Raw genomic sequence first — 119,803 nt, 5'->3', positions numbered from 1 at the left:
AGCCGCAGTTTGCCGACCCTGTCCTAGAACCAGCATTGAGTCGGCGCCCTGTTATAGTTAGTATATAGTAACCGGCTAAGGAAAGTTCCAAATGGAACTATTTTCAGATGAGTTGAGCCAAAAGAAGCACCTCTTGCCAAGGACTGATAGCTGTTAGAGAAGGTAAATAAGCTACCCTGTCATTTTCCTAGGTCCTTTTTTAAAAATTAAAGCCAATTATTTTAGTCATTTCGCTTGAGTATGTTTACATGCCGGGTCATCACTGAGAACATTTGCACAGACTGGGACTCCAGCTCCTAGCAGCTCTCTCCAGGGTTGGCGCATCCACATCCCAACAGAAAGGCAGACTGCACTCTGCTCCACTAGCCTCTCTCCGGCGCCACCTTAGAGATTTGTTTTTGGGGAAATGAAGCAAAGGTGAACGGCTGAGCCGTGGCTTTAAGACGTAAAGATATATTGGGTTGGACTATACATGTCTGTGCCTGAGCTCACACGTGTGGCTGTGAGGGGATGGTGTTAATACTGCTCCCCTTTCCTGTTGGATCAGGCCGAGTAGACCATTGAGGTCACATGTGCATAAGAGTAATTACAGAGTCAGCCCACAGAGTCATTCGATGTCACGTCCTCCCTATGGAGAAAGTAGTTGTAGATTCTGCTGAGGCCGCGCTTTCATGTTCTGTGGGCGCACAGAACCTTGGCCTTGGGATCCCGGACCCCAACCACCTTGAGGTTTGTCTCATGTTGTCCCCTCGGACGGGAGGGGTCGTCTCTAATGCTCAGCCTGGACGTGTTGGGAGGTTACTTTCTGTGCTGGGAACAAAGATTTTTAAAAGCACACTGCTGAAATCAGGTGATAGGAAGTCATTAACTGTTTTTATTCAAATGTGTGTGTGTGTAAGCGTGTGCACATGCATCCTGTCATGGATAAGAAGACTGACCTCAAGATTAGGGATTTTAAAGAGCCACTTAGCCTGAACGGGAAACATGAAACTGTTTTTAAATGCAGCCCTCCAAGGAAGACAGCGGGCCTGGGGAAAAGGAGCCGGGCCACTGAGGGCCTCCCACAGAGACGGGCAGCAGATAAGGAGACAGAGAAGCGCTCTCGGTGTAAGATCTCTGGAGGACTAAGTCACTCACTAGTATACAAACAGACAGCGTGTCTTTGGATGAGGCATAAACGCAGAGCCAAAAAAACATGTTTGTTGCCAAAGCCACCAGATAAGATGCTTCCTATGATTTTAGCATTCACCTGTGTGACCAAGGTTCAGAAAATGGTCTGCAAAAATTGATCTATACATCACCCCAAATCTATGTTCAAATGTAACATCAAGTCTGTTGTATGAATCTGGAGTGTAACATTCATACCAGAATGTACAGTATGTATCGTTTGTAATATTTTGGAGCCCTCATAAGTATTTGTATTTATAAAATAATAGCACAGACACTAGATAGATCCTCAATGACGTTTATGTATCTTAAACTGTAATAACGGGTGCTATCTAATTATTTTGTGGTTACCATCCTTCGCTTTCTGGGGTCTTTCCATGCCTCCCTACGGTTCGGTTCCGCCTGAGTCACTGGCCGCGTTTGTGCTTTGCTGCCAGCAGCGTGCACACTGGGAGACGTCACCTTCTTCCTGCGGGTCTCCAGCCACAGGTCTGCAGCTTCTCTGGTTTTGTAACTGGCAGCTGCTGATTCCCAGGTTCTGTCTTGGCCCGAGAACAGAGTAACTTGGATGCTGGGAAAACCTTTGGGGGGAAGTTGATGTGACCTGCATGACCTGGTGCCCAGGTAATGACTCCGCCCTCCAGTGAAGATTCTCCTGCGAGGGTGTGGTGGCCCAGCCGCGAACTTGGTCAGGTCTGACCTTCGGGGTCCTGGCACCCTCCTCCCTGCAGACCCCAGGGTGCAGCTCCGAGGAGCCACTGGTTTTGTGTTGTGTTTGTTTTTATTTTCATCGTTTCCTTGGTCGTTTCTAAAACTGCTGTGTAGAAACCTCTGACCTAGCCATGCCTCGGTATCCCATCCCCTCCCTCTGTCCGACCCTGGTTTCCCAACCTCTTTTTCTAATTACCCTCAACTAGAGTGACTAGAGATTCCCACCTATTCAATCCCAATTCCCGAGGGTTTGAAAGGCTAGGATACTGTGTAGGGAGCTCAAGGTCGTGGTGTAATCTCGGCTTCAATTCTGCTCGAGGGACGACCCACTCTCGCTGAGGGTAGCCATGCCTTGATTGTCACAGGACCCCAGATGCCTGGTGTAGGATGGCAAATCGGAAGTGTCACTTAAGAAACCTGCTTTTAAGTACTACTTACAGGTTCTGTTATACTTACTTGCAACCTGGTTTTAAAGTACGTGAGGATTTTTTGAATGCTTTATATAGTCACATTTATAATAAATTTACATTTTGTCTGGATAAAGCCTTATCATTTAAAATATCTTCATATATTGTCATTTAATCAAATAAACTTCTTACTTTAAAAAATGTGTATTTTCATTTCATTCTTCTTACTTACACAGTTTCCTAAGATTCCACAGCACAGGGGTCACAGGAAGGGGGAGGGGACCTCCCGGGGCCTATTCTGTGGTGGGCGCGAGGGACCCACCTTTCCGTGCTTGAAGGAACGCACATGTCTTCCATCGACTGCCCTCAGTATTGGAATGGGAAGCTGAGAGCCCATCCCTTGGCCCTCAGCAGCTGGTACTTGCCCTGACCATCCCCCAAGACTAGATCCAAATGGAAGGAGCACCTTCTACTCCCATAAAAGGAACCGATTCTTGTACTCCATAAGCCATGTCACCTAAGTCTGAAGTCCCTTCAGATCACTGTCCAACTTGACAAAGCCCTTTTCCTTACCCCTCAATGTCCCAACACTCCGCAAAGGCCAGCAAGGTGCAGGACAGGCGTTAGCGTCCCGGATTTAGGAGGGAGGGACGTGCACAGAGGACGAGGAACCGGTCCGAAGCCGCATGGCCAGCAAGTGAGCAGCCGGGACCCGACCGCAGGCTTGATCTGGGCACTCTCCCGGCTCCATCTTACAACTCGGAGAAGCCTCCTTCTTTCCGGCCACGCTCTTACCTGCTCCTAGGCCTTTTTCTCGTCCCTCGGTGGGGCCATCTTCACAGTTCCGGCGTCATCCGTGCCAGCCTGCTCTGGGAAGCTACCCTGTGGACCCAGGGCATTGGACACGACGTTGGTATAGCCTTGCTATTTACTAGGCGCAGAGGCCTCCCCATTGACCTTCAAGATCCCCCAGCCTCCTCCTTCCTTCTGTCATGAGGGAGCTCACCTCTTTCCAGGTGTCAGCTAAGCCGCTGGTTTTCTACCCCTACTTGCTTGTTGCAGCTGCTTGCTGCTCTGTGGCAGGGATGGCAGTGGGGCCAGCTCCCTGGAGAAAGAAGCACGTGACTCAGACTTGCCTCCGCTCTGACTCCCTGACCCCACAGGGCTGCAGGGCCAAAGGTGGTTTGAAGGAAGCAGAGCTACCCCACGCCTACGTGGAAGCCCCACAGCTACAAACCCGCTCTTAGCACTGCAAACGGCTTTACAGGAAAGCAGCCTCGAGGGGAAAGTGCGAATAGCCATTTACTTCTTGCTATTTGTTTGCAAATGATGAATGTGTTTGCAAATGCTGCTGTGTCTGTGGGTATAATTATGGCCTTTGTGCAGAGACTGGCTAAGGTGAAACCACGGAGGCCCTTGGAAGGAGCTCAGACAGGGAGCAGCCCTCAGGCCCGACTCCCAAGGGGCCAAGTATACTGGGTGGAAGACGGAGCTACCAGCTGATCATCTGCTCTGAATTTCTCTTACAACTGCTTCTGTATCTTGGGGGCCGCTGAGTCAATCCTTTGTAAGGTGCTCCCCATTATTATTGTTTTTCTCATCTGATCCCTTTTAACTCTTCTTATTAGTATTGATATGTATAATGAGTAAGAATCATATCATACTTTATACTTTCATACATATATTTATAGAGAGAGGCATGTTTTTAGAAAAAGAAAAATTAAAATCTGATGTTGCCCTTTAAAATAACCTACCAGTTCATGTAGACTAGAGGCCCGGTGCATGACATTCGTGCACTGGGGGCGGGGGGGGGGGGGGGGGGGGGCGTCCCTCAGCCTGGCCTATGCCCTCTCACAGTCCAGGACCCCAATGGGGATGTCCGACTGCCGACTTAGGCCCGCTCCCCTAAGCTGGCAATCAGACATCCCCCTCAGGGTCCTTAGCACTGCAGTGGAGATGGGAGAGGCTCCTGCCACCACTGCTGTGCTCGCCAGCGGTGAGCCCGGCTTCTGGCCTACTGGCACTTCCCCTGTGGGAGTGCACTGACCACCAGGGGGCAGCTCCTGCATTGAGCGTCTGCCCCCTGGTGGTCAGTGCACGTCATAGCAACTGGTTGTTCTGCCTTTTAGTAGACTTGCATATTAGGGTTTTATTATATAGGATGTGGGGGACCTAGTGACATGTTGCCCCCAACAGATTTCTTATCTATGTTGTCCATCTCGACGACCCTTCTAGCTCAAAGCAGCCCTAAAGCAGGACCTGGAAAAGGAGGCAGAGCTTCCCCTCCCCCCATGTGGCTCTGAGGTCAGACAGATGCGCTTCTGAACACTCTCTACCCATGGATCTTCAGCAGGTTGTTAACCGTTCCCCCACCACCACCCCAGCAGCTGCGTGTCCCCAGCTGCACACTAGATCCTTTCCCCACACAGCTGGCGCTCACTGAGTGTAGTTCTCACCCCTTTTCCTTTGGTTGCCAAGTTGGGTGCTTAAGGCTTTGGCAACCACAGTCCTTGTAAAAAGCCAGAGAGTCGGTGCCAGGGCCCCTGGTGCTCACAGCAGAGGTGGCTGGAGGCACGGGAGCCCACCGGCTGCACTGTCTGCATGTTGGACTGGGTCAAAGGAGCCCATCCTGAGGTCGGGGAGTGGCCCCGGGAAGCACTAGGCTGGAAGGAGGCTGCAGGCACCTCTGTGAGGTGGCTCACAGGTGGACAACACTGGTGTTCGGTGAAATGATGATCTTAATAAGGTGAAGAGAAGAAAGAACTTGTTACGTGTGGTCAACCTTTAACACTTATTTTCAACTAATACCCCTGCTTATCTCCCCATGGTGGCTGCCTGGTAGCTTTGGGCAGGTGGGGTGGACACGCATGGAAGACAGGATGGGCAAATTTTGACAACAGGAAGGATGGAGAGAAGCTCATCTAGACCCCAGAGAGTGTGGGGAGGGAGACGTTCTCCAAAATTCAGGAGACTGGCATTCTCCATGTGGTTTGATTGCTAAAGAATGCTGGGGTTTGGGCAGGTCGCATCACCTATCTGGGCCCAGTTTCATCTGCAAAATGAGGCGAGAGCAGGTGAGGGCTCTCCCAGCTTCCATGCCCACAATTCCAAGTGTGCATCCCTCTTAAAGGCTGACATGGTATCTCTGCTCTTTGTCCCTCCATGTCCACCTGAGTCAGGATTTTTTGGGGGGGAACAGGGAGGTGGGGAGGTTGAGAATGATTTGGAGGGTTAGGCCACGTCTCACCAGTTGGACCCCTCTGCCTGTCTTTCCCACCCAGGACAGTCCCATCTGTACGCTGTCCTTCACAAATGCTGTGTTGGCTTGAAGTCGTGTTACCATCGTCATTAATACCAGAACTACTTTAGGTCCATTTATCACCAAGTATTCTGTAGTTCTTGTTATACCATTTAAAGGGTTTCTCAAAAGTTCTTCTCAAAGCAGCCAGCTTGCTAAAAAACCCCTTCTAGCCCTTCCGAAATGGTGTTGGTTGAGATTTTGGAGGGACAGACCTGTATAATTTCAGAGCAGAGCAGGTAAAGTTTAGTTCAAGAGTTCACCCAACTGAGTAGCAATCGGGGGATGACCAGAAGGCCATTAAAACCCAGCTAGCTGGGCCTCACCCCTGAGTTTGATTCAGTACAGCTGGGGAAAGGCTCAAAGGCTGGATTTCTAAGTTCCCAGATCATGTTGACACTGTCCCTTTATTTAGCAGATGAGGAGACTATGGCTGGGACAATTAAACACAAGGAAAACTAGAATCCACATATTCCTATTCACAGTCCAATGGCTTTCACTTAAAAGGAACTTGTATTTATTTTATTTTATTTTTTGGCCCTAGGCCAATAGTTCTCAAACTCTATATACTGGTAATAAAAGGCTAATATGCAAATCGACCGAATGTTGGAACGACCAGTCGGTTGTGCACTGACCAGCCCGGACGCACACTGACCACCAGGGGGAAGATGCTCAATGCAGGAGCTGCCCCCTGATGTCAGTGCACTCCCACAGGGGGAGCCCTGCTCAGCCAGAAGCTGGGCTCATGGCTGGCTAAGGATGTCTGACTGCCTGCCAAAGCCCGCTCCCGGACTCTGAGAGGGCGCAGGTCAGGCTGAGGGCGCGCCCGCCCCCCTGCCAAGTGCATGAATTTTGTGCACCAGGCCTCTAGTTTTTAAAAGAAGAGTCACATTGGGAACTAGTTAAAATCTGGCTTCAGGAACTCAGTACACCTGTAACAGTGATTCACAGCACATTGAGCCAGCAATTCATTTGGCATCCGGATTCTTAAAAGCTCCCAGATGATTAAATTGTGTTAAATCTGAGACTCTCTAGTCTGGAGGAAGGTCAGAAACTTTCACTTGAGCAGGCACCCCAGGTGATCTGGGTATAGTTGCTGGCTGGTACAGACCATGCAGGAATGCTTTCCTGGCATTGCTTCCTGCTTTAGGAAACATAAGGCAGCAGGAGCAGTGTTAGTGTGGGGTTGGAAGAGTGCAAAGTGGGTGGCATAGAGGGAAACATTCAGGTTAACCTTTTGCACTCGGATGTCAAGTGTGACTCGACACGGTTAGCATTAGAATAAAGGAATCGAGAAAAAAGCAAGCGAGTGCAAAGGGTTAAAGCAAGAGTAGACAGTTCTGTTGGTGTGTGATTTTCTTCCACATGTATCATATTTATGTGAGGAACACTTATTTTTTATCAATATATAATCTACACTAATAAAAGAGAAATATGCAAACTGACCGCACCTCCAGCCAATCAGAAGTGAGTATGCAAATTAGCCTAACAAAGATGGCGGGTTGATTTGCATACACAGGCGCGGAGTAAAGACTGAAGGCTCCAGCCCAAGCGAAGACTGAAGACTGAAGACTGAAGACTGAAGGAGGCTTGGCTTCTCTGCTGCTTCCGGAGCGGAGAAGCCTCGAGGCCTGGCTTCTCCTCTGCAGGCAGAGCGAAGGCCTGGGTCCCAGGTGCTGGAGGAAAACTGGTGCAGGCAGCCAGGGGAAGGAAGGCCTATTGCATGAATCTTCGTGCAATGGGCCTCTAGTTGATATATCATACTAGAGGCCCAGTGCACGAATTCGTGCATGGGTGGAGTCCCTCTGGGTGGCCTGCAGGGATCGACCAAAACCCGCAGTCCAACACTGCCTGCAGTTCCTACCTGCCGCTCCCACTCATCCCGGCCCCACTGTGCCTGCCGCGGGCTCGCGCCCATTCAGTCCTGATGGGGAGATGATCGTGCTGTCACAGCAGCGCTCGCTAGCCACGAGCCTGGCATCTTGCGCCCTCCCAAGAGGAGTGGCCTGCGGGATCGGGCTGAAACTGGCTTTCTGACATCCCCCGAGTGGTCCTGGATTTTGAGAGGGTGCAGGCCAGGCTAAGGAACCCCACTGGGGCACAATTGGGCCAGGGAGGGATCGCAGGAGGGCTCCAGGGCATGTCTGGCCCATCTCGCTCAGTCCTGATCAGCCGGACCCCAGCAGCAAGCTAACCTACCAGTCAGAGCATCTACCCCCTGGTGGTCAGTGCATGTCATAGCAAGCGGCTGAGCAGTCTTAGCATATAATTAGCATATTACGCTTTGATTTGTTGTTTGGTTGTTCTGCCATTCCGTCTATTTGCATATTCCCCTTTTATTATATAGGATTATATTACTTTCAATTGGACAACATAGTGATTTGATATATGTATACATTGAGAAGTGATCATCAAAATAAGGCCAGTTAACATCCATCACCACACATGATTACCATTTTTTTTCTTGTGATGAGAACGTTTAAGATCTACTCCCTTCGTGATTTTCAAATATGCAGCACAGTATTCTTAACTACAGTCACCATGGTGGACATTAGATCCCAGGGCTTAATTTTATAACTGGAAGCTTGAAGCTTGTACCTTGTTTTTAAATCCTCACCCAAGGATGTGTTTATTGATTTTAGAGAGAGATTGAGAGAGAGAGAGAGAGAGAGAGAGAGAGGTGGATCTGCTGCCTCCCCTATAGGCACTGACGGGGATCGAACCCGAAACCTTTAGATGTATAGGACTGAGCCACACCAGCCAGGCCTGGCAGCTTGTGCCTTTAGACCACTGCTGGTGTGTGATTTTGATCAACTCCCCTTAATCACTTGTACCTTCTGAAGTAACAGAGACAGAAAGAAGCTTGCAAGCGGGCTCTGGCGTTTGGGAGAAGAGAATAACAAGAATGAGAATCCTGAGGAGTCCTTCCTGGCCCCGAGACGCGTTCTGTGACCTGCACAGTTAATGTCATCTCCCTGAGCAGCTGCACCTTCCTTAGTAATGCAGGACTACTTATACCTGCCATCTTTACCTTAAAAGAGTTTTGTGAGAACCAAATTCCAAAGCCCATGTAAAACCATAAAGCGCTATAAAAGTGAAAGCTTAATATGACTGTCTTAACCAGTGACACGTAAATGGAAGCTTAAGGTAAAAGAAATATCTCTTCACTAAATTATACCTGGAATTTCTCTTGGAACTTGTGGCTAATTTGTCCTCACTTCCAGGTGTACACGTTCAAATCGCAAACCCAGAACACCTGGGCACGGTAGGGTGCGCATTTTACCAAGAGAAGAGTTCTTCCCAGATAATGCGCGTGTGGGCAGACCTACTCAGATGTCTAAGTGAGACGAACAACCTCAAAGTTTTGAGTAATAAAATCTCACATGAAAATTTTAGGAGTCTTGTGTTTCTTATAGCTTGAAAGCTGGATGAGAAACTTATGGGACAATAATACAATATGAGTATTTAATGCACTATGGGTGCTTACAGGTTTGAATTTCTTATTACAAGATGACCTAGATATACTCAGATAAAATACTTTGTCCTGGTGACGCGAAGTATTCGTTTCAGAGAGTGAGTGAAGAGCGCCCTCTGGTGGTATTGCATAGCAGCTGAAGTGCAGCGTACTTGCATCTTCACCAAAAGGAGTTTTCACACTTCCAAAGACCCACTGTACAATGCACCACATTAGGACATGCTATTCCGGTTGTTATGTTATGTAGGCTATCTTGGGGAAAATTTTAGTTGGGACAGTGTCCCATTAAGAAATAATTTTTATTTAAAAAGAATCACTGTGGGTTGTGACTATGGCCCTTCCAAATGGGATCGCTTAAATAATCTGATCTTGGCTCCCAATTCTTTTCATTGCTTATTTGTTTTGTTTTGTTAGGGGTTAGGGGTGGGGCTTGTGCTGTAACATTTAGACATTGGTTGGGATGGGGTTCTAATGGAACTTGTTCAATCTTCTCCAGCAGGCTTTGGGAATAACCATCTGGGATGATCAAGCGTGATCCTAGATGAAGACAGAATATTGGACCAAATGACATTCCAGGGCTTCTTCCATTTTGTTCTCTGTTAACATTTCCTGGGCAATCTGATCTCTCTCCCCATTAATGCTGTTCAGTATTAACACACAGAAGAAAAATACCAACCTTAGAGAAACAGGGAACAGTGGACACCTCCAGAACGCCTCAGTGATGATGTCATACATTTCAGTCCCTTCTTTTGATTTTCCAAATTCTCTACCATGAGAAAGTTTATGATGGCCGGAATTAGAATTCATTATGATGGTTTTAAATAGGTTGCTTTGTGTGAGTGGCAGAAGCGAGTTTAACACAGAGCTAGCTAAAGTAATATCTGGACTAGCTAATGAAGATATGTTGTACAGAGTTAATTTCATGAAGATACGAGAATTTGCAGGGCCAATGTGGAGGTAACTGTAATCGCGTGAAGATATGACCTGACCATCTAAGTGAAAGAAGTGATCACTAAAACCTGACAAAGAAATCTATGGCATGCCAGCAGTGAGGCCGTTTCTAAAGAAAGTGTGGAAAACCAGGAAGAAAAGACCACATGTCAATACGTGTATTGGAACCAAGTCAAACGTAAATATGGTTTGCTTTCGTGTGTGTGTGTGTGTGTGTGTGTGTGTGTGTGTGTGTGTGTGTGTGTTTGAAAGAGAGGGAAAGAGAGAGAGACAGAGAGAGAGAGAGACAGAGAGACAGAGAGAATTTGGAAGGGTAACATATGCTGATTTCTAAACTGAGGATGACAGAAATTATATTTAACAGCAAAACCATTCTTTTAAATTTCAATTGTTTCTAGAAAGCAAAGCAGACAAGAAAACCTCGTAGAGTGGGTATGAGGAAAAAAAATTAATTTCATAAAAATAACAAGAAAACAGGGGCAGGACCTATCACAAAATGATAAATTGTCACATGAGCAATATTTTGATCTAGTAGCCTAGCAAGCAAAAGCTTCATATAAGGCTCTTATAAAAAGCTTATGCAAGAGGCACAAACAGAGGCCTGGTGTAAATGCAGGGCTCCGTGTACAGGATTCTGGGGCTTCCTATTATCCTGAATGGGATTTACATTTGCTCTTTATTAGGAAAAAGAAATGTTAATTCTTACAAAAGCATATTGGACTGCCTATACTTTAGTTGTCAGGTTTTCCTGCCATTTAAACACTATAACTTCTTTTCCCCAGTGTAGCTCTTTGGAGAGGACAAATGTGGTGAACTGTTTCTCTACATCAGCATGCGGGTTCGCCGGCAAAACATGCTGGTGTATTTCTAAACATTTAAAAAAATTCAGATTTTCTTCTCCAGTGACAGTCTAGGGAGTTCCATTAAAATACCAAAATTGAGTATCCCCACCCTAATGCCACTAAGAAAGCGCCCAGAAGAAGTGGTGAGAAGGCCTTTCCCCCATGTTCTTTCATGAAAGTAGGAAGTTTCCCACTTAGGCCATCTTCCAGAACCTTCTCTCTTTCCACTGATTCTATTCCCTCTGCCTTCCAATGCATGCTTTGTATCTTTAAAAAGTAAATAATAAGGTCATAAGAAGACGTTATTATAGACCCAAAGGGCTGCTTTTTCCTGGTATTACGAGCAAATCTACCTTGTCTGATTGCCTATCTGTCTATTTTATTATCTGATCCAACAGGGCTACTGTTCTAGCAAGCAAGTTGGAAAGCAAGACTATAATAGCATTGCAGTAACTTTGTTAAGGAAGCAACTTTAAAATAATTGTAGTAACTTTGCTAACCCCTATAGCTTTTCTACATTTCTGTCATTTTATGTATTTTCCCCATAATGAAATAAAAAAAATAGTAAAAAAACAATTTTTTTTATCTTGAAAAATTCTGAACTCTTACTTTTTCTAATTGCTGCATTGATTACATTTATCCTCCCTTTCACTCCCATTTCAAACAAGTAGTATAGGCTATGTTGCTTTTTCGCTTTTTTTTTTAACCTCTGCAATTTGGTTGCACCTATATTGCTCCATTAAAAATTTTCTGTCCATCTTGTGTGCATGCATATGAGCCTATCCAACGGTTAAGTTCAACAGGGGGTGGGGGCATCCGTGGGGAGGGGTGTGGGATGGGAATGGGGGGATGAGGACAAATATGTGACACTTTAATCAATAAAGAAATTTAAAAAATAAAAAAATAAAATAAAATAAAATAAAAATAAAAATTTTCTGTCCATAATTCTGGAAACTTTTTATTGACCTGTCTTCCTGTTTATTAATATTCTGTGGCTTTTTCTGCCCCACCCCCCTTTTTCCTGTTCTCTTAGCAGTTAACTTGTTGTTAAGCCCATCTATTGAATTCTTACTTTCAGATATTATAATTTTTGGCTCTACAGTTTCCGTCTTCTATATCTTCTCTGTTTGCCATAGTTATTTTTAACATCATTGTACAATAATTGCAATATCTGAATCCCCTGTTTTCCTTTGTTCCCAGTGAATTGGCTGTTTATTAGCATGCTTCATTCTATTTGCTTGGGTGTTGGACATTGTAGGTAAAAATTTGCAGGGGCTTTGGGTAATGTTGTCTTCCTCCAAGGAGGGCTGTTTTATTTTTGTAGATAGGTACTGTACTAGCTGGTCACCTTGTCCCATCCAGGGTTAATTTCAGGTTTTGTTTTGTTTTTTTTTTAATTTCAGGTTTTGTTAGGTCTGGTCTATTTTACTTTGGCCCCTTTCCTGGTGTATGGCCAGTACTCTTAGGGCGCACACTTATTCCTAGATTTAGTCTTCTGGGATCCAGACAAAACCGAGGTGTTTACCAAGATCCATCGAACTCTCTTCCTAATTCCATCTCTGTCAGCACTAGACGGCTGAGGAACTCTGTTAACTCTTTTAGCCTCCCAGCCAGGGGCGTGGAGAGGGATGAGACAGGAAGGTGCATAGAGCAAAGGACCACCCTGCAAGTGAGCACCTTTTCCATCTTACACCTCAGGCACCTCTCTTGCCTCACCCTAGTTCTGGCCCCGCTCTCAGCGGCTTTCTGCTGAGTCTTAACATTCAATGACTTTAAATGGATCTGTATGAAGATGGTGGAGGCTTCATTCTCTGTGTCTCATCCGGTGGCACCTCAGGGAACTGGCAACGGCCCTTAGGGGAAAAGCTGGGGGTAAATGTGCTTTCCCCTTCTTTCAAAGTCAGTAGCCCCCCAAGTTCCTGGCTGCACTACTTGCCCTCCAATGAATTCAAAGTGCTTTTTATGCAAAATGTTTTTTGCCTCACCACGTTAGTCTCTGCTGATTGAATTGTGCACTGCTCATGCTCAACCCTGACCTTTGGTTTATGCTGTTTCTTCGCCCGTCTTTCTCACTTCACCTGAATCTCACTTCCTCAGACTGCATGTGCACTTATCAGAAATGTTGTTTTGAACAATTTTTATTGATGACAAAACATTATATGATATCGGAGGAAAAGTGTAAAGTTCCAAACTATATATAATCTAACCTAATTTTATTTTTTAAATGTCTAATGTATTTAATCAAAAAAGGTTAATGGTTATTTCTACGTGATGGGATTAAGTACTTTTAAAAGAGGGTTTCCATATTTAAAATTAATTTAAAAATATTATTTCTGGGTGGTGGGGTTATGTATGAATTTTATTTATTTTTTAAGCTTCTCCCTATTCTCCACAGTAAAGTACAATGTTACTTTTATAACAAAAAGCCACTCTTTTAAATAATAATTGTCAAAGAAAATAAACACAGTTGAAATGTTTATGTAATCACGCCCTCATGAGCATTCAGGGTAGAGACCTTCAAAACCTACAAGTGAATCATTCAATGTTGCACAACAATGTGAATATACTGGTGTGCTTAAAAAATGGGTAGGATGGTAAATTATGTTTGTTTTTTTTACCACAATTAACAACAACAGAAGTAGGAATCATAGTAGACCCCCCCCCCCCCCGCCCCACACCCACACAATCATCCAGGTATAGAGCTGAAATGAAAATTAGTTTAATTGTGGGACTGGCCAACTTATAAAACTCAAGTTTCATTAAATTGTTTCAGCAGCATATCAGCACCGCATACATCATTTGACAAATCTACATTCACATATTAGATATTTGGTACTGGAGTATTCTGGCTTTGATTGTTCTTTTCAGAAACTTTTATTTTTATTTTTAAACTAGAGGTCTGGCGCATGAAATTTGTGCACTTGGGTGGGGGTCCCTCAGCCTGGCCGGTGACGATCCAACAGGGCTACTGTTCTAGCAAGCAAGAACAGTTCGTGAGCCCTGGGGGGATGTCCAACTGACGGCTTAGTGGACACTAAGCCGTCAGTCAGACATCCTTAGCATTGCCACGGAAGCGTGAGCCCGCCTTCTGGCTGAGCGGCACTTCCCCTGTGGGAGCACACTGACCATTGGGGGCTCCTGTGTTGAGTGTCTGACCCCTGGTGGTCAGTGCACATCATAGTGACTGGTCATTCCACCATTCAGTCATTTGCATATTAGCCTTTTATTATATAGGATACACTGTAGATGAGGCCCCTTACAACCATAAGAAATGGAAAAAATTCACTGTTAACTCATTCTCGAATTGCCCCCACTTAAAATCAAATTGCCCCCCTGTGGGGTGTGTGGTGCACATTGGGAACCACTGAGCTTGACACTTTTCCTCTCTGAGCTTCATTTCTGAATACACATGCATATCCCATGGGAATTGTAATCTCTTCTCCGCCTGCCTCACTGGGTTGTCATGAGGAGGTTCTGAGCTAATAAACCTAGAAATGTTTCATCAAGTAAGTGATGTCTAAACGGGAAGGGATTATTTTTAAGCCCATGGGTACCCTCGCAGGAAGCAGGTGCTGATTGGGGGAGGAGGGCATGATTGTTTCCTGGGACCGTAGCTAATGAAGCTTTGCAGAGGGTTCCGCAGGCCTCGGAGGGGTGGGCTCTGGCCAGCAGCCCTGTAGTGGTGGTTGTCCCTGGAGGCACTGGCCAGGGGAGTGGTAGGGGGGCGCTAGGGGGGCAGCAAGGCCAAAGGGGGAGTAACTGTCAAACCTTCCCTCTTGGGGCCATTCTTTAAATTGTACTTGGCTGTTTTGCAGCTGTATGTGCTCGGGGGTAGGGGGAGGCAGGGGAGGGGGCTCCAATCTCCTGGAGCAGGGTGGGGGCTGGGCCAGGGTGGGGCCAGGCAGGCTAGGAGGGCGAATTTAGCCATGGCCCTGGCAAGGTTCAGTGCACTTTCTCTGCAGAGACGGTGCTGCTGCTGTTGGGGGGAAGGGTCTGACCCTGGGGGGGCCGCTCAGGCCTGCCTCCACCTGGGTCTGGAGTTGTAGGGAGGAGAGGTGTGCCCGGCCCCAGCGGAGGGGGCCTGGCAGTGGTGGGCCATGGGCCCTGGGTGCCTCGGGGGCACTGATGGGTCGTCACAGGCGTGCTATTATTGTGGGCGCCCCTGGCAGGGGTGGCGGGGGAAGAGATTGGGAGTCGGAGGTGCGGGCTGCGGCTACCCCTGAGGCTGGGTCTTCTCCCCGTCTGGTCAGCCTCCCTGTCCCCCTGGGGATGCGGGGGCTGGGGTAGGGTGTCTTTGCAGGGCGATTGGAAGAGCTCCCCGTGGCCGCTTCCTCTTCCTTCTTTGCAGTCCAGGCTCCTGTCAGGCGCTCTCCTCAGACGCCTGGGAACTTGGCTCTGGCTGCCCCGCCCCTCCGTGGCTCCCTGCAGCCCCGACCCACTCGGCTCTCCCCGGCCGCCCGCCTGTCAGGAGGCTGCCAGGGCGCCCTGCTGCGGGCAGCGCAGTCCTGGGGCAGGGGTTGGGGTGTGGGGAGCAGCTCCAGTAAAGTTTAGTAAACCCCGGGTCCGCGTCGGGATTCGGCTGCGGGGCCGTGGGGTAATCTGCCTGGGCGGGACAAAATCGCGCGAGACCCGAAGCCTCGCCCACCCTGCTGAATGGTCGTGATGTGACGGCATCCTGGATAATTTGCATATCCCTCTATTATTAGTATAGATCCTCATCCGAAGACATTTTTCCTATTGATGTTTAGAGAGAGTGAAAGGGAGGGAGGAGGAGAGAAACATGCATTGGTTGCCTCCCACACACCCGAACGGAGGCTCAGGATCGAACCCACATGCCAGGGACGTACCCTTGACTGGGAATTGAACCTGTGTCCCTTCGGTGCAAGGGTGGATGCTCTCATCACGGAATCACACCAGGCAGGACTCGTTTCAACTAGTTTTCAATTAATAAGGAAGAATTATAAAATGGTTCCTCCAAAAGGGCTTGAACACTTTTGTTTCAGGGGACTTTTCCTGAGCACATGCAGTGTGTAATCTGATTTAGAAGCTCACACACAATCCATGCCTGCAAATCCTGGACAATTCCTGATGCTGACAAACCTACCTCTCCTTCTTCGTTCATTCATTCATTCATTCATTCATAGAGACGGAATTTACTCGCCATCTGTATTGACATAAGTTTGGCCCATATTTAAATCGCCTGTATCTGAAGATGTTAAAACTACTTAATATATGTGTAAATGGCCTTTTATGCATTCATTTAACTGAGCAATCATACAAATAATGAGAAATCTTCAAAACTCATCATAAATGCCAACATTATATTTTTATTTTTAATCAAGTAATTTTTTTAGACCTCAAAATATCCATAGTTGACAGAATAAGACATTAGGCATGAAATGAGATATAAAACCCACGGTCTGCAGAAAGGCAAGCAGTATGTTAGCCCATCAGAATGACTGTACATGAGTGAAGGCCATGCGAAACATCTCCTTTTCTGTCCTTTAAAAATATACAGTTCACGTGTTTTGTTTAGTTTCACTTGTAAACATGAGTCAAAATGGACAATGAGGCAATCTAAAGACTACACAGGATAATTTAAAAACACTAGATAAAACACCGTAGTAAAGAGATATAGAAATCAGTGTTCACTTTGGTCTCTAGTATGGTTAGGGTGGTTAATACCAAAATAAAAAAATAAAAATAAAAACACAAGAAACCCAATACATATAATTAAAGCCAGCTTGGTGGTGGGTGCCAGTGGTGGGTAGATGTAAGTAATTCAAGAGGTAGTCAACACCATCATGTTCAAGCTGGCAACTCTCACAAGTGTTAAGCCACAGATGTATTACATATCGCAATAGTTTCTCACAGTACAGTACTTTGCCATAACTTTGCAGCTTTGTTCCATACATAAAATTTAAAAACGACTCATTGGTCAACTTCTCACTCTAACTGAACTATGACACAGATCACATAACCACCACATCTTAAAGAGGCTGATGACAGCTATGTAAGACAGAATTAGATGCTTTTAACAAGTTGTTCTTCTCTAAAACAAATAAATCTAGGAAATTAACATCAAGGCAGCTGCACTTGTACATACTTTCCCAAATTTTATAACCAAAGGGGAAACACACATATATATTTTATGATAAACATTTCTTAGAGAAAACAGATAAATTAATTTAAATTAACTTTAAGACTTAGTGAGATTTCCCATGTCCTGTATAATTCATCTTACAGTGAATGTTACAAAGTCTATTAACACTTATGGGCTTCTATTCACAAACTAAATACAACTAGAATTAACTTGGGGCCACACTGGTGCAAAACAAAACCGGGCCAGACTAACTGAAAAGAAATCGGCAACAAAAACATCCTGTTTTTGTAGGTGGGTCGATGCTAATAACATGATGTTTACTGATCTTTTTCCTTACATTGCACACCAAACTTGCAAGTTATAAGCAGGTAAAAAATCTTTCTACATCTTTCCATTGTAAAAATACATCCAAAGTCTTCTAGTAAAGACTAGAAATGCAAGTATAAAAATGTTTCCAACTGTAATCTGCCGTGTAGCAAATGAATAGCTCACAGGGCTGAGAGACTGGTAGAGCATCTTTCTTAGGAATTACATTTGTGTTGACATGGGGGTGAGGTCAAGGAGCCACTAACGCACAGACCTCCTGCCAGTCCCTGGGTAACCCCTGTAAACGGATGCTTCACACAGCCCCCCACCCCTCAGTAGCTGGAAATGGCATTGCACATCACTCCATGTCTACTCCTTGGCAAGCCAGTGCTAGTTAGCTGTGTGCCTAGGGCAATCATGCTGCAACATGCTTGGCCTCAGGGCAGCACAGACATAAATGCAGGAGATTGGCATCTTTTATACTGTTTGCCCAGCATGAATGCACTCAGACACCAGCCTCTCCTCCTGCCACCCCTTCCTGCCTCAGCCTCTGGGCAAAGCTTAGCTGTTCCCAGGATTGCTTCCGTGTGCTGCGTTGCTTAAGTGGAAGCGTGACCATAATTCTTTCATCTAAGTACATGATCGGTTCAAGGAAATGCTTGGAGACTTTGCTAACTAAATGAGATGCTTGATGCTTCATTATTCACAAGTGTTTGTCAGAAACATGCAGTTTGTGAATTGCTATCTAGACTACAGAAAGGTTCTGTACCAGAGAATGATCAGCCACTGGAAGGCTGGAGCAGCATAAAGGTGTGCTATGCATCAACGATGAGGTAGCCTTTTGTTGTAAACAGAATTATATTTCACCCATGAAAATGGACACTGTGCTCACATCTGTGATATTCACATATACAAGGAGTTCAGGAATTCTACTGTCGAGTACTTTTCACATGAAATAGAAATAGGAAAACTGATACCTTAAATTCAGAAATTTTGATCTACGTCAAACAGAGGTAGTTATTACTAACATCAGTATATAATACTTATATAAAGGTCAAAGTTATTTGGTTTGTTTTGAGTAAGCAGGACTGTAGACTATTCTGTAAAGAAACAACAACATCATCATCATATGGTATGTTCCCTGAGCAAAGTTCTTTGTCCTGAGTATGTTATGCAATAGTGATAATATTCTTATATAAAAAATAAACCCAACTTTTAATCCTAAGATAGGTTTGGTATGTGCTCTTAGTTCAGTCTGGTAAAATGCTTCACATGATTTCAAATTGCACCCATAGGTCCACAGTTATACTCTTTTTTTTTTTTAAACATGATCTCAGCTCTGCACTTTTTAATATGGAAACAGGGAATGCCCAATTCTCAAGTCCGTAACTTCTCTAAGTCCATAGTTCTCTAAGGTCAAGAAACTTTGGTTTGGGTTTTCAAAGTGACTTGTTATGGTTTGCATTTTTCCTGTTCACCTGCGTATTAGACCTGCTAAAAATTAAGCAATGCCACTTTGATTTGTCTACATAATTTAAATACGCTCACAATCCTCACGTAAGGCAAGGACGGACTTCTCTACAGCTATATCACATTCAATATCGTCAAAGGTAAGCGCTGCATCACAGCACACTGGTATTTCAGTACACACTGTGGGGACTCTCACAAACACTGTCGTGGAGTTCAGGCTGAGCTGTGGAGGACCGGCGGCCCAGCCCCGGGCATTTCTCCATATGCCCGGCTGGCTGACACAGCAGCACCTGCACAGGTCTGCATGGAAGGACGAGTGGGAGAGGGAGTGGACACTGTTCGGTAGAATACGTCACATTTGAACTATGTCTCTTTCTTTCTTTCTTTTTTGATTATCTGAGCTTACACCAACAGGCTCATCATACAAAACTATATGTATTGCCAATGTTAAGCATTATGATGGTACCTTCTTGGAGATGTTTCAGTGAAGTACCCATAACAACTATAACCAGGATGACACCTAAGTGACTGAAACCCACAAGGGACCAATACTATGATGGTTCCCCAGCCGATTTATTAACATAACGGAGGATCAAGCCGAGAGGCCTCTCTATCGCCATCACTGCGTGTTCATCCTGACTCCACCATGTAGGCTCCTTCAGCACGGTGACAGAGGGAACTCCCGTAAGATCAATCTTATTGTATGAAATCCTTCCAGCTCTCTGCAAGGAGAGGTTCTGGTACCTCTGGCCCAGCTTGTCACTCTAGCTGCGTGCCACCAAACACTGCACTTTCTAATATATTCAAGGTCATACATATTGGGCAATTGGGAGCATCGATAATGTCTACTCTCAACCCTGGCATTCTATTCATATCTCTGCTGTTTTCTTTGTTTTAAAAACAAGTTAGGTAACTCTCCAGGGGGAATAAAAATCGTCACCAAAATATATACCAAACGATTGGAGTTTTTCTCCAAGGTCTTCAGTAGTCGACAGGGAGGGCCCCTGCTCGAAGTGATGGTCAAAAGGATGGACTTAGTCAAGGGAAGCTGCTGTTGCCAGAACCCCTTACAAAACCTCACAACACGCAAAAGATTATGAGCTGGTATCAAAATACCACTGAAAACAATCAAGTCACTACCTTTTTACACTGCCCTCCCCCCTTCCTTTCTCTTAATATGCATCTAATTTACAATCAAAATATATGAATTAAAAACATTGAAATATCGGCACAGAAATTACACATTCATTGTCTCTTCTGGAAATACGTATCCCAGATTCAAAAAGCTTATGGCAGTCAGAGGCATGTGGAGTTAAGGTACTGCCTTCAAAAGGGGTGGGAGCACTCTATGGATATCAAGAAAAAAGGCAATCCCAAACTCGGGGGAAACGGATGATTTAAAAACCTTTAGTACCATGTGATTGGCAGCTCTGAGATCTGAAGTATCCTTTGGTTCACACAAAAGTAGCAATCACGTTTTTATTTGTATGTAAGGTAAAGGGAATGGCATTTCAAGAAAAACTCCAGGGACTATTTTTGAAACCATCTAAATAAAATGCTTCCCACGAGTTTTCAATTGTTGGGGATGTCAAATCCTGTGAGGGAGGGTGTGTGCTTATATCTATACACACATATACAAAGACAAACTCTCTTCATATATGTATGCCTCCATTGCTATATAAATCCTCCTATACACACAGACTCAGGCTCTCTCCCTCTCACACATGCACATATAGGTATACATAGTATCTCATTCTCTGAATTACATCAAACATGACACCCTGCTCCAATGTAATTTGCTTAGAGTGATTTGTCTGTTTAGAAAAATTCACAGCTCCTCAACAGTAGTTAAAAATCCCAGGTCAGCTGCTGTTTGTGAAATACTGTTCCCCTATCCTTGCATGAGGTAGACTTCCCAACCGGGGAAAGAAAACGATCCATTAAGAAGAAGGGTTATGTCTTTTTCCTCTTTTGGATAAAAGGCCCCTTTTTGCTTTGTTCTTCGGGGGCTGCCGATGACTTCGTGGAGGAAGCTTCCTGAGGGGACCTGCCTGGCCACTCTGCGATCTCGGACCTCGCCTCCTGAGGAAATGGGGGTGATGTACAGCCATGCCCTCCCCCGACCTCCCGTGGGAAAGCCGCAGTGCATGGCTGTGAATCCGCTTCCTGTCTTCCCTGAGAACTGACGGGTGGCTGCACAACAGTTTTATGCGGGCAGTTGGCCACCATGTGTGTGATGCTCTGACAGTAATGGCACTTCTTTGGCTGAGGAGGTAGACTACATTCCTTAGCATGATGATCAAGGCCACCACAGTTGTAGCATCTGCAACAAGAATAATGAAAACATCTTAGAAGTAGGGATTATGTGTCATAAGATGTTATTTATGTATGTAAAGAGATACCCCAATACACAAACTGTCAATGAGATTAGCTCATTTTCACGTGCCTTCTTTAGTACGTATGTGATGCTATTTATCAGACCATGTGTTTCGAAGGCCATCATCACCCAAATGCTCCAGCAAAGGTATAAAGCCAGTTGTGCTTGACACACCAGTCCATGTAAAACACGAAAGGCTGTGTAATCACTTCCATATAGAAATCACCCCTTTTCAAGATCTGACAGGTTATTTTGAAAAAGTTTAGCCCACTAGAGGGCAGCCAATGCTCAACAAAAGAGCAAACAGCGAGCTTTAAAAGGATAAACAAAATAAACTGATGAACAAAATCGATCCAGAGACATAGAAACATGGAACAGACTGATGAATCTCAGAGGGAAGGCGGGGGTGGGTGGGGTGGAAGAGATTAACCAAAGAACTTATGCATATATGGACACAGACAATAGGGTGGTGAAGGCGTGGGACGGGGCAGGCTAGAAGGGGTCAAAGGGGGGGAAAAGGAGACATCCGTAATTCTTTCAACAATAAATATAAATAAAACAAACAAACAAAAAGTTAAAAAATACAGCTGTTGACATAATATGCACTGGCAGTGCACTCAGCAATTGGGAAAATTATAGAGCAAATTCAATTTTATCAGCTTAACCTTTCTTTGGGTATTAATTATTTTGACTATGGAAACCAGTTGACTGGAAGAATTCTGTTCCTTTGTCCAAATTAAGCAATGCAGGGAAATCTGATATGTAGGAAAATCAGATGTCTATGGCGAATGGTATCTGGCAAATTACCAAATAATTTTAGAGTAGTACAGTAAGTGTCTGATCAGAATGCTGTAAAAAGAAAGCTCCTAACTACTTAGACTGGATTTTAAAAGGTTGATGATAGGTCAGTGATGGAAAGAATTTACTTTATTTTCTACTGTAAGAAATTAGTTTTCCTCTAGAGTAATTCTTCTAAATTGAAATAAATATAAATCCATCCTTAATTAGTGTTTAAATACACATTGGGTGCATAACTTTATATTAAATGTTTGAAAATTTGACTTAGCGACTAAAAACTGAGCAAGTAAATTATTTGGAAGATATATTTGCTTAATTCCAATCAGACTTTCTTTTAAATTTTAATATAAAAAAAACAACAAAACAGCATAAAGTGGAGAAAATAAAATTTAATAATTACAAAGATTTTTAATCTACTTGTTGAGTATAGAATTTCCTTATTAATTTGTCTCTAAATGAAATGTTTTAAGGACTTTCTATTTCAAAATACATTTATGACTCCATAATTCTCATTAGGAAGCACAAACAGATCACAAAGTTTTTTTAAAAATGGCAAAATAATTGATAATTGTGAGAGTCAGCTTAAGACTATTGACAAAAAAATAATTAATTGTAATTAGACTTGTCTGTGTCAGAATAGCAAGCTCAATAAGTTATTTTTACTATATATTTCAAAGACAAACTACTAACCTACTACTAATCTACTGAGCAATATATGTAGAATACTTAGTATTTTATTTTCTGGGATAAGTTATAAAGAGTGATTTTTACTTGGCAAAAACTAGGATAAATACGGCTTGCTTCTCATCAATACTACCTTATAGATGTTAGAATAATTAATTTACAAGATGGGCTTTTATTTTTTTGCAATATTAATAAGTATTTATCTAGGGGAAAAATACATCATATTTTCAAAAATTAAGGGGGAAAACCAATAAAGTACTTTTTTCTGGTTAAATTATTTATTGTGTAATTACATACCTTATATAAAAAATAAAATTTTGTAATTAATACTACAATAAATATTCACTATTGTTTCAGCCATGTGTTTAAAAAGATAGTGCAAACTGAAAGAATAAAAATTACTAATGCTTGAAATTCAGGTCCCCAAATTAACACACTAAAAAATGGCATCTTTCAGAAATGTAACCATATTACTTATAATAATGTTTCCCCATATTCTATAATAGATAAGTGGATCTTTAAATTAAATTTGCCCATCTATAAAATATCTCCTTTTGAATTAAATTCACTTTCTTGAGGAGAACATCCAGTTAGGAGCTCATTTCCGAAGAAAAAGAAAACAGGTTAAAGGCTTCCGTGATAGAGCAGGCTCTCCTGCAGACACATCCATTTCATCAGTCACTGTGGTATGCACTGTGCTATCCAATTTAGAGAACCATTTGCCCACTCATTTACCAAGGGCCTGATGTCAAGATTCCACTTTCACAAATGGGGTCTTCCATCATATTCTATATGTGCATTTACCATTACATTTGGGGCTTAAAAGTTATTTTGAAGGATACTCTATAATTCTGGTTTCCTTGCATTTTGACCTGCCTGGTTAATTCACCCCCATCCCCCAGCTTCTCAGATATATGCTATCCCTAAGCCAGACTGCCTTCCACCCGGGGAAGATTTGCATTTAGTGTATATATGCTTAGCCTTTAAAGGGGAGGAGTGGTATTTATTCTCCTATTCTACTTAATCATTCAGTGTCAATCACTCGTACGAAGAGTGCAGATCACACTCCATTATAAAACCTTTTTCCTTCCCAAGGGACTGACACCAAAATGGAAATGTTCAGTTACCTTTCAGCCACTAATGATACCAGACCACATACCCCACAGAAGCTCTACAAGGCACCGGTCTCCTTTGTTCCCTCTCCACACCTCCAAATCCGGCTTTTGTTAATGTGAATGAATTACACTGTGATGTGGGCATAAAAACGCCACGCGTGCACATCTATACTTACACACTTAAGAAATACAGGGCTTGGCAAAAGTAAGTTTATAGCTGTGAGTATGAGAAATGGTTTATTCTTGTTTTATTATTCATTGTATTATTTATTTGTATTACAACTGCAAACCTACTTTTGCTCACCCCTGTATAAGGATAGATACACAAGCGAAAGGCTACGTAGAAGGAACCATACTCTGTGTGTATTTCCATAGCCCAACTAAGCGTTAAGTATTTTACAAAATGATCAACCAATGTCACAAAGGATATTTTCTTACATATTAAAGATAAAAATAAATTAGAATGTTCAGATTAATCTTAGAACTTTATCAAACTCTTCATAAAATTCCTTTATACTTTAATTATAAAGAGCTAGCATAGGACATTCTTATTAAGTTACTTCTCGTAAGATACTTAAAATGGAAACCAGATAATCAAATTAAAGTCAATATTTAAAAGACTATCAAAATAAGATTAAAATTTTTAAATGAAAGGAGAATGCCAACGATAGATGTAGAAGTACCTAAATGGCAAAAGAAATAAAAACAGATCCTTTAGATTTATATCTTTAGGAATATCAATTACATTATGAAATAACTAGGTGAGTTTTAATAAACTAAGCCCAAACACCTACTAAATTAATCAAAACATAGCCGAATTTTTGAGGATTCCATAATAAAAATGGAAACTCTTACTCAGAAACCAGATCTGCTAAGATGCTTGAAAAACTTACCATTTTGGGGGTCCAAAATAAGTAAATTATATTTGAGTGACACCATAATGGTTAGAACTGAGCTCAACTAAAGACCACTAGATTCTACAGACATTACACAGAAACATTGGTTCTTAGATGATACCTCAATAGCTTAAATTAAACAATTCATCAATTGTGCACTAGTATTTCCCCTGGATCCCAAGAGTGATTTTCAAAACCTGGGCAGAGGGGCGATACCACAGATAGAGTGCCAGATTTGTCTGTCTAAAAATTTAATGGATAAAAATGGTGCCTCTAAGTATTTATAATGTGCTAGCTTAGTAAGAATTTACTTGGAAATTTAAATTTACATTCCTTGGGGTTTGGTGGAGGCATTAAGAATAAGGATATTACAGTGCACTGTAAGCTCCTCAACAGAAAGGACATGTTGAAAGAATAGTAAATAAAGCAACATCAGGGAGAAAGAATAGATTGGGGGTGGGAGTGTAACCTATGGAGTGGGAAGAAGGGGTGAATATGGGAAAGTAGTACATAAAATCTCCAGAAAAATGAGAGAAGAAAAAAATTCAATGAGATTTCTCAACAGGAGGCTAGAGGGCTAAAGAAAAGCCAGACTGGAAAGAACTTCAGAAACTAATTCGAGAAAAAGGTAACTGACTCTGAAGCGATTGTTTACCATTTTTAATCTTGACAGTCCAACTAAAATCCAGAAATAATACTAATAACATTCCTCAAGTCTATAGCTTTTTATTCTAATATGTCTGAACACTTATCATCTAATTTAACTGTGTGTCAATCAACCAAACACGGGAGTGTTGGACCCCAGTCTGGTGGTAGGAGGGAGGTGGATGGGCAGAGATGCTGTCGGAGGACCCAAGAAAGATGAGGAAAAGGAAAGAGCCAGAGTGGAGCTTCTTTTAGAAGCAATCGGCCCACTCTGATCTCTTAAGGGTAAGAAAGACAGATCCTAAGACCAACCTTCCAGGTGAACTCCCCGTTTTGTTCTGATGGCTCCCAACCACCTAAATTTACACTTGCATATAGTTTGTCCACACAACAGAATCTGCTCCAACAGACCAAGAGGAGAGTTAGAATTCACTCTGGTGAGTCACACAGCTGGAAATGCCTGTCAACAGCACACACGTTTTCTGACCTCTCTCAAAGCAACCTATTCTTTTATGTGAAGTTCTGTTTCTTTTATTTCATTCGTCTTACATCCAAACTCCTAAGACGGTAAGCCAATTAAACAATAAGACATTTTTTAAAATTTTTATAGATTCTTCCTAAGTATAGTGGTAAAAAATATTGAGTTTTCAAAAATATTAGTTAGTGGTGATTTATGTTCTTTTAAAAAGGTCCGTACGGAACAAATACATATTTAACACTAGGAAGAATTTTATTTGTATTTTTTGAAATATAGAAGCCAATATCCCCCTCAATTACCTTAATGCTAAAAAATAAAATGATCTATACACAGCAGGGCTGAACATACTATTAACAGAATTAAAATGATAATAATAGAAATGATAACAGGTTCAATTTATTGAGATCTTATTATGTCCAAATACTGTACAAAAGGTTTTTAATGTAAGATATAATTAGTCCTCCCCCAAAACCTATGAAGTAGGTATTACATTGATGAAAAAACATTAAGACTCAGAGGGCTTATGTAGAAGGGAATTTTAACTGAAATAAATTTCATTTGTACTTTAATTGCATAAAGACATTACACCCAACAACATTGATGTAAATTTATTATATGTAACTCTAAAAACATATAGGGATATTTAAAGCAACAGAGAGAGAGAGAGAGAGAGAGAGAGAGAGAGAGAGAGAGAGAGAGAGAGAGAAACTGGAAGTAGATTGTTCTTCAGATCTGGGTTGCTGCTCTGTTACTATGTTGTGGGGAAGTGAGATTCTCTCTTTGAGATGAAAGGTTGAAACTAGTCCAGTCCAGACTTTTCACTATCAATGGCCAGTTTTATTTCTAACCCTCTGGTACTTTCTATGTGGAAAATTTTGTCTCAAGAATCATTCAATAATTTTCCATTCCCCTTAACCACATGACGCTCAACCACTGAGCCACGTCAGCAGCGGGGGCAACCAGTACTTTGTAAAGGCTTCCCAGGAGACAGGAGTGTGATGCTCCTTGAGAACCACAGTCATGTACCAACCCGAGTTTAGCACTGACAACGTTTCCAAGGGATTACTCTATAATCTCACCCATAAGGACTGTTGTTCAAACAGAATAAATATCCCAAAATACTGTTTCAATAGGTCACTGATGCCCCAGAAAAGAAGAAGAAAAAAAGGAAGGGAAGGACGGAGGAAGAGAGGGATGGAGGGAGAGAGGGAAGAAGGGAGGGAAAGAAGGAGGGAGTGAGGGAAAGAGGGAGGGACGGAGGAGGGAGGGAAGGGGGAAAAGAGGAACGGTTTGTATATATCTTATTTCCTTACTGGGAACGAAACTTTAGACTTTGACAGCATAAAAGCCCACAACCTTTTACCATCAGCAAACCCTGCTTATTGTGGGGGGAGGGGGAGGGGTAGCAGAACATCGAAAATCTACTGAGTTTAGCTTCAGAAGTGGTTTCTCTTTTTCTTAGGCCATTATTCAATTCTTAGTTCATCAATCAAGGATGGGTTCAATGTAGGCATCCATGTGATCAGAATGGGTGATAATTTACAGCTCTTGAATCGATTGATGCTTTCTCTAAACTTCGACCATCATTACCAATGAGCATTCATTGATTTCCCATAACAACTCTTTTAATTCTCTATCTTCTGTTGCCTGCATCTAAAATAGCTCTCAAAAGGATATACACCTGTTTAGCATGCAAAACCCGAGTTTAGCACTGACAGAGCCACATTCTGTTGGTTCTTAAGTAGAAAATTACTTTCTTATGGATATAAATATAATAACAAGATGACTGCTTTTAATAAAATCTATTAGCCATGGGATTTTTAAAAGCTCTACTATTTAAACTACATATTGCCTAAAAGAGTGCCACTGATCAAGTAACTACTGTGCACTCTTTCCTATACTTAGAGAGGAAGAAAGTCCATAATAGATGTCTACAACCCTAGGTTTGCAATATTATCTTTAAAAAGAAAAATTTGACCACTACAATTGGCACTCAGTTCTTTCTGGTGCAAGATAAACTGGTAGATGTTTGGATGGTTCTGTATTGCCTAGTTCTACTCATAGTACTAGTAAGCAAGGGCCAGTCTGTGTTGGCATGGAAACGAACGTGCTTTCAAACTCTAGAACTGCTGGCTGTGGAAATGAATACTCTATGTCTCCTCCAAACCTCAATTTTCAGATCATTTACTAAACTGACTTGGGATCTGTACCGATTTCAAAAGGTGCTTTTTCTTTTTTAAATATGCTTTTATTAATTTTAGAGATAGAGGAAGGGAGAGAAGAGAGATATAAAAACATCGATGAGAAACATTGATTGGCTGTCTCCTGCACGCCCCTCCTGGGGATGGAGCCCACAACCTGGGCATGTGCCCTGACCAGGAATGGAACCAATAACATTTTGGTGCATGGGATGATACTCAACCAACTGAGCCACACCGGCTAGGGCCAAAGGGTGCTTTTTCTTAACTTACCATTGTTCTAACCTCATTTATTATCTGGTTTTATGATGAGAAATTATCTAAATATCTTGTCTGTTAGTGGATTCAAGTACTTATAATACCCATGCAATCATTTTCGTAAGTTCAAATGAAAAACAGAAAAATACAAGCATGTAATATCTAGTAGATCCTAATGAAATCAATGTGACTCGTTAGCTGATTGGTAAGATATATACAGTTACATATTTTACCTTGTTTGATGTCTTCTCTTTACTGCTTTTTGGATTATCTTGTGATTTTAGTTTTTGGACACTTCATGATTAATGCCAATGTCATCTATATGGCAATGCCAGCTAAAAATGCACCAAAGTATCTTGGAAACCAGCTAAAGTATAGTAACAGCTCTAATCACAAACCTTTCATCATCTCATAGAAACAAGGTAAGATGGACAATGTGGGGGACAGATATGTGATGAATGGCAGTGCAGCGTATCAAGAGAGGTACGGATGGAACACGTAGCAGTTTTAAGAGATATAAGAGGACATGGAATGGGAGAGAAATCATTGGAGAAATGGGGCAAAAGGGAGTCTTTTTCATATAAGGACATTTCAATCAGGTATAATTAATGATAAGCCAGACATTTTTGTATTTCATTACAGCATATTTAAAAGTAGTTGGAGGACTTTGTGACAATACCATGAAACAAAAACCATTTGTTGAGAGGTTGCTATTTTGTACCATAACTTAAGAAAGAACTTAATAATGAACTTTGGGTCACAAATTAAAGCTGTATTTGAAACAAAAATGTTATCTCTCGTTCAAATGATAGGAAAAACAAACATCCCAGACGGGTAATCTGTTCTGCCTAATGGAAAAGTTGAAAAAACAAGGAGAAAAATGTACTAACACAGATAGCTTAATGCTTTCCAATTTCTTGGGAGTAAAAAGTTTGTTATGATATAGAACCCAATCTCACAGGCAGTGGGCACTCTGTCAGCACGGCTTTGATGATCCCAACAGAACCGAGGAGGAATGTCCAGGTCGGGGCATCATACACACACACACACTCTACATAAAAGCCACATGCATTTTTGAAGTGGTAGTGTTGTAACTATCCAAACTTTAGATTTAAATTAATCCTGGCTGAAACCTAGGCCAGTTTATCTACCATATTTGGTCATGCTGACCTTCAAGGTATAGCGTATTTTTAGAAGGTTGGTGCTGGTATCAAATATGAAAGAAAGGAAAGACATTTCATATTTATCTTGAAATGGTCACAATTAGGTGTTCGTATAGATGAAAGACTCAGATCACATATGCGATCTAAAAATGCTGGCTCATTTATCCATGACAGCAGCCACGCTGAAAACTTAAAACCCCCAGAGCTCCTTGCTTTTCACCAGAACATTTCACACCCGCCAGTGTCAGAGGTGTGACATCTGCTGTAAATAAGCACGGGTTCGGCCTGAAGAAATACAATTTTACGGCTGCCTTTCTGTCAACTTTTATAAATGTTTCTTTCTTGGTCATCACATGATTTGTTTTAGGCTTCGGCTCTGTAAAACAGCCTTATTTTTACGGTTGGCATTACTTCACAAGTCATTCTAAAATGATATCTTTTTCTTCGTATGCACATTAAATTTTTTTTTTTTTTTTACTACTAGTAAACATTTGGCCAGAAGCACAAGGAAGTTTAAAAGAGGAATGTCATCATGATTACTTGACAGGTGAAGCAATAACTTATCTAGAGAAGTGAATGTAAACATCGAAAGAGTATATGAAAGAATTTAAAATACACAATAAAACTACCTTAAGTATTAAAAAAACCTTAGGTATAAACATAAGGACTACAAAACAAAAAAGTGACTAGCTCATATTTTATCACACATAAGGAAGAGACGGCATGAGAAATTTTGAAGGAAAGAAAGAGGTGTACAGGTCAAGAATCAATTTCAGTGGCGTGACTGAGGAACTGTTTAGAAGAAGGTTAGATAACATTCCAGGTGTGCAAACTGGTTGTTTGCAAGCTGGATGCAAAAGAGGGGGCTAGATTAAAAGATGTTTTGATTATCATTATTACCCTAGTTTATTATTATTATTATCATTATTATTTAGCCAAATGGCTTATTCAAAGCTTTGAAGCTACCATGACTGAGTTATCTTTAATGCAAGTAATAATGTTGGTAGAATTAGTTTCTATGAAGATAGAGTATCAAAATACCTCCCTATTGCCCTGACTGGTTTGGCTCAGTGGATAGAGCCTGCAGACTGAAGGGTCCCAGTTCGATTCCGGTCAAGGGCATGTACCTTGGTTGCGGACACATCCCCAGTGGGAGGTGTGCGGGAGGCAGCTGATCGATGTGTCTCTCTCATTGATGTTTATAACTCTCTATCCCTCTCCCTTCCTCTCTGTAAAAAAATCAATAAAAAATATATATTTTTAAAAAAACAAAATACCTCCTTATTGTTGTATTACTAAATTAATATTGCTACTGAATTGTTGCTAGATCACTGAATTAATAAGAACTATATGCACACTTTCCATATACACAAAGTTTACGCGAATAGCATACAAATTAGTATAGAGACCTGTTGTCCTGGAGCACATTGCTACCTAAAATGTACCCTCAGTATTAACTCATGTGCAAGAGGCATAAGGAGATTGTGCCAAACCAACTCTATAGCTACTCAGGAATTGGATGGAGTTAAAACTATTGTGCTGAAATCACCAAGGAGAGGCTTCTAATGATCGATAAACTTGATCTGTTCCAGCACCAGCTACTGCTAAAGAAAATGATGAGGTGCAGACAAGAAGTAAATGACCTCTGTCCACTTCCCCTTCTAGACCAATTGGTCTTCCTGTGACTCACTATATATTGTCCTTTACCAAGAATCAGCATTTCTTAAATTGTTCACCATGTGGGTAGGTAGGTGAAAACTGAACCAGGAAAATTATCACTAGGTTCAGATAACCTCTGTAAACTGTGATATTATCTCTTCTCCATGTAGGTCTGATTTTGAAAATTAAAGTTTAAGGTAAAGTCATATAAGGTATCCTTGGCCTCATGGCTACTTTCCCTTCCTCCTTATAGGTTGTAGTGCCCTTCATGTCACCCAGCCTTTTATATGACGAAATCCTGATAGTCAGGCTGCTGGGAGTTCCTACAGATCTTTTCGCTGGCCACTGTTCCCTTAAGGAGAGCTTGTTTCCCTATTTGAACATGTTAAGGCTGTGACCCTGTGAACACATGACCACTGATATAAAACTCGACAGCTCTCAAGCACAGGCCAGAGGGAAAAACTGAAGGTGTAGGTATGAGAAGAGCAGATGGCTCCCTGGATGATTTTCACAGGCCCAAATTATCTTAATGTTACCTATTAGGACTAGAGCCTACACATTAACCAATTTATGTGTGCATAGACTATAAGCCAAAATGGGCTTGTGTTGAAGACAATTCCTTGAGTATTTGAACCATAGAGTTTTCATCTCCTTTGGTCATCCTTTGAATTTGACTGGTAGAAATTTACATGAAGAATTTATTATCTTAGTAAGAAAAAAGAAACAAATTCGCTGAATAATTTTTCTATTGTTTTTTTCTAACAACAAAAAAATCTTGAATAATATCCTGGCAGGTGTAGTGAAAGGAGGTAAACTTGTTTGGATAATACTATTTCATCATCTTTCAGTTTCCATATTGCACTGCTCAGTATTGTCTGATTTTCCTAGAAGGTATAAAAGATACCAGGAGCCCTTGCTGGTTTGTCTCAGTGGACAGAGTGTCGGCCTGCCGACCCAAGGATCCCGGGGTTGATTCTGGTCAAGAGAATGCACCTTGGTTGCAGGCTGCACCCTGGCTCGGGCCCTGGTCAGGGTGCGTGCAGGAGGCAACCAATCAATATGTTTCTCTCACATCGATATTTCTCTGTCTTTCCCTTCCTCTACAAATCAATGGAAAAATATCCTCGGGTGAGGATTAAAAAAAATAAAATAAATAAAACGTACCAGGAGATAGTACTTATTTGTAGTCTCTTTTTCTTTTTAGTCTTTCATTGAACACAGTTGAGAATTTAGAATTTTTCATTTTCTGTCTATAATGGCAAAGAGAAGAAAACTGACAAGATCTTTCATAACTGTTAGAAGAATAAGCATACAAATACAAAGACACTCTTAACAATGATGGTGAAATTAATTATATAAACTATTTCAAATTATGTCTTTACATAAAATAATACCCAAGATATACTAGTAATTTATCAAATATAAGAATCGAAGAGTGAACAATCTATTTTTAATAATACCAAAAGGACATTTGTTATCCAGTTAGGGAGGATGTCATCATAGAATATGTTTAAGAAGAAATTTTTGCTATAAGGACATATAATAGTACTCTTTCACCTGATAAGGTTTAAGTAGACAAATGGTAAAAGCACTGACTGAAAGGAGATAAAGAGCATAGAAATGAAAAAACTCATTGAATTTGATCATTTTAATCAATGTCTAAAAATGAAAATGTTTTGCTATCATAGGCTAAAGAAATGACCACCCTCTCCTCAACAAAACTATGAGCCATGAAAGTTGTCAAAGTACTGCATCTTGAGGACAAAAGTGCAAGAAGAAGAAGAATCAGAGGTAATAAAAAGCTGGAACCTCTTAGAAATGTATTGGAAATCTGGATCAATATTTTCAAGATGGATATGTTTCAGACTCATTCTTGAACAATTACTTGCATTCAAATGATATTGCCTATGTTGGATATGTATATCTTTATATCAGATATACATGTCCAAAATATGGAATAAATTTTGGGTTCATTACATTTAAATTTTTTAAAAATATATATATATTTTATTGATTTTTTATAGAGAGGAAGGGAGAGGGATAGAGAGTTAGAAACATCGATGAAAGAGAAACATCGATCAGCTGCCTCTTGCACACCTCCTACTGGGGATGTGCCCGCAACCAAGGTACATGCCCTTGACCGGAATCGAACCTAGGATCTTTCAGTCCGCAGGCCAACGCTCTATCCACTGAGCAAACCAGTTAGGGCCATTACATTTATATTCTTATTACTTTCCAACACAGGTGTTTTTCACCATCCCTTTGCTTATATATTTGTAATTATCTGAAAAACAACTTAAAATATATTTTAAAAGGGTCTATTGAACTCAGATGATAAATGATGGTGACTATTCTTCCTGGCATATCAGTGGCTAAAAAAATGTAGAATTTGATAAATGGTGTAAGAGATATAAAGTGTTATATCTTTAAGAGAAGATATAGTCACAATTATTGAGATCAACAGGAATGGTTTTGTAAAGGAGTTGGCCTGGCTACAACAAGCTAGTTAAAAGCTATGAAATATGAGTTCAGGTTTATACAAATGGAATAGAAAACATGCCAGGTGAATTTATGACATAAAAAAGAAGACAGACGTGGAAAACGAAGGTTATGTTTAGAAAAACAAGTTAGCTAGCTTAGGGGGAAAAAACAGAAACCAAGATTACTAAGCAGTATATTAAACTTTTTATAATTTAATATCTTAAAAATCTTTCATCTTATAGAAAAAAATTGAGTTTCAAAATTGATGTGTACATTGTTCATGACCACAAATCTATGACAGAAAGCTCTTCTCCTAAGCAAAAGTTACCAAACTCCACTCAATTTCCCGTTATCTTTTGACAAGTCTTTTTGATTCAATTTTAGTATCACTACAAGGAGTTTTCAAAGAAGTAGTAATGAGAACTGAAACTTCACTGTTGGTTCATGTGCATTTTTTGAGATACTGCTAGTCTGAAATTTGTGGAGAAGCTAAGGTTGCAATCACAGAGGAGACACCATGGAAAGGAGAGATGGTAGTTAAGCCATAGGGTGGATTCAACTAGCAAAACATGAAGAGAGAGAGGAGGACCGCAGACAAAGTTTGCAAAAATACTTCTGTTTGATAAGTTCCAGGTGAAGGAACCAGTTAGAAGTTTAAGAAAGAGCAGTCACAGAAGTAAGCAGGAGGGCAAGAAAAGAGGCATTTCTCTAGTTTAAAAACAACTTTTGTAATGGGGAAATTGGCCAACAGCAATCAAATAAGATGATTACAAACTAGGTTGACAGATTTAGCAAGCAGGAGGTAGTAAGAAGTCTCAGGTAGAACATACACACAATACAGAAGAATTAAGGAACTAAAGTGAGGTGCAGTGTCAAGTATCAAACAACTTCTTCCAAGTCAAACATGCATATCTCAGGAAATGGGTCTGACAAATGGATTCACTTCGTCAGAGTGGAGAAGCCCTATCCAAAACTGGATACTACATAGTTTTTTGAAAATCAGCCAAGTCCAAAAGAAAAACAGACAGAAGCCTGAATAGGAAATTCACAAAAAGAGAAAGAAAAATGACACAAATACTTTAAATATTCACATTAGCAAAAATTAAAAAAAAACAACAACACACAAACTTTAAAAATCAACCATATAAAAAAAATCAATGAATTAATTATATTATCTTCAAATTAGCATATAAAAATACTCTTAACCATACCACTGAAAACAACTAAAAATACTGGAGAAACTATTTTTAAAAAATCTTTTGAAATTGTATCTTTGATTAGGCCAGAAAATAAGGAATGCTTAGAAGTGAAAAATAAAGTAAAAGCAAAAGACTAGGGTGGTAAAAATGGCGCACTGAAACAAACCCTCCCATGCAGGTACCTATAGATACCTGTTACTTTAAGGTTTGACCTTGTAGGGGAACGATGGAGCAGAGGGGTTGGGAAACAAGGCCTAAAACCTGTCTGGAAGCTGAGAGTCTAAAAGAGATCTTGCCCATACAACTAGAACACCCTCTCCCCAAACTGCATTCAAAATATGAAGATAAATGAAAAAGAAACTTGTCCTGAAGAAAAGGATGGCATGAACATTTTTCTACACCCAACATGGGAGGATAAGAAAACAAATCTCCCCTTAGAACTGATGACCACAACCCAGACTGTGTATGGTGTTGCAGCTTAAGTGGGGATATGGCATGAACTTATTATTAATGGTTCTCCATTAGTACAAGTGCCTCCAGGCATATGACAAAGCAAACAGACACACAAAAAGTCCCTAGAAAAAATTGTAACTTTCAAGGCAGGAGTCCAAGAATCCCCATAGATAAAAGTAAAATAAATAAATAAATAAGTAGTTAAAAAAAAAATCATAAAATGACCTGGCCAGTGTGAGGTCCCTGAGGAAGGCAGAGTTCTGCCTCTAGAATGCCTTTGGATTTGAAATGCAGCATCAATCTTCCCTGGGTCTCCAGCCCTTTTGAGAATTGACTACAAATTTCAAATCTCCCTCCAGACTGCCATCAGCTCAAGCTGAGCCTAAAGGCAACATCAACTCTTCTCTGGGTTTCCACCCTTATGGCCCTGCAAATTTTAAACTTGCCAGACCCCACAATCACATGAAACTATATCATACATATGTGGAATGCCTAGAAATAGAAAAAGTAAGTAATTGAAACTAAAAGCTCAATTGATGACTTAAAAAGCAACAGGATCAGAAATATCTGAAGAGAATGTTAAAAACTTCTGCTTCCAGCAGTATCACCAACCAAATACTCTAAAGAACACTTAGAAAAAAACACATTTTTATACATTGCTGGGCTTGCAGAAAAGAAGGGAAATAGCCTCCCTGCAAATAAATCTAGAGGAAAAGTTAGAGCAAGAAGAAGTGAGTATAAGCAAACAGTAAAGGCATGACTGCCCTGCAGATAAATAATATTAATGGTCTAAGTCAAGATGTGAATAGACTGAGTCATGTGCCAGCAGCAACTGAACTCAATTCTATACCAAGGCAGGGATTCTCAAAATTAGTTATAGTGGTAAGCTTTGTAAAAAGTCATAGCTCCAGGAAGAAGCAAACACAATTCCTTCTAAAGGACAGTTTTCTCAATTTTAGCATGGACTTTTTCATAGATTATAATAAAATATGTATGAGCTCAAAATTAAAGAACATGAGTGAGGGTCAGCAGAAACAAAGTACAGATTTAGACTGCCAAGGGCTTTACTGGGATTGCCAAAAACAGACTATAAAATAGCTAGAGACAAAGTTCATAAAGAATTAAAAGATAAATTAAAAAAATGAATAATCAACAAAAAACTAGCAAAATTAACCAGGCATATTTGAAAATATTAAATGCAACAGAACTATTAGATATTAAAATGGTACTATAGACATTTAAAACAGTGGAATTATTAAACAGCAACTTAGACAGAGCTAAAGGTAGAATTGGTGAACTGGAAAATAAACCTGAAGTTACATGAAACACAGAATAGACAGATAAAAGAGAGGTTAAGAACTATTGAGAAAAGAGTAAGAATGTCTAAAGTACATCAAATAAGTTTATGAGAGAGAGAGAGAGGAAAAGAGAGAGAATAAGCAGAGAGAGAATGGAGAGAATAAAAGGGAGGCAATATTTGAAGAGAAAAATGTCTGAAATTTTTCCAGAATGGATGACAGACTTGAACAGTTAGAGGACATATAACATGTACCAAGCAGAACAAATAAACATGAATGCACATCTATGCATAATACATTAAAACTATAGAAATTTAGGACAAAAAGATGTTACAAGTAGTTAGATAGAAAAGAAAGATCATCTGCAAAGGAACAGCAATTAGACTGATGGCAGATAACTGCAATAATGGAAACCAAGAATCAGTATAAAAATATCTTTAAAATGCTGAAAGAAAACATCTGTTAACTAAAAATACATACCCTAGCTTTTAGGAACAAGAGTAAAATAAAGATAAATTCAGATAAAAACCAGTTTACCATAAACAAATATCCCTATAGTAAATTCCAAACAATATATATTGGGAGGGGAAATCTCAGAAGGAAGGTAGGAGATGAAAGAGGAATAGTGAATATATAGTTCAATAAGTACATAGGTAACAATGACTGATAATAATAACAAAACAATAATAATTTATAAAGTTAAAAAGCAAAAATTGAAGTATAGCCTATACATTTGAAGAAGATTCCTAGGCCTTAAAGTACTCTATGTATCATTATTTGATGGAAAGGAGTCAAGAGTAGAAATAATTCTAAAAATATTTATGAACTATTATACCATAGGTACCAACCAACCAGAATGGTGAATAAAATAAACAGTATGGCTATCCCAGCATACAATTGCTGAATATGAGCCTTAGTTAAGTTGTAAACTAATTTTAGAATTTGTTAACTTGCATAACCATGGTAGTAATCAAGGAAACCAATGAAATCCTAGAAATAGATTGTATCGTATAACCCCTGAACTACTGAAGGGGAATGGTGAAACAAGAAAACAAACATTAAAATCTCAATCAGGGAAAGAAGGGGAAGGGAAAACATCAACATAAAGAAAATAAGAATCAGAAAAACCCAGAGTGAATAAAGACTTGTAGTAAAAAAAATATCAATAATGGCAGTATCAACATATATAGACAAATTGTACCAGTTCAAATACAGATTGTCAGATTAGATTTTTAAAAAATACTAAAATCCCTACTCATTAATGTATTTCAGGACAGGGCCTTTAAAGAAGTAAATAAGGTTAAATGAGTCATAAGGGTGGGGCCCTAATCCATTATGACTGGTGTCCTTATAAGAAGAGGAAGAGACATGGGACATGTGTGTTTGGAGAAAAGGCCATGTAAGGGCAGTGCAAGAAGGCACCATGTGCAAGCCAAGGAGAGAGGCCACTGGAGAAACTAAACCTAATGACACCTTGATCTTGGACTTTTAGCTTCCAGAACTGTGAAAGAATAAATTGTTTTTTAAGTCACTCAGCGTGTGGTATTTGATTATGGCAGCCCTAAGACATCAGACAAATATTAACCAAAAGAAAGCTGGTTTTATTAATAATATAGAGAAAATACACTTTGAGGCAAAAATATACTATTCTTAGGAATAGAGAAAGATGCCAAATAATGAGAAATGGTTCAATTCATAATTTAAATGTATACACACACACACACACACACACACACACACACACACACACACACACACATACACACACACATATACAGAATATATATGTGTGTATGTATACACACAGAGAAAAATGGACAGATCTGGAGGGAGAAGTAGACAAAGTGATCACTTTTGGGTACTGAATTGAGCAAGACAGCTGTGGACGACATTTTGGAATTATTTGGGGGAAATTTGAATATGGTTTTAGATAAGATAAAAATACATAACTATGGAAAAGAGATTACTGACTAAAATATTAGTAGGTTATAGAAGAACTATACATTTAGCAAATGCATACATATGTAAACGCACAGACACACACACACACACACACACACACACACCCCACCTGGATAAAAAAAAAAAAAAAAGATCCAGAAAATTGTATACTACAGTTTTCATGTTGTTACTCTGATGAGTGTAATTCTTTTCTTTTTTTTAGGCTTGTATTTTTAAGGACAAACAATGCAAAATTAGAGAGCCCTGAAACATAAATACTAGAAGTAATACAGAGAAGAAATCATTATATAACAAAAGAGGTTTCACAAATCAATGAAAAAAGTTCAAACAAGAGATGCTGAGTATGGGGGAATTCAAAATAAAGCTTCCTATTATATAAAGTCACAAATTAAATTTTAGATGAATTTCAGAGTTAAAAGAAATAAACCAGAAAAAATACAGATCAATATATACCTGATCATCAGATGGGTAACAAACAAAGGCAGAAACACAATGGAATAACTTGCCAAATAAAAGAGCAATGAAATTGGATATTCCAACTATTACCACGGATGGGGCAAAATTATTATTAGTAGGTGAAAATATTTTATAACTTAAAAAACAAATGCACTGAAAATTTATTAAAATCAATAGTCGTCAGTAAGGTGGCTGATTACAAAATTACACAAAATCAACCCTATTTAGGAAAAAATATTTTAAAAAATAAAAGAAGAAACATACTACACCCCAGGATGGACTTTATATACATGTGTTTAGATTTACTAAACGTTTATTTTATGCTAGCAGTGTGTAGTTTTCATTTTCTCCACGTATCTCCTATTAAGCTTTATTCCCAAGTGTTTTATTTTTCTTTTCCATTTGGTAAATGGAATATATCTTCACTGAGCAGGAAAGATACAGAGAGGTTCTTTTCCCAGCCATCCATCCTCCTGCCTATCTCCCCTAGCAGGAGGGTCATGGTTTGATAGTTTGTTTACTGCCAGCTCAAAAGGGCAGAAACTATACATTCCAGAGCTCAGATATCTGCCTCTGCTCAAGAAGTGCTAAAAGCCAGCTCTATTTTCTTGTTAAGGGAAGAAAAACCACAATTGGAGATTTTAAAAAAACACATACATAAAAAAAAACAGTAACTCTTAGGGACAATGTAACTTAAGGAAGAAAGATGCACTTTTAGAAAATGGGGAAAGGCCCTCTGGAACTACAAACAGTTTCAAATTTTAAAACTGAATAGGAAAAGAAGAAAAAAAAGGTAAGAAGAGATAGCCACACATGAGAACGCAATATTTTGTAACTTTAAGAAAAAACAATCTTATAACATAAAGCAAGACAGGAGATTGGAAATGCCGAGAGAAAGGTCTGAAACGTTAACGTCCAATTTAGGACCACTATCAGTTGACTAACATGAGTTCCAGAAGGAGAAAAGGAAATAAGTAAGGTAAACAAATAACAAAAGAAAATTTCTAAACACATAAAGAAATGAATATTTACAAGAGGTGACATTGTTCTGCAACAAGACTTTTTCAGTGAAGGAAGTGACTTGTTGATTTACGTGATGGCACAAGCTCCTTGTGTTGTTGGAAAACGGAAACAAACAGTTTGCAGACTGGCTACTTTAAATAGCACTGTTTTATGGACATCAGTTGTTTTAGCCTAACTTCATCCAGCATCTCTTTTTATAATAGCACCTTGATTTTCTTTTGGGAGAGGCCTCCTTCCCCTATTTTAATCCTTGTGGTTTGGATAGGGCTCACCTCACTCCTCAGCTCAAGGGGTGGGCAAATGACTCAAGTCTATGGAATCAGTGTCACACTATGTTAGATCAATAAAATCAATCTAAGCTTTTGTCAGAACTGCTGGCAATTCTAGCCTTCCTGGCACTTGAATTGAGCACTCAAATCCAGACGTATCTGAAACAATTCTAATTCCTGGAGTTATAAGTTACGTGAGTCAATAATTTCATTTTTTCCCTTCTTGTGCAATAGTTCTGACTTCAGGGTGCATCAAAATTACCTGGAGTATGTTAAAAATAACAACAACAACAAAACAAAACAACAGACTGCTGGAATCCATACCCTGGGATAAGCCAGGATGAAGCCTCAGAATTTTTATTTCTAAAAAGATCCCAGGTGATGCTGATGCTGGTTTAGTGACTATACTTGAGAATAAACTGCCTTAAGCCATTATGAACTGGTTCATATTACTTATACCTGAAAGACTAGTGACTCCTATATCTACAATTATGTGAAATAACCCTTGAAGCAAATTGAAAATTAAAATTTTAAGTTATGTAAGAAATAATGAAAATAATTAGAAATTCATACCAAACACTTAAGCCTTTCTTAAAATAATATCAATGGTCTGAAATCCTTATCTATATATATAAAAGCCTAAGCAACTGAATGACTGGTCGCTATGATGTGCAGTGACCACCAGGGGACAGATGCTCAATGCACAGGATTGGGCTCCCTCCTGTCTGGATCAGGTCTGTGGGGATCAGGCCGAAACTGGCTATCTGAGTTCGGGGAGGGGACCCGGATTGCGAGAGGGCACAGGCCAGACCGAGGGACCCCACTGGTGCACGAATCTGTGCACTGGGCCTCTAGTTATGTATAAAAATAAAGCCTGATAATTATTCAATTTAAAAAAACTGATTGTACCTCTAAAGGCTAAGGAACATCTTCCTTTTTTTAAAAAAAAAATTTTTATTGATTTCAGAGAGGAAGGGAGAGGGAGAAGGAGAAAGAATCTTTGACCAGCTGCCTCCTGCAGGCCCTGCACTGGGGATTGAGCCCACAACCCAGGAATGTGCCCTGACTAGGAATTGAACTGGGACCTCCTGGATCATAGGTTGACACTCAACCAATAAGTCAGATGGTCACAAGTCCATTTTTTCCCTTTACAAAATATTTTCTAAATTTAAAATCTGTTGTCTGATTATATCCAAAGCACCTACATTTAAAAACAGCCCTTCATTATATGAAAATACATGTTAACAATATTACTTTATAGGGGAACATTGATTATGAATCTGATTTTACAAAAATGAGGTCTGCTTTTATTAAATTACTACTTTGTATTAAGTGCAGATTGTAATTTATATATTATTACATATATTATAAATTATAATGTAGCCCTGACCAGTTCGGCTCAGTGGATAGAGCGTCGGCCTGCGGACTAGGTCCCAGGTTCGATTCCGGTATGTACCTTGGTTGCGGGCATATCCCCGGTGGGGGGTGTGCAGGAGGCAGCTGGTCGATGTTTCTCCCTCATCGAGGTTTCTAACTCTCTCCCTCTCCCTTCCTCTCTGTAAGAAAATCAATAAAATATTTAAAAAAAAAAAAAAAAAAAAAAATTATAATAAAAAAACAACACCAATAAAAACAAAAATCTTTTTATAAGAATAATTCAAGTCCTAGTTCTTAATCTGTTTATTTTTAACCAAATTTCAAAATATTAAAATTCCAGTGTACATTTACAAGAATCACTACATAGGCTCTTCAGATTCATCAGAACAGAACTGACTTGTGCTTCTTAATTAATGGAGAATAAAAAATGGTTAGCCAGAGGATGCTAACAACTTTGTAATTCCTCGGATTATTACTTGGGCTTGGAGTACAGCACTCATATTTTAGTGGAGGGATTTAGCAGCATAAATATGGAAATTTTCTCTTGATTATTTTTCATTTTGATTAGCCCTTATTCTATTCACACAGGAACAGATTGGACATTACAGCAGATATAAACATGAGAATTTGTTTTTAGAGTTTTAAAGTGACACTCCAAACAATGTCAGATGCTCATTAAAAATATATATACTTAATATTAAAGGATAAATTAATTTCCTTTTTTGAAAGCAACTCAAAATTTTTAAATATTACCCAATTCTCATAATCCCTTGTATGGAAACTATCCAATAAATATTTGATCTCATTTTCACCAAGACCAGAGTCTAAAGGAAGAAAGCTATGTAAAGTTTCTTTTAAACACACAATTTCTACTTGAAATATTATTAGAGTTCTTTTCTGAGTTTCTGCAGGCATTACTTTACTATTTATTATGCTTAGAATAAAACAGCAATCAGAAAATCGACCTAAAATTGTGATTATTTGCCACTTGGCTTCTGACTATTCCCATCAGGCACCTTGGGAGACCTAGGCAGTGCCCAATGAAGCTCGGCCCCACACAATGTCTTGCAGAGAGAGGGTGATGAGAATGGCACATTGTCTGCCGGTCTGAACAGAGGTCACAGCAGGGAGAGCATCTGCTAAGATAATGTGAATGAAGGAAACAACTATAATTGCCTCATTAGGAGATCTCTGGCCAAATAATCACAAGAAGAAAGGACTTGGAAAACCACCCTAAAATTAAGTCTATAATAAGGTAAATTTGAGACAGAGTAAAAAATGTAGAAGAATTATGGAAACTTGGGTATTCTATTGGTTTTACTACTTTCCTTAGTCACTGTATGAATGAAAAGAAAGTTGGATGCAACAGTTCAGTTATTCAGCTCCAGCCCTTGCCAGTCATTAGTAGGAAGCAGAAGATGCAAATTCACAGCTGTCCAGGATACAAACAAATGTAAAATAAAGGGTGCTGGGGGATTGCTTACAAGGGACCAAAAATAGGAACTAAGAAGGGATACCTACTGGTCTATATTGTGAAATTACAATGAAAAGCATATAATCAAAGGCATGAGGAACAGTTTAAGAGGAAAAGAAGTAAAATTAAAAGAGCAAAGTATCAGAAAAACAAAAGAAAAAAAGGAACAAGCTGTCCCTGCCTGATCAATTTACTTTCTTCTATTTTCTACCTCTAACTTTTAAAACCAGACTTTCCCCTTAAAAGTCAACAGCATAGAATTACAAATAAATCCTGAGTCACCTGAAATTATCAGCTGATATAGGTGTATGTGTTTTATTTAACATGGTTGATAAATTAAAATTTCATACCAAAAGCTAAGGTAAATGCTTTCCTAATTTAAATTTAAATTAAGTACCCAAACTAGTCACAAGACTGAAATGTAGACACTGTGACAAATTATTTTTGCATTTCCTAATATTTTGAAGTTAAACTTTATGAACTTAATTCATATTATATAGTCAAAACATATTATTATATAAATAGGTTCTTGAAGTGAATTAAAATTACTAAATTTTTCTGATTCCAACAAACACAATAAAATTAGCTTGTTACACCCATAAGCCAGGTTTAAAATAAGCAAACTATTTGATGACTTTGATGTTTTGCACCCAAAATGTGCTGGCTAATTTTTCCATTCCATTTACCATTCCGGTCTTTAAACTGCCTTAATCTCCTGCCCTCAGATGTTGACCTTGTAAGAATAGGGGTCATAGGTCAGAATAGACAGACCTCAAAGGATCTGGACTATCAATTCATGCCTGAGAGATTTCTCTTCCACAATAGGAACCTACGAAACAGCAAATTCCTAAGTCTAATCACACAAGTATCAGGGTGAAACTGTTATTTATTGGAATTTGTTGATTTACATTTTTAAATATCTCTACCACTTAAAGAGCATTTTTCTTTTTCTTTTGGGAGCAGGTTCTCACATATAATAAATATGAAAATAAAATAATTGAAAGAACTTTTCATGTAAAACAGATATCCTTAAAATGATTGTATCATACACCTAAGTATAGATTTATTACTTTAAGGCATTCTATCTGGATTTTAAATATCCTGAATTCCTAGCCATAAAGAATCTGAAAAACTTTAAATTATACCCCAGAGATAATGTCTAAAAGAGGTTATCCTGCTGTAGAGGTGTGGGTGAGAGTGTGTATGTGTGTGGGGGGGGGGGGGCGGTGTTAGAGAAGGGTTACCACAAGTTTTGAGTGTACTTAAGGTAAATGGACATTCAAAGAATATTTTTAAATAAACAAATCAAAATATACAGTCCTTCAAAAAAAAAAAAAAAAGAATATCTTATGGCTTCCAAACCTTCTTGCAAATTAAAAGAATTTGAAACACAAAATTATTGTCCTATAAAAGTAATCATACACATTCACTTTTATTTTTAAAAAGGGCAAGTTAACTCTTCTGAGCTAAGAATAAATCATATATATATGTATATGTAATGAGTTTCTGTTCATGTTCACCTTGGTCTTTCTGACCATAAACAGTAAATATATCATAATATGTCATTCTCTTATCATTTTAATAGTGGACTAAAAGGAATGCCACATTTCATAATTAATTTTAAGTCTAAAGGAACAGCATCTTAAAAATGCTAAATGAACAAGACTTTCTAATATGATCAAATGAAACTTATTTCCTATACTTATAAGCCAAAAACATTACTACTGAACTATATAACAATTACCCTTCTTTCTAAAAAAAAAAAAAAATTAAAATTCCAACTCATGTAGAAAATGAAAAAGCTTACTCATGTACTAATGCAGTGATGCAAATAAAATATTGCCTGAAATGGAATGAAAGCAGTAGAACAATGGTATTCTTTTCTAAGTTATTTTATAAATCTCAAGTCAACATTGTTGAAAAGAAACTTGCATTATAAATAGCACTTCTTGGACTATGTGGTTGGGTCAAAAGATGTGGAAGGTTAAAGAGAACAAAGAAGATAGTCACTACCCAAGAAAAAAATCAGAATAAAAAAGGAGGTAAAAAAAACACATAAACAATTAAAAAATATGAACCTATATGTATATACCCAATATATATATCTACCATGTATGCATGCACTTCAACTGATTTTAAAAATTACATGTGTTTTTATTCTTTAATTATTAAGAATTAAAATAATTTAACCTACATAGAAAGATTTCCAAACGAGTTATATTAGTATATATGCTGTTTATAAATATAACATATTTGTTAATATAAACTAAAATTTTATTATATAAAATATTTAATTATATGTTATAGGCTGACATGATTATTTCATGTAAATACTAAACATCAACAGTGGCAAAGACATAAATAATAATTCTTCCCCCATAATTTCTTCCTGTTAAAAAATACTTCTTTTTCTCATAGTAAATTGTGGTTTATTAAAGAATAAAACCATAAGTGTAGGCCAGTTTGTGAGAAGAAATATAGAGCTTAAAAATATTTTTTCTTTACAGCCTTCATTTTACTATAAAGAGAGCGTTGTAAGGGTTAGTCAACCTCTACTCTTTGATAATGAGCATAAGAAAAACTAAACCGCAAAAATAAATCTAAAATTATTTCATTTGAAACTTTAAGAAAACATTTTAAATGTGGAGGATTTAAAATAAAACAAGATAACACTGCTGCTGGGTAACTGGACACTAGTAACTGAACACTAAATTCAGAACAATTTTAAGACAGAATGAAAAAATAACCCCACTTACTTTTGTAACCAGTTTACTCAAAATTAAGGCAAAAATCTTTAAAATTATTTTATGTTTCTTGCCATAATTCTTCACAAAAGGTGTTTTTATCATATATGTATTAGAATTGAATTTATGTATTAGAATTGAACAAATTATACATATATAACAAATTTGATATATATAATATAGATTAGAATTGAACAAGTAAGTTCTTTTGAGTGATGGAACCAAATTTTGAATTTGTTAAATGTTTTAATTGCCTGTAATAAAAACTTTAAGATTTAATATTTTAACCTGAAATGATAGAAAGTAGATTAAACTTTCTAATTTAAAAACATTTCAAGAGAAAAGGTATTTTTTCAACAGATAGCACCTGAATAATTCATATTATTCATATTAAAAAACAAACAAACATCAACCTAATCCAAACACCTTATATGCAAAAGTATACTCTAGAAAGATTATAGATGTAAATGTAAAATGTAAAACTATAAAGCTACAAGAAGAAAAATGGGAGGAGGGAATCTCTGTGATCTAGGGTTAAGCAAAGATTTCTTAAATAAGACATCACATAAATATAACATAAAAGATTGATAAATGTCTTTATCAAAATTTAAAACTTTTCCTCTGAGATGTTTGAGAGATTGGAAAGACAACCCACAAATTCAGAAAAAAAGATTTGCAAACCATATGTCTGACAAAGGACTTGGAGCTCTCAAAATGCAATAGTAAGAAAACACACAATCCAGTAATGGGCAAAAGGTATAAACCAAAGAAAATAAAAGGATGACACAAAAACAAAAAAGAAGTTCAATATCAATATCCATTAGGGAAATGAAAATGATATCCATGATGACATATCTACCTACTAGAATAGTTAAAATAAAAAATACTGTCAATAACAATGCTGGCAAAGATGCAGAGCAGTTGGAACTCTCATATATTGTTGGTGGGGCTTCAAAACAGTATAATCACTCAGGAAAAAATGTTGGCAGCTTCTTATAAAGTTAAATATATAGCTATGACTATATTATCCATCAATCCTACTCTGAGATAAATGAAAAACTTAGGTTTCTTGAACAGTGGTACCAAATGTTTGTAGCGACTCTATTTATGATTGCCAGACTGGAACTGCCCAAAGACTAATTCACACGGTGGGAAGCTATCTATGTAGGTGCTAATAATTGACATGAAATGTTCTGTGACATATTATTAAGTAAAAAACAAATGCAAGTTTCAAAAAATTGCATAATATTATAATTCCCATCTCAGTTTGTATTTCAAGTGATGTTTTCCCCTAACTTCTTTTTTTTTAATATTTGAATTTTCTGTATATGAGTTATCCATTAAAAACAGACAAAACAATAGGTATTTTCCATTTGAAAACAAGAGGTGAGGTGTTGGGATATACAGACAGGCATTTCTGTCTGTTGAAAACTCCAACCACATTTGTGGTCTCAGAACAGCCTAATGAAAATGGTGCCAGGGGACCGACTAGTCAGTGCGCAATGCTGAGCGCTCAGTTCAGTATGCGTTGCAGGTAGCTCAAATTGCAAGAGAGCCCATATCAGTGAAAAATTCCATTCAGCTCCACAGTGGTGGCATGTTATTTTTACTAGACTATATGAAGTCCAATAACATAAAAATATAAATAAGTTTTCAAAAGTCTTTCCTAAATACAGTAAGCTCATCACCTGACAAATTAAAATGATAACCTACCTATCTCCCTTTGGTCTTCTTTTTTGTAGTGTCTTCCCTTTGGGTCTTCTTTCACTTCCTAAACAGGGGCTCCCGCCAGGTCCTGTTACCCGTATTGATTCAAGGCCTTTGGAAGATTTTTTAAATGTGAATTCCACTGGTTCTCCTTCTTTTAGGCTTCTAAATCCTTCCATGAATAATTTGCTCTGTAAAGAGCAGGGGAGGAAGGGGGAGAGAAAGAGAGATCATGATTATCAATGCTTTATAAATCATCTCTATAATTGTAAGATTAATATAGCAAAAATATTCTTTGTTACTCATTACTAAGTATAGAGTCTTTTTTGTTTAAGTTCAGTGACGGTTATATGACATTTTAAAGTTTACTGTTGCAATGCTGGCAGTGAGAGAATAAAGTAATACCATGTTTTAAAGGCAATTTGGCAATACTTACAAAAATTTAAATGTGTATATTCTTTGACCCAGCAATTCCATTTCAAGGACTCTCCTACAGACATACTCACACAAAGGTTCAAAAAAAAAAAAAAAAAAAGACCTATATCAAAATTTACCACAGCACTGTCTGGTAAGAAAATAACTACCCTAATGTCCATCATTGGTAAATTGATTAAATAAATTGTAGTAGAGCTATAGAATGTAGTGTCATTGAGCCATTTAAAGAAGATCTGCATGTATTACTGTAGGAAGATAAACATGTAACGTTGTTGATTTAAAAAATTAAAGAAGAGTGTGTTTACCATAATACCATCTATGTCAAGAAGTCTTTAAAGGTTACATGTTTATGTATGTGGAGATGGAATCTGGAACAACAAAGTCATTTTCCAGTCCTTTTCTGGGAAAGTGGGGAAGCTTTTAGATAATACACATGATTGTACTGTGTGACCTTTTTATAACTTGAAAGGAAATACATTTTTATAGCAAGAAAGATAGTTGATTTTGGGGGGGAAAAAAAGGAAAAATGTTTTCTGATTACAAACGTGTAACCTTGGTTACAAATGTGAACTGGCTCTTTGGATCTTACTCTTTTTGTCAAAGTAAATGTGCCGATTCAAAATATACTAAAAAATAAGTTTGAAAATCATTAGTTTATTTCTTCAAACCCCTTTGTGTATATTTTACAGATCTAATTTGGAATATCATGTAGTCTTAAAAGATTTTTTTCTGAATTTAGAGGCAAAAGGGTGCAAAACGAAATATGGTAGAAGGCGTTGGTCCAAGTGTGCAGCTGTTAATGAGGCATTTCATCTCTTTTCTATGTATCTGTAAATTTAAGGGATTTGAGTTTCCCCACATGTATTCTGAGGAACAGTGGTTCCAAAACAGACTCCATGAAGAAGGGATTTAGTGGTCAATAAGTTTGTGAAACACTATACAATATATTGTTTCTCCTTAGTCATCGTACTAAAGTTTCTGAGATGCTCTCCCCTCTCCCCCACACCGAAATAAGACTCTTATCTAACTGTGTTTAACCTAGCAAAAATTTCCTGACATAATTGATGCCAGAGCCCTTGCTTTATAAGTACAGATGACTAGCGCACTTACGGAAACACTGAACCAGAAAATCTCTACCCCTGGCAAGTCAAAAGGCAGTTCAATAATTACAAATAACCAAATGATTATATGGAACAAATAGAAACAACACTTCAAAGTTCAACGCAAAAGGAGTGTATTCATTGTGAAAGTAATAGGATACATGAAAACAGGGTTTTTAACTGGTTTTAGGTCACCTGACACTGCGAAACCCTTCCAGGGGAAGTCTGCAACTGGCAGCACCTTTTCTGCTGTCTGATGCGATGTAGAAATCAGAAAAACAAGACAAAACAAAACAAAACAACACAACTGCCTACACCCTTTAAAATAAAAACAATTATTGTTTTTAAAGCTTCTTCTTTTTTTTTAACCATCCCCAATCTTCTCGTTTCCCCTAAGCTTTCCCTCACGAGTTATAGAGTTCTTTTGCTTTCATCCCCTTGCTTACTCCTCACTCAAGAAAGTACAGATTATCAAATCAGATGAAGTGGAGTATAGGTCAACTACTTCAATTAAGAGAATGGACACAGGTTGTTCATATGTTTTGTTTCTGCAGTAAAAATTCCATCACTTATTTATTTACTCCTCATTTCTAGTGTCCATAGGCACTATCACCATTTTTATTTGATTTCACTTTCCATTATTATAATTTTTTGACAGGTATCAAAACTTATAATTGATCATTGAGATTGGGCCTTCCAAATCTAAACTTCCATCTCTTATGGATCACTAAGCTCTGTATATTATTCATGATATTATGAAAGAATAGTTCTTTAAATTCTATCATATATTCAACTTTCTGTAAATTACTGCATAAGGTAATTTAGATTTATAATACTTCACACAAAAATAAGAACATCCCTAAGAAACTACAATGGCATTGCAAGGAAAAGATGATTGACATAGAATAGTCTATCTTTGCTACTATATAAAAAATTGCTACTACATAGATGAGAAAGATTTGTTGAAATAGGGGGAGAAATTAGCTCATTATATTGCTTCACTAAAATCAACTTCTCTCCTTGACTTGATCATTTTTATTAAAGGTGCCTCCATTTTTCTAGTCACACTGGTTTCAATCCTTAGTTTTACCCAAACTATTTATTGGAACATGTACCATTCTATCTTCATAATTTCTTTTATCTGCCCCAATCATCTCAGGTTACTAATGCCCTACTTCCGGTCCTAACTATCTCCCCTTCTGGGATAAGTGTAACAGTTTCTTCATTAACATTTCAAGTCTCCATATTCTAGTGTCTTCCACACCAGCATATTCTCTGAATTAACCTTACCCTGTTAGTTTCCTGTCTCAAAAATCTACAATACATCTCTTTAGGTTGTAGGTGAGACTATTCATAGTCTAAGGCAAATAATGTGAGGTCTTTCTCTAAAGAGACTGAAGGAAATATCAGGGCAACTGGTGAAATATTGGATCCGACACACAAATCCCTATTCATTCTAACAATTAGGAGGCCACTAGTACAAGAGCTGGCTCCCTACCCATTCACCCTTAAATCATTCCTATCCCTCATTCTTACCTCTCATTCATACATCTGAACGGTCAACCAAGAATCACAAAACATGCAGCATAATGAAGAAAGGTCAAGATAAATGAGGGAACAAAAGAAATTTTATATACCATCCAATTAGTATCTCCACAGATATGAGACAATATGACATCAATAAAACAAGAACAAAAACAACCAGAGAATTTGAAAAATACTCCCAAAAAGTTAAAAATGATTGTTGAAATTAAATGGGTTGGAAGTAAAAAGTGAGAAAATCTCTCAGGACATAGATAAACAGACCCCCCGCCCCCTGCTGCCCAGGAAATATATGATAGCCCAGCCGGCATGGCTCAGTGGTTGAGCATAGACCTATGAACCAAGAGGTCATGGTTCGATTCCCGGTCAGGGCACATGCCCGGGGTTGTGGGCTTGACCCCCAATGTGGGGAGTGCAGAAGGCAGCTGATCAATGATTCCCTCTCATCATTGATGTTTCTCTCTCTCTCCTTCTCGCTTTCTCTCTGAAACCAATAAAAATAATTAAAATAAAAAATATATATATATATATATATATATATATATATATATTATAGAAAAAACATGAAGTACAGAAGAAATATAAAAAATCTATAAATATCCAACTTGAACCAGTGTTCCTGGAAGAAAGAATACAAAAGATGGAGGAAGAGAAATTATAAAATTAATATTATAAGAAAACTTCCCAGAGCTAATGGGAATACCAAGGAGAAGCCTATACTGGGCAGAAGGCAGTGTGGAAGCTTTTCCAGGAGGTACAATATTGAGTGCAATCAGTGTGAGATTTTAATGCAGACTGAAAGTAGTAATCCATACTAAACTGATGGTTTAACCATATGCTTATGAAGCAGAAAAGCTAATACATGTTTGGGGAGGGCAAGTAAAGCTACTTCAAGTCAATACACATAATACTATGTGTATTACTGTGGAGGGAGTAACCAAAATGAGTCTGAAAATTGCAAATTAGAGCCAGATAATGGATATTGTTGATGGATATCATAGTTTTACTCTGTATAACATAAAGATCTAATGATACTTTTTTATTTTTAGAAGTAGTAATATCAAATCTTTTTTAAATATATAGTTTCTTTGGCAATAACGTGAATATGTGTGGAGAGGAATGTATGTGGGCATACCTGTGACAAGGTAACTGTCATAGGCTTAGCAAGAGAGTATTACAACAACACTAAAAAAATGAAAGGAGGAATTGATTTTGCAAAGCACTTCAGGAGTCATTCTTATCACCTGCTATAAATTATTACCTGTCCCATGTAACAACTTATTGTTAAAATGGATAGTGATGTAAAAGTAACACAAACATCTTTGCAAGACTGCGCCAAGTGCTTTGTCACAGAAAGGATCAGCTAACACAGTCAGCTGGAAAACAGCACTCTAAAAATCAAAACTTCGTTTTTTTTCCACTACTTCTTGAACAAGTTAATACCTTGATAGATGATGTTCTCTAAATATAACAACAATAAATTTAAGTATTTCTTTCCATTATTAGTAAGTATATTGAAAATTTAATTAAAAGTTAAATTGTATTGGAATTTCATTCCAATAAAGCTGGGTGATACAGGTATGCTAGAAAAAAAATGTATTTTGTGAGTAATAGGTAATTTTAGTAGGCTGAAAAACCAATGCAAATTCATTTTATTTTTTATTGTTTTTATGAGGCAAAGACTTTTTTTTTTTTCTAAAAGAGTCAGTTAAAAATATACAACTAATGAAGGGCCATTAATTATTACACAGTAATAATATGTAGTACTAGAGATATCACACAATATGCATGAGTAATGACCAACACTTTAAAGGACTATATGCTTTTAACCTGCATGCCAAGATACTCCAGGAATCATTAAGCCCAAGGCACACACACATAATAGAAAGATCACTGGACTACATGTCAGGAGACCTGGGATCTAGCCTTGTCTGCACAATTAATGTGTTGTACAAGCATGGAAAATTGCTTACCATAGAGTGAGTCACCCTCTCTTCTTTTTGTTACAGAACACAGAACTTTACCCTTTGTTATAACACTTTTAACAAGAAATTCTATGATTTCACCCTATGTGGACATAGATGGGAATAAATGAGAAACTTTTTTGCCAATGCTAAAATGTAAGGGAATTTCTCTCTGCACATTTTTATTGTTTCCCAATTTACTGAAAAGAAGCAAGATTTTAGTTCTTACTTAATACAAATCCTCTAAGAAAATAGAAGCTTAAAGAAATGTGGTGGCATTGTAGAAGTCAATGTTTATCAAATTTTACTTAAATAGTTAAAATCCAGTTTAACCCTCATCAAATCATTAAATTTCACATAAAAGGATAGAAAAGAATGAGATTTTTTTTTTTTTTAGCTTTCTTGAAATTTTTTCCTTGAAATTAAAGAAAGCCTTAAATAAATCCCTCCCTGTGGCCTGTACTTCAAAACTGGGAAGGACACACTAAAATGGGCTAAAGTACTGGAATGGCACTGAAAAAGGCATCGTGGAAAGCACAAAATTTAAAGCTGGATGTGCATCCTGATCCCACTCCTGAAAACCTAAACTGCATTATCATAGACGTGTTTGAAAAACGTTGAACCCCAGTTTCCTTATCTATCAGCTGGGGATGACATCTTCTAAGAGTAGAAAATATCAAAGTACAGTTACTATTAGATTCCAAATAATTAATGTACAATGCCAAGAATAGTGTTTAGCACACTGAATCAACAGTTACTACTATTTTTATAAGTATCCATTCTGCTCCTCCACCTGCTGGCACAGTATGGGAGAGGCAGGAGCAAACAAACAGGTGTCAAGAGCCTATTCAGGCCCAGCTGGTATGGCTCGGTGGTTGCCTTGATCTCCACCACTCTGACTCTCTCCCTTTGTCTCAAATGTATATTGAGTGCCCTGTTACATTTCAAGGATGGATTTAGGCATGGAGATGTATATGAAAAACTATGACATTTCTTTCCAGGAGGTTTGTAGCCTTAAAGAAAATAGATACATTGGGATGCAATATGGTAAGCTTTATACGCCATGTATACTGGAACACTGGAAAAGAAGTACCTATATTTGCTCTAGAATATCATAAAAGGCTTTGAAGATGAGAAAATGTTTAAACTGAAACCCAGGATGGACAGCAAGGGGTAGAGAGTAGGGTAGTTGGATCAAATGAAAAAACAGTGAAAGCATTCAGCACAGTGCCTGTTAATGAATAGGTTCTTTAAAAAATTTTTTTAATGTTTTTATTGATTTTAGAGAGGAAGGGAGTGGGAGAGGGAGATAGAAACATCCATGATAAGAGAGAATCATGGATAGGCTGCCTCCTGCACGCCCATCACTGGGAATCCAGCCCACAATCCAGGCATTGCCCTGATCGGGAATCAAACTATGACCTCCACGTTCATGGGTCGATGTTGAACCACACTGGCTGGGCAGGACAAAAGATCTTAAAAAACTCTTATCAAGCCCTGGATGGTGTGGCCCAGTTGGTTGGGCATCATCCTGTGCACTGAAAGGTTGCTGGTTCAATTCTGGGTCAGAGCACGTGCCAAGGCTACAGGCCCTTTCTCCTCTCTCTAAAATCAATTAAAAACAGCCGAGGCCGGTTTGGCTCAGTGGATGGAGCATCGGCTTGCGGACTGAAGGGTCCCAGGTTCGGTTCCGGTTGGGGGCATGTGCCTTGGTTGCGGGCACATCCCCAGTGGGGGGTATGCAGGAGGCAACTGATAGATGTTTCTCTCTCATCAATGTTTCTAACTCTCTCTCCCTTCCTCTCTGTAAAAAATCAATAAAATATATTTTAAAAAATAAAAATAAATCAATAAAAAACATATTTAAAAAAACTTCTCTATTTCTTTATTAAAAGAAGAGCATAAAAGAAAATGTGTCAAGTTATTAGACTCAGGGTAGAACAAGTTACATTAGTCTAACAACAAATTCTTCAATTGGCCGAAACCGGTTTGGCTCAGTGGATAGAGCGTTGGCCTGCGGACTCAAGGGTCCCAGGTTCGATTCCGGTCAAGAGCATGTACCTTAGTTGCGGGCACATCCCCAGTGGCGGGTGCACAGGAGGCAGCTGATGGATGTTTCTCTCTCATCGATGTTTCTAACTCTCTATCCCTCTCTCTTCCTCTCTGTAAAAAATCAATAAAATATATTATAAAAAAAAAAAACAAACAACAAATTCTTCAATTGTTTCCACTATACAAACAGTACACAAAACTTTCATATAAAATCATCACTCAAAGGCAAGCAGGTACTGTGACATTATTTGTTATTGAGGTACTCCTTGTGGAAAATGAAAATTGTCCAAACATATATGAGCTTCAAATAATAAAATTTAGCAAAGTGTTGATAAGGTTGCTCTCAAGAGACAATGTCATTTTCAAATATAGAATGAAAATAAGGCTGTTAATTTATTTTTAGTGTAAACTGACTTACTTAGAGGTTTGGAAAATAAAATTATATCATTTAAAATAACTTACTAAATTTAATATGAGGGAAAAACAAGTATTGACAAGGGAAAGTCTTATTGATTTAGCAATGTGGCGCTACAATGTTACTAGACTTATGAAATGTCAGTAGTAACATTTTTAAAAGTTTGAACATAAAACTTTGAACTAAAATTTTATAAATAGAACTAAAATAAAATAAATATAAATAAAATTTTATCTAACATAAAGGTCCTGACATATTTTTAAATAATATCATAAAGTAATATGATTTAAAAACTTTAAAATATACTTTTTTTTTCAACCAAGAAAGAACACTTAAGTCAGCTGAATAATCTGGTCACTTAAGATCTTGAAATTGTACATTTATAATTCAAGGTACAAGCGACTGTTAAATGTTGTCAGCAACTCAACACAATCAAAAATGACCTACAATTCCTTCAAGATTATGAATCAGTATCTTTCTTTCTTTTTTTAAAGAAACTGCTATTGAGAAAAATAGCTCCCATATTTTATGGAATATTAATGTCTTTATTTTCACTACATTTATTGAACATAGTAATTTTCAACAAGTTGTGAAGGGTGAGGGGCAGTTCTTAAATCATAAAGCTGGAGAAGTTGAAGCTGGAAGGGAGCTTAGACATCTCACTCTTGGAAGACACATATACTGCAAAATTCATTAAGATGGCAAGAGCATAACAAAATTATAGGCCCTGTGTGGCTCAGCTGGTTGGAGCATCATCGAAGGGTTTCAGGTTTGATTCTAGGTCAGGGCACATACCCAGTCTGTTGCTGGTTTGAACCCTGGTAGGAGGCAACAGATTGATATCTGTCTCTGTCTCTGTCTCTTTCTCCCTCTCCTCCCTCCCTTGAAAAATCAATAAAATAAATTAATTAATTAATTAAAAATTAAAAAAGAAATTACCAAACACGCGTAAGTGGAATACCATTACGGTAGCCGTTACAGCTGTTACACATATTCTAGTTACCCTGTTCAGGGCAAGTGGCAAGTAGTGCTTCACTGCTGTATTTTAAATTAGGCATGAACATATGACTTGCTTTGGTCATGAAATGTGAGTGGAAGTGGCTTGGGTACTTTGGGGTAGAAGCTTTAAGAGCTAGTGCACAATCTGCCTTATTCTCCTTTCCTTCTCAGCAATCACGGAAGTATGTTGCATGATGAAGCTTCAGTTAGACTGAGTCCTGAAGTGAGGTCATGAGTAGAAGGCCCTGCAGACCACACATGTAGTGTGAGGGAGACAGAACTTTCATTGTGTAGCCACTGAAAACTTGAAACTGTTAGAAAAACCTAACCTAGACTGACCTGAGTATTACAGAAATAGGAATCTAGAACTGAGTTGTGGCCATAACAAAAGCTTAAAATATTTGGCATTAAGGTTGGTGAGTGGGAGGAAAGAAAATTATACTGGATGGCAATCCATGCATGTGATATCAAAGCATTTGTAAAACTGTCACATAACAAAATGGCCTGGTCACTCTTAAAAATAGACAGCTAATCATCACCAGACATTTCAATGTGAAAGGACGGAAGCAAAAGAAGCAAACAAAAAAAGCCTGGAGGAAACAAGACAATGTTGGGAAAAGAAATCTTAAAAATTTACAATTAACATCCTCAAACAGAGATTACATTGCATCCATAAAATATACTCGTGGCAGTGGTTTAGTGGTTCCTACAGCTAAGTGATCCATCTTAAAATAATTGTGAGTAAGGACAGGGTTCTCTTATCAGCTTCATCAACACCTTCTCTTTCTCTTTGGATTACCTCTTTCACTACAGGTCCTTTATAATAGTTGCATCTAAGGGAATAAAAATACCCAAAGTTAACTATTATAACAATAGATGTCTAAATTTTTTTGAATCTACAATTTAGAGATGAAGAAATTAAATCCCAAATTAACTACGAAAAATTAAATGCCCCAAGTCTTATAACTAGAAAATGGCAAAGCTGGGACAAGATCACGTTTCCTGACTTCAAAGTTAATGTTCTTTTTTTTCAGTACCTACAAAATACTGTTTCCCACAAGCCCAACTTTATAGTATTTTACAGTTTAACACAGGAAATCTCTATTACTGATTAACTTGAATGATTACCAATAGAATGTGATGCAATGACAGAAACGTTCTGTATTTGTGCTATCCGAGATGGTAGCTACTAACAGGCCACATGTGGCTACTGAGCACCTGAAATACTGTTAGTGCAATGGGAGAACCAAATATTTTATTAATTTAAGTTTAAATAGTCACACAGGCTAGTGACTACCATTTTGGACAGCGCAGTCTTGGAGATATGCCCTAAAGATCTGAGAGGTACTTTGCAAAGGAGGTTTGAAAACAGATCACACTTACTGTATATATTGCTCAGTCTACTAAAGCAAGAGAATTAACATAGGTAATAACTATGAGACATATTATTTTGAAATGTTTTTATTAACTGCATGACTACCTGACCACCTTCATCTTCCAATCTATGTATCAGACAGCAGGATATTGTATGCCATGGGAGGAAAATCTCTATGGCTGGTGCAAGGTTGGGCAAAGAATGAACAAACTCTCCTTCTAAAAATTCAGAGGATCTCTTCAAGTGCTCAGCCTGCTCCAGTGATCACAGAAGGTCACAAAACCAGGGGATCTTCCCAGGCATGAAATAAGTTCCAGAACTCTGCGCTAAGTCTTTCATTGGATAAATCATTGGTTACATGTAAGGCAATTCCTCAGGTATGCCACATTACAATGTTTACATTATTACAATTGTTCTAAATAACCAGACAAAAAGAAAAAGATCTCTATATTAAGCAAGGGCTTCATTCACTTAAGATTGTGCTATGCATTTTATCTCTTCTCTTCATTCTCTAATATTTAAATACTTGCTAAGAAATATAACTTTCAGCTAGGGATATGGATTTTTAATATCAAGAAAAACTTGGAAGGGGCTCATTTTATTCATAGGAATGTCATAGCATTTCCTTAATCAGCTCATCATCTTTCAGTAACACTGTTTTTATATTTTCATTAGCACAGTCCCCAACACTTATTTTCTCCTGTCTTCTCTTCCCATTCATTCAGCACACTTCATTACCCTTGTTAATAACTCTTGCTTTATCTTACACATGCCCCTCTCCCCTTGGAATCCTGACAAATTTTTTTTTATGACACTCACCAACCCTAAACAGTATTTTGGAAATGAGTTATTATCTTCTGTTGAAAAAAGCATATACATAGGGATTACTGGTGTCTAAAATGCACTCACACCTCTCCCAGCTTTTTCATCTAGCTCTGAGAAGGCCCACAGTGACGGATAAGAGAATATGGGAGGCCCTGGCCAGGTAGCTCAGTTGGTTAGAGAATTGTCCCCATAGTCAAGGATGCAGGTTCGTTCTCCCTTCAGGGCACATATAAGGAGCAGCCCATGAATGCATAAATAAGTGGAACAACAAACTGCTGTTTCTTTTTTTCTCCCCCTCTTTCTCTCTCTCTCTCTCTCTCAAATCAATCAATAAAATGTTTTTTAAAACAGCATTAATTATTTTAAAAAAGAGAGAATATGCGACTCATATTCTCAAAATCTGTTACTACCGTAAGTCAAGCATAAATCTTGTTGACAGTAGAAAATCTAGATCAGGAAATAATTCCCAAAGAAATGCCATCTCTCCCTACCTGGTTTGACTCAGTGGATAGAGCATCTTCCCTGGGAATGAAGGGTCCTGGGTTCAATTCTGGTCAAGGGCACATACCTAGGTTGCAGGCTTGATCCCCGGCCCTAGTGGTGGCAGGAGGCAACCAATCGATGTATCTCTCTCACATTGATGTCTACCTCTCTCTCCTCCTCCTTTCCACTCTAAAAAAAAAAAAAAATCAATGGAAAAATATCTTCAGGGGAAGATTAACACACACAAAAAAAAATAACTACAAAAGAAAGACATGCCATCTTCAAGAATAAAGAAACCATGATTTCTGTATGCTCCAAGGGCAAATGATTTATCATATGTGTTCCAGAGGCACAGCATGGAGACACTGCATATCCCAGGAAGTGTGGTGCTCATCTTGCTTAAAAACTAACATAGTAACTCAGGGCCAGGGCTACCACCGACAGGCCTCTGCCATGTTTTAATAAGAATGGGCATCTGATTAACTTAGAAGATCCTCTTTCCTATCAGCATATGACAGTGGCAATGGATGAAGCAACAGCAGCAGCAGGCGAAGACTTCTATCTAGCAGGATTAGATAAAAAACTGAGAATACAAACAAAATATAAAACATATTCATCCATGTCAACAACTTACATGTTTTCACAACTACCATCTGTAAACTATTTCTGAAATTTGAGGGAATTAGTAATATGAATTGGGGTTCAAGAAGATGGATTTTTTTTTTTTTTAAACAAGAGGCAATGTATCAAGGTAGTTTGAATCAGCCATGTGACCTTGGTCATATTACTTAAGCTCTTTGTATATAATACAGTTGACCCTTGAACAATTTGGGGGTTAGGAGGGCCAACCCCCTGCATATTCAAAAATCCACATATAACTTTTAACTCCCCCCAAAACTTAACTACTGTTGACCTGGAAGCCTTACTGAAAATATAAATATTTTATTAAAACATATTTTGTATGTTATATGAATATTGTATTCTATTGTTACAATAAAGTAGGCTAGAGAAAAGAAAATGTTAACAAAATCATAAGGAAAATACATATCAGTATTTATTGAAAAAACAGACCCACACAGTTCAAACCTACGTTGTTCAAGGGTCAACTGTAATACTAACTACACAGGGGTGTTATTAGAAATAGGTGAGTTAATATATGCCAACCGCTTAGAACAGTACCTGGCATGTAATAAATTCTATAAAATATTAAAAGGTCATTTTGTATGTAAATGTGATAGCATTTTTAAAGTATCTATAAGAGACTGCTATTGCTTTTCCCCCTTGTCACAAATAGTACCTATTAATTTTTTAAAAGAAAGGTTAATAAAAAAACAAAAAAGGCCCTGGCCGGTTTGGCTCAGTGGTTGGAGCATCGGCCTGCGGACTGAAGGGTCCCGAGTTCGATTCTGGTCTAGGGCACATGCCTGGGCTGTGGGCTCGATCCCCAGTGGGGAAGCGTGCGGGAGGCAGCCAATCAATGATTCTCTCTCATCACTGATGTTTCTGTCTCTCCCTCTCCCTTCCTCTCTGAAATCAATAAAAATATATATATTTTAAAAAGAAGGTAAAAACCACATGAAATCCCATCATATCCTGTTATCATTTTTAAACCATTTTTTACCATTACCCATAAACTTTTTATTTTTAAAAAATATATTTTATTGATTTTTTACAGAGAGGAAGAGAGAGGGATAGAGACCTAGAAACATCAATCAGCTGCCTCCTGCACACCTCCTACTGGGGATGTGCCCGCAACCAAGGTACATGCCCTTGACCGGTATCAAACCCGGGACCTTTCAGTCTGCAGGCTGACGCTCTATCCACTGAGCCAAACCAGTTAGGGCTAAACTTTTTATTTTTCATATGCATAGAGACAGATGTAGATAGAACTTTTTAAAAACATCTATTTAAACACTAAGACCCTACTACTGAGATGTAGCAATGTTTTTTTTATACTCCACTATTTTTCATTCAGCGAGATAACACAAATATTTTTCCATTGTACTGAACACTCTTAAGGATGTGTTTTTACCCATCTCCTCCCCTTCCTCCAGTCAAACTCTTATATGAAACTTCTGTATAAAAGACAAATACAGCAGGTCCTTGAATAGTGTTGTTTCATTATAATATCAGTGAGAAGAAACAATAAAATCGATTCCTGGCCAGAGCCACTGTCTGTTCGCACATTCTCCCCATGTCTGCATGGGTTTTCTCTAGGTGCTCTGGTTTCCTCCCACATCCCAAGGATGTGCACGTAAGGGGAACTGGTGTGTCTACACTGTTCTAGTCCGAGTGAGTGTGCCCTGCGATGGAAGGGCATCTCGTGCAGGGCTGGGTCCCACCTTGTGCACTGAGCTGCCAAGACAGGCTTGGGCCACCCATGACCCTAAACTGGAATAAGCAGGTTGGAAAATAATCACCTTACCTGTTTTTATTTGTCCTTTTTAAAGGTGGGCATAGCTCACATTTATTTCAATGCATTTTTAAAAGTGTTTTGGGTCTCTATTTAGATGTTTGGTGATGTTTTCCTGACCAGAAATAAATAAATAGGAATTTAACTCCTGTTTATATCAGTTAGCCTATGGTAAAATTGGTTTCATTATACATTGTTTCCCAGAACCTATCTCCTGTAGAGGGAAAGCTGCTCTGCTTGAAGCAGAACGGAGTTTTGCTCCGCCGCCCCCTCTCAGAGTACTTCTAAAGAAATCAAGGTCACTTCTGAATACAGTTTGACATCTAAGCTCGAAAACACCATTTTATTTAAAAAATTGGCTACACAGTCTTACATTACACGGATGTCCATAACTTAATTAATAACCTCCTGATGACATTTACTTTTTTTCAATTCTTTATTATAATAAAAAATGTTATGACAAAAATCTTATTTACAGGCCTTAAAATGCACTGCCAAATTATACTGTAGAAACTTGTATCAGAACACACCTCTGCCGGAGATATAGGGGACTGCCCATTTCTCTGCAACTTCACCAACATCAGGTATTGTTAAAACGATAACCTTAACTTTGCCAAACGTTCATCTGTTAAGTGCCGTTTTAAAGTTAGATTTCTTTAATTTCTATATTTGCACTTTTGTGAATTTCTACATTCCTGCCCTTTGCACATTTTCTACAAGAATGCTTGCTTTTTTTTCTTACTAATTCACAAGCCTTCTTTATACTCCAAAGATAGTAACCCTTTCCTTTGTGTGTGTGTGTGTTGTAAATAATTTTCTTTGCGTTTTTGCCTTTCAACTTTCCTAACAAGTTTCTACAAGCTATTTAAGTCTAATTAATCACAGAAATACAGATCATAGAAAAAAAGATCCATGGTTATGCAAAATATTTAAAAATTCTAGTTTATTCTATTCTGCAGATGCATACACATTTAATCTATACAAAAGTTACTCACTTTGCTTACATGTATAAGACTCCAATATGTAAACTGTACTCTATGAAGTTAAAATATATTTGGAATAAACTATTTCACTCATAAAACAAACAGGCATCTTTACTTTTATAAATAACTAGAGGCCTGATGCACGAAGATTTGTGCCAAAATGGGTCTTCCTTCCCCTGGCTGCCTGCACCGCCTTCGCTCAGGCTGGAGCTGCCTTTCCGCCTTCCCACTCTGCCCAGAGGCCCAGAGCGCCCCCGGCTGCTCGGTGCCTGCATATGCAAATTAACCCACCATCTTTGTTGGGTTAGTTTGCATACTCACTCTTGATTAGCTGGTGGGCATTGCGAAGGTACGGTCAATTTGCATCTTACTCTTTTATTAGTGTAGATAGGTAATTCAAATATAAAACTGACTTTAGGTGTCAACATCAGTGAGTGATTGATGATATTGGATTCTAAGAGGAAATGCACAGGCAAGAAGAAATTAATTTTTTAGACATGCAGTTGTAACATGACACAGCTGACAAATTTGGAGAGAAAAAAGCAGTTAAATACAAATAGTGAAGGTCAAAATTTTTTAAATCAGAAATAATAACTTGATTATTATTGCCTATAGGTGAACCAATAAATTAAACTACTATATTAAAGAGTAAAATTAGATGAAGTAAATAATCTAATCCTGAATTATTTGGGGGTATGTTCATTGTTAAATAGACTCTCTATTAAAGCTTAACATTGAAAAATCTAAGTAAAATGATAAAATATTAATGAATTTTACATCTCTCTTTTAGTTGAACTTTATGCTTTATGAATGAATGTAGTCTCAGGACTTTAATTATATGATAGATAAAAATCTATTGCAATGAACTTCAACCATTTCTAGCTTTTTCTTCATAGAGTTTTATAAAACTTAGCACTTAAAATTATGGGCCAGGGATTAGGCATGTTAATTTTAATATTCTCTTGTAGTATGGTTTGATTTGCATTATATATTGTACCTAAAACTGTTCTGTAGATGATAAACTTAAATTAGGTGGATAACAAAAGCACTCAAATTTTATAATATAAAAAGGTTTAAAACAATCTTTCAATGATCAGTCTTCTCCAATAATGGAAACTTTCTCTCATTTTATTACCATATATAAATCATACAGGTTTTTTTTTTTTTTTTTAAAGGCAACTAAAGAAGACAACCCTATCAAAAAAGGCACATGGGAATAAATTAAGGATGAAAAGTAGTGCTTCTTCTGATGAGTACCGCCAACCCTAATGGGATAGTAGGCATCTTAAACCCGTAAGTGTCAGCCTTTACTAATTTTTACGGGATATGAACTCAGCTACATGCAGATTATAAACTGAGTATGATCAATATGGGTATGAGCTTCTTACCACTAGTAAATTCTACCCTCATCATTATTTTCTATCATTGTCACTAAATATCAAAGCTTTCAATGAAAGCTTTCAAAATGAAAACATCTTATCAGGTGTATTTTACAACTTTTAGAATATCTTGTAGAAATAGTAGTGGTGGTTATTACATACTTTTGTTAATACTGTATAATAATACTGTCCAACTGAGAAACTATGTACATAGATATAGTTCAATTTTATCACGGTCAAGTGTTCAGCTTTTTTCATTCTTCTTTTCCTTTATACCATCTTATCAATGTTAGAGGCTTGTTAATTCTTCCTCCCCAAAATTTCACCTTTTCTTTATGTTATTGCCTTTTCCTTTCTGAGAAAATTGATAGACAAATATCAGATGATCCTCTTCCAACAAAGTAAAAACAGAACAAAGTGTATGATGGCACAATTAAGCAAAAATTTTTTGAGGTTCAGAGTATAAAATAATAATGTAAAAAAGCATATGGATGAATACTTTAAGAAAAATAATCAGTTATTTTGAGTTATAGTAAGGTAATGTTCATTAAAATTAGTTTTAGATTTTAATAATTTTAAAAGGCAGTTGTATTGCCCACAAACACTAATTTCAGCCTACCATAACCTGGTTCAAGAATCTACCTGAACTATATTCAGAGCTGATCATTTAAAACCATTCACCATCTGGTCTTTACTTAGCTTTCTACCTCCCTTAAATACTATCCTTCCTGTATCCCAACCACACTTCCTAAGGACACCCAGCATGTGTTTCTGCCACCAGCTCTTTGCTGAACCTCTTCCCTGTCAGTGTAAAGGAAGATAAAAGTAGCCGTGCAGTCAGAGGCTGGCCCATCACTCCCAGTGAGGCCTGTGCTGCTGGAGTTGGCGTGGCCTGGCACTCAGAGCTGTGCAAGGGTGCTCAGAACACTTTATTTTGAATGTAAACAATTTCAGAGAATATCAATATCAGACAAGGCCACTCTGTGACTTTATCTGAACAGAGACAAAAACAAGAACATTGTCCAAACCAAAAAATGGTCAAATACTCCCCTTTTCTGGCTAATATGTTGGTTTCCTTACCAATTCCAGTTTGGGCACCACTGTGTTCTTTCTGCCTTCTAGACAAGAGTTATTAAGACACCCAATCACAGAATTACTCCTGCTAATTGAGAGCATCCAATCCAGGGCAAACCCCTGCTTCCTTGATCTCCCATTAAATCACCTAACATAAACCCAAATCCTATAAATCCCTTGTAACACCATCTCACTGAGACCCTCATGGTTCCACAGGATGTGCCCCGACTCTCACTGTCACAAGTTAGTAAATCCAATTTTGTTTGATTCAGGTGTGTTCCTGATGGCATTTATTTATATAGGTATTATCTATATACTCTATATATTGTATATATATTTATATTTTTTATTTATTTTAAAAAATATCTAAAAAGTCTCTATTATCTAAAATCAACCTTAGTTTCAGCATATACTTTTACTGTTTATATTACATTCATGCATTTACTTACATGTTGCTTTTTTTCTATTGTAAGTGCATATACATTTGCTCCTTAATTCCATAAAAAAGATGAGCTTCTTATGGATTTAAATATTTATATCTCTAAATCACTACAAAGAAAGCCATACGATATGTCATTAATCTGTTTTATTTATCAGTAATTTCCAAAATTCTGTGCCTGGATCCTTCCCACTCTACATTTTCTTCTTTTATGATGCTTTCCACTTCACTTTCACTAACACCTAAATATGATGACTTCTAAACTTATAATTATAATCCATAAGATAGTTGTTAAACAAAGCAATTACTAAAAATTAAGTCATAAAAAGATACAATGAAATAAATTATATGAAAAATGGTAAAAAAAATACTTGTCATTTTTTTTAATCCTCACCTGAGGATAAGTTTATTGATTTTTTTTAGAGAGAGGAAGGGGGAGAGAGAAAGAAATACCGATCAGTTGCCTCCTGTAGGCACCCCGAAGGGAAATTGAATCTCAATCTAGGTATGTGCCCTGACCAGGAATCGGACCTGCAACCTTTTAGTGCACAGGATGAGGCATCAACCAACTGAGCCACCTAGCCACGGCTCAAGTAATTACTTCTTAAGTTTACTGTAGTTTACTATTATCTACACTCTTGAGGTTACATCTATTGAATCTGTACAGTGGAATTACTATATAATAGTGTGTCACAGTCTATTTCTTCTCTAATCCACATTCACTGATATCACACTGATCACTTGAAATTGGTCATGACAGAAGAAGCATTTACACCATGGAGATTGGCAAATGCTATAAATCAAGGCTTTATTTATTCTTTTGTTGATTGTCTAGACACTTAGAAAAGTAGTGGTGAAAGTGTTAATAATGCAAATTATATTTCACAGTGTATCATTTCTATAGTTATTACATTGTAAATAGCACAAAAAATGAGGGAATATTATTACAGTATTCAAAAACTTATTCAATTCAGCAAAGAAGTCACTCACAATAAAATTCTAACATACATCTTTGTCTTTTTTGTTTGACTTTTGTGTTACTCACTAGTATTAAAAATCATTTAACTATCATGTAAGAACTACACTTGTACATCAATTACAAGCACGGTTTGGCTATAGATATGAGTTCAGAAAAAAATCAACAAATGCAATATGTGAGAATCAACTGGCTACAAAGAATTTATAATAGATATAATATGTACTAGAGGCCCAATGCATGAAATTCATGCAAGGGGCTCGGCCCTCGCAGCCCCGGCGTCGTCTGGAAGGTCATCCAGATGGTCATTCTGCTATTCGGTCTAATTAGCATATTAGCTCTTTATTATATAGATTATTTGTAAATTGTGTCCCACATTCTTTAAAACCATGAAATTTATAACACACTTTTTTGAAAGTTAATTACTAAATACTAGAGGCCTGATGCACGAAATACATGCAAAAGTAGGCCTTCCTTCCCCTGCTGCTGGCACCGGCTTCCCTCTGGCACCCAGCACCCAGGCTTCCCTTGCAGCCCCAGCTTCGTCCACAAGGTCATCAGGAAGGATGTCTGGTCTGATTAGCATATTATGCTTTTATTATTATAGATTTACCAAATCATCCCAGTTTTCTTTTTTCAAAATGTTTACTAGTCTATATATTACCAAAATTATAATCAGTGATGCAGATTTTATATTTTTAAATAATTTTCTTCTCTACTTGTGGAATAAAAAGCTTTGTTCTCAATAGGAAGAATTTTAGGCAGTTGTGAGTGATGAGACATTTTCAAGTTGAGAGTAGGGTAGAAGTGGTGATATTTTCTCTAGTAACAGTGCTCGTGTGGTCTGAGGATCAGTGTTGGTCACTAAGCTGTTTCTTACTGGACCATGACAAGTATACAAACTAAGAAAAGCATTTGTACAAAAGTATTTGGTCTGCAACAGATCAGAAATTTTACAAATTAAAAAAAAAAAAATGCTTGGAATCACTGCTCTAGGACACTAAAATTCGCCAGAAGAGTATACCTCATATTGTCCTGTTGAAAAACTGGGGTAGCTGCCTTAAAGCAAACTTTGCTGCTACTAAAAAAAAAAAAAAAGTAAAAATAAAAGACAGCCAGTTGCTACAGGCCAGAGATCATTCCCAGAAGCTGCTAGTGAAAGACAAATGTGTGTCACTTATCCTTGTTGTTGTTTTTTTAAATATGTTTTTGATTTGAGAGGGGGGAGGAGAGAGAGAAAGAGAGAGGGAGACAGACAGACATCGATTGGCTTTTAAAAATTTTTTTATCACCTGACAGAAACTACCATGGCCAAATTTCAGCTTCTCTATACCACCACTACCACCACCATTTACCAATCCTAAGTAGTCTCCACTCTTCTTTTAAGATGTCCATGTGAATGGTTAATTTCAAGTTCATCTGTTAGGCTATTTTTATATGATGAACCACTCTACTCCCTGCTTTTCTGGATGTCTTGAATATTACTTATGTCCCTAATAAAATAAAAATATACCACTAAAAATGTTTAAATTACGTTTTAAAGACCTTTAATTTCTTCTAACTTAATGATAAATTATGGCTAAAGAGTAAAGATGTTAATATTGATTATTACACAGATTCCTGGCCATCAGCTAAGAACTTCAGTTCTTACCCCCATGGAACCATGTCCCATGAGTCAATTCTTTATGGAAAATACTACATACTACATATCCCAATTGCGAAGACTGATAGCATACTATCATAAATAAGGCATTGGGAAGTCATATACTAAATGAAGAAACATACTGAATTTTGTATAACCAAGAATTTCCCAAACTTATTGAAAAAGGACTTTTATCCTTGCAGGGAACACTTACTAATATACCATATAAGTACCTGTTGCAAAACATCCTTAAGAGCATTAGCCATCATTCAATCTCACCACTGAGCCTAAGGCTCAAATTAACTCCTTCCTATGATAATCATGTCTATATCTAATATCACTATGTGCAAACACCTTTATGTAATGCCTAAGGGATATTCCAAATACATTTTGGCCATTTTGTAAATTTTTTCATCAGATCTTATAACCTATTTGAGGCTAACTTGGCTGCTCAAACTTGTCCATGACCTAAAGACAAATTCCTTTAACTCTGCATCTAAGCATAACAGTACATGACATGTTTAAAGAAATATCTCTATAAAAAGGGCAATATAGTAAATCTCCCTGTTTTTTTCTGGCTCTCGTTGCATTAGTTTCTATGATGGCATGATTTCCTTCTAAGGGCTTTGGAACTGCTTTGCTTTGGTTTTTGTAGGAAAGTCAACAAGAATGAGGAAAGAAATGCCCTCGTTTTAATCTGTAGTCCTTGTCTGCTGAATAGGAAGCAGCTTTAAAAATTAAATTGCACAAGTATTAGAATTAGCAGGAATCATGGAGGAGATATAAATTCATGAAATTGGCTCATCACTCTCCAGTACAAATAAGGTAACTGAAAGCCAAGAATTAAAAGTTTATAATAAAAAGGTAAAGTGATAGGAACGGAAGAACAAATACAAGCTAGGCAGCAATGGGCAAATGACTGAAATTTCCAGCTACTTTTCTTTTGTTAAAAGCAGCTTCTCCAGTAAAGGAAAATTGATTAATCAGAGAAACTGACAGGATCACAGGAACCTGGTCAATTTCTCTTAACAGCCAGCTCCATGTGTTAAAGACTTTGAAGCAGAAAGACACCCATTATCAATTTCCTACAGAAGCTCTTTACACCAGGAAGAGGGAGTGGGGGTGGAAATTGAGAAAGAGGAGAAAAACATACACATACAAAGTGGTGAGAGGAGAAAAATGAGTGAAAGATTTAAAAATAGCAGTGTTTTAGAAAAGATGGGAAATAATAGCACAAAGGAAACAAAGGCTAAAGTGACTTTCTAGTGTTAAAGGATACGTCCTACGTATTTTGTGATGTTATATTTTTGCTAGTTAAAATACGATGTTTCAGAATCTATTGTGGTTTCCAACCTCAGTTCTGCTTAGCATTATATTAAGAATGGGCCAAGCGCCCAGGAGACAAGAGAAAATTTATAGCATGAAATTTAGCAGAAAAGGGTAACAATAGGCATACTTTTTAATATTTGGTAAGAATAAAATTAATAACAAATTAGGGATGAGCTGCCCCTACTCCTTGTGTTGAATGAATGAGTAGGATAGCCAACAACGTAAGTGGACATGATATAAAAAGGCTAATTCAGTTTGAGTGCAGAAAGGGAATCTCAGTGAATAAAGAAGATACATGGGTGAGAACTAATAAACATGTGGACAAGCAGATAATGAATCCATCACTATTGAGAAAGGAACATTTAAAGAGAGTGTAGCCCTGGCTTGGTGGGTTGCTTGGTTAGAGCGTTGTCTCCTACAACAGAAGGTTGCAGATTTGATCCCCAGTCGGAACACTTACGGGAGGCAATGATCGATCGATGTTTCTCTCTCTCTTCCTCCCTCTCTCTCTAATATCAATAGACACATCCTCAGGTGAACATAAAAAAATTAAAGATGCTGTCTCTTACACTGAATATTGTTAATCTTAGTCTATGTTCCCAATTTTTTTCAGAGGAGACAGAAGATATAAAAGAGACAAGGGGAGTGGGAGCTGGTGATTGAGGGCAGGTATTTTCATTCATTTTGTTTTGCTCATTTCTGTACCTCATATATTAGGTGTTCCATAATTATTTGTTGAATAAACTGGGGAAGCTAAGTCTGGATGGAGATTGACTGCCACCAGATTCCCTTTAGAAAGTGATTCACCTGCAGAAACTCTCCCCAGAAAAACCCTAACATCAAATTATTATCATAGGTCTGCCTTCAATTCCAAAGCTTCCTTATCTAATGGCCTAACTTTCAGGCCTCAGTTCTATGTCTGGACCCTAGGGTAGCCAGTCAAGACTGCTCTGATCATGAAGATCTCAAATATAGCAGATAATAGCAATTTATATGGCATTTTGAGATTTATATATAACTTAATTATTGACTGAACATGAGGGATAAAGAAGAGTCATGCGTCAGAAATGACACTAAACAACCCAATTCAGTGGGAGGCCTGTGATGGGGACAGGCAAGAGGCAGGTAATCAGTACATATAAAAAAGAAATGGTTATTGGTGGAAGTTCTACTGAAGGAAATAAAGGCAGAGAGAGAAGGTAATAATCACAGAAGTAAAATAACAGTGAGCCTGTTAATACTAAAATGTAAATAACTGCTCCATCAATACTGAATAAGCCAACTTACATTAGCTGCCCCGAGAATGCCATGTGCTCAGACTGATAGGAACTACTCCTTTTGTTAGAGATGGAGTCATCTTTCCCAGGGACATAGGGAGACAGAAGTGGGTTGATGAACAAAGGAATTGGGGTGATGATCAGAAGGAAGAAATGAATGCTGGGTGTGCAACCACCAGTGTCCACTATGAAAACCTTAGACCCGTGGTCGGCAAACTGCGGCTCGCAAGCCACATGCGGCTCTTTGGCCCCTTGAGTGTGGCTCTTCCACAAAATACCACGGCCCTGGGCGAGTCTATTTTGAAGTGGTGTTAGAAGAAGTTTAAGTTTAAAAAATTTGGCTCTCAAAAGAAATTTCAATCGTTGTACTGTTGATATTTGGCTCTGTTGACTAATGAGTTTGCCGACCACTGCCTTAGACCTTTTTCACACAAGTAAATATCCAGAAAGACTACCCCCATCCTACCCATTATGCTCTTGACCTTTGTTATTAACTAAGATGCAGATATCTTTTTCCCCATTAAGTTTCATGTTGTGTGATGGGTCCCATTTATCAGCTAAGTCTTGGCCCTGTCATTCTTAGACTGCATATCCTTCTCTGTATCACAGTAACTGTGGCACATCTACATTTTTTAAAAAGTAAAGAAACACAAAAACAGAAAGGTGACAGCAAGGACACCATTTATTCCCTTTTCAGGCATGAGGTTAGACACTAAAAACACATTAACTCAAATCCTCACAACCTTAAATAATTAGTATTGCTATCAAAGGTAATGTGGCAAAATTCAAACGGCTAGTAAGCAGTGGAGCTGAGATTCAAACCCAGGTGATCTCAATCCATGGTCTCCACTATTTACATTTACTACCATCTCATACTGGTATCCTTAATGATATTGCCATTTAAAAATGTTTATTGAACATTCATGTCACTGTTCTCTGAACTTAAAAAGAAAATTAGACAAATAAGTTCTTCCCCTCCAATAAACTGCAGACACTTTGGACTTAGCAGTAAACTGGTAATAAACATAGTACAGAAGCCACCATCTTTTCTGCTAGCAAAACAAAACAAAACAAAAGGCAGAAGCCTAAAAGTGTTGTAGGCGCACAAATGCAGTTCATCATATATAACTCAATTCATAATGAAGATGTAAGTGTAAAATTAAAAGGAAACTGAATGTAAGTTGAACACTAGGGTTTTTTAAACAAGAATTCACATATGCTCTCTTGAACAACGTAAGTCCAGCTAGTTCCCTATAATCCATATTTTTTAATTCTATGGCAGAGAGGGAAAAATGTTCCTAATGTGTTATACTTTTATCATGGTTAAAAAAATGTTTTGAGTAGATGCCCTGGCCTGGTGGCTCAGTTGTTTAGAGCTTTGACCTGAACATCAAAAGGTTACGGGTTCGATTACTGGTGAGGGCATATATATAGGTTGGGGGTTCAATCCCCAATCAGGGAATGTGCAAGAGGCAACCAACCTGTTTCTCTCTCTCTCTCTCTCTCTCTCTCTCTCTCTCTTTCTCTCTCTCTCTCTCTCTCTCTCTCATTTTCTCTCTCTCTAAAACAAAACAAAACAAAACAACAACAACAAAAAAAGTATCTTCAGGTAAAGATTAAAAATAATAAGAATTTTAATGTTTTTAGGTAGAAATATATGAAAAGCCTGCATCTATATATTGTAGGGAATACAAAATTTGGTAAAGTCCACTTAGAATTTACAATTTAGTAGAACAAGAAAAAAACAACAACAGATGACAAGTGATGCATTTAGAAAGAGTTTTGGAGTTTATAAGAAGGAAGTAAGCAATTTCTAGCTAGAATGATGAGGAAAGGCTTTTGGGAAAGAAGGACCTGAATTTGGGGCTATATTGTGAAAGAGGGCAAGGATTTTCAAAAGTGAATTGAAAATGGTTCAGTGATAGAGCATCGGCCTGCGGACTAAAGGATCCCAGGTTCAATTCCAGTCAAGAGCACATGCCCAGGTTGTGGGCTCGGCGTGCAGGAGGCAGCCAATCAATAATTCTCTGTCATTATTAATGTTTCTATCTCTCTCTTCCTCTCCCTTTCTCTGAAATCAAAAAAAAAATATTTTAAAAAAACTTAAATAGAAAAAGAGTGAATTTAAGGGAAAGACAGAATACTGTCTTTGCATAACCAGAGCCTAGGTAGAGGAGAGTTTACACCAGGGTCTTTGAATGATGGGGAGGAAAACAGGACCAAAGGTGGCAAACTGGGGGTCTCTCTCCAGGGAAAGATAGTAGTAACAACCTAGCATTAGCAAGCCGCTAAAACAAAACAAATATAAATGGTCCTTGATCTGGTGAGGGGTTGGACCAATAGGAAGGAATATATGGTTGTATTCTAACTTGATTTTTAAAGCTATTCTATCAAAAGATTACTTACATTTACCATTCTTATATTCCCTTAAATATACTTGCTATTACATTTTTATATTTGCCCTTAAAGAACATTAAAAAATTTTCAAAATATATTTGGTTCATTCCATAAAACATAAATATTATGTAATATTCACTTTATTATTTTTCAGATTATAAATTATGACTTCTAAAATCCTCTTTAAGAAAACTGTAAAATTCCATGACCATTCTGCCCCAGTTTTTTAAACTAGGGTCAACCAGTATAAGAGACTTGAATAAATGCATGTGGAGCTCAATAAAGGGATTGCCCTGGAAGAAGAGGAAATGCTAGCAGAAATCCCTATAGCACAAGACAAACTTGGGCCCTTCGGTTTACAGTGTTTACCCCCACTGAATCTGCATTTTCTTACTCATCCTGAAACCAAACAAAAAAAGGAGATTTCATGACAATCTCTCTCAGGAAGTAAATTATTAAAACATTTTTAGACCTATCAATATCATTTTCATTGTTAGCCTACTTTATGAGTGGGTTTGTAGTTTAAAAAGTCCCTATACAAAATTATACTAGACACACAAACATTATCTTTTTAAAAATATATATTTTTATTGATTTCAGGGAGGAAGGGAGAGGGTGAGAGATAGAAACATCAATGATGAGAGAGAATCACTGATCAGCTGCCTCCTGCAAGCTCCACGCTGGGGATAGAGCCTGAAACCCAGGCATGTGCCCTGAGTAGGAATGGAACAGTGACCTTCTGGTTCATAGGTCGATGCTCAACCACTGAGCACCCTGGCCAGGCACAAACATTATCTTTATAGAGATGACAAACGATGTAGAGTAAAACATTTCATAGATACTTTCTTTGGAAATTTAGGTAAATACTGCAAATATCCGTAAGTGTTTAGAAATGTTAAAATTGCCCAACTGTCCATTGCTTTCGTGCAGAACACTCTCTGTCCTTCAATATTAGGAAAATCACTGGCAAGGGCCTTTAGAAACAGTATAAAAGACTTAACCAAAGCTAAGTAAAGAGAGAAAAGTGGTAAAGGTCTGGATTTGACTTTGCTAACACCTAAACAAAGTAGACCTCTTTTTTTTTTTAACGACAACAATATTCAGCTATACAAAAACCAAATTCTAAATTAATTAAGAATAAATTTGAAAAACTCTGGTATCTTCATATATATTAATCTCTTCTTAACTACACTCTTCTCCAAGGGATGATACTTCTGCTAAAGACAGATACTTTCTGCTGAATGACTGCTTTTTCCTCTTATCTCTAGAGGTAGGGCCTCTGGCTTCCTTCCTGAATGGCAGTGGGGGAGGGGGAAAGAAGGGGAGAAAGAGACTAAAAGAGAGAGACCACTTAGGGCAGTAATAATTACTGTTGGCAGATCAAATGATAATGTTAGGGCAGGGAATAATTTGGGGACAGCTTAATGCTTTAATGACATTGGTAATTTATTTTTTCAATTTACAGTTAAAAATTGAAAAATATAAATCGAAATAGTGAACTCTATTAAAATATAACTGACAATATCTGTCTTCTGAGATTTTCCTAAAAATTGTTTGAATTTTGTAAATTTGGGTAATTAAATATATGTTGAACATTGAATCTCATAGGAAATTCTGGTTGTCTTCAGGGATATTAAGGGTATAATAGTGAGCAGATATTTTTAAAAGTAAAGGCAGAGTGAATGGAAAAGTGGTCAATACCTAATGAGACAATTTCCTAAACATTATTGGTTAAAAACTTTTTATATCATGATATCTTTAAAAAAATAAATACCCAACTCTAAACTAAACAAATGTCCATATTTACTTGGCCCTTCATATATTTCAATTATTTGAAAATGTACTTCCTATTATAAAGTTTATTTTAGGAGAAAGAAAATCCAGAAAACAAATCATTAATTAACTGTATATTTACAATAAACAACATGAAAACAAGTAACAATATCCCAAATGGTGATACTTCCACAAATGAGGCTTGTACTTTTGACTAAACATGAAAACAGTTAATGTCATATAAATTCACTTTAAAAACTACTTTTATCTACACAAGTTTAAGAAAACTTCTGCAGGAAGAAAAAACTTATAAAGTGAAAAACACTCAACTTTTCACTTTTCAATATCAAATTTTGTTAGGGGGAGAGAAAAAAATGTGGTACATTAAAAAAAAAAACTGGTTCCAATTTTTAAACATCAGGTTCATGTTTCATAATGACACTAAGATACTAAATGGATTATTTCAACCATATGGTCAGTACTAGATTCAAATACAATACTTAATAATAAATTGTTGATGCTTTATGAATACCTTGCTATCAAAATGGTAAATGGAGTATTATATATTTCAAAGATTTAGCATCCTAAAAATTTTCCCCCAAAGCTAAATTTTAGTGACAATATAAACATTAAACAAAATATCAATAAATATTTAAGTTAATCAATTAAACTGAAGTTGAAATATTCAACTGCAAAGCGCGTGCAAAATAAATCACTATAAATTTTAATGTCAATAAAAGCATGGAACAGCACATTATAGGCTTCATGACCAGATCCTGGTTATTGAAAAGCTGATAACCCACTATTATGAATAGAAACTTAAGGAATTTTCTATATATCTCAACAAATTTTTCATATTTACAAATCAAATTAACCAAGTCATCTTGGATTGATAGCAAAATCATAGGGTTAGAATCATTGCCCTTTAAGATCTCTAAGACTAAGAAAATGTAAGAAACAATGCTTTAATATAACAATAGTCTGGAACATTTTATTGAAACAGTATTTTAAATAAAAATGCATACAAGATTTAAAAATAGTATTCTTCTTATAGGTCCTTTAAAAGTACTTATTTGTATGAAAATGTGTGCTCAAAAAAAAATAATTGAGAAGATACTTCTTTTAAAACTACCATTGTTTTAAATATTTTACTTATTAAATGTGGATAGCTATACTGTTTAAAAAATAGAATTAAATGTTTGGAAAAATAGCTAAAGAGAAAATTATTATAATTTTAAAGATTAAATATTTAATAGTAAATTATAATATGTTTACATCACATATTAGGACTAAATATTATTTATCCTCATGTTATCTAACTTCATTATGAAATATTAGTCTGATAGCATACACTGTTTATTATTAGAGAGATGACACAGAAGAGCAAAAAATATATCTTTTTGCAACTAATTCCTTCTATATTTGAATAGTCCTATAAACGTTTTTCTTTTTTCCATATAAGGAATTTTTCCTTTCTAAAATCATCCTAACTACCACCACTACTTTCTTTATACTGAATTCTGAGAAGTAAGCTATGGTTCAGAAACCTCAGATGATGCTAAAAGATAACTGATAGAAAAATAAGTACACTAAGAAAGTAACATGATGTAGGTAAAAAGATCTGTATTATTTAAAATATCTATTTTGTAAAAAAAAATCTATTTAATAACATTTTTTTGTTTCTTAAAAAAACAGCAGTCTAGATGTAAAATAAGGTATAGTGTTTCAAACCAAATTATTTTAATGCATAAAAAGCATTAATTATGAGTCCAATTTCAATAAATATTTCATATAAACATAAAAGTTTGATAGCTTATTCATTTTGAGATTCACTTCAGTACTATCTGTAACTAAAAGGGAAGTCACATGACTTACACAATAAAAGAGAAAGAACAGTTTTCTATCCTTTCCTTTCCTTTCTACAGGAAGAAACAAAAGCTTGGTATTAGCTATCCAAGGCCAATGGGTGGGGCCTGCAAGCCAAAAGCTATAATGGATTGGGGTTAATCTTAAGGGGGGTCCACTTTAGCCTTCTGAAAGCATCAAAAATGTGAAAACTGCAACCAAGGCTTACAAAAAATAAGTATGTAATAGAAGTTAGGTTTTAGAACTAGAAAATTTTACTGGAACATAATTCAATTTATAAACTTTGTTGCTGCTTTTGTTGGGATAAAATCACCTAACTATGATTTCCTACACAGACACACACACCATCCCCCACTGGCCCACAGATACTTCACAAGCTTCTTGAATAAATAGGAGTATCCAATGTCCAGGGTGATGGGTGGTCCTGAGGTCCTGAACAAGAACTGTATACTTTTAAAAGATGCTAAGATAAGAACAAAGTGTTTTGTGTTTGTTTAAACCTGGGTTTGTATTTAAACTCTTTACACCATATTGATAGTTTATAAACTTGTGGTATAATTGATTCAGACAAGTTTTAAGTGTCAGCATAAATGTTGGAAATTAACCACATCAAAACAAAATACTTTGGGGCTTTTTATAGATCTGATTCAAATAGACTAATTCAATTTACTTAAAAGTAATCACTACATCTTGAAGGTGTAAAATCTCAATCTAAGATATTTCCATTACCAACAGGATGCTGTTATAATGTCTTATGAAATAACATGTATTTAAATAAAGTTGTATACATCAAACAAGCTGCAATGCAATGAAAAACTAAAAATTGTGAATTCAACCCATGTGGAGTCACAATCAAGTGTCAACCATTTTTTTTATAGTCCAGGCCTTTTTTTTTTTTTTTTTTAATAGTCCAGGCTTTATTATAAGTATAATATAAAGAGATTTTTTTTTTTTTTCAGAGCAGAAAGGCAGGATTTACAAGTGGCCCAAGAAAAAGATAAGCAATGAATAGTTCTGACCCCAGCTTCTCAGGCTTGATCAAGTGGGTCTGCAACCTGAGCCAAAGGGCGTAAATTCCTCACCATTCAAATTTCTTCAATGGCATGGGGGAAGAAGCAGTGAAAGGGGCAAACACGCAAATCCAACTGTCCTTAGAGTTACTATGGAACTAAAAATTTTAATTAGAGAGCTAAAAAAAATGAGGTCAGGACTGTGACTAAATTTCTGGCTCATAGTTTAATCAATCCTAAAAAAGAAGCTTTTTTTCTTGGTAAAATTAAAAAAGATTCATTTATCTTTCTAAATATAATAACATTGAACTGTTACTATGTGTCTTTAATATCATTTAATCTATTTAGAGGAATTTCTGAAAAGTGCAATTATTTTCCAAGCACTAGTGTTTCCATATTAAGAGCAAAATGATGTATTATTAAAATCAAACCTTGAGTACAAAATTGGTAGAATTCATTCCAAGTTTTAAAATATATCAACAATCTATTAAACATGTAAGGTAATACAAATGACCAGTGTTATCAGCCTTCAGTTACAGACTCAACTAAGGATAAAAATAATTCATTTGAATGAAATTCATTTGTTAATATAATTTAGGTATTATAATATCTGGGAATATATCAGTAATCATCTAGGGAATTACTTACAAAAAAGCTTTAAGGAAAGAAATGGTCATAAACAAACATGCCAAAGTAAAGTTAATTTTAAATTTACATAATCTTTATATAATATAGCACAATAAAATGGAACAAAAATCTTAACATTATCAAATTAAACTTACAAAATTATGAAATAGAGGCCAACTTTAAGATTAACAAAAGTACTAAATCTAAGTGGATTTTGATTTTTAAAAGTGGACTCAAGCAGCTGGTAAAAATTAAGTATGTTGCTAATAACACAATAAAATTATGTGATTCTAGGCATTGGTTAAGGTGGTTTCTATGCATGAAATATGAAAAGTATGTATTTTAAGACTGATGAGAAATCATTGTATTTAGCTCAAATTTTAAAAATTAACAATTTTAAAAAAATCATAATTATTTCCAAACTAAATGTGTAGGGGTTATATAAAAAATGAATAGTACCTTGTATGGAAAGAATGAGAATTGGAAACTTTTTATTAAAACGTTGGTTAGAAGGAACAAAACAGAAAAATATATAGTAACTGGAAAGCAAAACTCTTAAACCTATCACACAACAGTTCACACTTAATATGTGATCAATGAAAAGTTGAATAGATAAAAAGATAGCACTTTTAGCCCTAGCCAGTTTGGCTCAGTGGATAGAGCATCGACCTGTGGACTGAAGGGTCCCGGGTTTGAACCCGGCAAGGGCACATGTTTGGGCTGCGGGCTTGACCCCAGTAGGGGGCGTGCAGGAGGCAGCTGATCAATGGTTCTCTCTCATCATTGTTGTTTATATCTCTATCCCCTCTCCATTCCTCTCTAAAATTAATAAATATATTTTAAAAATAGATAGCACTTTTATATGAAAATAAGTCCTCCTGTTGATTTATATCTCTAAAAATGTTTATACAAAAACTCAGTTATGACAGAAATTCATTAGATTTCCCACAAGAAACATAAATAGCAATAAAACGAAAAATTCCCTTTAGGTAAGCAGTGAGTTTATATTCTACTAGAGGCCCGGTGCATGAAATTCATGCACTCGGGGGGGGGGGGTGTCCCTCAGCCTGGCCTGCGCCCTCTTGCAGTCCAGTTGGACATCCTTAGCGCTGCTGCAGGGGTGAGAGAGGCTCCCACCATCGCCACTGCGCTCACCAGTTGTGAGCCTGGCTTCTGGCTAAGTGGCACGCCCCCTGTGGGAGCGCAATGACCACCAGGGGGCAGCTCCTGCATTAAGCGTCTGCCCCCTGGTGGTCAGTGCACATCATAGTGACCAGTCGTTTCGCCATTCAGTCAATTTGCATATTAGCTTTTTATTATATAGGACTGGAGGCCCGGTGCTCAAATCTGTGCACATCGAAAGGAAATTAATTAGAAGAAATATTTTAGAGGCAAGGGAGGGACCGCAGGAGGGCTCCAGGGCATGTCCGGCACATCTTGCCCAGTCCCAATCAGGGCGATTGGGGCCCTCTGCAGTCCATCCCCAGTTGGTTGGCCCCGATGGCCCTGATCAGGGCCGGAAAGGGACCATGGGAAGGCTCCAGGGCGTGTTTGGCCTGTCTTGCCCTGTCCCAATAGGGGCTGATTGGGGCTGTCTTGCCCAGTCCTGATCGAAGCTGATCAGGGCCAGGGAGGGACCCCGAGTGGGCTCCAGGGAGCGTCTGGCCTGTCTCGCCCAGTCCCGATCAGGGCCAATCAAGGCCAATTGGGACTGATCGGAGCCATCTCGCCCAGTCCTGATCAAGGCCGATTGGGGCCATCTCGCCTAGTCCCAGTCGAGGCTGATCGGGGCCAGCCAGCCAGGGAGGGACCGCAGGAGGTTGGCCGGCTGGGGAGGGACTGCAGCAGGGCTCCAGGGCATATCCGGCCCATCTCACCCAGTCCTGATCAGCCGGACCCCAGCAGCAAGCTAACCTACAGGTTGGAGCGTCTGCCCTCTGGTGGTCAGTGCACGTCATAGTGACTGGCCAAATTGTCAAATGAATGGTCATACACTTAGCATATTAGGCTTTTATTATATAGGATGGAAAGTACCAAAAGGATAAATGAAATTAAGATTGAAGATTAGTGAAGTGTGTACTAATAATCTCACTTTCACAAGCACAGGAACTACTTGTGTAAAGATAATTTCCAAGCAGAAATAACTAAAGAGAAACAAACAAAACACATGAAAATAAATGTGAACTATATAAAGGACACTAGATCATAGCCTATATCCAACAAGATGAAGTTAAAAGGAACCAGGACAGTTAACCAGTAATATAACACCAATAATCATAAGATAATTGAGCCTCTTCTCTTTAAGGATACAAGGGAACTTTCTGTGGTTTAATGTTCTCTATCATGATTGTGGTGGTGGTTATACAACTTGTCAAATTCATCTAATTGTATAATTAAATTTTGTGAACTTGCCCTAGCCAGTTTGTTCAGTGGTTAGAGCGTTGGCCCACAGACTGAAGGACCACAGGTTTGATTCCAGTCAAGGGCACACACCTCAGTTGGAGGCAAGAGGCCACCAATCAATGTGTCTGTCGCACAACAATGTTTCTCTCTGTGTGTCTCTCCCCCTCCCTTCCACTCTCTCTGGGAAAAAAAAAAAAAAATCAGTGGAAAAAGTATTCTCAGGTAAGGATAAAAATTTTTTTTCAATTTTATTCTATATTATTATACCTCAATAAATCTGACAAGGCAAAAATTAAAATAAATGACATGGGCTCACTATCTTAAAAATTCTGATAATGATTTACATTGTGAAAGTACTAATAAAAATATAGTGCTCAAAATAAAAATTAAAACTAAAACCTGGGATTAAAGCAGTTTTAAAATTATTTTCACGCATATTACATCAATTGATACTTAACTATCACTCAAAAATAGTGAGGAAAAGTATTGAATTTCAGTGACCAGCCAAGTCACTGAAACACACCATACCCCGAGGAAGTGACTAGCCAATAGTGAGGAACCAACCAAGTGGCACAGCCAAATCCAAACCTTAATTTCCAATGTTTTCTCCGTCATTCTACCACACTATTTCAACTCTGTAATGACTATGTACAACAAACACTGTTGTGCCCTTACTCTCTCCCAAGCTGTGTTAAAGGTTTTACATTGTAATAACATTTAATCCTCATAACAAGGTGGATATGAATTCGTCCCTTCATTTATAGGACACTGTGATACTGAGAAAGTAATTTAAAATAACTTACTTCTCCATCAGACATATAATAAACTAGGATTTGAATACTGATCTATTTGACCAGATTCTATTCCATTATATAGTATCTCACAAGGGTCAAATAATTATTACTACAGCAATGGATATTAAATTATCACAGCAGGTCCATTTAAAACAATATTTTTTCCTTAACTTACACTTAAGAATATATGAACAGAATATACAAAGGTAAAACCTCATGGTATAACAATTAAAAATATCTGCATAACAAAAATATTTCTAAGCCTCATTTTATATCCTGATACTTAAATATTACATACCACAACATTATAATAAAAAGCTTTGTAGTTCACTGCAATAGAAATTAAGCTATTAATATTATACTAGAGGCCCAGTGCACGAAATTCGTGCACTTGTGTGTGTGTGGGGGGGGTCCCTCAGTCTGGCCTGTGCCCTCTCCCTAAGCCATCAGTCGGACAGCCTTAGTGCTGGAGAGGTTCCTGCCACCACCACTGCACTCACCAGCCATGAGCCCAGCTTCTGGTTAAGTGGAGCTGCCCCTGTGGGAGCGCACTGACCACCAGTGGGCAGCTCCTGCATTTAGCATCTTCCCCCTGGTGGTCAGTGCACGTCATAGTGACCAGTCATTCTGCCGTTCAGTCAATTTGCATATTAGCCTTTTATTATATAGGATAAATTACCCTATTTTAAAGAGAGCACATAAAAGAAGATACCAATTTAATTTTCCACCATGAATATATGCCATTGAATATAACTTAACCATGATTTTATTGTGGCAAAGACTAGTTTCCATTTTAGTTTATTTATTCAACACATACTTGCTAGTCAGTTTATGTAACAACTCTACTCTTCACAGCAACCTGAAAAGTTTGGTACGATTACTCCTTATTATCTCCCAATTTGGTGCTGGAAACAAGATAAAAATAAAAGGAACATAAAATCTTTGTAATATATGCCCTGACTGGTTTGGCTCAGTGGCTAGAGCATCGGCCTGTGGACTGAAGGGTCCCAGGTTCGATTCCGGTCAAGGGCATGTACCTTGGTTGCGGGCACATCCCCAGTAGGGAGGTGTGCAGGAGGCAGCTAGCTGATCGATGTTTCTCTCTCATCGATGTTTCTAACTCTCTATCCCTCTACCTTGCTCTCTGTAAAAAATCAATAAAATATATATATATTTTTAAAAATCTTTGTAATATGGACATTTGTATCCTCCATAAAGATCAAACTACAGGTCAGAAATACAGAAATAGTGATGTATCAAATTACAGTGTAACACTTGTCACCTATTGGACAAAACACTCATTAGAGATCATTTCTAAATGTACCCCACTAATCTGCAATGTATTTGCTTTAATATGTAACTGTTACCAACTTTTCTGATATTAGATGCCACAATAAAATTATTTTAGAAGAATAAAAATAATTTAAGTTTCTCATGAACTATATATGTTACAATGACATAACCTATACCAACTATATATTGAACAACCGAACTTCTTGCTATGTAAAATTTATTGAGAAATATCTCAGGGTATTTCATATTTAATTGTAAATCAAGTCTATAGAATATCATATCTAAAGTAATACATTTCCAGTTTAACTAATTAGAAATATGACTTTAATTGTTTAGGTTATGCTTGGCACAAAAATAAATCCACAAGATAACATATTTTAAACTAGTAACTAATCATGGTATCAAAATAACTACTCAGGCCATAGCCAGTTTGGCTCAGTGGATAGAGCATCGGCTTGTGGACTAAAGGGTCCAAGGTTTTTTGTTTTTTGGGGTTTTTTTTGGTTTTGTTTTTAGATATATTTTTATTGATTTCAGAGAGGAAGGAAGAGGGAGACAGAGATAGAAACATCCATGATGCGAGAGAATCATGGATTGGCTGCCTCCTGCAAGTCCCCCACTGGGGATCGAGCCCACAACCCAGGCATGTGCCCTTGACCAGAATTGAACCAGGGACCTTTCACTTCGCAGGCTGACACTCTATCCACTGAGCCAAACCAGCTGGGGCAGGGTCCCAGGTTTGATTCCGGTCAAAGACACATGTCTGGGTTGTGGGCTAGATCCCCAGTGGGGGGCGTGCAGGAGGCAGCTGATCAATGATTCTCTCTTGTCATTGATGTTTCTGTCTCCCTCTCCCTTCCTCTCTGAAATCAATCTTATATAATAAAAGCCTAATATGCTAAGTGTCCGGTCGTCCATTCAACCAATCAAAGCATAATATGCTAATGATATGCTAAGGCCGCTCAACCACTCGCTATGATGAGCACTAATCACCAGGGGGCAGATGCTCCGACTGGTAGGTGAGCTTGCTGCTGGGGTCCAACCAATTGGGACTGAGCGAGATGGGCCTGACATGCCCTGGAGCCCTCCCTCAATCCCTCCCCAGCTGGCCAACCTCCTGAATCCCTCTCCAGCCCTGATCATGGGTGGGTGGGTGGGAGGTAATCAACCAAAGGCCATCTATAATAATAAAAGTGTAATATGCTAATTAGACTGGATGTTTTTCCAGACGAAGTTGGGACTAAAGCATAGTGGCTGTGAGGGAGGGATCGAGGCAGCTGCCGCAGCTGCAAAGGCCTACTCTTGCACGAATTTCGTGCATCGGGCCTCTAGTAAAAATATATTAAAAAAAAACACAAAAAACTACTCAGTTAAAATATTCAAAACTATTGCCCTGGCCAGTTTCTGCTCAGTGGTTAGAGTGTGGGCTGGCAGACTAAAGGGTCTCCAGTTGGATTCCTGGTCAAAACTATCCTCAATATTGACATAATTTCTGAACAGGAAGGATTCAATCAAATTCAAATAATAAGGGTTCCATTCCTGCTCCAAAGTACCAAAGGACACACTTTTTAATCCTCTATGTTGAGTGTAGGTAACAAGGTTTTTAACTTCCTCTGAAACCCAAGAACTCTGAGACGAGTTATAGGTAAGTTAAAAATGTTATTCTGAATTGCCTTCATTTATTGTGAATGAACTTTAAAAAAAGAAGATTCACAAATCAAAAAGAGAAAAATATTTATAGTTACATCAATAATCTTTAAAAAGGGGAGGAGAGACTATGTCTTAAATATGTATCAATTCACATCTCAGGTTAAAACTGAATGAGAGCCGAAACCGGTTTGGCTCAGTGGATAGAGCGTCGGTCTGCGGACTCAGGGGTCCCAGGTTCGATTCCGGTCAAGGGCATGTACACTGGTTGCGGGCACATCCCCAGGTGGGGGGTGTGCAGGAGGCAGCTGATCGATGTTTCTCTCTCATTGATGTTTCTAGCTCTATCCCTCTCCCTTCCTCTCTGTGAAAAATCAATAAAATATATTTAAAAAAAAAAAAAGAAGGTATTAGAATGAAATATCGGGAAGAAAAAATTAAAAAAAAAACTGAATGAGAATAAGAACATCATTTTATCCTATATAATCCTATATAATAAAACCCTGATATGCAAATCAACTGAACAGCAGAATGACCAGTCCCTATGATGTGCACTGACCACCAGGGGGCAGACGCTCAACGCAGGAGCTACCCACTAGTGGTCAGTGTGCTCCCACAGGGGGAGTGCCACTCAGCCAGAAGCCAGGCTCACGGCAGGTGAGCGCAGCGGCAGTGGCGGGAGCCTCTCCCACTTTCACGTCAGTGTTAAGGACCCCTCGGGGGATGTCTGCCGAGAGGTCCCGGACTTCGAGAGGGCACAGGCCGGGCTGAGGGACCCCTACCCCCAGTGCACGAATGTTGTGCACCAGGCCTCTAGTAAGTACATAAAAGGAGTCTTACAATAGATCAGCATTGAAAATCAGAAGGAAAGTATCCAACATCTTTTATAAAACAATTACAGTCTTATAAAACTTTGATTTAAATGCTTTTAAATGCAATTACAGTAAAGGCATTTCATTTGGGATTCTTCCAAATTGGTCAACTGGGCAAATCATGAAAATGTGATAGGTTTAGGAACTTATTTTCAAAGTATTAAAATGTATAACTTTCTAAGAAATGAGCTACAATTATCACCTTTTAAAATTTCTAAGATTTCTCTATCTAAATAAACTTTTTGAAATTAAAATATTCAACAGTCCTGAGAATAATAATCACATCTATTCTGTATGTGAAAAATGTTTTCATGCCTAACTATGATAAAAATAGATATAGTAGATAAAATGCTATGAAAAGCCCTTAAGTATGAACATATAGAAGTAAATCTGTTTTCATAAGTTGTGCAATTAATTAATATTGAAAACATTTAAGATATGTACTTTATGATACGTCAACTGAATTGTGTATAATACTTGAAATTTTCATATATATAAATTAGTCATGTCCACCCTGGGTTGCTTAGAGCATTGTCCCGATATACAAAGGTTGTGGGCTCCATCCCAGGTACGGGCACATACAAGAATCAACAAATGAATGCATACCAGTCAATAAGTAGAACAACAAATTGATGTTTCTCTCTCTCTCAAATAAAATAAAAATTTTAAAAATAATATATTAGTCATCTGCAAATTTAAAATACTTTAAATTTATGTTACAATAATTTTTCTTATTTCTTCTATTTCCATTACTCTTTGAGATGTTTTCTAAGCAAAGAAATAAAAGGAACATAAAATCTTTCTAATATGGACATTTGTACCCTCCATATAGATCAAACTATAGGTCAGAAATAAAGAGCATAAGAAGGAAACTACAATACTACAAAGGTAAATGAAGAATTCCAAACCAAATTATTAAAAAATACTTACGTCTACCGAGTAATACTAGCTAAATTGCTATCATTTTAAATTACTCTGTCTTTGAAAAAAAATTCTTACATAAATTGTGAAAAAAAGAAATATATTTATGTTAAAAATTTTGTACCATATTTGATGGCCAAGAATTCCAAATACAATGCAATAAGTGAAGAAATATTACTACGCAAATAAGCTTAAGAGAGGGCAATCAGGAGAATGGATTCTATTTTTCCCCTAAACAAAATAAATTTCAAATGATCATTTTATCTTATTAGAAGAGGAAATGACTGGACATAAATGTCAAAATATATGTAAGGAAAATTACAGGATAACAAATATCAACTGGTAGTTATTGTGGAATATTGCTCTTCTCCAAAAAAGATCTAATATTTAAGTACCATGCAATTCATCTAAAGTATCATCATTATTTAAGCCTATTAAAAGCTTATAATATTTCAAAAAGTTGACAGAAACCTTTCCAGATAATTTAAACATGTTAGCCCACAATCTAACTGTGGATGCACATTAAAAAAATTTGTTAATAACAATAAACTGATAGGAGTATTAATTATTAGCACTTACGAAATAATCATATTCTAATTGATGAAATCACCTTAGCAGAAACCTAGGGGTACAAGTCTGTATTAACCATGTACACCCTTCCTTCAATTGAGAGACAAATCTGTTTCCCTTTGGATTTTTAAGTAAGATATTCCTACAAATTAATCTTATTGACAAATTAAATCATCAAAATTGTCAAATATTAAAATTTTAAGGAACACCTCAAAGACTGTGTGCTGCCAAAATTCACAAATATATTTACCCAGTATTGTTACATTTGTAAAAAATAAAATATCCCTTATTAAATGCCACCAATGTTTCAGTATTGACATGTGTCAAAATACATTTGAATTTATTAATAGTCCACAAATATAAGATAATTTAAATCACAAGTTAACATTAGGAAGTTAAATGAATCTGTCATTTTAAACCACCAATGGTCACACACCATCTTCAGACAGCAGAATTTCACTGCATATATCAAAGAATCTAAAGATAGATAAAGTACATTACCTAAGTCGTGTTTATTTTGGAGGATTTGGTAACATTAGAGAAAAAGAACTTTGATTGTATTACTACCAACAAATTTTAACTAGATTTATGTAACAATGAACAATTTCCTAACAACTTAATTGTTTTTGATGTGCAGTTCTTTGCAGTCAATATTTTCAAAAGAAAAAAGATATATATATCCTGGTGACTTAGCATGAATTTTAAAATATTATTTTAAAGAAAATAAAATAATTTATTTTTATTTCCTCAAGTATATAGTATTAAAAACGTTTTCAAATATATTTTTTTAAATCCAATGACACATACACTTCTGAACACTCAAAAAACACTCATGTCATATATTTAAAATAATGAGTAGATCTTGGTCCAGGAAAACATTTTAAAATTCCCTAAATACCCATGCCTATTCTTGCATAACAAAATAATATAGAGACATAACGGGGGAGGGAATCTAATTTGTAATTATACATAAAACCTAGTATGCTTTCAAAATGCTCAGACAGTAAAATTGTCAGCATAAATAATTTAAAAGATTTAAAAGACATTTATAAAATTGTCCTAGATTGCAACCTGATTGTATAAGCAAAAGCAATGTTCACATGATACTACACATATCATTTATGACCATCAAATTGTTACTTGTAGTTGCTTGGCTAAAATCAGTAGGATTCCTGCCTTCTTCCAAACAATTATTCATATAATTTATATGTAATATACATTAAGTCACAATATAAGACAGAAACCCAGGTATCAAAGTAAAGATGCAAAAAAATAAGGTGATTGATACCCAAGTAATTTTTTCCTAGACATATTTTTACCATAAAAAAATTCCCTAAAATATCACTTTCTAATTTTAAAGTTAAAGATTATCACTGCCTGCCTTTTTACATCACAAAAAACACTAATACTTAGGTTTTATTGACTTTTTACATACTTCTTCCTAAGAATGTATCTAGATATATTCTTCTGAAGAATACAAATACACATATTTAAAGAGCATTTTTATCACATGTCATTTAAATATTGTTCTTTAGTAAACGCATAATGTGTAACAGAAGATTAAAGCAAGTCTTTAATAATCAATTACTGTACACTGGAAATGGTTTGCTCTCTATAAAACTTTTTCAGCAATATAACATTTCTAAATTTAGTGGCTATAGTAATGTTTATCAATATATAACCATTAAACAGCTTAAATTTGGATGTCTTATGGTTCTAAATATTTAATTAATAAGATGTCTAATATTTGAATATATTAAAGGTAAACACAGAAAACCAAATTATAACAAGGTGTGATCAAAGAAGAAAAGGGCTATTTTTTTCATTCATCTATAAAACAAATTTATGAGATCGTAAAGAACAATTTAACAACCTAAAGAAGGTTCAAAGGGGGGAAGGCCAGGGCCTGACAGAACTGGATCTGTCAGTGATTTTAGTCACTGCAGAAAATGTGGTTTCATTGTGCAATATAAAGTAGGAGGCATAAAATTCAGTAGCCTGTCTGTGCACTTCTATTTATGTATTTAAACCCTGTTTCAATTCACAGATTATGCTGATCCTTCCACATATAAACAGCCAATAATGATGGCCAGGCCTTTAGGAAAGGAAAACACACACCACACAGCAAGGTCAGGAAGCTACCGAGCACTACAGGACAACAGATCAAAACAGAATGGTTTCATGTGTTTCTATTGTTTATATACTTAATTTGGAGATGATATTCCTTGGGGAGAAAGGAGGTTGTAAATATTACCAGGAACATGCAACATAGTATCAAATAAAATATATACTTTTCATGCAAACAGACTATTTCCTGCATCTACTGTCAGTCAACCTGTAGTATATTGATAGCCATTCATTGAATCCTTTTTAACTTAGATGTCAAGACAAAGTAAACCTCTTTACTCTTAAATCCCTTTACGCCTATCTAAGAATTACAGAGAATAGTTCTTCAACTTCCTTTAATGAAATGATCAAACTTGCAAACTGTAAATTATCTTTTTTTACTATAAAGAGATTTAAGTAATAGAGAGGAGTGGATTGAAAGGGGATGAGGTATTAATTTGTTTCTGCGTAAAAAATTTAAAATGAGAAGCAATAACATTCTGCTTGGTATTAAGCATCTTAAAAAATTACAACACACTATAAGGAATGGTGGAAATTTACCCCCAAGTAGCAGACTAGCACATTTTAAACATACAAGCTAGAGCCGCCTCTGGCCACATGTTTTTTTTTTTAGTTCAGTCTCTTAAAGAGACAGTATCCTTGGACATAAGTCCTACACGAAGCACATTTCTAAAATGTTTGCTTTCTAAGCATCCACTCTTACATTTCTTCAAATCCATACTACGCTAACAGTGTAAAATCAAATTATTTTAACTTACACGTATAAATGACTACCGGACAGGCAGAGATGAACAGGGAGAGCTATTGACTAGAGAGGTCTCAAATACAGGGACCTACAGATTTCAACAGCAAACCACGGCTCGTGTGCTTTTAAAACTTAAAACGGCCGCCGTTTCTTCATTCATTTACCTATTCATTTACTAGGCGCAGGCGACAGAGTGCATTGTAACGGGTAACACCGGAAGCTACACCACTGCAATTTCACTGTCGAATGAAGAGAGGGAACTTGCTATTAAAGTTCAACAAGCACCCAAGCAGTAAAATTTCAAAGATTTCATTTTCTGTTTAGGAAAAAAAAAATACTCAGGAAGGGGGCCGTACATATAACCTAAAAGCTGTATTAACTCGTGACTAGTAGGAAGATTTTTGTCTTTCAATACACCCAAGGACACATTACTGTATAGCCATTGACAAAACTACTTGATCCACTCCACGTGGAAAAAGGTGAAGGGCGGGGGGAGAAGCGGGGAGGGGGGGGGGGGAGTTTGGCTTACTTGGTGTACGAATACATCGACTGGGATATCCAAGGGGCTTCCCTCTCGGTTTACCATGGAGATGAATCCAAATCCCATTCGCACATTGAACCACTTACAGTGGCCAGTTCCGTGCAAAACCTGGGATTCCTCCTCTGCCTGCGGCGGCAGCTTCCCAGGCTCTTCTCCGCCACCTTTGCTTGCCCCGCCTGAGTAGAACAGGACAAAAAAGTCAGTTAGTCTGTATGGCCCTACAGTTCATTGAAAGAGAGGTGGTGGGGGGGGGGGGGAGTGGGGGGGCTGGTTGGGGGCAGGGAGGGGAAGGAGGAGGAAATAAGGAAACGCGATCAAATGGTTGATTCCTGCTTTCCTTCTACGGAAAAATATTTAAAATGAAAATAGTTAAAAAGGGAAGCGGGGGAGGGGAAGCCACACTGTTCTATCGATCACATCCCACTTGCACGGTTCTGTACGGACGTGTCCTTTCACATCTAACTCCATTTTTTTTTTTTTCCAGGCACACATTACAGTACAGCACGAGAGATACTTTACTTGCATATTGCTGATTTAACACTGATCCCATTGACAAAAGACAAATTTCCGGCGAAACTCTTCTCTCGGGCGGGCACCAGGAGGAGAGAGAAATCGCGAAGATGGTTAGAACGTAGTCTAAATGCACACGCGGCGGCGGCGGCGAATCCGGGGTTATCTGCAATGTGCATTCCCCTCCCCTCCCCCCCATAACTTTCCATTAAAGTTGGGGTGGGGTGGGGGAGGGGGCAGGTGTATAAAAGTTTTCTTGGGCTCACTAACTGAAACTGCGCTTAATCACACTCGGACAATTCAAACAATAGCCCACTGAAAGCTTTTCAAGTCGTGAATCGGTGTGGGCGGTACACAACATTTTTGGAGATCTGTAACAATAGGTCGCAGAAAGCCCCCTTGCGCGACGGAGGGTGGGGGAAATGCCCAGTATTGGGGTATAACAAGGAAGGGGGGGGGGGAGGGAGACGGGCAAAGAAGGGTGGGAGAGGGGGAGGGGGAGAGAAAGGGAGAGAGAAAAATCACAGTAAAACAATAGAAAAGAAAATTAACCTTCGGCCATGTTGCCCCACGGGCCCTCGGCTCCGAACTCGTGAGATGAAAACTTTCCCTTTGCAACGGAGTGATCCTCTGCATCAACCTAACATCTTGATTTTGTGCGATCACAAATTTAGCTCGCATGGTCTAATGTGCTTTCCCTCTTTGGATTTTTTTTTCTCTTCTCTCTCCAGTTTCTGGCCCCCCTGAGCACACGTGACTTTGTCAATTACATGCTTTCTTGCTACTAATTTCACCTCGGATCCTGAAGGGGCTGGCAGGAGGAAGAGATAACCAATCGCCATTTCATCTATGCTGACATCAAAATAATTTATGAATGAACACGAAAAACTCAAACACGCTACCTTAAAGACAATTTGGGACGCTTCTTTACGATAAGACAGAATGCTGATTTCGTGCTTTTATTTAAACACAATGGAGGGTCCTTGTGAATCGTTTAGAAAAACGGCACCGTCATGTATGTGCACACGCGTGCCTTACACATCAGCCTGCCCAAATAATCTCATTTAGGGGGAAAAGAGCCATTTAAATAAAGCAACCGAGGTTACGCTTTTTTCCCCCCTTAAGAATTCAGCGGCTCGACAGCAGTACACCGGCTTTGGACGCAAATCTCCCATTTAATTCAGTCTTAGGGAATATATAACTTACAAAACATCTAATTAAACCTAATTACATCCCCATGAAAGTTTAGATAATGATAATATACACCTACCATAAGACAAAAAGCACGCGATTACCTGAATGTGCCCTGAAATTTTTCAAATCCAAAATGAAATCCTACTAGAAAAATCACTATCACCTTCATGTAGTCCAATTGTGTGTTAGGTTTATCAATTCGCAACATTTTGGAGGGGGCTGGTAAGAAACTGTACTTCACAGGTTTCTCCGCCATCTCTTTCCGGGGGAGGAGATGTGATTAATGACTTCCTAAATAACAGCCCAGTTTTCCAGCTTAACGTAGAGTGAACCTCAATCACTGGCGATTGTTCCCCAAGAGCAAGACGAGGTAGGGCAGGGAGGGGGAGGGGTGCGCCAGGCAGGGAGGTGAAGAGGGGCGGCCAGCAGAGGCGGCTGCAGAGCTAAGAAGGAGGTGGGGGAGGAAAAAAAAAATCGGGCGCTGGTGGGGGGAAGGGTAAAGAAAGAGAGGCAAGTGGGAGACAAAACGGTAAATTCATAGGATATTGACTGGACCGTGACATTTTACCAGTGGATAGAAGAGTCGAATAAATGAAAATTTAATAACGGATTAGGCTCCTACCCCCGTTTCGCCCGCCCCAGTTTCAAAATGCTTTCCCTTTACCTTTCAAATCGGTTCAAATGATTGCAGATTACTAGATACCGACACCACTATTACCGCCCTCATCGAATACTACAATAAATGTTATAGATCAAATAGAAATGACGTGTCTCCTTCAACATATAAAGCACCACCCGTTTTTCAAACATTTAAACGCACCACTACACTTTCCCCTTCCCCACCCCCCATTTTCTTAAACAAGCAGTTTACAGAGAAACTGTACAGATACCACTTCCCTTAGGCAACGCTACCGAGTTGACCCTCCCCCACCAAACCCGCAATCCCCTCGGGTGTCTCCAAACATGTCCACACGGCTAACTCTTAACACTCCTAACCAACGCTGTTTCACACAAACTGAAATGCAGGGAGCCCTGAATCCAAGACCTTTTGAAAATCCACATATGGCATCTATGCACGTCTCCTCATACCGAACAAGCAAATATAAATGTATACTAATTGGTTCAGATCTGAAATAAGTGGGTATATATAAGTATATGCTATTGTCGGCAGTCTATGGTAAAAGGCTTCAATAAAGACAGATGGATTTGTAAAAAAAGGCTTTTTGTCTGTTTATTCTGTTGTTTCCCACGCACGAAAGGGGGTATAAACCTTGGTAGGGAGGAAAGAAAAAGCGTGAAAATCCAAATGATTTGGAACGAGTAACAAAAGCTCAACGCTCTCAAAAATTATTTGTTAACAAAACATTTACTAGGCATTATTTTAATAAAAAAAGCAATTGATTACATTGACCTATAATGAAGTAACTTTAACAAGGGCATTCATTCCAGGTTAAACATTTCACATGATACAAAATAGAAAATACTAAAATAAGTTATGTGCCTTTAAAAAAGATTTTAAACGGCAGATTTACTTTAAAAAATCAACATCTGGGTAACAGAAAAATAATCTATAAAAGTATACATGTAAATTGAGGGGGGAAAGCTATTATTCATGTAAAGCCAATAGTCATAAAATTCACAAGCCAGTACAGTTTAGTTGTCACTAACATACATTTATAGTGCCCGATATTTTATCTGTAAGTTTGTCTTCATTAGAAAAGTTTAATAAAATCAGAAAATATAGGTGGGATTCTAAATCCTTGTTTATTGTTAAATTCGATGAAATTCAAACCTGCCAATACACAGCTTACAAGTGTGAAATACCATAACTGAACCACACAGTATGATATGAGATTCAGTCTTGCCTGATTGGGGGCCTCCAGTATTAGTGGAATTAAGGTAGGGTTCACTGGACTGGTCACTGGTGTCAGAGGTTATCGACTCATTCATTTCCTGAGAGGGACATCAGCCTTTCAAGTTGTGTAGAAGGCTTTTTCCAACTGGGAACTCTGAGAAATCCTCTAATGTTCATTCACAAAGAATTTAAGGCAACTGCATTTACATACCTGGGGGGTGGGTAAAAGAAAGGGGGAGAGAAGGGAAGAAAGGGAGTAGGAGGAGGGAAGGAAATTGGGGAGAAAAGTGAACAGAGACACTGAGAAAATAGCACCATTTCAGGGATATGGCACTATCTTTTACATAGATTGGTCTTTTCTTCCCCCCACCCTTGTCTTTTGAGCCTAAGATCCTTTTATAAAACTGAACATAATCTCTTTAAGCTCAGAGAAAGCGTCTTTCACATAAAATGGTCCTATGAATCTCCTTAGAATGCTTTCCAATTTGTCACCTTCCTGAAGTCTTCTGGTTTTAATTTTTTTCTCATTTCCTACTTGATTTTAGTGCCAGAAAGACCTGTGCTTGACTCAAAACGCATGTTTTATACTTGTGAAAGCCAAATGTTTCCGTAAGTTGATTTATCATAGTTCTTCCAAAATATCTTAAAAATGAGTTCAAATAGCTACATAGATTTTTAACGCACTGGGGGGTAAAAATCAAGTAAATAACCTATCATGTGCCCATTGGGTACCACAATCTAAGGCTTCTACATTTAAAAAAGCAAAGTGCACATGTTCTTGGTCGTTTTTTGTTTAGTTTTGTTTTTAATTCCAGCAGTGCAATGCAAGGAGCCAAAGAGGTGCCACAGCCCACCGCCGTTGTTTTCCCATAAGCAATGAGTAACTTTTATCAAAGCAGAAACAAGGCTTAGGTCCTTAAAACTAAGAGGAGGGGCTGTAACGGTGCTGTGAGCGACTCCACCGGGGCTCTTCTCCCGGCAAACGAGCCGGGGTCTGCAGCCCCAGTGCTGCGTTCGCAGCTCGGTAATTTCACGCGCAGTTCGCGCCCCAGGGTCGCCGAGACCCCCGGGCCAGCCGAGCAGCCCTTTCCCTCCACCTCCATCCTCCCCGACACTTCCTTTCCTTTTTCTCGTCACCTTCCCCTTTATTCAGCACATCACCACCTCCTCTTTAGAAGTGGAACCCTTCCGAAGAAGGCTAATGATTTCTCACTAATTAATGGATTTTTTACATGTGTCCCTCCCCCCCCTCCCACTACGCCCCCACCCCAGAACACCAAACAAAGGAAACCATTGCCTTTACCACTATGGAAGGCAACCCTTGGCACAGCCTACTGCTTTTACTGCATTTCCAGATATATTATTATTTATAATGTGATGCCTTTATCTGTGAGTTGTCAGTCTCGGAAATCTAAGATAAGTGAAGTCAAAGGGGAAGGAATCAGGAGAACCCCAGAAAGTGACCACTAACACCCTACTCTCCCCGCCTCACCCCCCCGCCCCCCCAACCACCACCCCGGCATTGCCTAAAATGGAAAGGTCTTCAGACTCCTGGCGCCGGTGCTTTAGGGCAGCCACGAAAACGGCGCCCTGCACCTTTACAGGGTCAGAAAAAGCCCTCGTCCGGCAAGGGGGTGGCCAGGGGCGACTTTAGGGAACCTGCTCTCTGGCCTTGACGATTGTGGTTTCCAGCTCAAAAGCTGCACGTCGGGCAAACTGTTCCCGATTCCTTCCCATTGAGGTTTCAGCAAACTACCAAGCAAATAACTTTCTTAAAATTCTTACAATACGGAATCAAATGAAAGGAGTACTCTCCTGGGTGCCTTGATCTTATAATAAAGGCACTTCAGAATATGGGGGCATTATGTTTTTTGTTTTCAAAAAGCAATATTCCGTTTTATTTAATTTCCTAATCTGGAAGGAAAATTCTCTGGCTTTTAACACAATTCTTCCCACTTGAGAATTTTTACACAGTTGTAAATCTCTTAAAATTTTTTTCCTTAAATATCTTAACACATTTCCCCAGGTATAATTAAATAAAATTATGGAAATAAAGGAAACTATTAGCACATACTTTAAATTTTCCAAATTGCTTTCACACTTCAAAAAACAAACATTTGCAAATGTTTCCTTCTTTTTGACCAGCTATGTTTCAGCTAAGTATTTGTAGCAATAAAATTAATTCAGAAAAAGGACATTATTTTAGGGGCATCCATTTTGTAGAAAGTTTCCTTAAAACAACTGAAATAGAAAAAGAAAATCCTGTTCCATTACCACACTCCCCCAATGAAAAAAATAAACATTTTTCTTAAATGATTTTAATGAGGGCAGAAATAGGTTAGAAAAATCATTTTGTAATAAGCTCTCCATTATTTTGCCCAGAATAACACAAAGGAAGCTTCATGTTTTATATGAAAAATGAGCTAGTATTTTTCATCTGTACCAGTTGAACCTGTATGCTTCATAATTTAAACATATTTTTGTAGTAAATATCCTGTCTGTATAAATGACACTAAAGAATGTAAATATGTATTCTTTCCCCTCCAAGGCAATGCATGAAAGTTGATTATAACTTAATGTCATCAAAAGAAATAAATGAAATAAGAGAATGAACTGTTTTCCAGGTATTTATTTTAATATTTCCACTTTGGCTTTATTTGGGAGAAGGGGTCAGGTGTGTGGAACATGGGAAGGAAAAGAACAGTAGGGGAATAAAAGATGAGGGAAGTGGGAAGAAATCAGGTTTTAAAGATGCTTGTGTGGGAAGCAAATCTGTGGAGAAAGAACATCCAGCCAGAAACGAAGCCAGAGTTCTGGTCCCACTTGCTGACCTTGCTAATTAATCACTAAGATTCTCTGGCCTCAGTTACTTCATTTGCAAAGTGAGGAGAGACTGGACCAGTTGATGTTCAAGTATTTCAGTTTAAATGTAATCCCTGGAAATAACCATTCTTTTTGGTGAAAGTGGATCCTCTCCCAAACAACCCCTTTTTAATCACAAGGAAACACAGACATGAAACTTTATTGCAGTCACTTAACACATTGGTGTTAACATTATTTCCCAACAGAAAAGAAAAAGGTTATCTGGCCTGTCTCCAGTTTGCCCCCACAGAAAAACCACAATCTACAGTTATCAGAAACTAGCTGGTAAATTAAAATATTGTAGCAACTTTTCAGAATCTTCTTTTTCATGATACTCATTAGAGCATCATCTCCATGTCAAAGGATTCACTCTAGAAAAAAGGAAAGTGTTTGTCAAATGGCAATGCCTATCAGTAGTTTCCTCATTAAACTTTTTGATCCCTACTATTTTCCTCTTGCTACCTACAATCTTAAATTTGATAAGCTATTTAATAACAGAATAACATCTTTTTACTTATACTTATTTAATGATCAGAAACTTTGTTATATCATAGCTTTTAAATGTATTTTCATAGTAATATCAGTCAATAGAGCCAAGATATTAAATTCATCAGAGCCAAAAATAGTGTTATAAATTTTAAGTGAATTTCAGTAATTTCAGAAAATAGTTATGTACCCAAAATCCAGGTTTATAGTACACCGAAATAAATGAAAAAATATATACCAAAATAAGTTCAGGTTTAAAGTGTTAACAAATGCCTCATTCTTGCAGTATAATAAGGAACAAATATGATACAAGTTCATGAAAATCAAAATAAATGGAGGCTTTCTTAGACTAGCGAAATTCCCTAATTCTCTGAAAAAATGTTCTATCTATGTTATGGTAACTTATTTGAAAACAGTACCAACTCTCTATCTTTAAATTAATTCAGCCTATAGGTGTTTCAAAAATGAACAAGCTACAAATAATCTTCATTCAGCTACATAAGCATATAAATATCTATTTTGCCTGAGTTATGAAAAAAAAATCACAAAATCCAATGCTGCTAAAATCAGGAGGAAAAGGAGTTAATTAGGAGATTTCATCCATGCATTCTGGTGGGAATATCACTTTCTAGGACAGAGTTAGCTGGAGTACAGTGGAATATGGTACCCATCTTGCCAAAGTGAATTTCTGAAGGCTGTCAAGTTTCTTATATGCCTCTGGTGATCTTTTCAAACATAAGTTAAATAAATTATTTATTTGAGAAAAAAAAAATAGACTCACCTGGGGCTGATGAAAACTGGTTGAATGACCTCATCGTCTTCTGAAGAACCTAAAACCAGAAAGCTCAAGTTAGAACTACATTAATTGCCTATTCATTTGCCTCTTCATCAGCTTAATGGCTCATTAGAAAGCAATAAAATGCCTAGGTTTTGACTCTGTGAAGTCAAATTTAAGACTCACCTAGCAATATTAGGTAGATAACCAATTGGCATAAACTTGCCTTTCATTACTATTAAAGGACACTGGTTTAAAAAACATTTTAAACAAGACCGTTAAGATGTCAAATATCCCGATTTCATCAACAATGCAATTACATTTTTAAAATATTTCATATTACATTGTAATTCAAGAATCCCATTTAAAATATATATTTTTATTGATTTCAGAGAGAAAGGGAGAGGAGAGATAGAAACATCAATGATGAGAGAAAATCATTGATCCACTGCCTCCTGCACGTCCCCTTCTGTGGATCTAGCCTGCAACCCGGGCATGTACCCTGACTGGGAATCCAACCAAGAGCTCCTGGTTCATAGGTCGATGCTCAAATACTGAGCTTGCTACCTTGGCTGGGCAAGAATCCCATTTTTTTATTAACAGTTAAGAATCAACCTAACCTACAATATTGTGCTTCTTGATGAACTTATTTGTCTATTCTCTTCAGATATGCTTTAGATAGAAGATAAATCATGAGAATCTAATTGTGATGCTACAACATTGATATTAGGTTTCTCTCTGTTACATTCAAATATCCTTTGTGAAAAAATTACTTTAGTAATTCATTTAATCATTAAGTATATTTACTTAAAGGTATCTAATACTCATTAACCCAGATTTTAAAAAGCAACAGTTCTTGTTTAAAAAACATGAATACCTTCTGAAAAGTCTAATATATCTGCTAGCATATGTCACAACACAATAACACTTGCAATAAAGAGTTTACTCAGTAATGGAGTATAGCAATTGGAAGAGAAACTCCTGATAGCCATTGAATTATCATTTTTATCCTCAAGTTAGTTATTAAAGTTTGGAAAGTAGATCTGTTTGAACATGCAGCCACTCACCTGCCACCACCCAGGGTTGTCTTTGTTCCCTTAACTAAGTTTTACATGTTATATCTACTATATCAATTCTCACAAAATAAGCCATTATGTGTAAGTTCTTTAAGTTGCAATTTAATTTTCTTCTCAAAACTAAATGGAGCCCTGGTAGGTGTGGCTCAGTTTGGATGGAGCATGATCCCATGCACCAAAAAGTTGCAGGTTCGATCTCCAGTCAGGGCATGGACAGGAGGCAACCAATCGCTGTTTCCTCTCTCACATCGATGTTTCTCTCCTTTCCTCTTTTTCTAAAAGCAATAAACATATCCTCAGGTAAGGATTAAAATAAAATAAAGTAAAAAACAAATGGAGGCTTTTCCAAGTTCAGTTATTCTGAATGTTGACCCAAGATTCTTCTTATAACGGATGACAATCCCACTGAGTAAAATTTGAATATTCGAGGAAGAATGTGAACAAAAGGACATGAAACTCTACATTAAATCCTGTGTTTACAACCAAAAGACAGAAGATTATGACAGACCCTAATGTTAACAAAATGCATTATAACATTTGAAATAGAGCTTTCCTTTACATTGAGGCTATATTAAGTTTTATTTTGCACACTACGTTTATGAAGGGCTTTATTTAAATATTACACATAATTTCTGCAAAACCATAGGTCATGTTTTTTCTATTCTAATAGCCCATGGCCCATGCTTAATTTTCTCTACTTATATTTACAGAGAAGTTCAAACCAACATGTTCTAAAGATATAGAAAAGCAATCAATAAAGTTTGATAAAATTTTTTAACTAATTCAGATAAATTATTATAAATGGTAGCTTTAAAAGTAAAAATCAAATGGCATAATGTTATTTAAGAACTCTATGAGCTTGCCGAAACCGGTTTGGCTCAGTGGATAGAGCGTCAGCCTGCGGACTGAAGGGTCCCGGGTTCGATTCCAGTCAAGGGCATGTATCTTGGTTGCGGGCACATCCCCAGTAGGGGGTGTGCAGGAGGCAGCTGATCTCTCTCTCATCGATGTTTCTAACTCTCTATCCCTCTCTCTTCCTCGCTGTAAAAAATCAATAAAATATATTTAAAAAAAAAAAAGAACTCTATGAGCTTTCTGAGTTTAAAGAGAGGCAATCATTTGGATTGATAAAGATGTTCACATTTTTCACTGTCAAACTTAGATATGATAGTGGTTTTTTTTTATAGTTTGAATATCCCCTTTCAAAGAAAAAGATGGAATTATATCATAGACATTAATTGATATATTTCACTGATGTTAATGGTATAAAGTTTTTCAAAAACAAAAGTTAGTAAAGAATTAAGTTTAAATATGTATATTATACTCCATCCAATATTTACTGAACAATTATAATGAGATAGTAAATGTTACATAAAATATTTATAATATTAAATGTTCATATTCTTATTATAGGTGACTATTAGAAATAACAATAAAGAATTAAAATAATTCCTTAAATGGATGAATAATAAAAAAAAACAGCTATTTGTAGTTTTATACATGCTTGTATTTATTTAATACTATACTTTGGAGTAAATATTAAAAAACAAAAATTTAATTAAAATTGTGATATGCTAGAATATACTTCTCTGACCCTTCACTAGAATAATACCTATTCATCATTTTTATCTCTACTTTGATCTATTTTTCTTATTGTTACACACTAAGTACATTGTTTTTACCATCTAATACTGTACTGCAATTGACTATAATAAGCCCAGGAAAATGTTGTCTCTCCCACATGGATTTTATGCTCTATGTTGGCAGGGGTTGTATAGATTTAGCACATCATTTTAATCCTGGCATTCTTTGGTGTTTAATATAGATTTTTTAAATGAATCAATAAGTAGTTAATGTGTTTTTGAACCTGGCTAAACCATCTGTAGAATAGTTTACTATGAAATAAATGAATGTGTATACAACATTTTCTTAAAAATTATCTTTTAAAAAAAGAGAATGTGCTAGGTACTTAATCGTTTGACTATTATAAATACAAAACATTTGCATATAATGTGATTTCAAGAATTTTATTTAAAGTATATGTACTTACTGTTGTAAAATTGCCTAACTGATGAACACTATTACAAACACTCTTAGACTTCATACTTACTACTAAAATATATAACAATATTTTTCTTGTCATATTGTTGTTAATCCACTATTGTAACTATTCAATATAAAGGAAAATGATTACTACTACACATTATACACTCTTTTTTTAAAAAAATTGCCAATTAAGCTGTTGAGCCCAGAGAATTGAGTAATAAGTAAAAACACTACTATAACATATTACTCAGAACTTTATTTCAATTCCATTTATATCATGTTAATTTTCCTCTCTAATTTTAATATGCAGGTTACTTTAAATCCTCAAAAATGATTTAGTAATCAAGAATATTTACCAATATAAAAGGGAAATTATTTCATTATTTATTCTCATCACTATAATTTCTCAACATTTAAAAAAATACTATAGAAAACAACTTTTTGTTTCTCATCAGTATTTTCTAAAATAACGTAAGTATAAAATACATTATAGTTTACTACAAAAAACATTCACTTTATGGTTTATAACAAAAATTATAGTCTATTTACAATATGACTTAATTATGATTGAAGTGAATACATTATTTGAAAAGTAAAGTAAACACCAATGTAACTTTTCCTTCCTAGAAGAATAATGAGGGCAAAAGTTTTTGAATGACTACTTAAAATCATAGAGCAAACATCCTATACAAACACCAGATCGAAACCTAAAGCATAATACTTACTTAGATTACTATAACACATATAACATCAACATGTTAAATAAAATATTAAATGTTGAAGTTCAATATTGAAATTAATGTTTTTTTTAATCTTTGTTGAGAGTATTACAGATGCCTCCCTCCCCCACCCCTGCCAATTACCCCCTTCTACCCTGCTCCTACCCCACCCCAGGCCTTCACATCCCTATTGTCTGTGTCCATAGGTAATGCATATTTGCATACAAGATCTTTGGTTAATCTCTTCCCCCCACTCCCCTTACACTGTCCTCTAAAGAAATGTTTACTATGTATTAAAACCCTTCACTGTAATTACTTTTGCGAAATAGTCAACAGACAATTCAAATGCTGCATAAGCAAAATCAGGATAAATTGTGTAATTCAACTGAACATTCTACTATAATTTTACCTATAACTGAAAACACTGTACCTTTAAATATATACAGGTACAGACAATTTTTTTAAAATGATCTACTTTAAAGATATTTACATGGGACTTTATACAATTGAAAAATCATAGGTCCTGAAGTGTTAAGACAGGAAACTTCACATTTGGTGAAATATTTTGAACATTTTCTTGAGAGAATGAAAAATTTATATTACTTAAGAAAAAATTTCAAAACTGTATTTTTATAATTATGAATTAAATTATAATATATGATTTATTTTTCATTATTTATAATATATAAACAGTTAACCTAAAATTAGAGGCTAATATCTCTAATATTGCTAAATTACAGAGATGAATTTAACTTTCTCAACCACTTTCAAATTGAAATTTTATTGGTTTCATATAAGATATTGGCAGATCTAAAATACTCTTCAAATAAGTGTAGTAGAAAATAATTTATTTTAGAAAATAAACTTCAATGAATATTAAGTCAATTGGCATATTGTCTAGAATTGTTTAAAGGCACTGAGTATAGCACAATAGTTAACTGGTAAGAACAATTCTTTAACTTAAATGTGAAAGTTGTAACACAGTTGAGCTATAGCACAGTTGGTTCAGTTAAGGCAATAGTTTGTATTTTCCACAGTATTAAACAGTTTCATAAAATAAAGCTCACAGCTGAATCACAAGGTCACTTTAAATTAAATAACAAAACATTGATTTTAAATTAAAGAGCCAAAATAATGGCAAAATTCCTGTTTAAAAAGCTAATCACATATTTTGAAGGCCCACCATAACTTTAAAGATAGAAACTTTAATGTACTTTCTTGGTATGGTGGGAAAAAAAAGGATTCCAATTAAACTTGAACACCTCTATGTAATAAAGATCAAGAGATATTTTAAAGACTGCTCATCTTTATGTCACTGCCAGTAATCTAATGGTGTAATAAATATAATATTAAATAAAAACAATAGGACATTAATTAGCAGAGATTATACCAAGAGGCTAATGCAAAAAAAAATATATAGCATAATTTACAGGTTTTCTAAAATTTTTAATCTATGAAAAGTCTGTTTTTAACTTATGCAATATAGAATATGTTAGTTGAAATGTTTTCGCAGAGTATGAAAAAATGTAAAAGAAATGTTTGAAAATATAATAGCATTTGGCTCTTGCATTTTCACTATCTGAAAGAAAAATACTAATTTAAAAGTATCTAGAAAATTTAAAACATGTTTTTTCACCATTACAACTGTTCATACAACACTATGTCCTTTTTTTCTATATAATTAAGCTTTTGTTCAGCCATGACAAAACTGGAAACTGATTGCTTGAAAATGAGCTGCATGCCCTTTGTCCTGGTTGGTCACCTTTGACCCTTAATTTGATGATCCTGCATATCAACCCATTCTATTTTTAGGAAAATAATGTCAAAGTTCTATTTCTAAAATAGCACTTTTTACTGAGATATTAAATGAATTACGGCATTCTTTTGCAGGTAATTTCTATAATGGTTTCACATCAGTGTTCAGTTCAGTAATATTGTAAGTAGTGACAGCCTGGTGTTTGTCCTGCTTCAAACAATAGAAAATTTCCCCAAAGTATTAAGTCAAGACCATTATGTCAAAATGTACTAGTATATATTTCTATTTAGAAAATTACATGTTATTATAGTTTCCAGGTAGAATTTATTTCATGAGTTTATTTCTAATTTGATTAATTTTGATAACACGTTTTAATGATGGTTTGAATAGTGCCAGACTAAAACCTGAATCAAAAATTGCAAATATCAAATTCATACTCAACCTTACAGTGGTATCAACTAAAATTCTGCTTTTTGTAAGAACTCATTAGTTGCTTAAGTTGGTTTTAAAATCCTGTCTTCCTCTGCAAATAGCAGCTTTCAAAGAAAGAGAAAATCTCTAGCACTCTAGCAGTGATCTCATTGATTAAACTGACAGTATTCAAAATCAATGTTATACTGTCAGGGATAATATTTCTCTATCACAATTTCTGATTGAATCCAATTCATCTGGGTAAAAAGAATACATTAAAAAGTATATATGAAATATGTGTGTATATTTCTTACAGTGATGATGTTACTTGAACCTCTACAATTTCTGTGTGGTTTTCAGATTCAGCAGTGACCAATATGGCCGTCTTGGTTCAGCACTATGGTCAGCGACTTCATAGAGTCACTGTCAGATAAATCCAAGTCTGTATATTATGGTCAAGTTTCTCAAATCAATGTGATTCCATATTTCATATATTCCTAGATATGTTCATATAAATAAATCTTAATTTTCAATGTAAAAATTTTTCATTATTTTGCTTGGCAACCTAGAAATTCTTCTTTACCTTGTGGTTCATTGAAAACAGTACTTATTTGGAAAGAAAATGTCACTTTAGGAGGCAAGAAAATCAGGTACAGGTTCTAAAGCATTTAAATATAAAAACTCTGGGCACTTATGGGCTATCCTATTTTAAAAGAAAATTAGATTCTTCTAAAAATTACCAAATAAGAAAATTCTTTAAGTGACCAAAAATTTGTAATGTTCCTTTTATACTCAACAGTTTTAATTACTTCTAAACAGATTCATCTTTGAATGTCCACTTTCTTTTTTGAATCAACTCAACTCTAGATTAAATGTTTAAAGATCATTTACAGTCCCCAAATTTGGTAGTTATAAATAACACTTCAATTATTTTAAAGAGACATCAGTGCTATACCTGACAGACAGCTGTTATGCATGTTTTATTTAATAACTTATTTTTCCCTTAATCATGCTTTGTTAATTATGATAGCAGTATTTCAAATACCCCCCCCCCCAAAAAAAAATGACATGATCAGATACCAAAGATTATCAAATATCAGACAGGTAATATCTGTTTAATCTTCTTTTCTTCTGAATAAATGGGTAAAAAAACACACCCTTAAATCCACTATATTTACTAAAATTCTGGTGGTTTTTCAGAATTTACAAGTGCAACATACTTTAAAATAAGTCATACTGGACTAACTTTAGGCACTCCCATATTAAAATTCAATCTCCTTCACTTACAAAGAAGTAGTTGACAGTATCTTCCCCCTAACCCAGAATTATTTAAGTGCTGATTAATTTCACAATAAATTTTTCATTGCTTCTGAAAGAAGTTTGGCATAGACATATAATAAGATACTACAATTGGACAAGGATTAATGAAAATTGATCTTTGAATCATTTGGTTCCAGATCTATTAAAAATACCTAAAATAGTTCTAATAATATGTATTACTAATTTATTCAGATCCTTAAATTCTTGACATTTGATTATCAAGCAATGATTAGTTGATCCTATTTGTAAAATGGCAAAGTTAAATGAAGTATTTTATTCTTTGTAGTATCTTCACCTCACCTCCATGTACTAGAAAGAGGCCTGTGTCAGTTTAATTTCTAAAGCTCTTTAGAAAATTTAGACATACTGGATTGTTCTATTTCATACATTCAGAGATAAAGAATTTGGGAAGAATTGTCCCCCAAATGGAAAAAAAGTCTAATAATTAATCTAAAGGAAATACTGATTATTACAGTTCTGTTAATTTATGACAACTCTATCAAATCTGTGCAAAACCACAGCCAAGAAAATCCAAAAAACCCTAAATGGCATAAATTTTATAACCACCAAATCTGCATTTTCAAAATTACATTAACTGGCATAGGTTTCCAAAAGTTCAATTTTAAAGTTTTCCCAAAATCTTTTATAAAATTCAATTGTGATGTTTTAAAAATTATTCTTGAACTTAACCATTTGACTTACCAACAAGATGCACTTTAAAAAAGCGTTTTTGCATTACCACCTAGCTAAATATAAATGGGCACAAAAAAATGACACGAGAATTTTTTTCATCAGGGCGAAAACACTGTCCATCATACTTTGCCAACCATGTTATAAATTCCCTAATACCAGCACGTGCAATTTTAAGTCCCACAGTATTTGTGACCAAGAAATAACTATAAACACGAACACAATTTATTTTTCCCTTGTATGAACAACTGTATAAAAATCCCCACTGGGTAATTTAGTTTTGTGAACAGCAACAATACCTAGCAACTTGAAAAAAGCAACAACCTATGGATGAAAACAAACGCAGAGAGAGCACAGAAAGGAACTCAAGGAAACACAGGAACCCAAGATTTGTCTGTTACGTGAAACAATTCAAAATGGCGGACTTACTATTACTTACATTTAGGGAATTTCCGCAATGAGGACATTAAATACATACTGCAAGATATTACTGGAGAGCGCTTAATATTTACCAACGTGCCACGTAAAAAAAAAGTTTTTGGAGTACAAATCCTCGCAGTGCTCCCGCATCCAGTGTCCCAGTCAAGTAGTCAATGCTCTTGCAAATGCATCGCTTCTTCTTGGGTTGTTTCCTTTGCAAAAAGCGACCTAAATCCAAGTACGTTTTCCTTCGCTCTCCGCCAATACTTCATTTTAAGCCATGAATTTACATCCCCGACACCGAAGCAAAAAAAAAAAAGGATTCCCCCCGACGCCTGCCGGCTACAAAGCAGCTCGGCTTGCGGAATGCGGCAAGGACAGGTGCGGACGCCCCCTGGCGACGCGGCCCCGCGGGTGCGAGCAGCGCGCACCGGCCGCGCGACCCCGCCGCCGGGACCCCAGCCCGCCGCACCATCGCCCCCGGCGCCGGCTCCGCTTCCCCGCCCGGCCCCCTCGCTCACAGCCCCGCTGGCCGCCCGGTGAGGGCGGCCGCGCAGACGATGCCTCGCCGCCCGCACCAGGCGCGGACTCGGCGGCGCGGAGCGGGGTGAGAAAGGTGTGAACCCGGAAGTACATCGACCGCCCGCATCTCGGTGACAACTCGCGGGCGATAAATCAGGGCCGGCGAAGGAAGGGCCGGCTCCGGCGCCCGCACGGCCACTCGCCGCGAGACCTGTCCCCCTCCGCACCTGGCCCTGCCCTCCCGCTCCGGGGCGCGCCCCTTCCTTTCCGCCTGCTCCTCGGCACCGAGCACCCCTCGACGTTGCTCACGTGCCAGACCGGGCCGCGGGCCGCGTCGCCCCGGCGCGCACACCCGGCCGCACTCGCGCTCGCACGGCCGCTGGGCGCGCTGCTTACCTCCAGGGCCTCATGGTCGCCCGCTAGCCCGGGTGTGAGCGGGGAACGGGGTGTGAGGACGCGCGTGGCGTCCAGTCCGGGGGGGGGGGGGGGCGGGACGGAGGAAGGAAGGGGCCTGCAGTCTGTCCCTTCCAGAGGGAGCGCGGCCGCCGGACACCGGAGTGCGTGCGGCGCGGCCGGGAGGGTCAGCACATTGTGAGCCGCGAGGGGACGCGGCGCGGAGGGGTCGGGGAGGGTGGGAGGGCGGCGTTCGGCAGCCGCGCGCGGAATCCGCGGTCGCCGCCGCTCCGCCGCCGCAGCCCGGCGGGTGGCGGGGCGTGGGGAGGAGGGGGCCGGGCCGGCTGGGGGCCGCGGGGAGCGGCGGCGACACCAGGCAGCTCGACTCGCGCCCTGCGTCAGGCGGCGACACGCGCACACCTGCCCGCCGCCGCTCCCGGCTGCGTCATTGGCTGCCCGCGCCGAGCGCGCGAGATTGAACTTTCCATTCATTCTGGCGCCGGACGGGCGCGCACGGCGGCGGCCGAGCTCTCCCCGCGGGGCTGTCGGGCACGCGCGCTGCCGTCCTCCGAGCCGGAGGCGCGTGCTCGCGCGGGACGTGGGCGCGCACGGTCGCCGCCGCCGTCGCCGCCCGCTGATCTCGCGGAGGCGGCTGGTGTGCGAGCCTCTCCTTTGGTCGCGCCGCGCGCTGCGCGCGTTCTTGGAGGAACCCGGGCTGGCGGTCCCCAGGGTGCGCCTGGCGGGAAGCGGGAGCGACGCTGTAAGAAGGTACCGGGTCATTTTCTCCTTAACTAATAAACGCTCTGGAGGTACCAAGAGATGGTAAACTCCGAGCTTCGCAGATAGTATCAGAAGTTTGGAGAACCTTCTATCAGCTGTATTCCGCATGGTACTTTCCTGAACAATAAAATATTCAACCTCAAATTGAAGACATTCTCTCTCGAACTGCCAGAAGACCTGTGGACAAACATACTGTGATATATGTATACCCAACCCCGTTATTTTGGTATATCTTCCTTAAATGTCACTGCCTTCTCTCCTGAGTATTTCCTACCTACTGATTTCGTAGTTCATTCTTGTCACTCCAAGTTTCTCTTTATACCCGCAGAACCAATAGTCCTGGTCAACCATTGTTGACCAAACATAGACTTGTAATCTATGCTCTGCTCTGTTCAAATATGGACTGTTTATTGGAACTGATTAAAGGAATTAAATATTGCAGCAAATGAAACCCCAGGTATATTCAATATATATGTATGTATATATATATTTCTCTAATATGTATGTATATGCTATATATATGGCATAACAACAGGTTACAGGTGGGAAACTTTGAATATGACTAATATAAGGCCAGTTAGCCTGATAATTGATGATTAAAAGGCATATTTCTAAATCATTGCTGAATAATGATGACCATATTCTTCCTTTGAGTTCTTGGATTAGATTAGGAAAGCAGCTCATCTGTTAGAGATAACCATGGTCTAGAAAAAACACATGAGTGCAGCCAAGCTGATCAGAAGCAAAATCCCATTGTGATCCCATAAGAACTTGCCAGATTGGCTACCTTTGATGGATTCCCTAGCTGGCTGTCCAACTTTCTATTGAGCCTGTGTACAATGAGACTGACTTTAAGATTCAAAGTATTTCTTAAATTCCCCGTTGAGTAGTACAGAAAATTCTTTCACATACAATTCTTATAACCATTGTATCAATTGCAATTGATTTGTTTACAGTGCTACATACTCTACATTATGATTCCACATATAATTTAGTGGGGAAGGATGTAGACATTGATCACAAGAAATGAAAAACAGCAATTCATTATATATCACCATCTGAAATATAGGCTTTAACTTAAAAGCATTATACTAATTTTTTATTTATGAGTGGAGCTTATAAATGATGCACTTACAGAATGAACTTTGTGGGTGTTTTTTTTTTTTTTCAATAACTGTCTTTCAGGTGTTTTATAAAACTTTTGATATATTGATGTAATACTGCTTAAAGTCCTGAGAAGAATTATAAACAGAAAATAAAAATCAAAACAGATGAAAACATAACCTAGAGCTGGTATCCCAAATAAGAGGTCATTTTTCTTTTTTATTTCAAACTAGTTATCGTCATGGCATCATGCTGCTGTCACAAAAATGAAAAAATGGGACATTATAAAAATGGGACTTACTGTATTATTTTATATCAGGTGCTGGGCAAGGGAGATATGAACTTTGATAGAATATATTAGCATAATTAAAAGTAGGTGAAAAGCCACAAGAGAAAGTTAAAGGCATATGAATTTATCATTTGTACTATATGGCTCTCGGTAATTTTTCAAAAAAAATTATCTTTCTACCTGGGACCATGGTGGTAGTTTGCTTTACTCTTGAAACTATATCTAACAATTACTCCCTAAAAGAGCAGGGTCTATCTTATTCTCAGTATCTCCAGTGCCTACAACACTGCTGGGTACATAGTGGGTGGGAAAGAAATTTAGCTTTTTAATTAGTACATGAGAATGCACCCTGATTACATTTTCAAGCAAATAATTAACAAGATATTTGGAAAATATATAATGCCGTGTATTATATCTCACTTCCACCCATATTTTTATGACCAAAGTATATGAAAGTAAATCCCAGACATCACAGCATTTTACTTATGAGTTACAAATATTGAGTATTATAATATTGAAAAACTAGGTGTTTATATATTACATTTATTTTCCTGCTCTAAAACCATTTTTAAAACACAGCTTAAGAATAAGGAAGTAATAGTGTTTGTTTTCTAAAGCTCATCCTAATGACCATCATGATCATCTTTAAAGACCCAATTTCCAAATAAGGTCACATCCTCAGGTACTGGGGGTTAGGTCATCAATATCTTTGGGAGATTCAACCCATAACCTATCAGTTAAAATTAGATGATTTTGCTTCTTCGCAGAAAAATGAACTGACTGCAGAGAACTGACTAGATCCACATAGGTGGTCCCCCCCCCCCATTTATTATAGTTAAAAAAACAAAACCCCTCCAGTCACAAATGCTTGTTTTTGACTACCGTGCGCTTATTGAAATTAAAAGTTTATAAAGCAAGCCCTATCATCCATAATTAAGGTATCTATTGAACTCTCTCACATATAGAAGAGAAAAAGGAAAAATGGGCAGAAAGTTTAACATTCATTAAAATTATAACAAACCTGTGCTGCCTATCAAACTTAAAAATCCTAAAGTTTAGCAGCCTTCTGTTGGAAGGCTGTGAGTAAACTGCTACTTTCATGTACTGCTTTAGGGTACAAAAGTGGCACAAAGTTTAGAGAGGGCAATTTGGTGAAATATTAAAATTATAAATAGCCTGTCTGACATGGCTTGAGCGTCAGCATATGAACCAGGAGGTCATGGTTAAATTCCCAGTCAGGGCATATGTAGGCTTGATCCCCAATTATTAGACATTTATATAACTTACAAAGTATCCACCTGATTAAATTAGTTCCCATTTGACACCATACATAGTTACCACAATATTATTGACTAAATTCCCTATGCTACACTTTACATCCCCGTGACTATTTTGTAACTACCAATTTGTACTTCTTAATCCCTTGACCCCTCTTTGCCCATACCTTTCAACCCTCTCCCATCTAGCAACTATAAAAATGTTCTCTGTATCTATAAGTCTGTTTCTATTCTGCTTGTTCATTTATTTTGTTTTCAAATTCCACATATAAATCATATGGCATTTGTCTTTTTCTGTCTGACTTATTTCACTTAGCACAGTACTTTCTAGGTCCATTCTTGTTATTGTAGATGGCAAGATAATCTTTTTATGGCTGAGTCATATTCCATGTATATATGCACCACTTCTTTATCCATTCATCTATTGATGTACACTTAGGCTGCTTCCATAGCTTGGCTGTTGTAAATAATGCTACGTCAGGCATTTTTCCATGGCCACTTTCTTGCCCTTCCATTTTCATCCAGACCCACTCACTGTGTCTCTGATGAGAACTAATCTGGTCAATAAAATCTTTCTGCCCACGCAGTCATACGTTAGCATTTCTTTATGGGGCTTCTTATACTTTTTCCTGTCTTTGCTTTCTAACCAGGATTCTTGGAGAAGAATTTCCAGGACAGGCAGATTTTTTCTGAGTCACGGGGTTGGGGAGAGGGAGTGGTATTTAGGAAGCATAGATGGATAACACTTTCCTAATCTTTAAATTATGCCCATCTTCTTCACCTAAAATTATTACTGACTCACCGGCAAACAAATAAAAAGGTTAAAGTTGGCATACAAATAAAATAAATTCAGGAATTTCTTTGACAGTTTTTCTCTCAATAATGTTACTTAGACCTTTTTCTAAATATCTATAATAATAAAAGAATAATATGCTAATTAGACCGGACAGCTGATTGACCTTCCAGATGTCCTTCCGGACATCCTTCCGGATGACCTTCCCTTCTGTATGAAACTGGGGCTGCGAGGGCCAAGCCCCTTGCACGAATTTCGTGCATTGGGCCTCTAGTAAATTATAAGAGGTACTGACGTATTATAGTTCAAGATTCTATTATCTCATTGTTGTTTTATCTGGAAAAGAAATGCCAGAAGTCATCTGTTTTTAGTATTGTCAGAAACACATGTGAGACAGTGTATTTTAAGCAATTAAAAATGTTTTAAACTAGAAAACCCCCTCAAGGTTGTAGGTGGTGATAGGCATGAAGATGTCTTTGCTAACTTTTAGAGCCCATTTTTAGATACCAGATTCTCCTCCAACAAAAATTCACAGAGGGTTCAATCATTGTCCATGAGACTAGATCTATTGAGAAAGAAAGACATTGGCCCTGGCTGTTGTGGTTCAGTTGGTTGGGGGATGTCCTGTGCACTAAAGGGTCACTGGTTTGATTCCTGGTCTGGGCACATGCTCTCAAAAAAAATTTTTGTTAAGCTTTTTTAAAAAGAAGGAAAAGGGAGGATGCCTCATAAGTTTATAGATTAACACATTAGCTTTCCTTGTTATTTAGCTTTAAAATAGATAATATTAAACACTTGATTAACAAAAATCACTATAGTCCTAGCTTACTTGGTTAGAGTGTCATCCCAATACTCCAATACTTGTGGATTCGATCCCAGTCAGGGCACATACAAGAATCAACCAATGAATGCATAACTAAGCGGAATACAAATCGATGTTTCTCTCTCTCTAAAAAAAAATAATTTTTTAAAAAATTTAAAGAGTTGATTGGTGAAGAATTCCCAACTGATGATTTTCCCACAATCATTTCCTCTATTAGCCTTACCTTAGTAACTGAAATTACTTTGCTTTCAGCCATACAGATCAGTTCATGGAAAGATAGTGTTAAAATACAAATGGTACCTGATTTTTAAGATAGGTATGAACAATTTAGTTCAAATTATGGGACAGAATTAAAATATTGTGATACCATCTTGATTTCCATGTATTAGACACCAGGCCCCAGTGCCAACCCTTTGTGATTCTGAATTGGGGGTTTTAGAAAAACAGAGCCAGGGACATCGCAGCTGCTTCCTGGTATATTTGTCAACATCATAAATAAGCAAGTATGAGATTTCCCTAAAGTTAAAAGGCTATTGTGACTGCTTCTTTTGTAGCCATGTAGCTGGGAGTTCTATTGGAGGTGTGTAACAGTCTATGGCAATGGTGGTGATATTTGTGGCAGTAGCAACCACCATGAAACAGGATCAATCAGCTTCAGATAAAGCTCCTAAAATGGTATACAGAGAGGAGTCAGACTGCCCTGCCCTCACAGAATGTATAATTTAGTAGATAAATGAGACTGGAACAACTTATTTCAATAATAGAAATTAGTTACAACAGCGGACATTTATCAAGTGCTTACTCTGTTCCAGGCACTGTGTTACAAAGTTGATCCTTACCACAGAATCACGATGTAGGGACTAATATAATTCTTATTTTATAAGTGGATAAACTCAGACTTGGGTGAGAGGTGGGTGTTAAATGGTTTGCTCTTGGACACACAGAAAGTAGGTTCTTAAGCTAGCATTTAAACTCAGGAAAAATAATATGTGAAGTATTACAAACACAAAACCCAGTGGATCAGTTGGGAAGAGAGACTAAACTGGGGAGATGCTTAAGTGTGGTTACTGCCAACTCCCTGAACAGTACCTTGTCTTAAACAGGATAAGCACGTGTTGCTTTGTGTGTGTGTGTGTGTGTGTGTGTGTGTGTGTAAGTGTGTAACCATAATGAGTTTATCATGAGTTTGGAGGAGGAAGTGGCAGGGGGGTCACATTTTGTCATTTGAGTCCGTGTTTTTCTCTGTTATTCTCCCGGCCTGAAGGGAGACATAACGGAGAGGCTTTAGCAGCCAGGCTTCATGACCAAGGGGAGCCAAATCTGACATGTAAGGGGAGTGCCAAGAATTTAGGTCCTAGAGATTACGGTGGATTCAGGCACAGACAGCTCTGCATGTAATTAGCCAGAGCTAATTAGTTAACAGCAGACTTCCAGCCAGCCTAAGCTCTGAAAACCTAACGTTACAAAGCAGCTGAAACAGAGCTAAAATAAGGCTTTAGATGTTGAAACTCTTCCCAAAGTAGACCATACACATTGAAGCAGCAAATATAACTTTGAAAAGGGTGAGAATACCAGAAGTGGAAGATTTCTGTTCTTTTTGAGGAGAGCAAAGAAAACCAAAGTTTAAGGGGTCATTGATAAAAGTTAAGATTTACTCCAAAAGGAATGTGACTTGTACCTAAAAAGGTACCTATCTTTTATATACCTTTTTGTATGTTTTTCACTGTATGAGCATCTAACTAATTTATACTTTTATGTTCATAAAAGGTTGTATCTTTAGGTTTAAATATTTACTTCTGAAACATACAGAGCTAAGTTCTTCTGGAGCTCAAAGGATTGTCATAAGTAGGTTCCAGCTAGGAGTCTGTGCTTCTGAGTCCTGATGGGACAGGCCCACGCTATTTTATATGGTGAACTATAAGAAATATCTGATGCATGGTACGTGGAAGGATGCAGAGAGTGACACTGGTTAGTAATCTACCCAATGCGAAGCTCAAGGCAGGTTACAAAATTTCCTTTTTACTTAGAGTCCCAGAGCCCTTGAAGAAAGCTTTAGGGACTGACAGGTAGGTCCCTGTGATATTGACATTAGGACAAAGAGGGGAGATGAAATCCAGCCAACCTCTGTGGAGGAAGGAGGTGGGGATTAATGCATCAGGAAGGAAAACAATTCACCTCATAGCAAGAGAGAGATTCTAGTTGATCACCAGAAAAAAAGGATATTATTTCAGTCTATTTTTTTTTCTGTTGTTCAGATTCGGTGACTATTACCTGTTTTCACGTTCACTGATTCTATCCTGTCATCGCCACTCTACAATTTAGCACATCCAGTGATTTTTATTTTTGGTTATTGTCGTTTTCAGTTTTCTATTTTCCATTTGGTTCTCCCTTAATTTCTGTTTATTTGCTGAGATTTTTATGTATTTACTGCAAAGGAATTCATAATTGCCTGTTGAAGCATTTTTTATGATGGCTACTCTAAAATCCTTGTCAGATAACTCCATCTGATTCATCTCAGTGTTGGTGTCATTTCATTGTCTTTTCTAATTCAAGTTGTGATTTTCCCGGCTCTTAGTGTGATTTTCCCAGCTCTTAGGTGATTTTGTTGTACCCTGGACAATTGGGCTGTTGTGTTAGGAAATTCTAGGGTCTGTTTAAATCTTCTATTTTAGCAAGCAGTCACTCTACTCTGTTTATGGTTAGCATGCAGGTCCTGGTCTACTTGTAGGCTGTGGTTCCAATGACAATTTCATTTTCAGTCTTTGCAGTACTATTTTGGTCTACTTTGTTCCTCTAGAGCAGTGGTTCTCAACCTTTCTAATGCCGCGGCCCTTTAATACAGTTCCTCATGTTGTGGTGACCCCCAACCATAAAATTGTTTTCGTTGCTACTTCATAACTGTAATTTTGCTACCGTTATGAATCGTAATGTAAATACCTGTGTTTTCTGAAGGTCTTAGGCGGCCCTGCTAGCAGTTCTCAACCTGTGGGTCGCGATATTTACATTACAATTCATTAACAGTAGCAAAATTACAGTTATGAAGTAGCAACGAAAATAATTTTATGGTTGGGGGTCACCACAACACGAGGAACTGTATTAAAGGGTCGCGGCATTAGAAAGGTTGAGAACCACTGGTCTAGAGCCACGAGGGCTCCCACTGATCCCTGCGGTTGAAACCTGTGGGGTCGAAAGGCATTTTCCTAGACCACGCATCTGTGCCTCTCTGTTGGAAAAGGAAGTCTGCTGACAAGGATGGAGAGTAGTCCCTCAGGGCCACTTGTCAGAGGAGCTTCTGCTCTGTTCCCCTTGCCAGTGCCCTGGTCTGCCTGGAGTTTTTGGTAGGATTTCCATTTGACCCAGGGAGAAAAGAGCCCGCCTGGTACATTTTCTGCCACTAGGTTTGGGTTCGGGAGACATGGGAGCCAGGATGCCTTCTGTTGCTGGGTAGGGAGGATCATAAGATACCCGGCCACTGTGTCGTTCCTCTGGTCTTGGGTCCCTTGCCAATCTGCCTTTCCCTTTTCAGAGCCCTCCTATGGTTGCCTCTTTCACTATTTCCAGGGTTTATAGTTGTACTTACCTAGCGGGGACAAGGAGAGGCACATCTATGCATCTTGCCTGGACCAGAAGCCCGCCAGAAAGGACATTTTTAAAGACTCTCTTACCAATCATTGAGTGGGACTTGGAACATTCATTTAATACTCTCTTGCCAATCATTGAGTGGGACTTGGAACATTCATTGAACAAATATTATTGAACTTACTATATGCCAGGAAGTGTCCTGGAAATAGGGAAATGAACGAGATAAATTTGGTGCTTGCCCTCAAAAAGGGGACTTTTCAGTAGCAGGAGGAATCATTTAGTAGTAAGTGTTATATTATAAACCAAAAAGGGATAAAAAAGAGAACAGTGTATCACATCTCTTTCATTGTGCTGTCAGTACAACAAAGATCAGGAACACATTGTGGCTGGAGATGCAAAGAAATGTGCCAACACAGGACAATAGTAAAAGCAGTAACCCAGAAAGCATTGCCAAGGAACAGAATCCTAGAATGTTTACCAAAGAAGAGCATGAGCCACATGAGTTAGCTAAGGGAATGGACTTGGGAGTCCCAGTCCTGACAGTGAGTAGAGGCTCAAGCCAATTCTCATCTCCTCCCATATAGGGAATGGTATGGTTATCCCAAGGGTTTTTTGGACAATAACAGGGTACATAAACACGAGACAACTGAGGCTGTGTTTCACATGACCAATAAGAATCAGGATTGGGACTAAAATATTATCTGTGATATTGATTTATAGGACTAATTTATCTAACAACACACTTTGCTACAGTGATGCTGAACCTGCAAAACAAACTTGAGGCAGCCACAAAGTACGCCGTGAACTCAGAGTGGTGTGAGATGCTCAAATTCTTTAGACTTCGGTTTCTGCAGGGTTCCCCAAGGGCTTGGAACACAGGCACCCCTACTTAGCTCAACAGGCAACTTGGAAGAGGTTTGAATAATAATTAGTGAATCGTGGGGAAATGGTCTGATTCAAGTTATAACATCTGTGTGTATGCATGAAAGCATCTATGATGTAATCACCATCTCATAGAGATACGTAGGAGGTTGTTTCAAAGGTTTATGGCTGATGCCTATCATCTACTGAACTGGAATAGTTTTCATGTTAATTGGGAAAATTTTCAGAGTTAAAGAGTTTGATATATGCTTTTTCAAAGCATCAGCAAAGGTTTCCCCTACTTTAGGTCTTTGTAGTGTTGCTGGAAATAAGTCAAGGTAATAACTTGCCTACTGTGCTCCCATTTTGAAGATACAAGGCTGAAAGCATTGAGAGGCAGCAAGAAGAACAAAGACCAAGTCTCCTGGAGCCGATTCCCCCAGTGCAGATGGTCAGCTGTAATAGACCTGGTGGCCACTAGCTATCATTTAAGAACTAAAGGCCTGGTGCACGAAATTCTTATGCAAGTACGGTCCCTAGGCCTGGCCTGCATTCAGGGCCATCTTCCCCAGCTATCCGCAGCTGGCCCCGCCCCCCGCCGCCACCCACCCCCGGTTCCCCGATCGCCATCTGGTGATCGGGAAGGGACCAAGAGGTCAGCTGTTCCCGCCCGCTTGCCTGACCGCCCCCACCCCAGGTGGCCATCAGGCAGTTGGAGCCTGCCGGCCAGGGAAAGGGACCAAGAGGTGGTTAGTGCGCCTCATAGTGACTGGTTTTGCGGTTGCTCTGGTTGTTCTGCCGTTAGGGTCAATTTGTATATTACCCTTTTATTATATAGGATTCACTATTCTGGCTCCTTAATCAAGGTGAAAGAGCTCTGGATGCTAAGAAAAAGGGGATTCTATATGAAGAACCAAATCTGCAGCAGAGGAACAAAAATGACTAGATGGAGAAAGAGATAAGTTGACCCATTCAAACAGAGAAGAAGGAAGGAAGGAAGGAAAAAAAGGAAAGGAAGGAAGGAAGGAAGGAAGGAAGGAAGGAAGGAAGGAAGGAAAGAAGGAAGGAAGGAGAATTTTAAAAAATAAAATAAGATGATTAACAAACTATGGGGTGTCACAGTGACCTGATTTTTCACAAAATCATGTGATTCGCTTTAAAAAAATAAGTCAACACCCAAGGACATCCTACTGAATATGGCAGGTAAGTACTTTTTCATAATTTGGCATAACTGGACAGAAGTGAGGAGTTTTTAATATAAAGCCCTAACACTGTGGCTACCTATAGCAACAGGTTTGGTACCCAACCACTCCCATCACTAGACATGGAGAGGACTGAATATGGAATAAAAAGCATTAAAATGAAATCTCCAGTTCATTTTCTAAGGTAAGGATTCAAATGGTCCCAAAATGAATAAGAAAAGGCAGCATTAAGACAATTCCACTGCACTATTTTATCTTTTTGACAATAAACACCCACATGGGACCTGTATAAAAATACTGGAACAAAACAGAATGGAATAAAGAATGTAAATTATAGATGAAAAGCACACTTTGGAAAAACAAAAATTTACATAATTGTTTTGATTCTCAAGGAGCCTAAAGAAAAAATGAACTCCGTAATACAAGAAAAGACAGTGTCAAATAACCCTAACTCTTTCTCTAACCCTCCATAAATCTTTACTAAAACAAATAAAAGCACTTTAAGAATTTTTTTTCTCATCTTCAAAAGATAAATAAAAGTAAATGATCTAATTATGTAGGACATAATAGTGATACACAATGAACCCATTTAAACAAACTAAGCTTAAATAACTCTGGTAATTATGGTTAGAGAGAAAAATATAGATCTTATAATTATTGAAAGAGAATCTTAGTGTATAATAATTTAACTATAATAGTTTAGGACAAAATTCTCAGAGCATGTAAACAAAAATTTGAAGTTGAAGAAAATGGAAAGCAATATTAGTGCCTTATTTTACTTCTGTGTCATAGGGCATGCTCAACAGAAATGTTAATTCTGTGATGAGGTTTTACCGGTGTTTTTATTTTTAAATAAGAATAAAGACATTTTCTTAAAACTAAGTTCTGATGGTGCAAGAAATAGGCTATTTAATTAGCCTCATTATAGAACCTCAGCTTTGGAAGAGATCTCTGAGGCTACCTATGAAAGTATCTATCCAGTGATCTAACAAATTCTATTTTTTTATTTCAGACTCTGATCAAAATGATGCCAGTCAGTTGAGCCAAATGTGTACATTCTACCCTCAACCCCAGACAGCTTAATAGTGGTTTATTAAACAGCTAATTACACTTGCATCACTCTCAGTGAGAGTCTCAGTGGACACGCCTTTGGCATGCTCTTTGCTCTTGGTGCATCTTACTTTGTTTTGCTATTCAAAAGCAGCCTAAAGAGGGATTTTTGTGTTGGGGTCAGGGGGAAGGAGGAAACTTTTGTATTTTATGCAGCCTGTCAGTGCATTGATTTTGATTTGTTTTTTTGAATATACTTCAAAAGAGGAGCACTAGGGAATTTAATGATTCTGTGACATATGAATAAAAAGAGACACTGAAGAAGTTGTTGGGTAGGTAGCAAGAAGGTACATAGGAGGGTACAGGTGGAGGACCACAACGTGAAGAACATCTTATTTTCATGACCTGAAGAAAACCCCAAATACCTAGATGCAAAGTCCACTTATTTGGTTCTTGAGATAACAGGCTACTACCTAAGGAAAATCCTTACAAGGAGAATTTTTGTCCTGGTCCTGATTTGGCAAAGTGCCAGTTCACGGACCTCTAGGGCTTGTAAAATGAGATTTTTATTCTTGTTACAAGGCGTTGTCACAATTAAGTTTATTCTATTATTTTCTAAATCAATTATTTTATATTTCAATCACACCTTATATATGTTTTCGGATTTGTTTTGTCATAGATGATAACCTTAAAAATAAAGAAAACTGACATCAGAGCCATTGACAGGATTACAATTCAGAAGTGCTGACATCTAGTGGCTGTTGCTCTTCTTGGATAAGTCTGAGCCAAGCAGTCTTTTCTGAGGGTTCTATCAGATGTGGTTTAAAAAGTACCGACTTCAAAACTTAAGGTAATTTTATTCCTCTTTATAAAACTCTATGCATTTCAAATACTTTGGTTAAGAAAAGTTATTCCGAACCTTGAAATAAAACACAAAATATTCACTCTTTTTCCTGCATGTATGCTATGTATAAGCATAGGGCTTTCCAATAAAAACATCCTGCTATATGCAATAATTTTCAAGAGGAGCAGGAAAGAAAGGTGAGAAATCCTAGGATACAGGAAAGGATTTTAAGTATTTCTTTAGTGTCTGCTTATAAGTGTGGATCACAATTTTGGTGATCACAAAGAATGCTTAGAATGAAAACATACACTTATTAGGCATGTACTATTCCTAGACTAGTCCTAGGTACACAAAACGAATTTGAGAAATTTTAGGGTAAGAAAAACAAATGTCATGAAATAATTGCAATATAGTGTAAGAGGTAGAATATT

The 119,803-nt window shown here is 37.6% G+C and overlaps 1 protein-coding gene across 2 annotated transcripts; it reads right to left on the bottom strand.

Moving 5' to 3' along the window:
- Window positions 1-20,423: 20,423 nt before the first annotated feature.
- LIN28B (lin-28 homolog B) lies at window positions 20,424-106,855 on the bottom strand. 2 transcript variants are annotated; one of them, XM_054721824.1, is made up of 5 exons: window positions 106,771-106,855; window positions 97,421-97,469; window positions 89,721-89,908; window positions 47,451-47,635; window positions 20,424-21,053 (listed from the first exon to the last, which is right to left on the bottom strand). In XM_054721824.1, exons 2-5 carry the CDS (start codon window positions 97,452-97,454, stop codon window positions 20,684-20,686), a joined length of 777 nt encoding a protein of 258 aa, XP_054577799.1. In that variant the 5' UTR covers window positions 97,455-97,469; window positions 106,771-106,855; the 3' UTR covers window positions 20,424-20,683. The 2 variants fall into 2 exon arrangements, 1 of the variants encoding a protein (XP_054577799.1); XR_008557197.1 differs by lacking the exons at window positions 20,424-21,053; window positions 47,451-47,635; window positions 89,721-89,908 and adding an exon at window positions 96,321-96,524.
- Window positions 106,856-119,803: the final 12,948 nt, after the last annotated feature.

Source organism: Eptesicus fuscus, chromosome 10 (genome assembly GCF_027574615.1).
Source record: "Eptesicus fuscus isolate TK198812 chromosome 10, DD_ASM_mEF_20220401, whole genome shotgun sequence".
Classification (NCBI taxonomy): domain Eukaryota; kingdom Metazoa; phylum Chordata; class Mammalia; order Chiroptera; family Vespertilionidae; genus Eptesicus; species Eptesicus fuscus.
This window is presented reverse-complemented; position numbering and strand designations above follow the sequence as displayed.

What these genes read in the sequence shown, in the direction of transcription:
- LIN28B (XM_054721824.1), bottom strand. Translation starts at nt 97,454, where the DNA reads ATGAGGTCATTCAACCAGTTTTCATCAGCCCCAG. An exon ending in TCGATGTATTCGTACACCAA is followed by an intron (nt 47,636 to 89,720) that starts GTAAGCCAAACT and finishes TGCTCTTTACAG; the next exon opens with AGCAAATTATTCATGGAAGG. An exon ending in AGAAGACCAAAGGGAGATAG is followed by an intron (nt 21,054 to 47,450) that starts GTAGGTTATCAT and finishes TTCTTGTTGCAG; the next exon opens with ATGCTACAACTGTGGTGGCC.